Raw genomic sequence first — 121,896 nt, forward strand, 5'->3', positions numbered from 1 at the left:
TATGCTCAGATGTTGTCCTTCCCAGAACATTTATATCACACAGAGTCATCATTTATGTTGTTAATTACCTGCCCTGCCTTATAGAAATAACTGCCGTTAATGTTACATGTTGAGATGTTCAGGTAAATAAATCTAACATAAAATAGTATTTGAAACAACATGAAGATTGGAGGTGCAAAACAGATGTGACATCTTTTGTTATTATGGATGTACTTGAATCTTTTCAGCATCATTGTCAATTCATGTTGGTAGCAAATACATCCCAAAATATGAAATGTGACCTCAGAAAAAATCTCAAGGGCAATTTGGGGTTAAGTATGTTGGCCTGCGGTGTTCCTGGCAGGAGGTTTGTTCATGGCTGACAAAGTAACACTGACATACTGGTTTACTTTCACACTCCAAGCTGACAGAGGACAGATTCCTCCAACTCTCTTCACCGACTGCTCAAACCACAAGAAAAATTAGCCAGCAACGGCGCAACGCTCAGCTATTCTTCTGCTGCTGGTCATGATTTTCATCCCACAGCTGCACACAGCAACAAACACCAGCCCCCAGTTTTCTTTTGCCCACATCCTCTTTTCCTCATTGCTTCCAACTTTCCCTTCCATCCATCCCCCCCCCCCCCTTTCCCCAACCCCCCACTCCCTCTTTTCTTTAAGTGACTCCTCCTGCCTCCCCCTCCCACACACACAACCCCAAACACACCCCACCCACCCACACCATAGGCTGCCTCTGTCCAGTGCAGCTGCCAAGAATAAGACAGGCTGATGTGGGGGCCTCATGGGGGAGGCCCCGCGCTGGTGAAGTAGTGCTTCTCCAGCCTGAGCACTCACTCCACTGAATTCAGCCACTTGGCTCTGTTTATTTAATATTCAGTCAGCTGTGGGGAGTGGGGTTAGCCACAGCTTATAAAACTCAGTCAGCATGACCAAGATATAACCCCCCCCCCCCCCCCCCCCCCCCCCCATACAATGCACACACACACGCACATAGATACATATATGTGTGCCTATGGCAAGATGGCCCCACGTGCACATCGTGAGGCTCAGCATCTCGCCAGTTTTTGCAATCTGTTTATTTACTTAACTATCTCCTGCGTTTTCGTTTGATTCACTCATGCAGACTTCAGATATAACAGACAGACACTACTGGATGTTCATCATCGCTGCACATACATCATTCTGGATCATCCTTCCTTTTCTACCAGCTACCTCCAGAGCTATGAAGGACACTTAGACGAAACATACCATTCATCCCAGCCAGAAGTGTCCGGCATCTGCATTGAGACTGTAAATAAAGAGAAGGTAAGCAAATAAGCTAAGGCTAAACACACACAGGTTAGCGCTACTTAGCATCTTACTCGAAAGATGTGCGGTCTCTGGTGAACAGGCTGGACGAACTAAAGATCTGGACCCAAACATAAAGAAGCCTTGTGGACTGTATTTTCATGTTCTAATAAACAGATTCAAACAGCATAGTAGATCTGGTAAAAGCCAGCCTCAGGTAGAAGCAGGAGCGGCAACGTGTGCATTTATTTAAACAAAACATCATCCTCTGACTCACATTGCTGATAACCACTGCTCTGCTGATCTGGAGTACGTGATTATTAAGTGCAGGCACTCCATGTTCATTCATGACTGCATTCCCGACTATGACTCAAACACCATAATCAAGTTTGCAGATGACACCTTGGTGGTAGGTCTTATCAGAGGTGACAATGAAACGGCCTACAGGGATGAGGTTCCGCACCTGTCTACATGCTGTGCCAACAACAACCTGGAGCTTAACACTCAGGAAGACCAAGAAGATCGTCATGGACTTCAGGCAGGCTCAGAGCCACGTACACACCCCCATACTACATCTGTAGTGGAGCGTGTGTCAAGCTTCGAGTTCCTTGGCATCCACATCTCCGACGTTCTAGCCTGGTCCCTAAACTCCTACATCCTGGTAAAAAAGGCATCCGCATCAGACCGTAAAGCACTCCAGCAGGTGATGACAACTCCCAAACGCATCACCGGCACCCACTTGAGAACATTTATCACAAACACCGTCTGGCAGTGCAGGAAATGTACAGGGAGAGGATGTCTCTCATCCAAACCACAGACTTTTAACCATGCTCCCATCCAGGATCCTCCGCTTCTGCACCAGAAGTTTAGAAAGAGCTTCTTTCCAGCGGCTGTGACCCTACTGAACTCCACACCACAACTCTACTAGCATCATTGCCCTCATTACTGCGCTGTTTACAGTACTTTAATGACCATGTTATTTGCACTATTCATATTTTGCACAGTCTGAACTCCTACTCTGTTCAAATTATGTTACTGTATATATAACCAACTATGTGCTGTTTATACTCTGCATACTTAACCAAATGTACATATCAAACACCATACATGGCCTATTTGCTGAGATTAATCATGCAGAGAAAAACAGTATTTTCATTTCATACTTATGTAAACTATTACACTTTTTCCTCCCTGCACATCAAAAGTGAACTCAGGGATGTAATGAGCTTAACTGTTTGACTGGTATTAAGACGGCTGAACAGAAACAAAGCAGGAAGCGGGACAGAAGCAGCACATGAGCTCCGGCACTTCACTTCAAGAAGTGAGTTCAGACGAGCATGAAGTGGACGAATATGGGATTTGTGTATGAGAGAGGAGGGGGATGTGAAGGGGTCTTATATTCTCACAGCAGCCCATATTCACTCCACCCTGCTGGGAGCAATCCCAGCATGCTCCATCTATGCCTCGACTGGAAGGCTCCAATGGCAACCTTCGAGGTCAGGGGTCGCGGGGAAAGGTTTGCTTTTATCTGCTAATGAGGTCGGTACCCTGGGGCTCCGTGTCTCTCCGCCTCTGTCTCTCCGCATCTCCCCTGCACGGAGGGGTGGGGGTGAGGGGTTGTGGCTGTGAATGCCTGCCAAGTGACACTAATGCCATCTTCACTCATCTCTGCCCTGGCCTCCAAGCTGCGCTCTTTGAGCACGGGATGGGCTGTGAAGTTGCGCTGCAGTAGGGGTTACCCATATTAGGTTCTGCCCTGTAGGGAAGATAACAAACGGCTCCGAAATTGCTGTCCCCCAGTCTGGCTCCTCATTGTGAAATAAGTGTTCACATGCAAATTGACAATCGCCCCGCAAGTCCTCTGGATGGTGCTCCCCGTACAGTCACTTTGGGAGTTTGATTGATGGCCACAAAACACCAACATGGTTTGTGTAGTGTTGTACTTACTGTAAAGTGGCCTCTGATTGATGTAATGTTTTGCCTCTTACACACAAATCAGCTGTGCAGAAAGAGTAGCGACAGAACAGTCAAACAAACCATATGATTAACATGCACCTTTTTTTTTTTAAATCACTAACATTTTTAGAGAAAGCACCTTGGTAGTATATCCTTAAAACAAATAAGTGTTGAATGAGATGTGACCATCCCATTCCCCCCCCCCCCAATGCCCCTGGAAAACACACTTCCCTCGCTCCAATCTGCTCTAACTATATCACACAAGGCTCATTGGCCCATGTGCCCCTTCAATGGGGCAAACAGCACACTCACCAGCCCCCCTTCCCTCTCCCACAACCCTCTTACTGTCACACACACGCCCCCTGTCATGTTCGCAGGACTGAGAAAAGAGTCCATTAACTCTGATTTAGTGGCAGTGTCATGTGGTCCCCTTTGTGAGGTGCTGACATTCGGTGAATAGGAATCAGAATTTGCTCCCCCTCCTCCTCCATCTTTCCTTCACTTGGCTCCACACTCAGGGTATGCAGAAGGGTTGGTGTGGCTCCGGTGGGAGTGTGTGGGGTTCGGAGTTGTGACTGGGTGTGTGTGTGTGTGTGGGGGGGGGGTGGGGGGGTTTTGCTGCCACATGTCTCTGAGTGGCGGACTCTTTGTGTCGAGGCCAGCCTGTTTGTTTAGCCTTTCCTCAGAGGGCTGCCTCACACATCGGTGCCTCATACAAGCAACCGAAGACACAAACTCAGGCTTTTAGAGGTGAGGAGAGAAAATGAGAGGATGCTACAAAACAGTGTTTGAGAAGTTGGTTGAGGACCATGGATTACTGATGTGCCTTAACCCTTACATACTGTAGATAAGTCTTCCTTTATAACTAGTGCCTATACCAAATTATTGTTTTCTTGTTTTGGCTTGACATTATTCGTTTATAGTGAAAATACATTCTGAATAATTGGTGCCAAACTGTTGGCTTGTTTACCACCTGTCTTACTGCCAGGATGCTTGTGTTTCCTGTCCTGTTAGACATTGTAGTTTGCAGATCTCTTGTTTTTGGTGAGTGCAAATAAATCAAAGTTATCCTATAAATAGAGTAATTCTGTATTAGTGAAGGGTGGCCGACTTCTAAGTAACCAGAAACAGAACGAAAGCATTTAGAGACATATCATCTTTGTAGCAGATACAGAACATTTCCAAAAAACTTTTATTTCTTAGGGAGGAATACTCGGAAATCAAACTGTCAGCATATTTGGCAGCTGAGATAAAACATAAAACAAAAATAAAAGACAGGTGTTGCAATGAATACTGAGATTTTAGGGGTAACGTTCTCGGAAAAAATACGTAGCCAGAAGATTTATCATGCAATATTGCAAAATTGCAAACAGAAACATGGACAAATCCCACAAGAGATTTTAACTTTTCAAATAACTTGTGGTGAGTTCTTCAAATTTAGCATAACTAATTTTTGCAATTATATTCTGCAGCTACAACTTATCAAATGGCACTTATAAATCAGACATTTATTAAAAATGTAAAAGAATGTCAGAGCTATTTTTGTCCCACAGCTGTTACCCATTGGTGTAAATGGCTGTTGCTCATGACCTTTTGGAGAATTCATTCATTCCTCACTACCTCTTCCACTAGCTGGTGACGGGTCAGGACAGGCTCCTACCTCTGCTCCCAGCACTGTCAACGCAGAAGGTGAGCTGTGTCCATGTGATAAGTATGAAACAGGAGGGCAGAGAGGTCAGGCTTGATTATTTTACCCCACTCTCTTGGAAAACAAAATGAGAAAATATTTACACAAACAGGAAGCTTAGCATTTCCTAATGATTGGAAACATGTTGAGTGTGGTGTTCAGTCCCTCCTCCCTGCCCCCCTTTGTGTCGCTCTCTCACTCACATTCACCAACACACACACACACACACACACACACACACACACACACACACACACACACACACATATACAAGCACTGAATGGGATAAAGATTTTATATCAGGATTTTAAAAAAACTGCCATTCAAGATTTGAGAAAGATTTTAGGAGGAATTACACCTTTTTTGGATTGCTGGAATGCTTCGAGCCAAACTAAAAACTCCATTAATGTTGTTGAGTTTAGGCTCCCCTCCAGCCATGTTAGATCAACCATAATAAGTTGCGAGTTTATGGACCTTTGCTCCCCAAATGTCTACCATATTGCTAATTGCGTACATCTGTGGCTGGTGTTTTGATGTTTTGTCTCAATGTGCAGCTGTCCGTTCCGTTTCCAACAGCCTCTGGTTAAAAAGTGGCATGGCCCTCCGTTATCTGTGTCCAGCCCTTTAATAACAGCCATTCATGTGGTTTGTGATTCACCAGGAGCGCTTCCAAGGTTTTGAAGGGACGGAAAAGTCTTAAATTCGACTTACTGGCCAACACAAAGTTAATAAAAAGTAAAGAAAAATACAAATAAAGACTTTGGTCATTCATTGATTTTATAGGCCATGATGCCATGCAGTGTTTTTCACACAGAAAGTGCGAGTCATTCATTCAAAGTCTTTCAGGAGTTCATTCAGGATTGACGCAAACATGTTTAACAGTGAAAATCTTAAGTCTTAAAATGGATGGGGAAAAAACCTAAATGGCATTCATTGAACAACACACTCATGTTAACCATTTGGTGAATTTGTGTATGAGATGTTGGAAAATACTGTTGTAGCTTAGCATTTTTAGCTCTGTTGTGACACTGCTTCTTTTACCCCTTTAAATACTGTTTAAGGGCATCATTTTTTTGTCGTTTTCTTTACCTTGTTTGTAGTTTCTTTTCATCTTTAAGTGGAAATGAGGGCTGGTCTGCAACACCTAGTCACCCTCGCTGTTTGGAGTGGTTAAAGGTACTGGGGTGCACACCTGTTTGCTGTGTGAGTGTGTTCAGGTTGCTGTGACTGCACATATACGGCAGCAATCCTGAACAGCCAACTCAGGTTTATAACTTTAGTTTATTTTTATAAAAAAAAACCTGGTAGTGCATTTTCAGTGGAAACATTTATTTTTTAAAGATTTTAATCAAATAGTTAATATATTTTTGTAATAAAACAATATAAATTCAGCTTTAAATCTCCATTGTTCATTTTAACCATTAACTGGTGTGTTTTTTTTTCCTTTCAGAAGTAGTTTCCACTTTTCTTTAATCTAATTAGTTTAATAAAAATAGCTTAACAATAAAAAATCCTGTGTGCCTTTTTGATGAAGTGTGAACTTGAGCTTATTGGTTTTTGGCAATACCTATTATCATACAATTTATCCAGAGCTAATTTACCACAATATCACAATATATCATTGTCATGCTCTTCAGATAAGTGGGTGAAGACACGCAGCCTTTCTGATGATACTGATTCTCAACCTGGGAAATGTCACTGCCATTAAGTTAAAAGGTTAACAAGACAAACATGCACTCACAGCATTTGTAAAGCATTCTTCAAAGTTTCAACCTGCTTTGTAGTTTTCTGCCTTTATTTAGTGGCACTGTGTTATTCTTTCTGTTTGATACGCATTTGTCTTCATGCCAACTCTCTACTCAGCATTTTAATCTAATTTTGTCATGGTTTTTTTTCTGCAGCTTTTTTTGTTAATACATCTCTGAGGAGAGCAGATTTAAAATCTTAATGCGAATTAAAGGTGGAGTTTAACTATGATCTTATGTGACAAGGTCTTGGAGTTGTTTATATCAGATAACAGCCGTTCGTACTACTGTATGGTGTCTTGTAGTGCCATCAGAGGAAGGATCAGCACAAATGTGTGCTATGTGTACGCCAGTGAAACCCGATCTTGAGTAATTGTCAGGCTAAGGCGATGGATTGACCTATGCCATGAACCATATTTTCTGAAACAACACACACTTGAGCTAGCTTTGAAATAGCCTCTCCTCCAGGACTGGAGTGGCCCATGAGGAAGCTTGTCATCAACTTTTTAGTGTAACTAAACAAAGCCTTTGGTAATTTCATTCGCTCACTCTTACATTCTCAGCCAGCAGATAGCTGGTGCCCCTCTGCTCCCCCAGACACCGTCCCTCTGCTGGCCATGACATCACATGCCAACAATGTGAGGTATTAGTTCATCTGGATCGGGCCGAGATGTTCCCCAGCAGCTCATAAAGCAGGGAATGTTTTTCACATCTAATATAATGAACTATTCCATCTTCTATTGATTTATAAAAAGCACTTAATAAATCAATTCAAACACTTTTGTTGCTCTCTTTGACTGTTGGGCCTCTAAGCTAAATGTTGTTATTGTTATTAAAAGTACGCCTCCGAGAGTATTATGTTCTGTGTATTCATGAGTGATTCGTGGAAAATGTTACATATTCATGTCGAATGTCATAACACTTTTTTAAATTTCAAAGCTCTTGTGTCTAACTCGAAATAACCAAATACACAACATCACTCCTCTCACAGTCTTTACATCCCTCTATCCGTCCAGACATGGTGTGTTTGTGTCTTTGGTGTTGTGACAGCTCAGATCCTGCAGCACTCCACTCACATTCCTTTCATCCCAGATCCCCCAGGGGTCAGCCCCACCTCTCCCAATTTCTGCCCCAGTCTGAAGGAATCAAACAGATGCAGGATCCAGCAGATGGTAGGCAAGTCTGTGTTCAAATGACATCCATGTCATGTATACTGCACAGACTCCCTACAATTAGCACATAACGGCAGGCATGAATGAATTGATTTTCATCCAAAATCCTGTTTTCCCTTGCCAGAAATGTCAGGAAACTGGTCCAAAAAACTATGCCGACTTCTGTGCCTTCAGTGTGGAGCTGGAGGGTAATTGAATTTGGATCAAAGACTTTCATGTCTTTCAAAAAAATCTAGAGGGCTGCTCAGTTTTTAGTAATAACAGAAATGCTTCCGGCGTTGACCTTCGCTGCCCCCTTCTACCTTCCTCTCCCCCCATCTGCCCTCAACCTGAAATCCCTGCTTTGAAGGGCTCAAGTCATCGTGGTCACTCTGTCTGTCTGCTATAGAGGGATGGAATGAAAAATAGTTTTAGAGAAAAGGGAAGTCTGGGATTTCTTAACCTGTGACATATTCCCTCTGAATATTAGAAAAACAGACTCCTTAAAATCATGGATACATTTAAAGATTTCTTTTTTACTCACAACTTTCGCTCTCTGCAGACATTTGATTAGAAAATGTTTATATTATTTTCTTTAAGTATAATAGTTGATTAAATTAAGGATTTTTTTAAGAATTATAAAACACCTGAAAAATATGCATGAGTGGAAATAAAGTTGAAAATTAATCCGACACATTATTAGATTCTCTCGACACAACTTGTAACCGACTGTTCTGACCTTTAAGGAAATCATTTATGAGCCATATGTTTCAGAAACACTTTGCTCCTATAAAGCTGATTGGAATAAAAGATCTGAACCACAGTCAGTCATTGCAGACAATATGTACTGCATAGTTTGATTGTTTAATGTGTTGAATGGGTGTTGGGAAACACATCTGTTTATTGTTGTGATAACTGGTAAAAGTGTGCCCCCTTGTGTTTGAAATAGTCTTTAAATTAGAAGAAGAAAAAAATACTCTTGAATCTACCAAGCAGATTTTTTAAATGAAAAAATGTAAGCCTAAAGATATAATTAATAGCAACATACACATAAAAGACACAGTTATGTAATCACAAAATAAATAAATACTCACTTTTTTTTAGCAACCAGCAAATGATCAACATTTGAAAATAACGTTGCATGTGCCAATTATAGTCTGAATAAAGTCACTTCCTCCTTCCAGATTTACGCAAGCGCCCGATAGTGGAGGAAAACTGTAGTGCTGACCTCTCACACAAAGAGAGATGATGGTCTGTGTCTGTGTCTGCATCCACCGAGGAAACGGACATGGATGAAGAAATCGAATTGTGGTGCTTCGGTGAAACATCACTTGGATGTCCACTGTGGAGATTTGCGGAAGTCTGTGGAGAGACCGGGCATGAAGAGGCCCCGTTAGCATGAATGAGGGGCCCTGAAAGTCTGTCCTGATTCCCTTTTCCAAGTCCCTCCAGGTGGGCCTGGAACGTAGAGGTCTGTTGTTCTAGGGACAGGAAACTCTCCTGCACCTTGTCAAACTGCGAGGAGAGAGAGTGTTTTTAATCCTTGTGGGATTCTAAGCATGTAAACTAAACACTCTGCTGTTTGTCTACCAGACGGTGCGAAGTGTACCTGCTCAATGTTGGACTGAAGCAACATCTCTGGCCAGACTGACTCACTGCTGCTGCTGCTGCTGCTGCTGCTCACACTGTTGCTTATATGAGTGTGACTCCACGTTAACTCCTGCGAGACAAAGTTCAGGGGATGTCTGAAGACAGCAGGAAATATAAGAAATGTTGTTGTTTTTTTTGTATGTCTGAGGAGAGCTTTACCTGCAGAAGTTGTGTGCTGTCTGTCAGATGAGCCTGGCAGTGCTGAAGTCTGTTCTTGTGGTGGCCCAGGACTGTGAACAAAGTCTTTGCAAACACATAACAGTATTACAACACCAAAGGGGAAAACCTTAGCATCATCACCAGGATTTATAGCAGAAACTGAAACTAAGAAGACAGCCGCTGTTAAAATATATTGTTGTGTCTGAAAAGTTGTAAAAAAGTGAACTAATTAAACACTATGATACCATTACCACTGACCCTCACTCCTGCTTACCTCTGCGTCTGTCTGGGCCAAGGCCAGATCTCTGTGGCCACCGCTGCCCTGTTTGGTGAGAGTGACCCCAGCATGCAGCTCCTCCAGCTGAGCCCAGAGGCCATCTAGGCCCTTGAGTATATCCTTTACGCTGGCCTCAAAATCCCCCTGCACCTGGACGAGTCTACTTAGTGAGCTCATCCTAGCAGAGAGGAGAGTGTGGTGTTAACATGGCTGAAAACAGATTTCAAAAAGACCAGTCAGTGTATAAACCTCACCTTTGCCGCAGGAAGGTGCGGATGAGCATCACTTTGTCTTTCAGTACAGAATCTCTGTTCACCTCCTCCTGTGTCGCCTCTGACTCAATATCAGCCTTTTCAAGTGTGTGAGACACTGACTGCAGAGAAAAGAAGAAAATTGAGAGGGCTGGGGGTTTTTTGTGGGTTTGTTTCTACGTTTTTTTGTTAAACTTTAGAGCCTCCCTCCTCTCAAAAATTAGTTTTGCTTATTTCTACTTAACTTGAATGTTTGAACCTCGCCGTGCAGTATTACGTGCATGAATCATCAGAGTTGGTGCATGTATTTTTAAAAAGCACTGATTAAAACACAATCAGAAAACAGTAATATGAGGTCTTTAGGAACAAACTGATTGACAATGTCATGAAAAATTGGAGTGATAGAATAAAATATGACAAAAATATGACAAAAAGTAGACCTTTGGGGTCTGCGGTTATATCAGTCAGTAAGGATTAAGGTAAAAGCAGACAGACAGAAGAAGTCAAGACTTTAAAATTTCTCTCCTCTGCCTGTCTAGTTAATTCAGAGTGCAGACGACAGCAGCTCAGTGATGGTGTCTGTTGCCTGGGGCTAGAATATCTGTGTACGCTGAGTGCAAGGTTTGATCTCTATAATATTACCAACAAAGACTTTACACTGATCTACATGCAAAGAGCGACTGAAAACACAGGAGTTGACAGGTTTTGCTGGAGGCTGCTGTGTGTGTGTGCGTGTGTGTGTGTGACAGAGAGAGGGTATTTTGATTTTTTAAGGTGGTTTTTCTCTGTCTCACCTCCAGCCTGGAGAGGAGAGCCTGAATGTGGGGCACACTGGGGTCTGGCAGGGGCTCCTGGAGTATGCACATCAGCAAGGAATCCGCCAAAGCAAGGGCCAGAGGAACATTGTGACCTGGGCTGCTTGACTGAGATGCCCTGAAGAAATTAGGAGACCACAGTGAGGATGTGTATGAAATAGTTTTGGTTCTTTGATTCTTTGTTTTTCTAAGATGATATTTCTGTCATCTTGAATTTTAAAAAGCACAGTGGATATGCAAAGCCAATGAATGTCAAAATAAAGAAACTATTAGATATGATCATTCCTCACAACTACAGATATGCTGGTATTTTATGAAACAGTGAAATCATAACATTTAATAACAGGTGTGGTTATTTCTCTTGTGGTTTGTCTGAGTGTGTTGAAATAATTTCCCAAAATATGGATTGGGAAATTGAAGTTGACTCAGTATCTGTAGATTTTATTTTATGAGGTGTACAGTGACCAGTGGCTCACATGCTGCAAAAAACTACAAAATACAAGCAGTGTAATACCTCACATCTGGCCAATAGGGTGCAAATCTGTCATTGTTTTTGGTCCTAACTTTGTCTGCTGTAATAAATAAATTTTAAAAAAAATGTAAAAAGCCAAACTTTAATATGATATAAAGGAGGAATGACTGTAAAATGAAGTCTTACCATGCATGCAGATTTTGCCTGTTTTCAACCACAACTTCCTGCTGTGACTTCAGTGTTGGGTTGCCCTTGAATTGAAGCACAGTCTCTGAATAAACATAACATGATTAAATTGAACAAACAGGTTCAAGTGAGATCCCGTTCATGCAGCTGCACTCACCTTCCTCTGCCCTAGCCGCAGGCAGTGCCTCAGGCCGTGAACACAACCTCCCAGGACCAACCACAGCACACACACCTGCAGAACCCTCCAGCACACATCCACCGGTAATACAGAGGGGTGCAGCGGCGCCTCCACCTGGCTAACAGACCACACTACACCCGCTGTACCAAAACTGTACCAGTCTTTCGAGGGGAGCAGTCTCCTTAAATTCTGTAACCAAGACTTGTACTGTGGCTGCACAGGAGCTGGTGTTTGGTATGACCTGCAGTAAGTAGAGTAATACAGACAGATATAAATCAAACACAGTAAAAAAGCAACAAAGAGAGTGGGAAGTTGTTATGAAAAATGTAATCATTAGTTGGGGCATTGAAAAGACAAGCAGAGAAACTGCAGGCTGGGGAATTTACATGCACATATGAGTTTCAGATGGTATACTTTGCTAAAATTACTGCAACATCAATGTAGGGTAATTTCAGGGTAGTATAATACTACTACAATAAATAAAATTAATATTGCTCCCCTGTTATGAAAAACAGCCCCTTAAGTAGTATTAAAGCCACATAAAACATTTTTATTACACTATCATATCATATTTTATTGAAGATACTATTATACTATTATATTGACTGTAATATTCTAATGGGAGAAGGCATGTCTTAATGGCAATTCATGCCAGGAAAAAGAAAAATGTCTCTTCATTTTGCATATATGCTACCAAAAATTCATTATTTTTGGATATCTTAAGATCCAGAAGTTATATGGACCAGCTGGTGAGTCGAGCAGCATCTAAGACAGATACCAGGAATGTATAATTGCCAGTTTAAGCTAGTGTGTAATGGTTAAGCAGTTAGAGGTGAACCTGGCCATCAAACATGTTGACAGATCTATGCTTAATGGAGCATAAAAAATATTCTCTCAACACAGTCCTAGCACACAAATGGAGTAGGACCATCATTTCTCTCGTACTTCTCCTAACCTATAAGCAGCAGGTAATCAGAGACCTGCCACTCAAACGTTGATTCAAATGAAAGGCCAATTGTTGAATGACACACAGGTCTACCTACCTCTGTAGTTCTTGGCTTGTCTCAGGAGGTTCACCCTCCCTGTCCTCCTTTACTCTCTCCATCCATTTACAGCCCCAGTGCCAGTCCCAGCTCACTCTCTCTCCTTGTCCTGTACTACCCTCTCGACCTCTGGGGTAAGCGATCGTCAGGAGAGACATGGGAGCAAAGCTGATACACACACATACCTGTTGAAACTGGAGGAGTACAATTAGCCAAACAACGTACACCTGCTCAAAACATAATAAGTTCTGCCCATATGACGAGCTCGATAAACTGGTTTTACTGGAAGATTTGTTTTATTTGACTGGGTACTGCCTTTTTCCCCTTTCCCACATTCCATCCAAAAAGGAATGTGTTCAACATGCTGATAACAATAGTGTGAAGGACAAACCCTGCTCCACCCAGGTACACCGGGTGCCTACAACACCACCTCCAAATGTTACCTCTTACAGTCCAAATCTCTTAAACATACAAACACTTTAATTATTATTAGCTCAAACCACATGAAAAACCAGTTGGAGTATTTATTCTGCTGAAAGAGAAGTTTTCAAATGGAAATGGACCCATGTAAAATCATTACTACCCAGTTAACTGAGGTAAAGTTTTTCTGCCTCTACTTGAATATGAAACATAACAAAATTCATGTTTTTTTAGAGACAGAAATGTTCTCATAACAATTTCTGTATACTCTGATGGTTACATCATTGATAAAGTGACAATATAAATACCTTAGTATTTGGGTAGATGAGAAATGTACATTTAAATATCATATGCAAAAGTCAGTTTTTTTTTTGTTTTTTTAAAGAAACAGCGCCACCTTTCCATTGTTTAGTAGGAACAGGGTGATTGAAGCAGTTTTTAAACCAATTTTGGATTATGGTGAAATAATCTACGGGCACACTTAAGCCCCTGGACTCTGTATACCACTCAGCCCTTAGATCTATTACAGGTGATAGTTATTAGTTACTATGGTCCTTATTATAAATGTTCCAGTGATTGGCTTATACTCTAGATCTCATGTGCCTTTTCTGAAATGGGAAAGTTAGCTTTCAGTTCCTGTGCCCCAAGCACCTGAAATAAACTTCAGTTCACCCTGAGGCTTAATGTATATCTACTGGGCAATTTAAAACCATGACCTTGAATCACTGTATTTCAGCTTGTAATTATTATTGATTTAATAGCCTGTGTTTTACCAACTATTTACATATTTGTATGTGTATGTTTCACTATCTTATTTTTACTTAATGTGCTATTGTTAAATCAATGTCATAAGTGAGGGCAACCTAAATCACTCTCCAGATTAAATAATCAATAATTAATTAATTAATTTAGCCAGCACAGCTTTTAAAGAGCTGTTAAACATGCTTCTTGTTTTCGAGGCTATGCTGCCATCTAGCAGTGGGAACAAGAAATAACATCCACACTAATTAAAACATTATTAACATATTAAAAAAAGTGTAATTAGAGGCATCACTTGCTTCCAAGTGCAACCCATTCATAATGAAACGAACAGAACACACAGTGTACAGATATAAAATAATTTAATTTCGCGGACATGGACAAAAGGACAAAATCACCTCCAACTATAGTTTAATCCTAATAATATTCCTGCTATACTTTGCATTGTACAAGTCATAGACCAATATGAGTCATTTTTTAATTGGCTTTATTTCAGTGTATTAACCTGTGAACTTATAGTATCCTGCAAATACTCTGTACTTTGAAAAAGTACCAAAAATACTAAAACATTAAGTTCCCTAAAGGGCGATTCATTAGTTTGACCCTTTAACTCCCTCCAACGGGGAAGTCAAAGAAAAGCAACACTGCGTCATACAGAGTGATTCAGTGCTCATGTAACTCCCAGAGACAACTTGCTGAGTGACATTTCCTACTGTTTTTCTCTGTCTTTAAAGTGTGACAAATTACTTTACCATAAATTACTTTACTAAAAAAAGCACTTGCACTATTTTTTCACAGGTTAATACACTGAAATGAGTCCAATTCAGCCTTACACACGGTATCATGTCAAACTTCTAAGCTGTTCAGTTGCAAACCCATCATGCTATCCATAAATATCTCTGTCACACTTAATTATGTATTTCAATACTCAGATATTTGGATTTTTTTGTCATTTGTCTTCAAAGTTGTGAGGAAAAGATTATGTATTTGGCTTTAAGCTTCTATAAAATTATCAGTTCAAGTGCTTATCATAATTTTGCTGGTTGCAGCTTCTCTGGTTTCAAAAGGGAACTTGATGAAAAAACATGTTTTAGGAGAAATCATTTTTAAAAACTCAAACTTCAAGTCAAAATGCATGTTGCCCACTTAATAAACGTGTACTCTAAAGACATTCAATATGTGATGATTTCATTTTAGATATGTAAAAAAGGAAAGAAGAAAAAAAGAAGAATGATCAGCTTCAGGTCAACTGCATTCATGTGAAATCCTTGTAAAACCAAAGAAATGCAAAACATTCATGCAAAACATGGAGAAGTGGAACTCATTAAGAGTTTCTTTTCCGTATTTTACAATAAAAACATATTTTTGTGGTTTTGACAACAAAACAAAAAAAAGTCAAATCATTCTGAAATTTGGGGAAGTCAAGATGAACCAGTGTGTGAATTAAAAAAAAAAAAGATGTCCTTAAAAGTTCATTAATTGAAGTATGAAATGTCAGAAACAATAACCCATAATAGAGCAGATTGTGTGTTGGGCTCTCCAACTGAGAAAGGCAACTGCAGGATTTCTATACTTTTTTTTGTATTTCTCAGTTCTGACCTTCATTAACAAATACTGTACTTGGCGAGAAATTGCTGTAGCTTGACATTGATGTAAAATGGGCACTCTCGGATATGTAAAAGAACTTGCCAACAAAACTTTTGCAACTCAAACAGTAGAAGCTTGAGACAATCAACTTCATCATTTTCGAGACTGTCCAGACTTGCACATACATTTGATATAATATTCCTCTTCCAGTTTCAATGAAAATGTTATTGAAAAACTTTGCTTTCCAAAGTGTTCAGTTGAAGTTTTTTATGTTATGCATGTTCTGTTCAAAGTCAAAACTTCACATTTTTTAATTTATTTTTGTCACAAACTTCTAGCAGCTTGCAAAAACCAACAGTCCATACAACATATTAACACTTTACAGACACATAAAACTGTGCTGGTCATCTATTCATCCCCTTTATAACTCTGTATGTATACAAGTCTCCATGTATCCATGTGCGTATGACTGTATATTTTGTTCGTTTATGTGCGTACAAGCTGCTGAGGACTACATGCAGGATCAGTCTGTGGGGTCTGCACCAGGTTCGCAGGAGATCATCACTGAGCAGCTCAGGGTTTTGTGATGTGAACTTCACTAGTACCGCTGCCGTTGGTGGTTGTGGTGATGATGTACTGCGTGGTGCCTTGCTGATTGCTCGGCTGCTGCTCCAGATGTTCAGCGTGGCCCTGGGTTGTGTTCGGAGGAGCCGTCTGTTTGGTGTCCAGCTCGGTCTGACCCTCAGAGATAACATAGTGTGTCTGCAGGATGGGGATGAGAACGTCTTTAGTTTCAACAACAAATAAAGGCCCAATAATAACCTATCAGGATCAGCTTCTGCTACTTTCTTTTATATTTAACTCACATCTGACAACTGACACGTTTCTAAAAGATGTGTGCACAGAAGAATATGTTTGCAAAAGAAATAAACATTAAAGTGAGACATTACAGGTGTGATAGAGAGGAGCCACATCATTTGATCAAAAGCCACATATAACTGAGTTTGACAATAACTTAAGAGTTACAATAAGTATATAATTTAAATGAATACACAGAATAAAAAAGCTTCTGGTGTGAAGCAGACCCTTTTTTCTGTATATGAATTCATCAACCTCAGATCTACATATTGTAACAGGAATATGACAAATTTCAATGCATTTAAATATTCATTCACTCAAGCTTTATTTAAACTCAAGAATACACTAGTATACACTAGTAGAGTAGTTAAACTAATTTCCAGTGTCACTGAGTGATTACAGTAATCAAAGATAACAGTATGGCAATAATTAGAATTTAATATACACTACCGTTCAAAAGTTTGGGGTCACATTGAAATGTCCTTATTTTTGAAGGAAAAGCACTGTACTTTTCAATGAAGATAACTTTAAACTAGTCTTAACTTTAAAGAAATACACTCTATACATTGCTAATGTGGTAAATGACTATTCTAGCTGCAAATGTCTGGTTTTTGGTGCAATATCTACATAGGTGTATAGAGGCCCATTTCCAGCAACTATCACTCCAGTGTTCTAATGGTACAATGTGTTTGCTCATTGGCTCAGAAGGCTAATTGATGATTAGAAAACCCTTCTGCAATCATGGTAACACATTTGAAAACAGTTTAGTTCGTTACAGAAGCTACAAAACTGACCTTCCTTTGAGCAGATTGAGTTTCTGGAGCATCACATTTGTGGGGTCAATTAAACGCTCAAAATGGCCAGAAAAAGAGAACTTTCATCTGAATCTCGACAGTCTATTCTTGTTCTTAGAAATGAAGGCTATTCCATGCGAGAAATTGCTAAGAAATTGAAGATTTCCTACAACGGTGTGTACTACTCCCTTCAGAGGACAGCACAAACAGGCTCTAACCAGAGTAGAAAAAGAAGTGGGAGGCCGCGTTGCACAACTGAGCAAGAAGATAAGTACATTAGAGTCTCTAGTTTGAGAAACAGACGCCTCACAGGTCCCCAACTGGCATCTTCATTAAATAGTACCCGCAAAACACCAGTGTCAACATCTACAGTGAAGAGGCGGCTGCGGGATTCTGGGCTTCAGGGCAGAGTGGCAAAGAAAAAGCCATATCTGAGACTGGCCAATAAAAGAAAAAGAATAAGATGGGCAAAAGAACACAGACATTGGACAGAGGAAGACTGGAAAAAAGTGTTGTGGACGGATGAATCCAAGTTTGAGGTGTTTGGATCACAAAGAAGAACGTTTGTGAGACGCAGAACAAATGAAAAGATGCTGGAAGAATGCCTGACGCCATCTGTTAAGCATGGTGGAGGTAATGTGATGGTCTGGGGTTGCTTTGGTGCTGGTAAGGTGGGAGATTTGTACAGGGTAAAAGGGATTCTGAATAAGGAAGGCTATCACTCCATTTTGCAACGCCATGCCATACCCAGTGGACAGCGCTTGATTGGAGCCAATTTCATCCTACAACAGGACAATGACCCTAAACACACCTCCAAATTGTGCAAGAACTATTTAGAGCAGAAGCAGGCAGCTGGTATTCTATCGGTAATGGAGTGGCCAGCGCAGTCACCAGATCTGAACCCCATTGAGCTGTTGTGGGAGCAGCTTGACCGTATGGTACGCAAGAAGTGCCCATCCAACCAATCCAACTTGTGGGAGCTGCTTCTGGAAGCGTGGGGTGCAATTTCTCCAGATTACCTCAACAAATTAACAGCTAGAATGCCAAAGGTCTGCAATGCTGTAATTGCTGCAAATGGAGGATTCTTTGACGAAAGCAAAGTTTGATGTAAAAAAAATCTTATTTCAAATACAAATCATTATTTCTAACCTTGTCAATGTCTTGACTCTATTTTCTATTCATTTCACAACGTATGGTGGTGAATAAGTGTAACTTTTCATGGAAAACACAAAATTGTTTGGGTGACCCCAAACTTTTGAACGGCAGTGTAAGTACAGTGTAAATCCCAAACTTCATTATTTACTCTATATCCATGTCATTTAGTTTCTAACACATCTAAAAATGTGGCTTCATGTGACATTAAGACATTCATTTGATCTTTCAAGATATGTTGACACTTTCAGCCGCAGTGTGAACCTCACCTATCACAATTTGGGTAAAGCGGGTGAAGGTGATTGTCTAAACCACAGTTAATGGTATTGATCATTTTTGCCTCACGGCAGGTATCAGTCAGCATCCACTCACCGTTTTCACTTGGTTGCTGTTGACTCCAGACACAGGTGTGCTGGCCTCAGCTATCACATACTGCGCATGAGGCAGAGCCATCATCTGGATCTCAGATGCTGCAGTGGTGAGAGGTTGACATATTAATCTGACAACAGTAAAAAACTAAAAGAGACTGATTGGATGATATGGGAGCACTTTTTGGGACTCACAGTAGCCTCGGTAGTTCCAGTTCCCAGGTATGTAAGCGTGCTGCACAGTGCCCTGCTGCTGCTGCTGCTGCTGCTGCTGTTGTTGCTGCTGCTGCTGAGTGCTGCTGGTCTGGAGGGTGTGGCTCTGAGCCAAAGTTACGGGGGTCAGCTGGGTGGGGCTCAGCTCCTGACTCGCCTGTTGAGACGTGGGGCTCAGGGGCTGACCAGTAACCTGAAAGAGAGAGAAAAGGTGGTTGTATTATTTGGTTTTAAGGAAAATATTATGGAGATAAGCCCAAGCCCTGACGTCCGGAACACCGTAAAGTTTCTGAAATCACTCCCTATTTACTATATAGTGCACTACATTTATCCTCTGCCATTTTATTTGAGTGTCCTAATGTGGCTTGTGCTAATATATCCACTACATAGTGCCCTTAAATACTAGTAGTGTCCATGGCATGTACACTACTTTTTGCTAACAATCCCAAAATGCAATGCCCACATTTTAAAGATGTGACAACTACCATCGCGCAAATCTACAGTACTGAATGAGTGAATAAGGGAGTGATTTTGGACACAGCCATAGAGATTCATTGAGCCTCTTTGATAGAACACGACTTAACTTGTCTTATATATAAATAATCCAAGTTATTCATCGACCTAACCTCAGAGGCAAAATAATGAGGATTTACCGGCGTGGCACCTTGTCCAGTGCCTGAGGGTTCGGTGACCTGGATGTGCTGTACCTGGATTGAGTGCTGGCTGTAACCGTGAGGATCGTGAAGTTGGCTCACATCAACTGTCGGGTGCTGGGAATGTGGCGAGGAGGCCTGTAAAACACGGTAAATTCACCTTAATCCACCATGGGAAATATTCAGTATGTCACTCAAAAAACTATAAGCAAACTGAGAATTTAATGTCTTGTCCACCAGCTGCAATATTTAGACCACACATAAAATGCTCAAAAAACAGCAATTACGAGAAATGAAGGGTAGTTTGCCAGCTGAACTGCCTTAAGTCAGACCTATAAGCCAAAGCAGTAATTGTATGGTGGTTGGTGGTTATTTCCAACCATACCTATGTACTTTAAAGCCTTTTAGCAAACCACATGATCTCTTCACAAATACAGCGGTCTTATAAGTGATTACGTTTGGCCACATGAGAGGAGAAAGAAGTTGCAAAGTTGTCGGTTTGGATTGCGGAAAGCTTCGAACATTATATTTGTGAATGAGAAAGAAAAAAAGAAAAGCTCTCCTTTCCTACTGCCTCTGTAGTTTACATTCTGAGCTATCAGAGAGAGTAATTATGATTGTGAGGCAGGATGTTATTGAGATGCTCCATCAGTTTTTAATAGATGCATAAAGGTTTAAAATCCTGGAGCTTACCGGAGCCACCTGCACCACCTGCAGCTGAATGTGCTGCGGTTGGGACAGACTGCCTCCTGCCTGGGAGACTGGGATGTACTGGATCCTCTGGTAGTCTCCCTGCGCTGTTCGGTAGTCTGTTGTCAGCGTCTGCGAGAGCTCCGTCATGGCTTGCGTCAGCAGATCTGTGGTCTTTGGAGGAAAGGAATTATACAGTTTATATCATATATACAATATCTGGTGTATATTAGTTGGACTTTATTCTTTCCATGGAAGATACTGGGTCACTTCTTAAAAAATAACTTCTTATTATATTTACACTGCATATTGTTGAGTGTGGGACACATTTTGTGTATTTTCACTTTAATAACAGAAAAAGGACTGAGCTAATGAAGAGAGATGTGGATCACATGAGACACATGACCCAGGATACATTAAAATCTGGACTGTCACACTTACATATGAGTGCGGGATTTGTAACCCCAGCAGTCCTTTACTGCATTATGTGCCTTTGTTCTTTCATAATGTTGCTTTTAGTTTTTTATTTAATGTAATAATAACATTCATGGTAAGGTGTTACACATTCTGGATAGAAATCCTCACAGTATTTGTTCTCAGCAGTGTTTGTATGTGTAAAGTATTCTTTCTTACCACTACAGCCTCAGTTGTGGTGCCGTCTGCACTGATGACTGCAGGAGCGCTGCTGATTACAGCTGTTGTTAGAGGAGCCTGGATGGTGTTGGCGAGCTGAGCAAACTCTGGATGCTTCTTCCTGATGTGCTGCACCATCTTAGTCTGATATACAAGCACACAAAATTATTTCTGTTTCTGTTTATTATCAATAACCTAGAACAAGAAACCTGTATAAATGCAGTCAATCTCTGTGTGTTTAGACAGATTTCCATCGAGGTGGAATATGTTCTCTTAACAGAGCTTCATACGGACCTTGCTGCTGTATTGTTTGGCGCAGTGTGGGCAGCAGACGGGTGCGGAGGCGATGGTACCAGTCAGCTGGGTGTGTGTGCTCAGCATGGGATCTGGCTCACCGGGAGCAGCTGGACGTAACTTACGGATGCTGGGAGGTAATTCTGCCCCAGGATGGTTCTTCAGTATGTGAGCTTTCCTTTTACTGGCACTCTTATATACCTGCACAGAGATCAGTGATTAAAGGTGTTTAAAATGAACAAAGGAACTCTGAATGTAACAGGAAGGGGACAAACTAACCTTGTCACAATACTGACAGAAGTAGTCCCTGTTGGGCTTGATAATTGGCAGCGTTAGCTCAGGCACATCATCAATACGCATCTCCGGGTGACGCTTGGACAAATGATTAACCTGCAAGGAGAAAGAAAAATTAAAGTGTACTCAAATACAAGCTCAACAAATAAAAAGTTTCCCCTGAGGTTGGTGCTCACCAGCATTCCTCTGCGTCTGAACCCCATCATGCATACTCTGCATTTGAACACGAAGCTCTCGAAGTCTGTGGTGGGCACCTTCAGTTTGAGGGTTTTGGAACGGTGCACCCGGTCGGCCTTCTTGGCCTCTCTGTCAGGATTGTGCATGCGCTGCATGTGCTCCCGCAGTTTATCTTTCCTCTTTAAGTCACAGAAAAAAATTGTTACAGACACACATATCTAAATACAAACTTTACTATATTTTAATGACTTAAATATATTGTATGCTTCATTTGATACATCAGATATCTCCACTGAATGTAACTTAATTAGGCAACTACTTGACTGTGGCCAGCCCTCGGTCATAACAGCTGAAGAGGTTTGTAGAACCTATAAAAAGATCAATCCAGGAAAGGCAGCTGATCCTGAAAGGTAACAACCTAACCCTGTGTTTGGGGCATGGAACATGGTCACAAAAAAATATCAAAACCATCTGTTTTAAATGATTATTGACCAGTTGCTTTAACATCAGCTGAATTGAAGAGCCTAGAGAGGATTGTTTGGTGTAAACCATGTCCTCAGGGAAGAACAACATGATCTTGACCCTTTACAATTTGCTTATAGGAACAGGAGGAGTTTGGATGCTCTTTCATATATGCTGCATAATATTTATTTTAATCTTGATTGGCCCAAATGATACGCAGTGAAAACTGTGAAGTCATCTTACCTTGAATTGTTTGCCACACGTTGAGCACAGGAAGTCTTTGCGATCAGAGTGTCGTAACATGTGCAACCGCAGCTTGTCAGGCCGGCAGAAAGCCTTTTCACAGTCTGGGCACTTGAAGATCTTCTCTGAATGGAAGCAGCGGATATGCTTCTTCACCTGAACGAAGAGAAAAACCTTGTAGTCTGAAAACTGAGAATATATATGATAATTTACTACTGTAAACCAGATTGGTTCTGTGTTCAGGTCTAACTGGGAAATCCCCTTGAAAGCTACTGTAAAATCTGCGTTACAATTAAGAGGCAATTAGTGTCGTTTCTGTTCCAGTTATTAAATACATTTATTTTTCATCTGAATTTCATTGATAAAAAATTATGTTTATTTCTTTAAAATTTGAATTTTATATACCAATTATTATGTTGTATAACACTGTTTAGCTGCTCTCTAATCACTGTATATTCCTGTAGAAGAATTTCTTTACTTACCTGGATGAAGTCAGTAAAAGTCTTCTTACAGGAGGGACAGGTGAAGCAACCTTCCACTGCATGCACCCCTACGTGGTCTTTGAGCAAGTCCAGCCTATCAAAAGTTTCTGGACATAGGAGACACGCGTAGGAGCGGTTCTCTGTGTGCAACAGCAAATGATCCTCCAGGGCCGAGTCACTCATGAAACTCTTGCTGCAAAGGTGGCAGGAGAAGGCGTAGGCTTCCCTGCCGTGGACGCGCAGGTGCAGATCCAGCTTCTCTTTGTCCCGGAAGGCCTTGCCACAGTGGGTGCATTTAAAAGGACGGAAACTCTTCCTGATGAAAAGGTGCTGTAGCGCTGCGTTCTGAGACGGAGAGAGAGAGAGAGAGAGAGAGAGAGATGAACAATTAGCAGAAAAATCTAAAGTGTTTTCTGGCATGGATCTGCTGAGACACTGGAAGAGGCTGACAGATGCAATTGAGTGTGCAGCAGGGGGGCATATCCTGAAATGTCACATGAACATTAACACCGTGGACAATGACAAAAGGAGTCTTTGACTTAATGTTTTTCTGACATTCTCCAGGTGCCACCTACCTGCACATCCATCTTTGAGGGAAGCGCATATTGAGGAAGAGAGACACACAGTTGAGAAGACCCCAAATAACAACAATCTAAAACACTTTTGCATTTCAGTGAGAACAGTGAGCATACTCTGACCGTCTTACCCGTATCCTTTTAGCACGGCGCATGTCCTGAGATGTGAGGTGGGCGTCTGATTGGCTGCTCTGTGCGGGGTCTTCCTTTAGTGGAACAGGCAGATCCATGCTGGAGGGAGGTGTGACTGACTCTGGGACTGGTTCCCCTGCAGCAGGTACAATCGGACCCTCTGCCTCAGTCCCAGCATCCGGTTCTGGCTCCACTACCTTTATCCCATTCTGAGCTGCCTCTACTCGCTCCTCCAGCGGCTGCTTCTCTGTCAGTTCCAGCATCTCCTGAAAAAAAAAAAAAAAAGATAATTCAGTGAAAAATTTAGTAGCATATCTCAAATATGCTGGTAGATGTTCTTTTCAAGCAAATATTACAACACTTCAATGGTTTCAGGTTCTCAAAGGTGAGATTTTGCTACTTATTCTTCTTCAGTTAGCTGCAGAAAACAAGACATCTGAAGACATCACGTTTAAGTCCGTGAAACTAGGATGGACATTTTTGACAGTTTTCTACCATATACCAATTAATTGCTTAATTGATCAAATAATCAACAGATCTATTTATTAAGAGTCAATATTTTTGAGAATGTCTCATGAATCTTTGTTATATTTTTAAATTGACCAAGTATATATCATTAATAATATGTCCCTTACTGTTGTTTTGTCCCCACCAGCTTCTACTGGAGGATCCAAACGTATAAATTTAGGTGGCCGTCCTGGTCTTCGTCCTGTTCCAAATCTCTTCCTGCCTCTTCCTCGACCTCGGCCTCTGGATCTACGAGGGGCAGACACAGCGAACATGTCATATGGGCTCCAATGTGGTAAAGAGGTGAGGACATAAGAAGTGGTGAGATGAAAAGGATTTTACCTCGGAACAGAGTTTAACTTGTCGTCATGCATGTTGAGATGTTGCTGCAGTTGTTCGGAGCTCACGAAGCGGCGGTTACACTCATAACAAGGCCAGTTCTTCTCTTGCTCGCGCAGCACTGAGAGTAAAACAGAGTGAGGGCCAGAATCAACCACTGCTACCAACACCTACTACTGTTGTGATATTTTGTAATGAGACATATGTTATTAGTGCTGATATTAACTAAAAAAAGAGTCATCACCTTTTCTCTCTTCTTCTGTAACATCATGAATCTTCTGATTTACAAACTCTGCATATGATGCAGCATACCACACCTGTGGAAAGAAATATCGATTAAAAACAAGTACTTTTTATTCAAATATCCCTTATATATTGGCTTCTGAGAAAATTAGCTCTTCTAAAGTAACCTAATTGAACTTTTTCACCAGCTAGTCACTAACTTTGCCATTTGGTGAAAATCGTACAATCCAGTACCTCACACAAAGGACTTACCTTTAGCTCTTGTTTTGGTTGGATGTTCTTGATGGTCGTGTAGAAGATTTCTGAGCCGTACTGATAGGCCACCAGGTTCTGCTCCAGGTGGTTCTGTGCAGGCCTCACAAACATCATCCAGTTACAGCTGTCCTCATCAGAAAGGTCCAACCATGTGTCGTCAGACTTCTCTCCATCTTTCTCTGCATCCAGCATGCACAGCTGAGGCAGCAAGAACAAAAGGTTTAGAGATTAGACTGGAAGAGTGCAATCTTTGATTTTACATACTTAGTTTTTACTTACTCAGCAATTTCCTATTCTCATTCACAAGAATATTTCTTTTTTTTTCTACTGATGGGACAAACTCTGCCCACTTTTCTACTGAATTTTTATAAAGTAACAGTAGTAAGTAATAGTCACTCTTATTACTTTACACCAAATGTAAAGTGAGAGAAAGACAGATGGGATTTTGTAGATTCAACCTTTTTCCTTCTGTGATGCATTGCTCTACCTATGGCATACAGTATTTAATGAGTAGGCCAAAAGCTACAAGGTTAAAACGTGATTCTCGCTTATTGTGACACATACCACATAATCACAACATCTGCAGTTTGATTCCAGCTGTAGGACTTGGCTGCATGTCACACCCCTCTCTTTATACTCGTTTCTAGTCTCTCTACACCTTCAGCCATCTAAAAAAGCTTAAAAGTGAAATGAGTGAGGCAGAGCGTTGACTTACTTTTAAGTGAATGTAGTGATCCTGCATTTCGCTCTGAGGAACCAGGGGTCCCTCCACAGGTCCAAACTGAGTGCGCTTCGGGATGCGTCTCTTGGAGAACACCCCGCCCAGGAAGCGATCGATGTACAGGACCAGAGGCAGACTGGCCCGAGCCTTGGACATCACCGGTCGGTTGGGGATGGGATGAAGGGCCCCGTGCTTCAGACACACAGAGGGGTTGGAGTTATTACACTCCTCGCACCCTGACAGGCCACAAAAAAGGAGAAATCAAGGAGACGGAAACACCAGACTGCAAATAAAACATTAAAATATGGAACTACTGTGGAGACTCAGAGAAAGACATCAGTGAGATGAGTATATTAAATAAACCATCATTTCCACAGAAAAAAGCTCATTGTTCAACATCTTCTGCTGTCTATAGTCTACATGAGTGACAGAGACTCCAGACAGACCAGACCACCGTTATTACAACTGTGGAGGACATTACTCACAGAGGCTGTGAGGGTTGAATGACTGAGGCGGACGAGGCTCCCAGTCATCCATCTCTGAGTCTTCTTCCTCTTCTTCGTCAGAGTCATCTGTGGAGTCTGTGGCCCCGAGGGGACTGGTTGGGGCGTCAGTGATGTCAGCCATGGAGGTGAGTGAATTGGACACTGACAGCTGCTCCTGTGTTTGTTTGATCATTGCACAGAGTTAATACTCACTCAATTGTTCTGTTATATACAGTAAAAATATTACAAAACTATATGTTGTTTTTTAATTACCTTCAAGGGATGTCAAAACAAAACTTTTTTTTTTGTGTGAAATTTCTTATTTTACGTAATGTTTGTGCAAAATGATAAGTAATATTTTGTTCTTTGTTTCTGAGGAACATTCACAGACATCAAAATCTAAAAATTGATGTTTCAGATAGTATTTTTTGTTTAATCATGTCATTATAGCACTGGATATATATTACAGTGTTAATATAAAATTAACTGCACCTAGTTAGACCACTTAGCAGCTGGAATAACAATACTTTTGCTTGAATGTGTTAACAAAGGGGAAAGCCATTATACAAACACATTATGATACAATTTTGTGCTTGTGTTAGCTTATGTTACCCCATTATATGCAGTCATGTGTGTTTAGACATGACTATAGAAATGCTATTCATTGGTTTGAAAGGGTAAACAAAAGCACGCAAACACTGTGTCTTCACCTGAGAAACTGGCTCCAGGATGGCTTGTGGAGCCTCTGCTACATTACTGAGAACATGCAGATTGGCAGCGTTCATGTTCTGTCCACTGGGCAGTAACACTGTGACCTACCAATGAGATGTTGCTTTATGATTGAATTAAAACAAGATATGATAAACAGCAAAGTAGCAGTGTGACAGTCTGGTAAAGTTACCTGTTGAGTTGTACCATCCTGCTGAATATAAGCCACCTGTGGCTGATCAGCAAACACAGTCTGAAAAAAAAATCAAGCAATGTTGTGAGCAAATCTTGCAGGACTAGGAGCATGTTGTGGATTTTACAGTTTAATTCATGTTTACTTTGTAGATTTATGAACAAAAATATGCAAAAAAAACTATATGTCATCTTCCCATCAAGGTTATGAGTGTCAGCTTAATGCTTAAATTCCAGCTACAAATATATATATATATCCGAAATAAGACTTGTTCTTACCTGAGTGCCATCTGCAGGGTGTATGTAGACCAGTGTGTGCTCTGCAGACTCTACTGAGGTATAGGAGTTCCCATCGGCCGTATACACCACCTGCTGCTGTCCCCGGTCGGGCTGATCTCCACTGTACACTATCTGGGCCACTGTGCCACCTTCAAAATGCACCTGCAACACATCAACATAGGATGGCTTTGAGCATTATTACAGCATTATTACAGTCCCTAGCTGTGAGAAGCCACTGATATATTTTCCATTAGATTGCAACATATGATGGAGATTTTTTCTTCTTTTCAAGTCAAATTGGTGAGTAAGGAAACCATTTCAAATTCTGCGACCTTAAACAACAGGGGTGTGTTTTAAAATGTGGGATTCAGCAACACGGTAAGTGGACAAAGGTGAGTTTCCTGATCTGGTGAGTGTGTCCAAAGGATAAATTCCAGGGTGTAGGCTATTAAATGTGTAAATGACTCCAATAGAGCAATTCAGACAGTACAGCAGACCTGTGTGGGGTTGCCTGAATCAGTGTTAGCACCCTGACTCCAAACAGCGGAGGGCTCCTGTTTGGTCTCCATGGCAGCAGAGTGCCAGGCCTGTCACTTCACTCCTGAGACGATCAGGGACACCTGTAATATGCACAGATAGAGAGGATGGGGTCATTATAATGATAATAATGATGATAATAATAATAATAATAATAATAATAATAATAATAATTATAATTATAATAATAATAATAATAATGATGTAACATGGAGCTTATAACTAATTCCACAGTAATACATGGCCGGATAGTGGGTCAACAGAATCATACAGAATGATATTGAATGTAGATATGGTCTAAAATCTCTCCATAAATGAATACTAAAGTTAGCATAGAGCTTTATCAAAGCCACATTTATATACTTGACTTATCTTTGTGGTGACAAGCTATTTGGCTGCAACAATGAGGCACTGCAGCAGCCATGTCTGAGCTGAATGGGGCTCATATTAAAACCACAAGTGTCATCTACAACTGAGATTTTATTTTATTTATTTTAATTTGAGAGGATCTCCAGAAACTGTGTTTTTGGCTCGTGCAAGCAGGCACAGGCAGGGACTTGCACGCCAAAATAAAAACCAGCATGTCACAGCAGTCGGGTGTGTGGAGAGAGCGGTCACACAGGACTCCCTCTCAGCGGGGAGTACGAGGGGAAACGCGGCCAACCTTTGCTAACGGGGCCGCCCGGGAAACGGTGTGCAAATACAAACGTGTGTCGGCACAGGAACCATGGCGAAAAAATGCCACACTGTGAACTCGTTTGGATATGTAGTAGGTATAATCAGTAATAAATTCAATCCCCCCCTATTTTAACCCCGCAGGTTCTCAGTCCCAACCGGACCATACCACAAAAACCAGCGCCGTAGAAACCCGGGCATTTACTGCACCGCAACATTAGCATTCCGGCCATTTAGTCCCAATGTAAGGCCGACCTTGGGAGCAAACATAACTTGTCACGCTCCACAACGTACACCATATACGGCTATATTTAAGAAGAGCCGTTTTGAAGCAATACAACCCCCGAATTATTTAAGTAAACCCACCCGTCCCCCCATCCTAGTTGAGCCCAGCCCTTCAAGTCGACTGTAGAACAAGGAAGAACAGGCTCCATTTTGGGTGGGACTACCAACGACAACAACCAACATCCGAAGAGACCCACGGAAAAAAACACATTTTTTTACCGGTACCTCTGCGCTCAAAGTAGACGCACATTTAATTTATATCTACAGAAAGACTTACAAGGAGTCGAGCTACACAACTGGCCGTAAAGCAATCCCTGGTTTTGTTAGATTTTGTGGAAAACGGACAAGTTGTTCTTACCTCAGAATGGTAGCTGCAGAGATGGCCGCATTACATATATTAACATAATCTGCCTAGCAACACGCAGGAGCCTCGCGTCCCATTGGTGGTTTATTTTACTATTGGACAAAAGTGAAACATTTTAAAACTTTATCAAAACTAAACAGCGTAGATACTAATCGGAAATGTATAATATTATGTTGAAAGTGTTCCGTTTTATAATTAGTGGGGTTTTATGTTTTTTTTGTAGTATAATGATGGATAATAATGGATTTTAGTCGCTTTCAGTAACAGCCAATCAGAATAAATTAAAACGGTAAATTATCCAATTAAATTAAACCTGAGTTACTTTAGTCCTCTACATTTAGGTAGCATTACCTGCTTAACCCAGCCTTACGTATATGAGTATTTTTTTTTTAATTTTAAATAAAACATTTAGAGTTTTCGGTTAAACATTTCATTGGAAGTAGTAGTTTTCACGTCTTCATTGACGCCGCCTTCACTAATTAAAAGTGTTGCATTAGCTCAGTATCACCACTAGAGTGAGGTGCAGTCATGGGGGTAAATCCTCTGTTTACTTGTATTTGATCAATAAACTTTCTTTAATAACTTAGTCAGTGTTTTGGAGGGTACTTTGGAAATGTAAAGGGTTACTGATTACTAGTTACCCTATTTAAAATGTAACAATTATTTTTTATTAATTTTCAATTACTTCATCAAAGTATAATAATTAGATCCTTAATTTCCTTCAGGATTAATAAAGTATTTATCTATCTATCTATCTATCTATCTATCGTACTTATTACATTTGATTACTTTTTGATGACTTTTCTAATTTTCTACTGAATGTTTTCAGCTGTTAGGGTAAGTGTACCAAGACCACCGAAATCCAAGTTCAGCTGTTTTTCATGGATACTGACATGATTTATGAAGGAGATTATTTCTTATGAAGTAAGATTTATCCCTCATTTAATTCATGTAGATGGAATATGAAATAAATATATTTTATGAAAAAAGTCAAAAGTCCGGCATGGGCTTAATTGGTATTTTTACACCATTTAAGCCCATGTGTGTTCAAAATAAGCCCATGTGTGTTCAAAATAAGCCCATGTCATGGTTTATTTACAAAATATGAAGAAAAAAATTGATTTTAAAGAATTAAAAACAGCAATATATGTATTCAGTAACATTTTTAATATTAAAAAATGAGGAAAAAACCCTCCTGAGCAAAATCTAAAAGGTCTGATTTCACCCTTTGTAATCATTAACATTTTCATAAGTAACTAACGGATTTCAGTTACATTTATTTTGTAATTAAAGTACATGCCCAATACATGTAACTAGTTTCTCCCCAATACTGTCAATAACTAAACAAGTAACGTGGATTTGAGCAACAAATATGAAATACATGTAAATGAATGGAAGGGGGGTTGTCTTATTTAATCTGTTATAAACAAGTCAAGTTTATAAAGAAAGAACATTGGATTGTTTCTGAGGTACTGGAGGGACTTTGCAATGATGCAGTTTAATCTTCCTTTTGTTCACAGGTTTTTTTACATTTTTTTGGAATTAACATAGAATACAACTCTGTGCTCTCATTTATGAAACAGTTTTTAATTATTATCAATATTACTGTGTATGTCAATCAGAGTATTATTCATAACGAGCATTAAAGCCTTACAAGTGTTTATCTTTTTAAAGATGCAGTGTGTAGAATTAACTGGCTTGTAGTGGAACAGACTATATTAAATATAATATTCATAAGTATGTTTTAATGAGTGTAACTAAGAATTGTTGTGTTTTTGCTACCTTATATTGACCCCTGTATATCTACACAGGAGCAGGTCCTCTTCCACTGAGGCCACCATGTTGCACCATCATGTTGCTACAGTAGCCCAGAACATACAAATAAAACATTAGAGAGGGGCTTTCACATTTTTAGAGACAGAGAGATATTCTGTTTGTTAGAATCTGCAACCTCACCGCTAAATGTCACTAAATCCTACATTCTGCACTTTTGAAAAAGCTCAAATTAAAAATGTTACTATTGCCAGTCTCCTGTCTTCGCCAGTGGTTATGGTGACTAACTACAACTGCGCTCAACTATTGTCAAAACAGACATGAGAGCAGATTAACTGCAACTGAAACTTTATTAACAAACCAGTGGTGTAGTTCTGCAGTGTACACTCATCTCAACCATGTATCAAGTGTAAAGGCAGATACAATTGCGAGGTGGGTTTTCGGTGGATATTTTTAAAAATAAAACTTCTGAAATAGATTCTTAGTTGTGCACTATGACCACTGGAGGGCCCTGAACACTCATGATTATATTAATGACAGCTATAATCTCCACAAGTCTAAAGGATGGGTTCACGATCTTTCAAGTCTATCTTAAAACAGTAGTCAGCATACTGAAAAAGGTTTTTCTTGCTGTAATCATTCTTCCTGTTCATACTGACCATTAGAAGATCCCTTCATAATGTGCTTACAATGTAAGTTATTGGGGACAAAATCCACAGTCCTCCCTCTGTGCAAAAATGTATTAAAAAATTTATCTGAAGCTAATATGAAGCTTCAGCCATCCATATGAGTCAAATCAAGTAGATATCTTTCAACGTTACAGTCTTTTTTAGTGCCAAAGTACCTCTCTTTGGTACTATACTTCCACCACAGCTCAACAGGGAAACACAAAGAGGGAATTTGATGCTGAAAAGACTGAAAATGTGGCAGATATCCACCTGATATGACCAATTCAGGCTGCTAAAGCCTTCATATAAGCTTCACATCTACTTTTAAATGACTGTGTGGACACACTATGGATTTTGTCCCCCATCACATATAATGTAAGCACATTATAGTATGAAGAGGAGAAATGATTACTTCTTTCTGGACACCTGATTGTTGTTTGCCACACTTACTAAAAATTGTTAATTATATCTTTTTATTAATTATAAAAAGGTTAATTATTCCCATATCTTCTCAAACTGTGAACTGTATGGAAAGTTTCTCTAATAAATCATTTTCAATCACAAGTAGGAGTACTGTGGAGACACTACTACTACTACTGTAGTGTACTGTAGTGTAGGGCTCTGTAGAGAGAAGTACCTCTAAAATAGAGCTTGACCTACCCTCACTGGACTATTTATTACCTAGGACTTAAAAATGAAATGAAATGAATTCTCTGCTTTGTTTTTTCCAGAGGCTTTTTTGTTTTTGTTTTTTGTTTTCTTACTGATGCACCTTAGGATCAAATTTATTACACATCACATGCACATTCAACTTGTTCTGACACGTTTAACGGCTGACGTCTCAAAAATTCAAAACCACTGCGAGTGCCCAGCCTGAAGGAAAAATAACATTTACAGGATCCTCTTTTTTTCAATAAGACATAAAAGAGAAATGCAAAAAGGCAATCTAGGGAGGAAAATAATTAGTTGGGGACGACATAACCAAACCCTAAAAAAAAAAGGCTGGTGGCATGTGTGTGTGCGTGTGTGTGTGTATGAAATTACCTTATTTATACATCCAACTGAACAAAGAAAATTAAGTCTTCATCCATCTTGGCGCCTTCAAACCAAAAGAAAAAAACCCTTTACTTTATAATTTGACCAGTTTTTCCTCTTGTGAAATCTTCATTGTCCATTTTTTAGTATATACAATGAAAGAAGAGAAGACTAATCCACAGTAAATCAAGATATCCAGTGAGTTTCTCTCTTAAAAGAAGCTATTCTGATCACATTATTTATAACTGCCAACAAACACAAGCAATGTTTTTTCCTCTTCTGCAGCAAAAATAGTACAAATAAACCTCAGATAGAAGCTCTGCTGCTTTAAAGGTTGTCAGAAATATTACAATCTGGAGTTGAGCGCTCTTTCTTCTACTTTTCCCTTTATCCTTTGCTATTCCAATATAAAATTACGTCAGCCAAGTATTGATTTATGTGAAATGAAACAATGCTCTCCTTGAAATGAATTGCAGGTACACAAAGTGAGCAGCTAAGAGCTTCACCTCAGACTGTGAATAATGAAGGACTTCATACACAGAACAACAAATGTGTTTATTTAATCATTTTATGAGTTACAACTTTTAGCCAGTTATGTATAAATAACACTAATTTGGGTGTAATGAATAAGGGGGAAAGTGTCACCTGATAATTTCAGAAATTGAAGTTTAAATGTTCTGATATTTGACTCAACCCTGGACAAGGTACAGTATTCACATCATTTACTGAGGTAAAAAGCAGCAATACTGCAAAGTACAAGGACTAAATTTCAAATAAAAGTCCTCAATTCATAAATGGTTTATTTACTAGTGGAATGTAATTAAGTACCTTTCAAGTACTGTGCATAAATACAAATCCGAGGTCCTTTAATCCTCTACTTCACTGCATTTCAGGCGCAACAGCAGTCGTTCAAACTGATGAATAAGAGTTTTATATGCAAAACATACCAGCATATAAAATATGATGCATTATGGAGATTAAACTGCATATAACATGGGTTAAAATATTCTATACCCGCTACATTAGTAAATTATTACTTCATGTCACATCAGTACATCAATTATTGCAATCAAATAATGAAATATGTAATTATATACCACTCATAGGGGCATTATTCTGCATAGTACTTAAACTTTACTGATAACACATTTTGAATTGAGAACTTTTATTTGTGATTGAATATTTTGTATCTTTTACTTGAATAAAGAATAATTACTGCACCACCATGCTTAATTATAAGTACAAAAACATCATCATATACTTGCATATAAAAAGAGTGCTGAGTAAAGGGGTTAAAGGACAGGTTCACATTTTTTCAATTGTGTCTTAAAACAACAGTCAGGAGCCCAAATTAACATTAAAGCTGTTTTTCTTGCTGTAATCATCCCTCCTTTTCATACTGACCATAAGAAGATCCCTTCATAAAGCAAATGAGTCAAATGAGTCAAATCTTGTAGATATCTTTCAACCCAAAGGTCTTTTAGCGCCATATGACTAACTTATACTCATATAAGCTTCAGATCAACTTTTAAATGCATAATTGCACAAAATGACTGAGTGAAGTCACTGTGGAGTGTGTCCCCCATCATTTACATTGGAAGTATATTATGAAGGGATCTTCTAATGGTGGAGAAATGATTACAGTGAGGAAAACTTATTTTAGTGTTCATGTGGACACCTTTTAAGACCTTTAAAATTACATTTTTCAGTTATTTTATTGGATATTTGTTGCTCATCTAGGCATGATTAAAACGAAGAGGTTGTAGTTGAGCTCACTTTAACTACTTTATAAACGGTTGGGTTGTTTAATCTATTAAAATGTGTCATATTTTAGAAACAGGCCATATTTGCTCTTCACCAGATCCTAAATGAAAAATCCAATAAGTATCACTATTAGCACAATATCTGTGACTCAAATTAGAAAAGTCTCATATTATAAGTAACTGTAAGGTATCTGGTTAGATAGACGATTATGAGAAATGATCTTTTAAAAGTCATGTTCAAGAACTAACAAGAAGAAGCTTACATTTAAATTGGGTTTATTTTATAGAAATAAGCAGTGCCTCTCTCTCAGCAGTGGGTTGCTGATTGTAGAGAGACAACATGTTTATCAGTGCTTGACTGTCCAGATGTAATTTACATGCATGCCGCTGCACATATCTTCAAACCCCTTCATGCAGCATATCCCAGTTTTCTTTGATTTATTACAGGTGACAGTTTTAGATCCATCACTGTATCGTCTATGAGAGAGTGGGGTGGACATTACTTACCACTCAAAAGGAACAACACTGTCTCATTTTTTATTTATAAAGCCATCCTAAATAAGCTACCGTTTTATTTATCATCACTCTTAAGACTTAGAAATATGGGATATTATATCCACTGTACTGTACCGTACCCATATGCTCCTGTTTTTCTTAATGTGTCTGTTTTTATCTCTGTGTAGCTGCACTTATATCACTGTCTTTTTCTTTATGTTCTTTTTGTATTTTATAGTTTGTCTTGTGCTTGTGTCGTATTTATGTATAGTAAAAAATTGTTTGTTTTTCTATATATCTACAGACAGGTGACAAATGGCATTTATTCTCTCTGAGCTCTACTGGAGGGATGAATACCATTCTTCCAAAAGATATTCTCTCATTTGGTGTTTTGATGATGGTGGTGGTGGAGAGCGCTGTCTAACACGTTGGTCCAAAATCTCCCTGAGGTGTTAAATTTGGTTGAGATCTGGTGACTGTAAAGGCCATAGCATATGATTCACATCATTTTCATACTCATCAAACCATTCAGTGACCCTTCCTGCCCTGTTGAGGGAGGCATTGTTATCCTGGAAGAGACCACTCCCATCAGGATAGAAATGTTTCATTATAGGACAACTTTATGTTGATTTGCAGTGACCTTTCCTTTTAAGGGGACAAGTGGACCCAAATCATCAATCAAAATCAAGCATTCAGACCTGTACTGTTATTTTCCATTAATTTGTGACCAGTCTGTAACTACTACTATGTTAAATCTTGAAACTATAATCTTAAAATAAATGTAATAAAGTAAAAATATATATACATTCGCTCTCAAACTATAGTAAAGATGTATAACATGGAAACTTACCTCAAGTTTACAGACTGTATCATTATTAGTTAAACAGAGCCCAGTGTAAATGGTGTTTTAGACAAGACAAGGCAAGTTTATTTGTACAGTACATTTTAAGAAGGCAAGTGCTTTACATATAACTATAAAGCATCAAGACATAATATAAAAAGCAACACGAGGCAATAAAAATACATTTAAATACAATGAAAAAGTATCAAATTTGAAATAAAAATGTAAAAAGTTGGATTAAGGTGTAGGGTGGGTGTTCAGAGGAGCCGGTCGCCTGGTGGCGCAGTGCGCTCTGCTGTGTGCGTAACAGGGGAACCAGAGGAGGGAGGAGGCAGCAGAGTCAGAGCAGCCGCGCCACAGACACAGTCCACATTTCCAGAGGAGACCGACGCGCAGTCCCCTCCAACATTTTCTCTCCGGCTCGGGTAACAAAACAAGAGGAGCAGGACTCGTCTCGTTCATCGGGACAGATTAACAGATTATTCCTAGGACTTGGTTTGCTGTTTATTCTCCCGGACACCCACATTTCCAATATAGCTCACAGGATATAAGTTATTTACAGTAGCATAACCCCAGAAGATGGGTTCAGTCCCAGCGATATCTGTCCTTATTTTGGGCATTGTGGTTCCAGCGCTGGCCGGCTATATTGAGGTATGTAAGTCTGAAATGTTTTATGTGATTTATGATGTTCCATGCTTGTCTGACTTGGCTTTAAACACCAGAGTGCTTTGCGCATGTTAAAGAAAAATCATTTCGGCCCATATTTTGCCCTCCCTACACATGAGGCATTTATGGCTAATCTCTGCTGATCTTCTAACCACATTTTATCTCGCTTGATGTGACTGTAAAAATTATTTATTAGGCTCTGACTACTTTTGGCACAGACGGATTTCCACACACACGTAGCGGAAATGATCAGATTTATTTTCTCGAGTCATAATGTGAGAATTTAAATAACAGGTTCCGTGTGTCTTAATAGTTTTACAGCCTTGAAGCGTGGTCATAAAGGCTGGAAAAATATATAGATCGTCTCAAATATGTATGAGCTTGCTTTCATGTCAGTCTCCACCTCATTATTGAGCACTGGTTACAGTTTGTTGGTGGGAGTTGAACAATATGGGGAAGGTGCTGTAACAGCAATGATACTAGCGGGGTTTGCTGCAGAGATCAAATGAAAGACAACTGGCGCTTTGTCAGGCCTTTGGGGACACACAGGACCTTTGAAATGGATCACAAATAATATACTGTCTGCTGTACTTGATAGTCATGTCCACCATGTGTGTCTGTGTGTATTATACTCTAATAAGAGAGAGGGACATCTTTAATCTTGGTATATAAACTCTAACCTCTCCTGTGTTGAACAGGATGGGCTCCTCTAACATCAGACCTGGTGATGCAGACAGGTGCCTGTCCTTAATCAACACTGTCTTTGAATGGCTTATTTTGACAGGTTGATCTGTAGCACAGTTTGAACCACTTAAATACCGCACAGAAGTCCATTTGTTGGATCCAAATGGCATTCATGTAGGTCCTCCTGTACAAACACACCCACTCACACATGCACATGCTCCATAACCTACCTGATGTCCCATTTTCCAGCTGCCTCACCGGTTATTGTCCACAGACACTGATGTCTGCAGTGTTAGACGTGTGTGTGTGTGTCATCGGATAACAATGCACCCATTTTAAGAGCAAACAGACCAAACACCCACCATCCCCTCAGAGGGTAAACACAAGTCCTCCTGCTCACTGTTGAAGCAAGCATGACAAAACATTTTAACAAGACGTCTCCTCCTGGCACCTTTGTGCGCTGTACAAAGTGGTTATCAGGGAATGTTTCTCTGTCCCGCATTTGCGACAAAACCTCAGCCATTTTGAGGCAGTATTGGCTGGCATTGTGTGGAGGGAAATAATGGTTATTATGTCCCCAACCAAATCTATGCTGCTGCACGTAGCTCTACAAAGACCTGTCTCCTCTGCAATGATTGCCTCCTCAGTCAACCTTCCTTACCACACAGACGTGCTGATCGATACTGTACAGACTCTCTTGAGATGATTAATGGATGAAATCAATGAATTTTCCTGATCAGTCAGGCAGATTAAATTGAGAAATTTATGGTGGCCGCTGTGCACCTTGACTGAGGGGCCCATGTTGAGGATTCCTGTGGTTTAATCAGGGCTGTCTTTGTTTTATACAGCATTTTTATTTGCAGTAAATCATCACATAGATAGAATGTAGAATTGCACCTGCAATGTTTGCCTCCAAATAGTGCCTGCAGGAAACCACTGACTGAAGTATTGAAGTGACAATAAACATGTGAGTTTACACAACTGTGCGCAGCTTTAAGGTCGAAAAATTGGAGAGAGCCAACCAAAACCCCAAAGTAATGACTATATAAATCTAAAATAGCATTTAAAGAAACACATTTTTAGTTAACTTAAACAAATGATTACACATCCACAAAGTCCTACTTTCTTCAAGCACCAATTTAAACATTTAAGTGCCTGTTTCTCGGCTTGGCCAGTAATGAAACCAAAGCTGTGTAGCCTTTTCCTGTGTGATTCTCAGTTGTTTGAACCATGTCAGTACTTGGACACCACTGGCTGCTGTGGAGTTGTTTGTCAGTGAAGCTGCTGGTGTGTGTAGACCGAGCCCTGCTGATGAGCTTTGTGGACACACTGAGGCAGATATTGCTGTGCCGTCATGCTGGCTGAACACGCTCCCCTGGACCTTGAGCTTGAATTTACGAGATGGAGAGTATCTCCTGCGAGACACACTCACCATCCAGGCCTCGGTGGTCAGAGACCGTTTATTCCCTCTCGTCCACCTCTCACCTTCCATTGTTCCTGCTCTCTTTGTGTATTGTGATTGTCGTTGCTGCAGAGCGGCCCTCTTGTTTCGCAGTTCCTCCTCTTTAAGTGTTTTGGGATTATCCAGATACTTCAGCTGTGTAAACGGTTTGCTTTTGTCAGATACCTGTGAGAGAGCCAGATTGTGGGCTTTTGTTTCTTCAGCTGTGTCCTCCCTCCTCCCTCTCATCTGAGCATTTCTGTGTCACAGGTTTTACACTCTGCTGTGGCTTCATAAAAGGAGTTTTACCCCAGTGATTTCTTGCTCTTTACTCTCTGTATCTTGCTTATAATTTAAAATCTTATTACATTAAAACTTTTTTTGTATCCAAAAAAAAGCGCAACATTCCAGATTTGATTTCAGTTTCACTTGCTTGTGGACAATCCAGAGTGAGCAGCTGTATCTTCTCTGGAGCTAATTTAGAAAAAAGACCCAGGCTAAAACCAAATAGCAGGTTTATCCAGAGAATTGCATTACACTGAGGTATTTGCTGATATTCCTCCAACTGGATTAGTGGAATACAGAATATCTGGAACAGTTAATGCATTGAGTACATTTCATTCTCAGTTGAGTTAAGCAAGAAGAGATTATCACAGCCATAAAACACAATGTGAACATGACAGTGTGTTATGTAACACAGCATCACATTTTTGGGCCTGTCACAAAATGGGGGGAAAATATATTGTTTTCCTTCCACCACTACTACTACTACTAGTATATCAACACGTCTTAATTCGAGGTAGGATTTAGCTACCATAGAAAAGCAGGCTGGCCTGTTTGCAAACATGTTTAAGTCAGAGTGGCCCTTGAGTAGTGGACAAGCAGATTCAATCCACAGAAGTGCAGAAATGCTAGATACTTGTGCACAGGGAGAGGTAATAAAAAAAGTCAGTTTCAGCATAACCAGAAGAAGAAAAAAAAAGACTGTGGTGCTGTGCTTATTGCTCTTTGGTTGCAGTCCTCTTGCAGCAGCATTTTTCCTCTTATCATCTAAAGTCTGTGTGCGTGTCTGACTGTGTGTGTTTGTAAGCAAGCGTTGATATTAAGGAGTGCTCCTGTGTGCTTCCATGCCTGTGTTTGCTCTCGATATGGGCTGATAGTGAACAATTGCATGTGAATGAATGCTCCCAGTTGGCTGTGATTGTCAGGGCGGGTGCTATGGAGCCGTCCGTTAACAGGGCTGAATAATTCCCTATGAGGGTCTTTTGTTTGCCCCTGAATAGCCGGGACAGCCCAGGGTGTCGTTGCTATACAAAGATGATCAAGATACAGAGGAGAGATGAGAGCAGAGGCAGACTGCTGCCGATGTTTCACGCCTGAAAAAGCCCCAAAACAACAATCAGTATCACTTGCATTTGATAATGATCTCTCAATACATCGTTGTGGGTGGCAGAGTACTGTTAAAGTCTTGGGTGAGCAGTTTCTTCTCTGTCTTCTAAGCTGTAAAGAGTGCCTCTTTGACCTCCACGTTCTGCCACGTCAATCAAGTTGAAGGCATGTGCTCCATCAGCCGAGAATCCACCTCACTCGTCCTTGAATTTGTAGATTAGCGCGTAAAACCTTTGCTTTCAATTCTTGGGACAGCCCCCGTATCCCTGCGAATCCTCTTAGTGACAAGAAACACTGGGTGCTTATAGATCTGCAAAGGGAAAGGTACTAATCCCAGAGCCCTACCCTTCTCTGCCTGCTCATACGCTCAGTCAGTTTACTCCCCCACTCTCCCACTCACTCAGTCAAATCTTCATTTCTACGCCCTGCAGAGGCAAACCACCTTCAAAGTTGCACAGAAAAGCAGTGAGTCACCTGTGTGTAATATCAGCGATGTCGGCCGATTATTAGTCTGATCTGTGCTCCGTGGCCCTGTTCAAACCTTGCATCAATATGCGTCGTGGGTGATCTGATCATAAGTGGACACCTGTCATTAATATGCGTCTCCACATGTGTCTCGAGTGACTTGTGCTTCGATCTCACCTCCCCACTCTATATGCAAATAAACACATATAATAGACACATAAATTTCCATTTGGAGACCAAATGCCTTTGTTGTTTCTTCCCCTGCCTAGACTGCTGGAAATTAAAAGAAGTTTGCAAAATCTTAGTGTGCAACACTCTTCAGCCACATTTTTTCATGTGTACTCCATCCACAAATATCCATTTTGCTTGTTGATGTGGCTTCTTTTTGATGTTTTGCACTTTACTTCAATTTGACGCTGTTGCTGCACAAATGATTATGTACCTTCACCTATGCAGAGGACATCCATTTACACATTACTAAAAAAACGTGGCTAAATGCGGCCCAAGATGCATTTTCATGCCAGGTGTCAACAAGGCCTATGACTAACAGTAGGGATATCTAATTGAATCTAAGCCCTCATTCTCCATCCTTTCATTTCCTTAGAGATACCTTCCTGCCACTTGCTTCATCTACAGTTTTTTTTTTTATCTCCGTCTGTTTCTCCATCTTCCTTTCACCGCCTTGGCTGTTTCTTCCTTCCAAGCCCGTGCATGTCTCCTGGAGCGATTCCATCGACAGACACACTCTCAGCTCATCCCGGGGATTTAAATAGAGAAGCCTCATCAGGCGAGCCTTGTTCTCACGATGCCAGGCTTTGTCTCCCAGTCTCTGCGTACGCTCTAATTATCCCAAGTGAGCAGAGTTGCCTCCTTTTTTTTGCAACTGGAAATGTGTGTTTGTGTGTCTGTGTATGCCTTCAAAATATGTGTGTGTGTGTGTGTGTGTGTGTGTTTGCGCTGGAATCCTCTTACAGCCCAGCTCATCACATATTTAGTCAGTTTTTCTCAGTGAGAGATCCTGGGCGGTGGGGACTTGGCGCGGAGTGAGTGGGTTCAAATAGACACACTCATGGCTGCACATCGCTTAAGTTGCACCAAGCCTTCTGCCATATGTAGGCCAATATGCACAACCCTGACAATCCTACTCATGTACACAGAGCCAAGGTGAACGCCACTACACCTGAGTCTGAGTGGTTTCAACAATAGCCAGGCACCTAACGGCTGCATGAGAATTCCTTTTGTCAGTTTATATGCCAGAGTGCTCAGGAATGCATAGCCTGAAGTGCAAACGGCTTGCTGTATTGTGCTGTGAGCGCCTCTCTTCCTGTAATAGTGCTGAGAGTGACTCTACACTCTGGCAAGTTCAGTAGACAAAAACATCCCCCTTTAATCCCTTTTGAAAGGAGCTCAGCCATTTTAGACTTTATGTTTTAATGTATTTTCTGATTGAGAATGAGTAGGCAGTCATCGTAGGTGGGTTAAACCCTGTCACCCCTTTCTGCTCTGCCTCTGTTTGTGTGTGTGTCCCTATGGCTCTGTGACTCACTCTCGCTGCTTGGGTTTTTCTTCCCATTAATAAAATATTTAGCGGTCTATCTATGAGTTATAGTGCACTTGTATCTCTGCCTATGGCCCCCCCCCCCCCCCCCCGTCTGTCTCTTCCTCGGTCCCTGTCTGTCCATATGTGAGGAAGTTTGTGCCTGCTGTCCCCTCCTTGTCTTACCCAGGTATGTACCTCTCATTTTTATAAGATCAGTGAGTCATCCACAGGCTCGAGCGAGGCCTGTGCACTGATTTGTATGCCTTTTTTTCTGCGTGCACAAACTAAAATAGAATGAAATCAGGCATCTAAGAATAAAATATCCAGTTTAACTGTGTGGCAACCATTATTTCCCACTTTTTGCATGCTCAACTGCACCAGAAAAGAACGAATGTAAGAGAATAAATTACTCAAGGGCTGTTTTTAAAAAAAAATGTGCGTGTATATGTGTGTGTCTGTCCTTTTCTCTGGATATGCATGCAGCATGCTAGGAGGCAACTTTTTGATGTTTTTTTTGTGTCTTGGCATCACATTCGGCATCCTTCAGGACAGGATTGAGGACAGTCACAGCCACAGTGTCTTTTTATGGTGCTTGTTTTTTTTTGTGGTGATTTGAAAAGCCATAAAAATTCCTGTTTGATAAGGTTTATGTTTAACTTATCTGCATTGCCAGGTATGAGCACTGAGTGGCCACAGTTTTATAACTGGAAGAGAAGGGAAGGTGGTGTGTGTGTGTGTGTGTGTGTGTGTGTGTGTGTGTGTGTGTGTGTGTGTGTGTGTGTGTGTGTGTGTGTGTGTGTGTGTGTGTGTGTGTGTGTGTGTGTGTGTGTGTGTGTGTGTGTGTGTGTGTGTGTGTGTGTGTGTGTGTTTGGTGTGTGTGTGTGTGTGTTGTGCTTTTGCCTTGATAAGTTGGCTGGATGACTGGCAGGCTGCCTTGCTGCTGAGCAATGCTGCACAAATACTCTTTCCACTGCCAGGGAAAACAGAGCATGTTAGTTCCAGTTCCCTCCCTGTCCGTTTCTCTGCTTCCTGAGCTTCCTTCATATCTATCCCCTCTTTCCCCCCTGCCTGTTATGGAAATGGTATCATCCAGACTGGAACCAAGGGCGGCAAGGAGTCCATCCTGTCTTTTTTTTAAATATTTTTTTTAAGTTTATCCTTTTTCTTCCTCAGGAGAGAGGGGGGAAATTAAAATGTCAGAGCGGTAAGAGATAGAAGCAGTGCAGTGTAACTGTATACCCCCAGAGAGAGAGGCCTGTGCTTCTGGTGCTGCTGCCGCTGGTGCTCGAGCTGTGTGACGGCCCTGTTAGCAGCCTGTCTGATACAGCAGTTTCTCGAGGAGAAGGTGGCCAAGGACAAACATCAGCCCTGTAGGGTGGCCCACACGGGACACAGACGAAACAAAGGAAAGATTTCACCTACGAAGGAAGGATGAGGAAAAGGGAGAGGCTACAGAATGTTTCGCTTTGAACTTGTGAGAGGGAACAACATTTTCACCTCTTTGGAGTTTTTTTCCCCAGCTTGTATTTAAGCTTTTACTTTTGTGCCCTATAATCAATTCAATGAGGGGTGTTCATGCATGATGAGGAGCTAAATCCTGATCTGAGATCTCCTCCCTGCCCTCACAGAGGAAATAAAGAGAGGGAGGTTTTAAGGAAACGGCGAGAGAGAGAGAGTTAGAGCCTGGCTGTAGTTCATAATTTCCTGAGTCTAAAAAAGAAAGTGGTGAAATAAAGGACACAGTGACATGTGATATTTCACATAGAGCATGTGCAGCAGCTCCATATCTTCCCATCAGTCTATGTTTACCTTGAGATACTCTTCACTAACTTTTCACAAGTTCAGATTACAGTTTTATCATCCAGAAACAAAAACTTAGTAGTGATCCGGAAGTAAAAAAAACAATTGTAGAACTTCAAGTTGTGATTATTTTCATTGTTTATTAAGCTGCTGTGTTTTCCCTTATATTCAGTAATATATACAACGTTACAATGTTGGATGCAAATATTAAACATGGCCAAAGAACTAATCCCTGTGAGCTAAAACACTGGCTTCAAACACTCGGTTTCCAATGGTTATTTTCCATTTTCACTCGAGTTGATGTCAGCTCATGATGGATTTTTTTATATAGTCATATGCAAGTTCACTGCTCCAGTGTGTCTTAAAGAGACAGGAGCTAAGACTGCCTGTTAGGAGACAGAGGCTGAACAGAGGGGCTGCATAAATGGCCAGTTTTTTGAAGAGTGAATTATTCAAAGCTACTCTAGTGGAGCCCCAGAATGAAATACAGCTGGAAATAAGCATAATAGGCCCACTAATTAAGTAGTTTAGTCTGTAAATTTCACAAAATTGATTAGTTTTTCAGGTTGCTTGCTTTGTCTGATCAATACTCAGAAACCTTAAGATATTCCATTCACAATGTCATGATACAGAAAAGCAGCAAATCCTCTCATTTGGAAAGTCGGAACCAAGACATCTGGCATTTTTGTTTGATGAATGATTCAACAGATTCATTAATTATAAAATGATCAGTTAATTTTCAGCTGATCACCCTATTGATTAATCATTTAACTCATTTCTTCCGCACTAGACACTTCCCAAGCGTGTCTCATTGCATGGTGTGTGTGTGTGTGTGTGTGTGTGTGTGTGTGTGTGTGTGTGTGTGTGTGTGTGTGTGTGTGTGTGTGTGTGTGTGTGTGTGGTGTGTGTGTGTGTGTGTGTGTGTGTGTGAAGTGTGTTAGAGGCATGCTTGGGGGCCTAATTGTAGGCAGCGTACTTAGCATTCTGCACCAGGCCTCCCACAACCCAGACCTGGCAGTAGTTGAGCTATGACCCTGATATTATCCATTTAGTATCTCTTATTAATTCTCTTACTAATGACCAGTAGATGTTTCCATTATATGTCATGAGAAGTTATTAAAAGACACTCATGGGGAAACGGATTTTGCATCAAACAATGAATTCTGAGCACTGCCACATCACAGGTTGAAGGACTTTTTCGGTATTTGAAATCATGTGGAAATTCTGTGTTACAACCATTGCCATTATACATAACAGTACCCTGAATTAGCACTTTTTTTCGCTACAAAACTGCCGCTCATGAATGCTGCAGCCGTGCACCTCTATCAGCCATTTTGATCTGAGATAAAAACCAATCAAGCACTCTAGAGAATTCCATTAGTTTGATGAGATATGAATATAGCTCCAAGCGAAAATCTGAAATAGTCTCCTGTTTTCAGACAAACCCATTAAAAGTCATTTGATCTTCTGGGGCTAATTATAGAGCCTTCTGAGCAGCTAGCTGTCTTCACCGGACTCCACCTCCTCCATAACAGCTCCCGTCAGTGTTCATCACATCCCGTCCTTATGTTTCAGGAGCCTATTTATCGTCACAGTGCTATTATTGAGGTGCTGGAAGCTGACAGTCGGACATTGCAGCCCTGTCATGGGAGGGCGCAGGGGTTTGTCAGCCTCGTAGTCACCATCATCGTGCTGATTTGGATTTGGATATGGATTTGGGATCTCTCCCAGAGAAATTGCAGGATGCTGCAGAGGTCTGACTTGGGCCACACTCTGCAGGGAGACACAGGAGGTGGGGGAGCAAGGTCAGGCGATTGACAAAAAGAGAGTTTAGTTGACAGGCTTAGAGACCAATGCTACTGCTGTGAAGTCTATGTTATATTCTCCACTAGTCTGATTGAAATCCCTCCTCCCCCCCTCTCTGCAGAGAGGCAGAGGGGCGGTAGAGCAGGGCTTAATGACAGATAAGCATATCTACATTACATTCATCATTTTACCCTGGTAAAGATGGCTTCCCTTGCATTGCCTGGAGCAGAACAGGCTAATGCAGCCATGTGGTTTATGTCTCTGCTTCACTGCTCGGTGTCTGCAGGGGGAGAAAAAAGCAGCAAGGATCTCTGCAATCAGAGAACAGATTCATTTAAAATCAGCTTGGGTGGTCATGAGAGGGTGACACTGCATGCAGGGACCAGAGTCCAACTCAGCTGCTGTCTGTAACTTACCTCTGAGTTGTAATGGGTTGATTGTTGTCGCAATGACAAACATTTGTATATGATGATTATGAAAAATGACTGTGATATTACATTTTATACATTCATACTCGAATGATAAGCAAAAATTGTTATTGATAATATATTTTCGGTCCATCTATTTTCTCACTAATTGTTTCCTTTTCGCACAATTTGCTACAGATACATCCCATTAAAATGTGGCATCATGCTTCTTGATTTCTATTGAAGCCAAAGATGTTACAATGAGTTATGGCATCAAAGTCAAATAATAAGGTCAACAACTTTTTCCTCTCTTTTAGCATTCCCACGCAGTACACCTGTCACCCACTGTCATGTCATGTTGCGAGATCTTTTGGAAACATTGCTACGTGTCCTTGATCTCCTTCTTTCTCCTGTAGTTACCTGGCTGGTCTCCTGAACCAGTGGCCTTACCACAACTCATGGCTGCCTTGTAGCGACTGAATGTGATATTTCCATGTTGTCCTTGAGACTGTTTTTCTCTGCCCGCTCTCAATGTCAGCTCCCACTGAGCAGCATTCCCCTTACAGTCCCTCTGATTTAGACACAGTGCTCCTCCTCCCCCTCTTCTCTCGCTGCCAACTGTACTGCACCACAAATTTTAGGGCAAATTGACTATTTTATGTCTTACTTTGTTCGCTGGAACAGTCTGTCCTTGTGCTTCCCTCACCCGCTCCTCTCTCTCTCTCTCTCTCTCTCTCTCTCTCTCTCTCTCTCTCTCTCTCTCTCTCTCTCTCTCTCTCTCTCTCTGCCATGTCTTTATTACACCTCTCACCTCATTGCCGCTTTCCCCCTTTTGCTTCCACAATTTCTCTTTTGCTTGCTCAACAATTACGTGCTCATTAACTGAGGGACTCCGGGCAGCTGAGAGAGATGTCAGTGACAGGGCTGGAGGCCTTGCTGAGGTGCCCTGTTACTGTGGTTCCTTTATTGACAAGTCTGCCTGCCTGTCTGCAGCCTGCCTGGTCCTGAGGAGCAGCCGCGTGATGCTGCATGCTGATGAGCAGAGTCATCTAGCAGGAAAATGAAAAAGCGGGTGTGGGAGTGACGGAAGCAAGGTGCAGCATTGTGGGGGTTTTTGGGGCGGGGGTTTTAAACTTGGTGTGTAAGAGAGGAAGAGAGGCAAGAGAAAGTGAAGTGAGCACAGGTCATTTCTCCCAAATCCCCTCTTCTCAGCACGAGAGATTAGGCGGCTGTGTTCTCCGGCAGACGAGAGCGAGAGAGGCACACTCCTGTGTCTAATCCTCCTCTTTTAAATTGCTGAGAGTGCAGTACAAAGTGGGGAAAGAGTCAGCGTCCACATAAAGCAGTCCGCGGAAAACACATGCCCATAGTTCAAAACAAACTGAGCCCCGTCTAACAATCGCCTAAGCTCTAAATCTCCCGTGTAGCCACTGCCAGAGCAGAGCCCATCGCCGACTTTTTCCCGCCCAGCTATCACTTCTCAACAGACTCTCGCTCCATCACATCACCTGTGTCAGGAATACCCCTTACAACCCTCATTAACTTCTCTGCTTTAGTGATGTCAGGCTTAGACACACACACACACACACACACACGTGAGCGATACACACCGTGTACACACACGCACACCCATCCATCCCTCCCCTTTTCCACTCACAAGCTATATAGACCTCCCACCCAGCACATTGAGGCTTTTAACAAATGGACAGGCAATGGACAATTTAATCATGCTAATGTGTATGTTACAGTGGGTGGCTTATTGGCTATGTGATCTCCATACCGGCTCACTGAGAGAGCTGGTGCCAGAGGCTGCACAAGGAAGAATTAAAACTTTTTTTTTTAATGTCAAACTAAGGGAGGGAAGGAAGCAATGAGGTGAAAAGAAGAGAAAGCTAGTCAATTTAGTCTCTGAAACAAGCTAATGAAGACAGCAGCTCTGATTCCCAGTGAAGAGAGAGACATTAGAGAAAAAGAAAACAGAGGAGATCATTAGGCAAAAGCAAATCTTTCCTATTAAAATAGAGGAACCTGCTCAAGCAGAAATGGAAAATTGGATGTCATCTCAGGCTAAATGCATTGTTTGACTTAGCGGTGAGGCTAGTTGTTCTGTCTATTTTAGTGGTAAACATCTGGCACAGTGATGTCAAGAATGTAATCCGCTCTAGGCCACGTGGACCGTAAGCCTGGATAGAGAGGGCTGAGAGGGTCGCAAGCTCACATGGCTCTGAGCGAGAGAGACAGACTGTGAGAGAGAGAGAGAGAGAGAGAGAGAGAGAGAGAGAGAGAGAGAGAGAGAGAGAGAGAGAGAGAGAGAGAGAGAGAGAGAGAGAGAGAGAGAGAGAGAGAGAGAGAGAGAGAGAGAGAGAGAGAGAGAGAGAGAGAGAGAGAGAGAGAGAGAGAGAGAGAGAGAGAGAGAGAGAGAGAGAGACAAGCAGGTGGAGAGGTAAATATATAGAGATAGTTGAGGCGAGAGGAGATGGGTGCACAGAGTCCAGAGTCCTCAAAGTGAATACAGATGAAAGGAGGGAGATGGAGAATTGAAGGGGTTGCTCACGCAGAGAGAGAGAGATAGAGCTTTTAGTGGGCAGGCAGAAAGAATGGCTGATTGTACTGACAGGAGCACTGCAGGAGAGGCAGGCATGCTCAAATCTGTCATCAGCAGCACACCATGCAGCTGTGAGGCGGCTGCAGAAAACTTCACCTTAAAATGGACCTCAATCATCACACTCCTCCAGTCATTAACGCAAAATAAGAAGCAATTATATTCTTCCTGCAAGAAACTGTTGTTATACTCCACCTCTTTATTTATGCAATGATGCACCTGTGTAGCTTAGCAACTAAATAACAAGCCCTGGGTAAAAAACCCTGGCTGTAATTATCTCTTTATCGCTGCTCAACACACTTATCAGTTATTTCTCTGTTGACTGGCTTTAATGCGGATACCAACCTTCTCTGCAGGCAACAGCACACGCCTTACACTCCGAATTTTTGTCTTGCTTGGTCGTATTTTTGTGCCTTTTTAAAAAAAAATCACTGATGATGATATAGGGTCAAATCCAATCAAGTCTTTCTTCTATTCCAATAAAGCTCCCAGTCACAATTACTGCAGTCATGAAGCAATCAACAATTTATAGTGTGTTATGCTACATTTGAGTTCTCTTTTCTCCTTTTTAGAGCCGTTGTGACAACCGGTTGCTGTTCTTTACAAGCCAACGCAGGAGAAAAGCAAATGAATATTTAATTGTTAATCATTATTGAGATAGTTAAGATATAGATAACAAGTTTACAGAGTCCATGTTTTATTGGCTCTTCTGCCCTGCCTCTCCAATTCAGCCCATATTCCTTAATTCTTTGTTTACTTCTTCCCTGACATAGCCTGACAGTGATTGGACTAACGAGGAAGCTGTAGTCAAGCCCTTGCTATCACTTGACGTGTCTCTTCCCAAGTTCGGCTGCATATGCTGTAAATAGTACACTCCAAGCAGAACTGAAAGAAATTCTTTATTCCTCTTTTTCTTCATCCTCTGTGCTTTATGGCTCCTGCTTCTCAGCCAGCTAGAAACCAATCTGCTCTGTATCTACCTAATCTAACCAGGTAGACAGGAAAAAAAGCAAATGCAATATTATGATGGCTGTGTGTGATGGGGCTGGAGAGGTGGACGGAGAAGAGTATTATTCCAGGGAGATTCATGCAGCCTCAAAATGTGTGTCAAGATGGGCCGTGGGGGAAATGGCTCTTTGGTCCCCTCATGTTCTGCTCTGCTATGCTGTCCTAGCTTCACTGACGGCCACTGTCCTTGGAATAAAAGAATAATGAAACACAAGATGCAGTAGGCATCCTGATGTCGGCCGTCAGGCACTCAGCGTGTGTTCACTGGCAGGCATCTGAACAGCAGCTCTGTGTGTCTGTCTGACGCGCCCCAGATAACAGCTGAGAGAAAGATGGCGAGGCCACACAGTATTGACAACACTGGGTGTTTGAGAAAATATGTCAAAGGGAAAAAACTGTGTGATGTGAGGGAGGGGCAAGGGATTGAAATGAGGAATGAGGACCTTTGCTCTGTGATGTCACAGCGTGGCTTAGCTATCTGTACCAAGGGCTTTTTTCCCATCACTGGCTGCCCTTTGGTTCCTACCAACATTATAAATATCTGAGGTGCACCTTTGTGTTAATGGGTTCTTTGGTTTGTCTCTCTGTGAAAAAAGCCTGACTCATAGGAACCTCACAATTTTTTTCAAGTCTCACACAAAGACTTTTTTATGATTAATATAACTGTATTTGCATTGCAAGCAAAACAAAAAAGAACCTGCCATGCTATTTCTTTATTTTTATTAGAGCTCAAGGGCCAATTAAACTCAGCTGATGTGTGCACGGTGAACAAGTCAGCTAAGCTCCCTGGTTTCCTTTCCATGTTTTCCAGCAAATAAAATTCATGTTCAAAGGTGGGGAAACACATGAAGTTTCTTGTCTGCACTTGCAACTCCTACTGGTTGGTCAGGGTGTTTGTGCAGTGGGGTGTGTAATGTGGGGATATCATGAATCCCAACGATAAAGCTTTTGACAGGTGAAAAGAAGCAACTGAGAACATCATGTGTCACAGGAGTAGCACACAGCTGTCTACGCTGTCCCCTGGCCGACTGTAGAGTTTTATTTCATGAAAGACTACAGCAATATCCAACCCTAAATGTGCTTTTTTCAACTCATCACACTTATTTATAACTATACTACAATACCACAGCATTGAAAAATACATAATCTCATTACATTTCTCTTATTTCTTGGTCAAAACCTAGTTGCATAAAATAAGCTACCTACAATAAAACAAAGTTGCTCGCCGTGTGAACCTGATGTGACAGCATACCTTGCACATCTGAATCACTTAAAATCCCTAATTAGACACTGAAAATAAATTAAATGGGACAGAAGTAGGTTAATGCCTTTTCATTTAAGAGAATGGTATAAACTACCTTTTTTTGCATTAAAATCCCCTCTGAGCTCTCATTTACAAAACCCTCTAAAGAAGGAATATGGTTATAATTAAAACACCACTCAACCCAAAACATCCTCATGCTTTTCAAGTGTGTATTTCCCTCTCTCTGTAAAAGCTCCACTGGTCAGGGCGGGCCTGGAAGACAAGACCCCACTGGCCCACCAACTGGAGCCGATTATAAATAGCCCAGACACACCTTCTCCCCAGTGAAAAGGCAGTGTGCCACAGAAAGAAAAATACTTTGCTCTAATTAAGTCTTTCGTGGCCTAGTATCTCTCCACTTCACTACATTAACATTTACATGGGGGGATTTTAGTTGACACTCGTGTTTACAGCCACTTAAAATGAACACATAGAATAATTACTAGATCATAATGATTACAAGCAGCCTTCAGCAAAGAGTGCTGGGGTGAGAGCGACAGCGCCCCAACAATATTCTTGAGATAATAATGATGTAAGAGAGATGTGCAAGGGAAAGAAAAAATGAAATATGAACTAAATATAGATGTCGAGGGCTTCTGTTTTAGGAGAGCAAGATGCAATAGAGTACAGCAGAGAAAAGAGAAATTTGGGAGAGAGGATCTGATTGAGCAGTGAGAGGGTCAGATGAGGTTCCTCTTGAAGAGATGATTTTTCAGGCATTGACAGAAAATGTGAAGTGACTGACTCACAATTCATCCGGGAGGCGATAAGAGTGTGTGTGTGTGTGTGTGTGTGTGTGTGTGTGTGTGTGTGTGTGTGTGTGTGTGTGTGTGTGTGTGTGTGTGTGTGTGTGTGTGTGTTTGTGTTTGTGTGTGTGTGTGTGTGTGTGTGTGTGTGTGTGTATAATGACTGGCTGTAAATCATGTTGTTTTTAAGACATTTCTTTTTTTTTTTTAACAAACAAAAACCCCCACAAAAATCAACATCACAGTGGCCTCAGATGCAAAGTTAGCGAGTCTGCAAAGTCATTAGGACACATTGTCTGGAATCCATTGATTTTCATCTCAATTCAATAGTTGAAGTGGTTTCACAGTCTTTGGTTTCTGGCTGCAAAAAGCCAAAGGTCAAATTATCTGATAGTAGACATTACCAAGAACTCCAGTTTCACTTATTTTCCAACAGACTGTTTGAGTTATGTTGTCCATATATTCACTGGACAACTGAGAAAAACAAAATTTTCTCTCCAATTATTCAACTGAATATCCAGTACAGATCTGCATCTGTTTTCTTGCTTGTGTTGTTTCACTGACATTCATGCAGATTGCATAAACACTATTTCAGGCTAAATAATGCAACAGACTGGCAGCATTTACCATATTTATAGTGTACTAGCTCATGGAAGTGCAGGTCTGCCCATCGTCAGACTTAGTTAGACCTATGTTTTCTGTCTGATAAGAAGGATATCTTCATCTTGACATGATTTTTATTCTTCAGTTTAGTTTTATATAGATTACAGTCTGGTTATAAAACAAGGATATTTAAGAGAAGGTATTTCACTTGTATCAAAGATGGGGAAAACAATATTAAAACAACCAATAGGTACATTTGAAAATGTTTGTTATTAATAACATTGAAAATGAACATTGAAAATGAACCCCTACTTTACCAGACTCCCCCATCTCACATCTTGCTCTTTAAAGCTGAAGTGTCACCACATTATGAACTTGGCTGCTGTTTTAATCTGGAATCTTGTACGTACGTGCCGTTAACCTGCCTCAATACATCCTCATCATTATTCCTCTCAGAGCTCACGCTGTGGTTTACTGTTTGGTAAATATTTTAAAAGAAACCAGTGGCAGTTGGTGCAGTGTCTGCTCATCATGCAGAGCGACATTGCTGAACACACTGATTCACACTGCCATGGCAATGAGCACAGAGGGGACCGTGCACAGGCATAGCTTTGTGTACTGTATGTCTGCCATGTCTGTGTGTGTCAGGGGAGCCATGTTCAAACGTATGGAGCTGAGGGTCATTTTGGTGCTTGCACACAAGGACACAGTGTTGCTGAATGCACCAAACAGGGCAGAGCAGCTGTTATTGTGAGTGTCGTCCTCAGTGCCATTCACGCAGCCTTCGTCATTACGCCTCCTGTCTCCTCTCTCTCACCACAACACTGTCTCTCATATGCCACTCGCTCAAAAACTGTGGCCTCATTCCCTCTTCCTAATTATTATTGTTTCCCTTTTTCCTGAATCCACCTTCCTCTTTCTTAGTTATTTCTCCTTCCTGTCCTCTCGCTCTGTCGCTGTGAGCTTCTGATGATCTATCTCCCTTGCTCTCTTCTTCCTCCTCCCCTCACTCTCCTCTGTTCCACTTCCTCAGTCTGTTTCTCTCTCTCTCTCTCTCTCTCTCTCTCTTGCCCTCGCCCCCCCCCCCCCCCCCTGCCTCTCTTTCTTCTGCAGCCTCAGTGTCTCTCTGTGTGAATAGCTGGGATGCTTTTGTTGAAGGTTTCCATAGTGACGGGCCATTTGAACAAGTCGTCATTCACGTCCGTTTGCTGTAAGCTGGAGAAAGGGCATGTTATCTCCCTCTGACATGCAGGCAGACCTGTGCCACTCAATCACCGCAGCCGTTACCCTGCAACCAGGGAGCCGCTATGCATCTTCTAGCTGCAGCCTCATTATGAACACATCTCACTAGTGTTTGTGTCCCTTCACTGAGCACGGCGACGTCAGGGCAACTATCAATGAGTTCAAGTTGCAGCTCAATTATAGTTTGCCTTGAAAGCTGTAAGTCAGATTGAACATGTAGAATATTAACAGCAGTGAAGAATTACCACAAAACAGTTTGCAATTTACTTTGCAGTTAATACACAACCATGCGCACGCATTGTGAAAACTTCTTATCTCGTCAAAAGTCTGCCAGCAAGGACGCCTAATGATTCAGATTTAGTAATTTAACAAAAAACAAAGAGTGAAGAAGCAAAGACATTTATGGAAGCTGGGATTTAACTTTGAGGAAACATTGGGGGTTTTTATTCTCTCATTTTACTAACTTAATCATATTTCTGTATTCATTTTTATCTTTATTTTGTATGATTTAATATTGGTGTTATATTCTAACATGTACAATGTAGGACACACAGCACTAAACTCAAACCACTGCTACCAGGAGTCAAACAGGTAGAAGATTGCCTCAGATATTTCATCATGGTCAACCTCTTTTCCCTCTCTGAATCATTTTCTTGGCTTGAGACATGAAAGGAAATATAGTACAGAGTTGCATCGATGTTATTTCCAATGTTTCACACTTTGGAACAGCTCTACACAGGCTCATTAACAAAGATATGTTCAATCAAGCACAGGTTGAGTGGAAAGGATTACAAATTGGGCTTAATGTCTGATCTGGAGCTGGTACCGGCATGTCATGGCCGTGCCGTTGCCTTCCACGGTGGGCGTTTGGTGTGTGGTGACAGATCTTTTACTTCCTTGTGACTGTTAGGGGCAGAGAGAACAGACCCCTGTCCGGTCCCATTTTGATGGGTAAGCCACATGGAGGTGACTGGCGTTTAGGAATTTATTTTTTATTACACTTACAAACACATATTCACATTACCCCTACAACTTCTACTTGAGGTCATGATGTTTTCAAAGGAAACATGTGAAGTGAGTCATCTTTCTCTGCGGAAGAGGAAGAAGAATTCCTCAGAGAGTTGATGTTAAACTGTAAATTTCACAGCCTCCCTCTCTTTTGGAGTGAAAGCGACACTGACTGAACTCGACTGTTCCCCAAACTGTGAGAGCATTTCCCGCTATGGGTTTAGAGCGGTGACTCATAGGACACTTCCAGTGTAGTCTTGGGACACTTCAAATGGTGAAGACAAAAGGCCATTTCACTCAGACAGAGGGGCTTATTTGCATTGCAGTGAGAGGTTGCCCTTTATATTCAGAGACTTAGAACATGACACTTTTTCTCCTTTTATTATTCTGTTTTTACTGCCTGCCCTTTTGAGGGTCAGGGGTGGTGTGGAGGTGTTTGGTCAGTAGGAAAATGTCACTGTCCCTGTGAGGCTGAATGTCTTCCTTCCTCTCTTCTGTAATCTGTTGAGCTGTTTGTGTAGTATTTCAATGAGTGGCTCAGGCCCCAGACTTCCCTTCATTGCTGGTACGAATGTCACACTGCCTCGTTTTTGTATTTGTGCGTGTTTGTTTACAGGTTTTCGGGAAGTACTGTTGCATAATTAAAAAGAAAAAGTTGTAGAAAATCTTGTGTGGCTTCAGAGGGAACTGTGTAAAGTTTGATGAAAATGAAAACTGTAATGTAAAAGTGTGAAATTAGGTGAGCTTAGTTGTTGTAGGAGTGCAATGCTAAATCAGTGAGTACATGATGGAGGCGTCACTTTAAAAAAAAAAAAAACTTTTATTGACCTCTATCACTGAGCAGGGCCTGTAATAGATGTTATTTTCAAAACTGAAACATCATCAATCATTAATTCAGCATAAACACTGGGTGACAAAGGTCTGTAGAGCTGGGTGTGTTTTTAGCCTTGTTTTGTCTTTAGTTAACTGATCAAGAGCTGAAAACAATTAGTTGACCAATCAATAAACATTTTTATAACATCCTCTGGTTCCGGCACAATCCGACAAATGTGGGGATTTGCTCCTTTGCTTCACATCTTTTGAGTTTTGGACTGTTGGTCGGTAAAAACAAGAGAGTTGAGGGTTGAGGGAGTTTCGATGTGCATTTTTCACATTTTTTGAACAGATTAAATCATCATTAGTTGTGACCCCAAACCATTTTATCCTCGAGTTAATGGTTCCGTGCATGCAAAAGCGAGCAATGACCTTTTTAGGTATTGTATCTGCTTTTATGATGCTTTCTTAATCTTAAACTTGTCTTGTGTATGAATTATCTCTGAAAGTACACACTATATTATTTTACTGTGATATTCACCCCAGTTCTAACTCTGACAGCTCTTGTAAACATCTAAACCAGGTTATCTTACTTACATTAAGCCAATTATCTGAATAAGAAAAACATGACCCAAGCCTGAATCCTCCTCAGTCCATCAAATCACTCTCGGCTTGATCTGGTTTAGTGACTCTGATTTGTGCTTCAGTCGTCATAGAGTGAACCGGCTTCAATGTTGGAAAATAAGAGCATAGTTACAAGTGGCGAGAAACAACACATTTCTTTGCAGCAACAACATTTTCACGTCAAAACTGACATTGCAGTCAATAAGTTAAGGTGCACTCTAAATTCTTTAATGTGAGGAACAATAAATATATCCATAAAGCCCATCCATTTCCTTCCCTTGAGAGCTGTTATCAGCCTGGCTGCACATTCTTCAGAGCTGCTGAATGCTCACAGTGTAAATAAAAATGTCACCTTTTCACCAACCCTCCAACAAGTGAAAATTTGAAGAAGTATTTGGGTGATGTTTTCACGTCTTAACAAGCACGAATCGTAGCATCTGATTAATCACTGATCAATAATTCCAACCCCTGCAGACATATTGTGGTAAAACGTATACATTGTTTATCTGGAATAATCCTACAGGGAAATGTAAGTGTTGCAGCAAAACAACCCTGGGACGCAATAACCAGGCACATGCAATAGTAAAACCTCTAATATAAGAGCAATAATATAAGATAATAAAGAATGACAGTGCTGTAATTGCTCCCCTCCCCATATTAGCTCGACACAGTAATCGCAGCGAACACTGCTCCCTCAATACACATCAACCATTAACTGCAAGCATATGAAATGAAAATCAATGTTAATTTTATTTCTCTCTATATTGCACATGTATATTATATGTTCTCCTGTACATGTGCATGGGGCTTTCTCACCAGTGTCTTGTTTAAGTATTAAGTCACCACAGGGAAGGATTAGGTGGATTAACAATGCCAGGCATTTCTCTACAGTCACATGGACAGTAAGCATTCTGGGAACCCACGAGTCCTGATCGGTGCTTCGTTCTGGAGCTGTTTTTATAAGGGCTAGACTTGGAGGATGGCTTCACCATACCACTGCCAAAATTAGACTAGTTGCTACTGCTCAGTGAGGCTTCCAGGGTTTACAGATGATTGCAGTGCAGCTGTTTTTGTATGCAACATAGGCAATTTAACAAAAATTAACATTAGTCAAGCACCACAACCTAAACCATTTATAAGACATAGGAAAATAAGATAGGAATTTACTGTACAGTTTGTTTGGGCTATGTTGTAGTTGTGGTATATACTCTCTGTTTGTATTGGAGGATCATCACTGAGGCTTAAACCTCAGTGCTTTGATCATCATGGCCTTCATTTATTCATTTTTGCCTTTCCCACTGTCCTCTCAGTGTGTGTCTGAAGCTCACACACTGCTGGTCTCGCTGCCCTGAGTAGTTGACCTGAGACCACACACACACACACACACACACACACACACACACACACACACACACACACACACACACACACACACACACAGATTGGATTAGCGCTTTTGGATCTTGCCCAGGTGCTGTGTTGCAGGTCGTGTAATAACTGACCCGTACCAGTCCAGGAGGGGTTTCCAAAACCTCATTAAGGAATACTACCTGTGTGGTTTTTTAAAGGTTTGTGCCAGCAGTCTAAGCTGCACTTTCTTTTTTATCTCTATTACTCCTCCTGGTGTCTGCATGCAATCAGCATTGTTGGAGATATCAGGCTTCGTTTCCTTCCTGTCTGAATTTTTAGAAGAAACCATTTTCTTCCTTTTCTTTCTTGTACAGCACAAACAAACAAAACAAAAAAACAGCTTTCTCAGGCCTTAGAAATTGCCTGAGCTAAGTAGTGTATGAAGCCTTAATTTGTTTTTTGTCAAAGTTTCTCAGATTTATTGTCAGTACACTGCAGCAACATTCAGCATTTTCATTCAGTGGCATTCATTATGCTCTGCTCATATAATCCTGCAAAAAAAACAAACATCAATACGTCCAATTATTTTTAAGATAAATGTGACACAGTGAAGGTTGTGTTGTAGCAATGAAAAATAAGTTAAATTTATTTTGCAGGCATGACAAAATGACTTCGTAATGTAGACTAAGTGTAGACAGTAAATGGGCTGTAACTTGCCAGGTAATGTTTTCCGCTGGAAATGAAGATGGATATACCACTAATGTGTTTGTGTGTGTGTATTTCTGGGTTGCTCATTAGAGAACTGGAGTAAATGTATCTGTTACCAGGATAAAAAAGGAGTGTTTGAGTGTTTGTTTATGTGCATGCAATGTTCCACACGTTCCTTTTCATGACGAGCACTGTCGTGTTCTAGCTTGTTTTATGTGAAACTTGGCTCCCCGCACATAGAGCAGGCTAATAAAACATGTTTGTGTGCTGGAGGCAGACTGGCAAAGCAGTGACAGACTGGTGTGTGTTTGCTGTAAAGACGGGAAAACAAGCTAAATGCTCAAACGAGCTCAGCCCACACAGCTTTTGACAAGCGTCTGCGGCGGCGGCAGGCTTGCCTCTCCTGCGTTCATGCTGCCTTTCGTCATTTCTTTATTGCATTACAGTCTGCGTTCATTTGAGAATAATATGCCGAGGAAGGACATAAGCCAATCAGCACACATTCCCTGCTGCCGTTGTCTATTTACCCTATTTGCCTGAGCTTCCTTCTATCTCACTGACTCTCCCTCCCTCTGCCCAGCTTCCACTCCCTCTCTCCCTCTTTTGTCCTTCACTCTGACTCGCTAAGTCTCCACATAACAGCAGGTGTTCACACTTACACATCATATAATATCTCATTGTGAGTCAGTAATGAGCGATGGATGCTCAATGACTTACATTTTGTTAGGCATGGTGGCACATTATTACGCCATGTGTTTATGTATGTGTGTGATGGTTAGGCACAACCTGACTGATTGAGGAGAAATGTATCCAGATCAGAAAGTTATTTTTATCTTCTAATTCTTTGAAAAACATTATTTCAAAAATCATGAATTACAAATGTATAGCTTTACATTCTGTACAACATAGGACACCATCTATCCCCCAATTTAATGTGTATTAATATCCATCAAACCCCACCTTTTCTTCTCCTTTAACCTGTCAAAATGTTGTTGATTACTCACATTTTCTTTGTAAAATTGAACCACACCTTCCCATAAACTACTTCCTGAACTGTAGGGCTCAAATATACCAAAGGTCAATGATGAACCTGAACCTTAATGTTTGTCTCTACTCAAAAATGTGTTCATTATTATTTTTTACTAAACTTTGATGAGCTTCACTGTGCAGAATGGTGTATGTGTAGAGTTTGAAACTAGAAGGCTGTTCTCACATTAATCTGCTTAAGGGAGAAAGGTCCAGTATTAATGTGGAAACTGGAAGCCCAAAAGTTTTGATAAGGAAGAAAGGTTTTAATGTTGTTGAAAAACCATATCAGACATTTTATTATTCAAAGCGAAGTCTTAAAAACATGTCTGGAGGAGATCTTTAAAATGAAGTCACTCTTGGCATGGCATCCTGCCCCAAACCTCTGTTTCATGTGGAAACATGAGAAACCACGCAAGTGAAATTACTGTCAAAATAATTCCATGTGACCTTTTTAAAGAAGAGTTCAGCTACTTCAAGCCACAGTAAAAAAAAAAAAAACGAAAACAAGACGTAACACTGCCCTGACCCTTCGTTAACTCTGGCCTTTAGTTTGTATTCCTCCACAGCTCCCTTTTGAGCGTCACTCCTGTTTTTCTCATTTTTCAGCTGTAGGTTTGGTTTATCCTCGCTGGCCGGCAGAACAAATTGGTCTTAGATGATGTAAAAAATGATGACAATGACAGTCCAGTTGTCTGCTCAATAAGTTTTCAGAGTCACGGTTGTCTGAGACTGAGTCACAACAAGTTTAAAAGTCTTTCAGTTTCAAGATGAGACCAAAACTCTTAACATTTTGTCTGAGGGAATTTGATTTACAGCTGCAGGAGTGTGTTTCTGTTTGACCACGTGCCACAGTCAGCTCTGTCCAGTCTGTTGTCTCGAGGCTGATCCTCCCTCTAGTTCAGGTATTGCTGGTGACGACACATGTAACGTAGACGAGACAAATTATTTGCTTGCCCCCTCAAGCCCTCAGTGTCTGTGAGTCACTTGTCGTGCTCTCTGCTGCCCCCATGGTTCATCTCTTTGTGTAGTTAAGTGGAGCCAAAGGGGCTGATGGGAAGCCCCCAGTGCTTGTTTTTCCACAGTCACAGTGTCTAGTTGTGGTCAGGCTGTCACTGCCTCCCTTGTCTTCCTCCTTAACATGCTTCTCTGCGTCCCTCATTTCCACCCCACCTCTCCCTGCTTCTCATACACTCCGAGCCAATCTCACAAAGGAATGAGAGGGAGGAGAGCAAACAAGCCTGTGGTGGTGCAGAGAGGGGAGTAGTGGCGCAGGACAAAGACGTGGATGTGTGGAGGAAGGAGGGGAAATGAGGTTGAATCTGAGGTTGCTGTGTGCCTCCAGGAGCAAATCAAGACAGTCCAGTGTGTGTGTTTGCTTGCCTACATGGATGAACATGTGCCTGTATGATTGCATGCACGTTGGTTTTGTGTATTATGTGTGTTTGTGTATGGTATGTGTGGTTGGAGCTGTATTCAATTTTAGCGTGTGTGTGTGTGTGTGTGTGTGTGTGTGTGTGTGTGTGTGTGTGTGTGTGTGTGTGTGTGTGTGTGTGTTTGTGTGTGTGTGTGTGTGTGTGTGTGTGTGTGTGTGCAGACTCGGCCCTGGCTGGCTCTACGGCTCATCACACGCTACAGCCAACTGCTGATTACACAGCACTTGTTTTGTCCCCGCTCTACTCTGTTCTGCGCCTATTATCAGCCTGGGAGCCTGCACAAAATTAGATGGAGAGCTTTGTCTAACACACTGTTACTCAAGTCTCCCTCTTCAGCCGTTTTCTCCTTGGCTTTCGTGCTGCAGAGGGCACCTCTGCTGGCGTTTCCTCCAAGTCTGAGGACCCTAGTAAACCCATCAGACATCTGAGTCCAACAGTCCTCAACATAATGTTCTGTCTCTCGCTCTCTCTTTCTCTCTCTGGGGCTGATGCCTGTTTACTCAGTTTGAGAACATTATGACAATCAAGAGGGGATCAGTTCCGTTTCACTTCCTGTCTGGAGGCTCCCTTGTGTGTGTTTTGGGACAGTTTGGCATGCACAAGCTACATCGCCTCACTGATTCATTAGAGTTTCCCGTGCAGTGACACCCCTAGCATCAGGCGAGCGTTAGCAGGCCGTGACTTATTGTCTCAATGAGGAACCAATGAGTTGACTGATGCTAGCAGTACACAGTCATTTGGATGGCAATCGAGGGAAAGCTGATTTCACAGTAGTTTTGAACAGTTGGTGTCCATTTTCTAAAAAGTGAATAGTGTTTGGCTATATTTGAGAAAAGGGACATCCACACTGGGTGTTGTTGCTTCCTGCTTGGTGAAGGAGGAACTGCAGAGTTAGGTCATTAGCTCGGTGATGACAGGAAGACAACAGGGGGAGATGTGGCAGATTTCCTCTTCTGTTCAAAGGGCTAGGAGGTAAACAAAGATAGAAAGTTCTGGTAGGAAAGCCCTGAAATATTTTAAACAACCATGGTTTCTCAGATTACATACTCTCACCACAGCATATGTTGTTGTACATATGTGTCTGTACAGCTGGGCGGATCAGGCGTGATCAGCGTTTACCTTGAGGAGTAAATAATCCATCCTATGTGGAAAGAATTTGGTCCCAGGAGGTCTGGATGAGCAAAGCTCTGCCCTCAACTAGAAATGTCCTGGTTTGTGAGGCATGACGGGCTGCAGTTTTTTCTTCTCTCCTGCTCTCTGTGTGCAGCCTCTCAGTCACTCACTGGGTGTTGGAGCAAAAAAAACAAACTTGTGCACAAATCCAATCAAACCCCTACTCGTTTAACCATCAGCCTAGCCAAACATTTCCAAGGTGCATTTAATTTGTCTCCTGTCTGAGCCCCTCTGCTCTCTCAGCACTGCAGCGTTGAGTTGTGGTAGCAGCCAAGCGTTGACAAGCAGTTCTGTTGTTGTACATTGCAGCACATGAGCTGATGCTGCTTTATGTGTTCAGACTTCACAGTACCGAGCTTCTGTGTCAGTTCATAATGAATTTCATGTGAAAAGAGAGCCAGACAGACCGTGTGTCAAGTCTGTCAGCGGGAACACTCCCCAGATTTTATGTGCTTGGTAATGATTGAGTACATTAACCCTACGTTGCTCTCTCTCTCTCTCTTTCTCTTTGTCTTTGTGCAGGCACTGGCAGCCAATGCAGGCACAGGATTTGCCGTGGCCGAGCCACAGGTGGCGATGTTCTGCGGGAAGCTCAACATGCACGTCAACATTCAGACTGGCCGCTGGGAACCTGACCCATCCGGTACCAAGAGCTGCGTAGGAACCAAAGAGGGTGTGCTGCAGTACTGCCAGGAGGTGAGTCACTGTGACATAGACTTATTTAAAATCCCATCAACCCCACAGAGGGGGGTAAAATCAAGCACTAAAGTCAACTAGAAAAGGGCAGAGACAAAGTAGGTGTCAGCATAACAGCAATCAATTAGATTACTTTAATATCCATAGCCAAAAACTGAACCCTTTAATAACAAAAGTGAAATTGTTGTCTCATTATTTTTAAAACATCTTATTATCCATTTATTTTTTCTATGAGCCTAACATGACAGTTCTGGTCATGTGAGATTGAACATTTTCTGTCAGTCAGATTTGAATATTTATTACTTTTTCTTTAAATGTTATAAAGTTATGGTATCTGGTTGAGTGTTAGATGTTAAGATTGACACATTTGTTGTGGCTGGCCAAGTGTTGTAAAAATAATTTACTGAGAATTCACTTATAATGATTGTTTGACAAAATGTACCATTAGTTATTATAGTTATTATTTGGGGAATACGCTTATACGCTTTCTTGCTGAGAATTAAATGAGAAAATCAATACGACCCCAGTGTGGCATTTATGAAGCTACAGTAAATACAGTTAAGTTAACAAAGCTGCCACTTCATGGAGTTGTGTCGTCACTGTGAGGTTGCCAGGCAACCGGCAAAGACTCCAGTAAATCCCAGCCAAGAAATAGTCGTTAAAAATTGTTGATTGTACTGATTTAAGCAAAAAATGTAAATAACATGACAATTAGTGAGCTGTGGGGGTGCCTGCAGGTGGTAAAGATGTGAGATAAATTGAACATCATTTCAGTCACTTCACCTTTTCTTGGATGTTAATGATGGTAATATAATAATAGAGGATTAAAAAAAAGATAATATTATGAGGATGTTTATTGTTGAGTACGTCTGTGAAGAGAATTGGCTAGCACGGTCGTTTTTCATTTCCCTGTGATTTGTCATTAGAGAGGATATTGAGCTGTTCCTGAAAGACAGGCATTATTCACCGGGTGGTGGGTGGCATTTCAATTAGTAAGACCCTGTGACTGTCATTCTCTCTCGCTGTCTCTACAATCATGTTCTTCCATGACACAGATATCCTGGCTCTTATTTAGTTGTTCCTCCTACTATATCTTCTAACCCATAAGACTGCTGGTATTACTGTCATGGTTTATTATGCAGCCTGTCCAAAAGGAGAAAAAAAAGCTAGCGCGGTACATTTTCAAGCCTCAGTTATATTTATTGATGACATTTTGATGGCATTTGGCGAGAGCGTAAATTGCATACTCTTTCACGGTTGAGCAGATGGCATCTAGAGAGTATAAAGGGTGGATTAAAGGATCCTATTGAAGCTCCACTTATCACACCTTTTCTCTCTCACACACACATGCATATGAAATAACTCTCATTATTTAATACACACTGCTTCTTTTTCCTAACAGATGTATCCCGAGCTTCAAATCCCAAACGTTGTGGAGGCAAACCAGCCGATTCGTATTGAGAACTGGTGCAAGAAGGAGAAGAAGGTGTGCAAAGGGCACGCCCATATCGTGGTGCCTTACAAATGCTTAGGTAAGAGTGTTGCACTAATAACCACTGGAAGAAGCCACTTAGAGGGCTGTAAATATCTGTTCATATCAGGTGTTCCCCCATTGTTCCTGCTCCTTCTATATTAGCCCTTCATTCAAAAAAAACAAGAGAAAGAAGAGATTTTGATACATCTTAGCCATAGGCAGAGGTGACACGGAGCGATATTAGAGTCTGATTCAGTTGACTAATCCTGGCCTTGAGCTGCAGATTGAGCAGATCCAGGCTAGATGGAAGCTAATGTCTCTCAGAACGGATGGCTGAGGGGGGGGAAAGCTATTATTGCTACGGAGGCTTGTTGAGCAATAAAGCACAATCTTATTTCCCCCTTCAGACAGTGCCCATAAACTCACACAGACACACAGGGTCATCGAGAGAGAGGGTAGGGGCGCTCTGTGAGGAGGCCTGCTTTATTACTCTCCATTCCTCCATTCGCCTGCATGGTCATACATACCTCTCTTCCCTTCCTCTGTCTCCTGCAGCATCACTGTAATCAGCAGTGACAACATGGCTATATTCTGGTTTATTAAATGTCAGATACAGCATCAGACTTCTGCGGACCACGTATCTGTATGTTCCTCAACATACAAAAAAACCCACAACACTCTGCTGCCTTTTTAGGATTGCAATAACAAAGAAATACAGTTCAGAAACAAGGCTTTTCTCTGCACTCTTCCAACTATGTCTGGAAGGAAAAAACATCTTCGCTTGTGCGGCAAACACTTCCCGCCGCCCTTCCTCCGTCCGAAAGCCTTTTGCTGATTGAGTTGTGCCACTTTCCGGGATGAAAAAGCTATTAGCAGTTGCATTGGACTGTGAAATGGGCTACCATTCAAGAGCGTTTTTGGCAAATGCAGTGGAAGAGGCTTTTGGGAAATTCATGAGACCGCCGCAAACACCACAACTGGAGTGGCCGCTTGGTGGCTAAGGCAGGAATACAGATGAGAGGGGCATCACAGGTGGAATCAGTCTCTGAAATCCCACCCGCCGGTTTGCTCTCATTTTACGTCCTAAAGCAATCTAATTGCCTGTCTGACCTGTTAGCTTTAGTCCTCGCTTTGGCCAGCTGTTGCATCCATCAACAACCTCTCATTATAATTCAGCCACAGTGCCATGACTGCCATTTAATTAAAAAAAAAAAAACATTACCCCTGTTAGAATAATTAAATAATGTCATTCCTTGTTCTTGTACTTTTTTTTTTGTCATCGCTGTTAAAGTCTATGCACTTATGCCCCATCAAATTACACAGGCCTTCACTGATGCTCTGCTGGGTTGCAAATGAGGAGTGTGAGCAGAATGAGCAGAGAAGACAGATGGAGAAGGAGAGACAAACATAAGGTGTTGGCAAGAAGGAGGCTATTGAGAGGGTTTCTGCTTAATTATGTAATGGAGCATGTTAGGGGCTTAATTGGAGGGCTCTGATCATATGCTACGAGCCACAGCATGCCTCTGCCACCTCATCGCGCCTCACCTCTCCAGTTCATAATTTGTCTGTCCCCTCTATCATATCAAGTGCGACGGTGAGTGCTGATGAATTATTCATTATTTGTGGAGTTCACCCAGTGTTCCAGTGAAATGGACATCAGAGGTTTTGACTTATATTCATCTGTGTACATTAATTATAGTAGAATTTAAAAAAAAAAATGAAATGGACCAAAGGGAGGTGGAGACTATAGCTTGAAGGATATGATTAAAAGGCCAGACTGTCACCCATGTCAAGCTAATAGGTTTATATGAATAATGCAAGTGTTAAGGGAGGAGCTCAGTGAAGGAAAAAAAGGAGGGACGGGTTATACCATCTCTTCATGCAGAGGCTCAGTCACAGAACCACAATCCCTCCCATGTTTTCTGTCCCCAAACAATGGCTTTGCAAATGAATGTGATTTTTTGTTCCACGACACTGTAATCCCTGCAGCATGATGTCTTTGTCAAACAGCAGAGGATTATTTGAGACGTTTTTTTATTTTTTTATTTTTTTATTATGTCTGGTATGGTGAGAACAGTCGGTGGTAAATCTATAATAATAAATCTGTAATTCCATTCATTCCCTTCCTCGTCACACCTGTAGTAGCTATCAGCACACTCTTTAATGATCATATTTATTGCCTATGATGACAAGATCAAGATTGTTCTCAACTCAGATTCTGAACTTTGAACTGTTTTCTACCTCTTCAGACTTTTAAGGAACAAAGTATTTTAAGGGGAGAAGTGAAACTGATTTAATTACAGATATGACACAAACTTGGCCTTTCCTGTTGACTAAGCATTATTCATTTTTTGAAGGGAAGGGCACACAATGACTACTTCTGATATCATCAGTCTTATGATTGTAAATAGGCTTGGTGATGGATACGAGCTCGCCTCAGAGCACCACACCTCTGGAAATGTTTTGAAATGAGCATGAGCTTTACAAGGTCAGTTAAAGGCTAAACTAATATAAGCATTGGTAAAAGCTTAGCTGTGTGTCATGTGGTTTAAAAATTAGCAGAGTTTACTAAAATTCTAAACTTTGCTGTAGTTCTTTATGTGAGCGTGAGGTTAAATACAAATGTACTTCCCATTATGTAACATCTACTGCCAGGCAGCAACATCCTGGTTTTAGTCATGTCTCCCCCCCCCATGTAATCTTTTCATGGTGCCAGATCAGATTTCTTCCACTTTAAAGGCACAATCTGTTATGCAAATGTAAACAAAAGAGGAGCCCCACCGCCAAAACATCAAAGCACCAGACGTGAACAGGATGTCTTCCTCAAAGTGATGTTACAGTTTTTTTTTACATTTTTAATGTATGTCAGCGGGAGGGAAGCTGAATATTTTTGAATTAGCTTGGAAACACAAAACTCCACTCCATCTATAAGTTTTCAATTATGCATGTTGATATACCTCAAAGTTAAGTGGTCCAATAAATTACAGATTGAACTATGAAGTGGGCTTAACATATCATTTGCATTTTCAGATAATCACACTGATGAAACTAACTTTGGAAAGCCTTTGAAACACAAGAGCTTTGCTATCGAAAAAGCAGATCTTGCGTGTGTTTTAATTGAATTCACCGCCTCGCTGTACTGTGGGTGTCACCTGTACATTGGGTGTACACTTACTGTGTGTGAGTGTTAGGGGGGTGGCGTCTGATAAATCGAAGGTTAAAAGAAAGGCGGATGAATAGAATAGGTGGAGAGGAGGTCACAGACAATGAGGAGTAGATGCTCTCATACACGCACTTGCATGCACAACTACACACACACACACACACACACACATGCTGAAACACAGAGAGCAGAGTGCTTGCGAGGCACAGCTGTTCTCCAAACACTGCCATCCATCACGCACTGCAGTGTGACTGCATATATACGGCGTCTGCATGATACCCACTCCACCTCACAACCAAAGCAACCGGTATCTCTGTGTGTGTGTGTGTGTGTGTGTGTGTGTGTGTGTGTGTGTGTGTGTGTGAGAGAGAGAAAAAGAGAGAGAGACAGAGACAGAGAGAGAGGAAATGAGGAAAAACTGTGTTAGTGAATGAATCAGTTAGGATCTGGTGTGCCGGATATGGAGCTGAGTGTTACTGAGAGTCATGATGCTCTCTCCTCTCTCTCTCTCTCTCTCTCTCTCTCTCTCTCTCTCTCTCTCCTCTCTCTCTCTCTCTCTCTCTCTCTCTCTCTCTCTCTCTCTCTCACTCGCTTTTTTCTCACTGTTAAAAGGGGAGAGGTTTGAAGAAGAGAGGTGGGCAACAGTGACAGAAAATATATTTAGATCTTTTATTAAGCAATCATATCAACACAACATGTAAATTTGCTTCATTACAAGTATTAAAAGTCTTACTTGTGTTGTTTAATCAGCAAAACCCAATTAAAAGCACATATTATGAAGAATGTCCCCTTCAGATTGTTATATTTTTATACTGTTTTTTATTGGGTTGGACTGTTCTGTTATTTAACATTGCAGCTATTTGTGTAGCTCATTTTAATGACTTTATATTCTGTTGCATATTTGCCTATTGTAATCCATCACATTTTATAAGCTGTTTATATCCGAAACATATTTCTAAATCTTATTCCGCAGAGCAACATTGTCTGCCAAGTGAATGTAATAAATGAAATAATAAAGTACAATATTTCCCCTTTTGAAATGCAGGGAATCTGAACTGAATCTGACATTTATGTAGCATAAAAATGAAATAACACAATACCAAAAAGCTGCAACCGATCATGCTTTTCATTATCAGCCTTCAGTTTAGCCTTTGGAAAAGTCTGAAATAACACAATTTCCCAGAGCCCAATGAAGAGAAAAGCAGCAAATTTTCACTTTTGAGAAGATGAAAGTAAAGAAATTAATTGAAATCAAAGCTAATAATGACACAGAGACCTTTATCCATGTGTAGTACTTGAGTATATTCCCCTGCTTGTAGGCACAAAAGCCAAAGAGGTGCGAGAATGAGCGTCTGGAGGGTTGACGGGGTTTGTGTGAGGGAGGGGTGTTACCGTACCTCCTGGGCGGAGATGAGAAGCAGCTGCTGAGTCTTCTGCTATTTCCAGCTCTCTCCTCTTCCTATCCTACCCTCTCATTTTCCAAAACACTGCTTTTTCACCCTCTGCCTCTGCCTAACTTGCCTGCGCTTTATAAGAAGTGCTCCAGCAGCTCTGCCTCAGGCCGAGGTCATGGTGTACCGCTAAATGAGCAGTTATAGGACAGCTCCCAGCCCTCGTTGTGAAACCTCTAGACCCTCATTTGTGCGTTTTTAGGTCTACCCATTCTTCAGTCGCACTGCTCTCAGCCTGGACCTTGCCCTAAACCTTCTATTCAGCCCTCCCTCTCTTTCTCTGTCTGTCTTTCCATCTGTTTCTGATGGCATTGTTTCTACCTGAGTGCCTTGTCACGCTGCCAGCCTATCAGGAGTCGCTGTCCTTTTTAATCTTTCTTATGACCCCTGCGCCATATGCTTATAGGCACATGGGTTTTTCAGCCTGAAACTATTCATAGGAATTCACAAGATGCCTTTCATGTCTTTTATTTCCCCCCCCCTAGATCTGCTTTCTGTCAGCTAGTTCTATGAATAAAACATTTCCTAATTGAATTCATCAAGCAAATAATATCACCGACTTGCAGGAAGGAATCTGAACTACTTTAAGAGGCACAGCGTGAAACCTGATTTTCTCTTCTGCCATTTTGATTAGAGGTGCAGGTGAGAGGAGGGATGTATTTCTCTCTGCTTCAGGTGCGCACACAGATGTTCAAGTGTCAAATGTCCTTTCTGTTATACCAGTGTAATGACATGTAAAAGACCAGGCAGCTATGAATTATTAAATCATGCTCTTTTTTCCCCCTAATCTCATCTGCTATTCCTTTTTTAGTCCCAGTGTGTGATTTATTGTTTCTGACCCTGTCATTGAACATGCAGGAGAGAGGACAGATTGGTGGTGGTGCTAACAGGCATATATTGGCCTGTGTTATTTGCTGTTACAGTAGGCGAGTTCGTGAGCGACGTGCTTCTGGTTCCAGAGAAATGCAAGTTCTTCCACAAGGAGCGTATGGACATGTGCGTCAGCCATCAGCAGTGGCACGGTGTGGCCAAAGAGGTAAGGAAAGAATTACTGCGGAGGAAAGAGTGAGAGGCTGTCACACTGGTTTCACTTTTATTATTTTCCAATCTCTCTTCTTCCCTCGCTAATATCTCCCAACCTGTCTCAGTGAGTCTCACAGGCCCTCTGATCATAGGCTGACTGGGAGCCCTCACATTTCAGTTGCTAATCAGATTAGTGTTGTGGCTGTAATGCAACTAATCCCCCCTGGGTAGCTCCAGAGCCGACCCCTGGGGGGCCACTCTGACCAAAACAGGAAGAGCAGTAGCTCACCAAGCCCATCAACCTTGGGCTCTAGTCGCTCCCTGCCTCACGCTTTCTGACTCTTACTCTTCCCTGTTATGTATTAAGAGTGCCTGAACCCGAGTAGATAGCGTGACATCCAGAGGCAGCGACGACCTGCAGTCGATAACAAATTCGTCACAGCCAAACAGTAATAAATCTTACGAGTGGGAGAAAATCCAAGTAGGAAAAATGATTCAAAAACAATCTCGTCTCTCTCGGCAGCTGCCACTGAGATATTCTTAAGCTGGGCAGCTAATCCTGGACTTCTCCAGTGGAGTTTCTCAGCAGGCATCAGTTAGTCTGAAGTTGTACTTGTCAGCTCCTAGCTGTTACATGAAGCACAGCATTGTTGAAAAATAGCACGTCAGTTAAATAAATACATGACTTTTTGGAAGTTTAGCCCGTTAATCTGTCTAGTCAACATGTGATAAGAGAGCTAGCTGACAAATCAGATCTGCTAGTGTCAGGAAACTGGATGGGACAGACATGATGCCAGAGGCATGAAATGGTAACTGGCTAGTCAGATAGTAAACACCTACCAGGATTGGTAAAAAGGAGGTTAAAGAATTAATTTAATTTAATTTAAAAACAGGGCTTTTTTCTGACATTAGATTTTGTTAAACCTCTTTTCTGGTGCAAGTCACATAGGCTGGCAATATATTTCAATGGATTTTGTACATTCACAAAAGCAAAATGTCAAGTATCACCAAAACCAAGGTCCACGTTTGACATCAATTTCAGCAATGTCCACCGGCTGACTGGACACATTTAATTGATTTTTTAAATTCAGTCTTATTCTTCCTTAATTATTTTTGGTTTTCATTGTTTAAGAGATAAAGGTACGTAAAAATAAAGTAATAAAAGCTGCAAATCCAGATGGAAATTTGTGACTGTGGACAGTAGTGTTTTCATGAAGCAGAAGAAACAACGTTTTGATGAGCAAGGAGATAAAACCCAGCTGAATTTTTTTTAAATATTTCATTGTAAATCTGTAAAATCCAAAAAACTGAAAGTCTTACTGCAGCCTGTTAACAACATCATGTGACTCAAATCATTTAACCCCCTCTGTTTCCTGATCCCATTACTCATAAGCTGTTCTATCTATCATGAGCATCATTATTGGTCCAATCCTTCAACTTTTCCTTGATGAATAAGGATTAGACAAACATCCGCTTGTCAGAGCTAAATCTGATACTTTAATGTAGTGAGAGAAACCGCAGCATCATCATCAATCTCGAGCCCAGCGCCGTTTTCAGTCGATTTCATCACTTAACTCCTCTGCCCTGTCAGGCCTGTGCCAAGAGCTCCATGGTGCTGCACAGCTACGGCATGCTGCTGCCCTGTGGCATCGACAAGTTCCACGGCACCGAGTACGTGTGCTGCCCCTCCTCTCGCACCGGGGAGGCCGCCCTTCCTTCCCTGCCCTCCCAGGAGGAGGACGAAGAGGAGGAGATAGAGGATGAGGAGATTGACGAGGCCGACCTGGAGGAGGAGGATGCTGTAGAGGACAGGTGAGCCGTTGGTAGTTGTGAGGGGGAGGGGACAAAGTCTGTGGCTATGTGCATGATGATGGCATGTCTTTGAAATATTGTGAGAATAATATCCGCTCTTCGTGCGAAGGGCAGGTATTATTGGCCATCTGGATGAATTAAACTGTTGTGACATTGACCTATGGCAGCTGCTCTGCCTTGTTTGATAAATGACTCTTCTTCCTGGCTTCCGCCCCGTCACTCAATCACCTCAGCCCTCCTCCCCCTTTCCTCAGTGAGACGCCAGCTGACGAGCAGCCCACACAAAAGGAGGAGCCGGTGGACGAGGACGAAGATGAGGAGGAGGAAGATGAGGACGAATACCACTATGTCTATGAGGACGAGGAGGCGGACAAAGAGGATGAGGATGACAAGAAAGAGAGCAGCAAAATGTCAGAGAACCTAGATGAGGACAAGACTCTGCAGGAAGTGAAAGGTTTGTAATGAGTTGTTTTAAATTATGATGCACCATCCTCCATCCTTCTCTCTCTCTCTCTCTCTCTCTCTCTCTCTCTCTCTCTCTCTCACTCCTTGGCACTTTGCCTACCACTTAAATATAATCAAACCTTTTTAACTTTTAAACTATAGGCAGTTATGCTTAAATCTCAGCCAAACTGTAATTAGATAAGTGTATGCATCAGCAAATACCCTTTTCTCCAGCTTGCAGCAGACACTCTGACGTACTGTTCTGCTTTATCAAGGAACAAGCACAAATCATCCTGACTTGTAGCCACACTGCTGCTAAATCCTGCTCATCGTGCACAAAAAAGAGTTTCCACTGCATTTTTTTTCTTTTCTTTTGCTTTGTTGAAATTGTATTCATAGGAGTATTTGGAGTAAGGAGTATTTGATGGCAGTTTTTTGGGTGTTTTGTAATTGAGACTGGAATTAAGTGCTGCCCCAAGTGGTTGGATGATCTAACAGCTGTCCCCTGGCAGCGGTGTGCACCTTGGAGGCTGAGACTGGCCCCTGCCGTGCCTCCATGCCCCGCTGGCACTTCGACATGAGCCACAGGAAGTGTGTGCGCTTCATATACGGGGGCTGTGCCGGCAACCGCAACAATTTCGACTCAGAGGAGTACTGCATGGCCGTGTGCAAGCGCCTGAGTAAGTCTCACATGACAGAGGCCGCTTTGACAACACCCCTCTTTCCTCTCAGTGTTTGTGTCTCTGCTGCGGACTCTCTGCTCAAAACCTTTTAGGATAATGTAGTTTTCAGTGTGTCCCCGAGTAACACTTGCTCTGCAACCTTCAGCTCTCACTCACTCATCACACAGCTGTTGCCACCTGTTGTCACCTTCACCGCAACAATCAACACTAAATTTACTCGACATCCATAGTATTTAATTTACAATTATTCAAAATGTTGAAAAGTAACAAATATTCACATGTAACAAGCTGAAACCAGATAATGTTTGGTATGTCTGCTTTATAAATGATTTAAACTATTTATCTTAATTGTTAAACGGGTAATTTCCTGTCAATTGATCAATCAATTGTTGCTACTAAATTGGAACTTGTGAAATTTTCAATATTAATATGAGACTCAAGACTTCTTGGTACCAACCACAATTTGTCATAAGAAAAATAATTTTAAAAAACTGTACAAGTACAGAAATCATAATTTTCCCAATTTTGTATAAGCAACAAACTTGTATGGCCGCTTGTTTTTAGACAATGTTGATCATTTGGAATATTTGGTTTCTTACATTAAGTGCAAAAAGGTTTTTTCACTTAAAGGAAGTTTTAGTGTTTATTTTACTTGAGTAAGGCACATTTTTGGAATTGGTGCCAAAACTCAACTATCATATTTGCATTAATATTAAATATTTACAAACAATACTCAGCCCTACTGTCATTTCATGTATTTTAGAAACATTTCAGTAGGAAATCCAAAAAATATGACACAACATATTTTTTAATATGACATACAACATAGTCTTTCATTCATATGCATGCCTACTTCAAAACATGCTTTCTTAATTGTTCTGTCTTCTTTGTTTGACTGCCTGTGTCCGCTGCTGCCATTTGTTCATGTTTGTCTGTTTGCTGTCAACAATCACAGAGCACTGCCACTACGATTGCAAGAGCCCCATCAGCACGTGTCAGCAAAGCACCATTTATTTGCACCTTATAATAACTCACTTCAGTTGAAACACATTTCATGACCACGACCAATTGGATTTTTTATTTTCGCATCTTAAAAATAAAATGCTGTTAGGAGCTGAAGAAGCAGTTGAGAGCGGGAAATACGTGTTTTTACGTTAACCCTTGCATCCTGTTTGAGATGATGGAGTGTAACGACGCTCCTGTTTGCGAGCCTGCAGCGTTATTATTTTTTGCGAGTTTTAGCGATGCAGGGAGTGAGTCCTGCATGACTCTGTAGCGAGGAACCGAGAACAGAGCCCTCTGTCCTTCCCCCGAATGACCCAGCCGTCAAACATGGAGATATTTCCATTAGTGTTGGAGATGCGACCTGTCAGGCGAAAGCCGATGGAAAGATAAAAGGAATGCAAAAGGAAAGACTGTCAGATTCTCTTAAATTCAATAGACTTACTGATTGTACAGGAAAGCCAATGAGAGGAGTGCCTCTGTAAGGATTTTTGTCCAGCTTCAATCTGCATTCCACTTTCAACTCTCTTTCTCTCCGTGCCCAGTTGTCTGTCTGTCTTTGTTTCTCTGCCTACCTGTGTCTGCTTGGATCAGCCAGCCTGTCTGTCTGCCTCTGAGTCCGTCTCTCTCTGCCTAATTTGTCAGATTGCGTGTCTGTCCGCTCACCATCTGTTTTTCATGAATTTGCAGCCATGCCCCCAACTCCTCAGCCCACCGACGATGTGGACATCTACTTCGAGACCCCGGCCGACGACAAGGAGCACAGCCGCTTCCAAAAGGCCAAGGAGCAGCTAGAGATCAGGCACCGCAACCGCATGGAGAGGGTGAGTTTACCAAGATCCTGTCAGGGCGCCAGTCTCTGATTAAAGCGGTAATAAATAGGATTTTTACTGTTCAGCTGCAAAATATGACCATTAAATACATTATCTGTGGTATTGATCAATACCAGTAAATCAAAAAATACTCTACATTTTCTGGCTTTTAAAGTAGCCCAGAATCTGCCATGAAACAAATCTATAGTACTTTGCTTAATGAATGCCTTTTTTAAGCCAAAAAATGACAAAACACTGCAGGATTATGCTCACAGAATTATGTATCATGATAAACTTGAATCATGATAATCATTGAGGGCACAGATGAGGTAAAAGTTGTTGTCCCTTCTTGATTCCTCTCATGAAGTAACTGTGATACAGTTTTTATTCTTTTTTTTCAATGAAAGTGAAAAAACTGTTGGAAAATAGATTTATTTTCTCAAATAAGAATAATTACTATATTTGTGTAGTTTCGGTAAGAGTGAGCCAAACTCTTGAGAGAATTTCAGGGCCAAAAAAAAGTGCAAGTCTGTTGACTCACTAAATTTTCAAAACGAGCATATCAAAAGGCGGGGTCAGAGTTAAAAGATTAGCTGACTCCCAATTTTTGACGATTTTCTGACACATTTTAAGCTCGCAGTTGTAGTAAAGGCTTTGACTCTCGTTTTGGCAGTTTGTTTGGCACTTCAGTTGTTTCTGGGGTCAAATATGTGACCCTTGTGTTTTTATAAAAAGTGGACCACCTTTCATCTCGCTTCATTTCTATTCTCCCTCTTTGTCTCTGTCACTTCAGGTAAGAAAGGAGTGGGAAGAGGCTGATCGCCAGGCTAAGAACCTGCCTAGGCCTGAGAGGCAGACATTGATCCAGGTAAGACACTGATCCTTCCTCCTGGGATTCCCCCCTTTGTCCCTTTGTTTGGGTGAGATATGACAGCTTAAAGGGCCTGGGTCCCTCATTCCCTCTACCATCAAAGATCCCTTTTCCCTTACCGGTCTATCTTTATCACTCTAAGGCTAAATTAGGGCACAGTCTGAATGGGGAGACTTCTAAATGAGTCCCTAACTCCCCTGACAAGCCTGAGAGGCGACATGTGAAATGGAGAGCTGTTTTTTTTTTTAAGTAGAAGTTGAAAGAGCTCTGTTGTGCCAGACTGCTTGAGGTACATGTATGTTTTTTTTTAAATATGCATATGTTTTTGTTTACAGCACTTCCAAGCTATGGTGGAGTCCCTCGAGGAAGAGGCAGCCAGTGAGAAGCAGCAGCTGGTGGAGACTCACCTCGCCCGGGTGGAGGCCATGCTGAATGACCGGCGCCGTCTGGCCTTGGAGAACTATCTGGCCGCCCTGCAGGCTGACCCCCCCAGGGTAAACACCACACACCGGCCTCTGAGAGCATCTTTTTATCCTCTCCTCACGTCTCTCCATCTGTCTATTGCTTTCTACTCTCTCAGTCGATGTGCAAACACATTAACACACACATTTCTGTCAGACCACACTCAGCCTCACGCTACTTATGGCCTGTGGCTAATCTCATATCCTGTCAAAAGACCTTCTGCCAACTTACAATTCATCATGAAGAGAATGGATTACTGTAGCCAGAAAAAACACACATCCCAAAATCCTCAATGAGTACAAAGTCAATCACATTTGAACCTACAGCTGTAATCCCTGTCAGTTTTTTTTTGTTTAATTCCTCTTATCTAATAGTCTTTTGATCCTTTTGCCAACACAGTTTGGCACCCTGTTGCAAGGTGCTGGTCGTCCCTCTAACCAGCAGTGCTGGACTTGTTTCTGAAAAGATTAATCAATTAAATATTTATATTTTGTACCCATTTCATGTTAAATAATGTTGCCCAACCTGAGAGGAGTAATTCCTTATCGTGCTTCTGTTACACTGCCAGAATTGGTAATTGCATCATCTGTGGTCTGATGCTATTTCAGTAGGGTGCTTACTAAATGTTATGTTATATGCAATGAATCTTTTTGCACTTCGCATTTGAAAGCAACATTCCTGTCATGTTTCTGCTCAGTTATAATCAAAGTGATGGAAAGAGATAAATGTTCATGTGTTATTTTTTCTCTTCTAGCACAAAGCATGTTCATATCTAATGAGCTGGTCCACAAATAAGTTTCCTCATTGATTTCCTGAACAGGAAACAGAATTTCCTCACATAATAAGTCTCAATAACAAACTACTGAACCACAAATCGTTCATAAACACCTCACCGGTCACAGATCAATATGTAGAAAGACTAATTAATATGTTTTGACATTTCCTTCTTTGTATGTTAAGTTCATCAAATTTCAGGGTAAAAGAAGAAAAAAAAACTTTTTTACTAATTTCAGATATAGAAATGGGTCAAATTTGATCTTGAACAGTATTTAAGGGTTAAAGATTATAATAACAAGAATTTGTAGATTGATACTTGTAAAATTTGCATTACAATTCAAATCATTGATACGTTTTCAGGGAAGAGAAAGGTGATACATGAGACAGGAATATTATGTTAATATACACTTAAATGGTTAAAGGCTTTGTTTTTAACCATCCAACACTTCTAGCAACCCCTCTTTCTTCTTCTTGCGTGTCCCCCTCAGCCCCACCGCATCCTCCAGGCTCTGAGACGGTACGTCCGCGCTGAGAACAAGGACCGCCAGCACACCATCCGCCACTACCAGCATGTCCTGGCTGTGGATCCTGAGAAGGCTGCTCAGATGAAATCACAGGTCAGTGTTTGTATCCTCCCCAATTATGACTGATCAGTGTCCATCACGAACTCCCGCAGCCCAAAGTGATGTCTTAATAATGCTTGTTTTGCCTGATAAACAGTGAAAACCCCTCACATATTCAAGTTACAAATATATAAAACTGAGAAATCCCATTGAAGAAGCTGGAGAAGTTGGCATTTTTTGTTAGATGTAACTATCTTACACTAAAATGATTAATCAGTTCCTCAAATAACTTAATTAGTACCTGCCAATACTTTGAGATTTTGCATCCTTCCTGAGCTAGTTTTGGCAATGAAGACATACTTTATTAGAAGCTGTGTCCATAAATCTGAAACCTCTTTAAAGAGCCACTCAGAGATCTCACACTCCTCTTATTCATGCTGAGACAGGGAAGGCATAACAATGTCTCAGCTTGCTCCTCTCTGCTCTGTTTCTATGTGTGTAGGAGGTAGAAGAGTGCACGTTTCTCTGAGTTGAAGCCCAGGAGGAGTGAGTAGGCTCGTCTGGCAGAGGGAGGGAGGGAGGGGTGTTTCATTCACTTAAGCCTCAGCTGAAGATTAACATTGTGCAGGTCTTGTGTAATGCTGGACTCTGAGCTGCTGCGCAGGGATTTGGCTGAAAGCTCTTCTGTTAGATGTACTCGCATATGTGTCAGTGCCCTTCGACACCATTTATAGCTATCCCCCACCATTACAGATAACACAGCAGATGGATGAAACAACATAGTGAGGAGGGGAAAAAAGGACCGGAGGGTTACTATTTAGATGAATCATTGGATCTGGGAGGTGGCGAGCCTCTGTGCTCAGTCATGGGAAGCCAATCTGTATTGTTTTGCTCGAGCAGCGTTTATTTGTGGAGTCTACTTGCTGTTTTTTTTCTACACCGAGCCAGACTTAGAAACTGCATTGTCTGTTTTAGCTACTCTCCTTGTTTGTGATTGTGACATTACAAAAGAATCCATTGTAAATAAGGAAAGGCTTGCTGTGCTTTATATAACTGGGTTATGTGACTTTCTGGGATCAAGGTTATATTCTTTCTTCTTTTTTTTAATAAAAGCCTCACCTGTTGAATATTGGTGAGGTTTACTTGATGCATCAAAATCTCTGTTTCAACATTGGGACATGTAATCTTCATAATGAGGATTGTTTGTCAAACATCAACAGGAAGGTGTCACAGGAGCTGCAGCTTGTCTTTTTTAAAGGGAAAAGGTGCATTATTACTGCCATCTGTTGCTGGCTCTGGTGCACTGCATCCACCATGTGTTACAAGATGAAAACAGTCAGTCATCATAGTGGGAAATAAACACCAGCTACCTGCCAATATCCGGTCAGCTTTGTCAGTGGCTGGTTCCTTTTCATATTCTGCCAAACACTTTGGCAGCAGAAATGTGGAAATAGCTCTCCTTTCTAAACATTTTGGGTTAAAAAAAAAAAAGCAGAGAAAATGACTGGAAGATTTTTGGAATACACAAAATTTGATGTCTGGTCGATCAAAAGAGTCTTTCTTTTTCTTTCCCCTCTTTTTTCTTACCAAAGCGTGATAGTCATGATCATTGGGACTGACAGGCAGTAGATCCTGTCAAGTCACTTCAGGGCTTCGAGCACTGATTTGAATATTACATGCAGCAACTTGTTTTATGCCTGCACGTTGGCTGGCTGTGAGTGAGTCATAATAAATATGCTCTTCCACCAGAAAACACATTTCTGCCTTTTTTCTCTGACAGTTCTGTTTTAAATTTGTGAACATAAACAACTTTCTTCCTGTCGGTATATTTATATTCCGGGCAGTGAACAGTTAGCAGTCTGTCCTAAAATTTGTACTGTGTAGTCATTTATTATCTCCATAAACCTGGAGGGCATCATGTGTGTATATCTGTGTATGTGTGTCTGTCCGCAGTTAATCTCACATACTACTGGACCTATCAGCCTCATATATTTTTTGCACATTTATGACTCAAGGACCTCTCATTGTGGCAGTGATTCACAATTTTTGAAAGACCTATTTTATAAAGCCATTGACTGCTGACTCCTTACTCCTCCACTTCACCAGCTGGTAGCAAGTGACACCTGCTTCAGTCTGAAATCTTGTTTCTGGCAGGGACAACAAATCATTCCTTACTGCCACATTAGATCAATCTGTGCCAAATTTCTGCACCATGAGAGTGGGTTGTGTTATGAATTCAAATAAATATTCCCTTTAAGTCTGTCATAAAGCTTAAGATTTTATCTTTTCAGCAGTCCCTACCATTTTGAGATATGTTTTATTATACAGGAAAAGGCATTAATGTCAATTAGCTAGGTAAAAAATAAGGCTTACCTAGTCTGTTGCAGGCCACATTTTGGCCTTTGTCTGGGCTCAAAAAAATTGAAATCCATAAAAAAAGTCTGGTCTCATCTTGACCCAGAGCATCTGCAGATTAATCCGGAGTGTCTATGTTCCTACAGCCCTATGTTCCCTTAGCCCTATGTTCCCACAGCCCTATGTTCCCGCAGTTGAATAATGAAATAACGAATTTCACCTGTCTTTCAAGCATTTTCATAGATGAAAAACAACAACACGTTATGTGCATTAGGGAATGGCCATACCTGTGCTGTGGGAATGTAGGCCTGAGGAAACATAAGGCCTAATTTTGATGGGAGGAACATTTCCTAGAAATGGGGGAACATAGGAATGACCCCGATTAATCACATATCTGATATGTAATGATCCACCAAAGTTAAGCACAATAAGAGATGAACAAATCCCTGTTTTTATTATCCTCGCCACTGTCTTGACTGTGCATACCTGGCTTTGACCCGCACTCTGCTGTGTGCACTCTTTCAATGAAATTTAAAGTTAGTTGCAACGACTAAACAGTTTTTTTCACAGTTGTTTCAGTTTTGCACATGCAGCATTGTGGCGATGGTTGGTGCTGCTTTCTGGCATTGAACATTACTAAATGGCGGTTCTGCACCAGTAACATCTGGTGCAGATGTCTGGTATCATTTTGTTAGATGGCCGACAGCTAGCTAACTAGATGAAACCAATAGTAGTCACACCATGGATGTATGATTAAAACTGGATACCTGACCAAAATCTGTGCCCATTCAGTGGGCACAGAGCCGAATTGCTCGGCTCTTCCGGTTTTACTTCTGTGTTTATTTACACAGCCCACTGAATATGTGCAGTAGTGTTTCCCAATGCTGGCCCCACCCACGAGGTCCCGCTCGGCCCATAAACTTTACATTTTGCGGACGTCTCACATCAAGGAAAGTTTCACAAATATAAAACTTCCATGGACCAAAAATGTATAATAGAAAGAGTCGTAATTGACTTAGTTCGAGATGCCGGTGAACACTGGGAAAAATTGCCTGCAAGGCTGAAGGGCGGTGCCCTATCCAGCTCTTATAATACATCCACAGTCCAAACATACAATGTGTTATATGTAAATACAAATGTAATTCTTCTTCACCTACTTCTGCTTGTCTCCGTTATCTTCTCTTCCTGCCAACACCTGTTTCTAAAGATGAATTTGAATCTTCTCGTACGTTTTATCTCAAGGCACCACCATGTTTCTCCTGCTTGACACGGTTTCTTTGTGCATGTTTCCAAACAGGAAAGCCAAGACTGTAATCTGTGCTGCTATTATAGGGGACAAAATGTCTAACCTCTCCCAGTGACAATAAACTCGAGAGCGAATTTCAAGGGGATTTTACTGGGATAAGGGTTCATTTTCTGGTTCATTAATGTTAGCTTTTAAATAAATACTGTTAGAATGAAAATTATGTATTAATAGTTCACAAATCATTCTGTAATTGGTTATCACTGGATTAGTGTTGAGTCAATTATTCAATTAATGGATTTGTGGAACATCATGAAATTAATCATCAACAATTTTAATGGGTGATATATATCATTTCCAAAGTATTTTATCAAAACATTTCCTGCTTGACAATTGTAAGGTTTCTCAGTTTTTGTCTATTTTACATCATTATAAACTTCATCTGATTGTGTTTAATTATTCAGCAGCAATTGGAAGACAACACTTTGGGCTTTGGGAAGTCACGATGGGAGTTTACTCTTATTTTTTGTCATTTCACAGACAAAACAATGAATCCTCTGCTGATAATCAAACACATTTCCATTCAGGGGAACATTTTCACTTTGTTGTCATCATAAGAATTACATTAAAAAATGTCATTTGTTTTGTTTTCAACTCTAGGTGATGACCCATCTGCGTGTGATCGAGGAGAGAATGAACCAGAGTCTGTCTCTGCTCTACAAAGTACCGTACGTGGCCGAGGAGATTCAGGATGAAATCGGTGAGTCGTGTTTCCGTCAGAGGCCTCCGGGCAGCTTGGAAGGAGGGACGGTGTGCTGTAATAACGACAAAAGTGAAATGAAAACAGTGATGGAATTTGCACAGATAAAGGCAATGCATCACATTTCCTTTGTGCCCTCAGTGAATTGTTTTTCTAATATCTGGTGCACGCCGCGCAAAATGGAAACACAAACACAAATATAGGGGGTAGACCAGTAGACAGGGTCTGTAAACCAATTATCAGAGACGGAGAGAAAAGTTTTGTCTTATTCTCAGTGTGAAACTGTGAAGGGGAATTTAATACAGGGGTCTCTGCTCACCAGCTCTCATTTTTACAATTAAATCTAAAGCAGGAAGCTGTACTTGGGATGTTTCAATCTCCCGTGGTACAATTTAAGATAGTAAATGTCCAGTACATTTTTATTTTTGTCTTTTGTTTCCTTTCATTCATTAAGAGGAACCATAGCATGGTGTTGCAGTACAGATTGAAGTGGGGCGTGTGCAGTGACAGAACTGGGTCACAGCTTTCACCATGCTGCATCCTGTTGGGAGATGTGCGGATTTATACGGAAAATAGCTCTCAGAAAAATACTAATTGGTAGTTAGCAGAAATGGGAACAGATGTGTCTTGCAGCAGCAGTAGCAGCAGCTCTGTGATTGTTGGAGAAATCATGTTAACATTAATTGGCGAAACTCTCATTTTGCACATTGCTGCCATGACCCAGGTCAGCAGGTGTGAGCATATGCTACGCTGTCTCATACTCATTGGCTCTTTATTGCAGACGAGCTACTCCAGGAGCAGAAAGCTGACATGGACCAGTTCCTGTTGTCTATCTCTGAATCACAGCCAGATGTCACCGTGTCGTCAGAGGAGAGCGTGGAAGTCCCCATGTCCGAGGGCAAACCCTACAGGCCCTTCCAGGTCACATCCTTGGGGTCCCATTCGGAGCCAGAGGGTGAGCAGCTCCAGCCTCCGACACAGTCACAGGCAGCGTTGTGAGCGTCACGCTGACCGTGTGGAGAACAATAGGCCATACACACTTTGTGAAGGACGTTGGTGACAGAGCACGCCAGAACTGTGGCACAGTGAGGGAGAATAAGTTTACAATGTGCTCTACTGTATGTCGGTGCAAATGTACTGTGGAGACGCGGGTATGGACTATCTGCGCCTGCACATTTCCCTGTGGCTCAGCCTTCAATGCAGCACTACTGAAGTTCAGATAAATGAACAAAAGCCTCAGGCTTTGGTACTGAGCTGGGGCCAAAGGCTTAGGAAAAAAAATGAGCAGTTTGATTCTCTTTTTGGTCACATTTGTGCCAAACAAAAGATTAAATCCTCAAGGAGACAAAATTTGATGGATGGAATGCTTCCAGAAAGACGGAAAGGCAAATTACTTCACAAAAGTAAATCCCCAAGTAACATTAAATATACATGCCAACACCTCAGAGGGCTCAGATACAGCTAGCCAATTTTTATAACAGCTCTCGTTTTCTTTTTCTTTTAAGTTTGTTTATCTCCCAAATTTATTTTCAGACACTTCCCAGCTGGACTCTTTTCCTAATCAATTAACACAGATTGATATTCCTGCCTTTTCTCTGCTCACCTGAGTTTTCTCTCTTCTCTCCTTCCCCTTTTCTACTCTTCTTTTTTCTGTTGCTCATTTCTAATGCCAAGGCGATCTATCAGACTCCCCACGTGCCTTCAAGAAAGGTTGGTGCCTCTGCTGCGTCTTGTTCTCCCCCCCCTCCTCCCTCTCCTCTCCTCTCCTCATCTCCCAAGCCATTCCCATCTACTATTTTGTTCCTCTGTTCTGCTTTTCCTTATCCTTTAGTGCAGTGTGGGATCCTCTCTCTCTCTCCCATCATAGCTATTTTATCAGAAGCCATCTGGTGCTTAATTTTCTCCTTTTTTTTTTTGATGACTCACTTGGGCTGCGTGGTTGCATTTCAGTTGCTCCTCTGCCTGGCCTTTCATCATACTATGATTATCATCTCATGCTGAATAGCAAAGTCTGTGGCTTCTACGTCTTGGAGAGATAGGTCGCAGCCAGCTCCCCTCTTAGAAAGACTCCTCAGTCATGTGTCCGCCGTCATCCCCTATTCAGTGCATTAGTCAAAGCACCTTGCTTAATTATTCCCCCCCGCCCACGCACCCATTCCCCCTGTCCCCCTGTCCCCAGTCGCCCTCTTCCTGATAGGAGCTTTGTGATTTAGTAGCCTTGTCTGAGGCTCAGTGTTTCCACTGCTGACCCACAACCCCAATCTAAATTGGCCTAATTTGTCCTCCCAGGGATGTGTTTACCTGTGTTGTCTGATCTGGTCTTAACCTTGTGGTCTGACTCAATAAACGGAACACAATCCATTAATTGTTGAATCAAAATATAAGTGGATGCTGAACCTCCCCTGTTTTATTTTTCCAGAATACTTCTATATTTGCTGTTGATTTTGTATTTTACCTGTCAAACCTCTAGTACTGGTGCAACTAATGATTATTTTTCTTATTTCATTTATAAAAATGCCCCCTCCTTTGAAATAATTAAATTTATATGATCCAAAAGAGAGAAAAATCAGCAAATCTTCACATTTCAGTAGCTAGAATCAGTGATTGTTTGGCATTTCTGCTTGATAAAATGACTCAAATGATCTATCAATAGTCAAAATTGTTGTCGACCATCTGCCGATTGACTATTGGACTAATGGACTTATTGTTTCAGCACTTGTTCAACCCATGCACATGAGGTCACATTGTTTACATAGAGTTCACTGCTGTTGTGTTTTTTTATGTGTCGCTGTGGCTGGCTGCGACACTGTATGTGTGTTTGTGTGTGTGTGTGTGTGTCTGTGTGTGTATGTGTACCCTACAGTACCATCTGATAACCTGCCAGAGTTTCTGATGTCACTGCTGCAGAGTGAGGCCTGAAAACACACATCATTGTCCTGTGCTTAATCCAACGGCAATTGTACTAATCTTAAGCGTTTGGTACCGGCTGACCTAGCAGCATCAGCCACTAGCAGACAATAAGCCTACACTAGACTCACTGCTGCTGCTGTACATTGTTCAGGACTCGGCCCTGACTTGCTCGCTCTCCTCTCAGCTGTTGATTTATTCATGGGATATCTGGTGTGTGTATTAATAGATCCCTACGTCTATTTCAAAACCGTCGCTCTAACATGCATATTTGACACTCTGGCCCAGTTTTTTGGCTTAGCCGCTTACTTGCTAATCATCTGTTAAAATCTCAAGAGACTATAAAGGATTTGTAGATGAGGAACTTCAGTTGATTCACAGTTTTGACCATGAAATTGGAGATAACTTGAGGGATACAAAATGCCAGGATGAGTCACAGTTGTTTAGAGGAATTCGATTTTAGTGAGTCAGTGCACATCGCTGGATGTTTACAGAGGCATCGCAGCTTTATGCAAAAACACCACTTTGAGAAGGCTTTGTAGAAAATGTAAGGTCAGTGTCTTGTTGGCTTCACAGTGCTCACACTGTGCTGAGTGGAAGAAAGGGCTTTGTTGTCATCAGTGCACTAAAGGAGACTGAAGCGACAGTTGTGGCGATAAGAGGGGGGGGGAAACAAGAGCTGGGATATCTATGTGCAGCTGTCCACCATCAATACCACCATCCCTGTTTGTTTGTTTGTTCGTGCTTCTCTGCTGTTATTGACTGTAATCCTTCACCTTCCTCACAGGCTCCGCCATGTCTGGTTTAGACGGTCTGATAGGTGCTGAGGAAAAAATCATCAACAGCAAACCCAAGATCAGCGACAATGTGGTAAGAGCCCCATTATCACTTAATTAATCTGTTTGCGTATCAGAGCTTCTTTTTTTTCTAACTTTCTAACTTCCTTTACACGTGAACTGAGAGCAACACTGTTAAAGCAATAAAAGATTAAGATTTTAAACCATATTTGCAGCGTTAAATATTCTCTTGACAGTTTAATTTCACTACCACAAACTCAGGACCAGGCAAATGTGCTCATGATTGAAAAATAATGAGTACATACAGTATAGCCGCTTTCACATGGCTCTCTTAAATTCAGCTTCTAATGAGTCAGATTATTCCAGTAACTATGTTGTCATAGTTACAGCTAACTCACACTGGGCTATTTGCGTGTCCCCTTTGCCAAAACCGACACTCATTCAGATCAACTCCACACTTTGTTAGGCAGTCATCGCATGCTACTTTTCTTTGCCAGACGGACCATTCCTCCTTGTGGATTTTTCTAGACGATGTTTGGCTGCTGAACGTGTGCTGTGTTTTGCATGCTAATCCAACACCAACCACAAAGCTGTGTATTTCTTGTGTGTGTGAATATGAGTCATGCAAGTTTTTGTTGTTGTTGTTGTTGTTGTTGTTTGTTCTTTCAAATGCATGCATGTTTCTTTTGTGGAAATGCTCGTTTACTAAGACTGAGCAATCTGAGGTTCAAAAAAACAAGTCTCCATCCTGATTATCTTTTGTGAGAAACTGACTCTGGACTGCTCTGTCTCTACAAACAGCAGATTTTGTTTCAGCCTCCAGAACACACCCACTTCCACTCACAGTGCTTCTTCTTCTTCAGATTAGAGCTCTCAGTAATGAGTGACTGACAGTCTGTGTAGAGAGACATGTTAAATGTGTGCCTAGAAGACAGTCTGTTGTTGATGCTTGCAAAAAAAAAAAAACAACCTCACCCTCTCTCCTTCCAGTTGTGTATGAGACAGCTCCAAGTGTATCATCACCCAAATACAGATAATCTTTCCAGTTTACTTCGCTGCACATTCACACCTTCTTGCTCTCCACCTGCCTATCGCTCTCTTTCTATCTGTCTCACACACACACACACACACACACACACACACACACATTGTGGTGAGTGTAACATGGGCTCCCCTGTCTGTGTTGACAGGTGATTGATGAGTCTCTGGATGTTAAAGAAGTGGTTTACAGTGCAGAGAGAGTCAGCGTTATGCATGATGATGAGCTGGTGAGTATAGCAGCGCCCTCCATAGGGCTCTCTGGGGAACTGTAGTTATCAGTAGTGGGGTGAAAGATGAAAGAGGTAGGGAGTGTTGTAGCGAATTAAAATTCACACCATTGGAACAGACCCCAAATCCCCTCTCTTGTTTTTATTTTATTTTAAAGTTTTCTGTTCAGGCTAATACATTTTTGGTTATTTCTGCATGGATGCATGTTTGTTATGTAAATGTATCTGAATGTACACATTTGAAAATCTGAGTTCATATGATGAATGTGAATCCACACAAACTGAGTGCTCTCAGTTTATGTGTAAGAATGAGCAGAAAATAACTCCCCTCGGTGGCTGTCTACATATGAGTAGTTTGTGTCATATGTGCCATATTACATTGTGAAGATGAGTGTAGATGACTGTGGTTGTGTGTATACACCGAATTAGCCAAGATATTACACGGTCTTCCACAAAGACACATTTTTATGCATGCATAACACTAGTCACAAGTCAATCATGTCCAATTCTCTCCCAAAAAGGGATTTTGTCGCTGTTTCACTGTGTTCTTTTATAAAAATAACTCGACATTTATATTGTCCTCCAGTTGCCTCATCTCACAGTTTAAAATGATTTTAAGGAAGTGATAAACATATTTTTGACTATCCCTGTTCACAGATGAGAGCAAAAGAATCCAATTTCATTCATATAATTTTATTTGTCCTCATAAATAAATTAGTAGCTTTTATGTTACAGGGACATTTTAATATGTGTCAACCTGGGCGCTATTCTTATATCTATTATTATGACTATTATGACTATTGATCACAATAACAACTTACTCACCACCTCCGTTGTTAGAGATTTGGAAACACAGACTCCAGCAAGAATCATATTGATCAGGGCGAGGAGTGTGAGTCAGCTACAGATTCGGTAGAAAACAACAAAACAAAACATAGAATTAACTCATCCTGAACAAGATTGTCTATTATGTGTCCGACTGAAAGTTAACACAGCTAGTGTTGCCTTAGAAATACCTGCAGCTATTGGAGAAGCTGCACAGTATAGCAGATCCACTACCTGGTCTGGTCAAACTTCGCAGCTACTATATTGTCAGGCTCGCTGTCGATGTAGTTTGTGTGCATCTTTTGAGAATAACATAACAGTGTCTGCTTTTTTGTCTCCATGTGGTTTAGTCAAATTTAAAGGGGTTCAAATTTGAAAATAAACTTGCACTCATTCTTTTTTTGTGCACCCAGCATAAAACTTCTGCTTTTAATCGATTTTGAGAGAACATATTAGAGGATTAACTAAGTGGTGTAACCATAAAAACTTTGTACCAAATAATTAAACTTGCTTAAAAATGCTAAATTCTCAATAAAACACCATATCAACTAGATTGGCATGATCTTACATTATAACTTTTTATATTAAATAAAAAGTAATGGAATACAATTGTTCTAAATATTACATTTAGTCTGGGGAATCATGTAAACCAGGGACCAGTTCAATTTTTTTTTATTAAGTAATTATTTGTAGTACATTTAAATACACTGTAGGCTTGACATTTTCAGGAGCATTCAGTCTTAGTTTTGGTTTTAAAGAATGGTGCAAATGACATAAAATCAACAAAAATACAAAATGTACATTTTAACAAGCTTGATGCTGCTTTTAAGACAATTTTTAAAGATCATTTTGAATTGCTCATCTTGCTAATCCTTATTTGTCACTGACCCATGTAACCTATTAAGTGCAGTTTTCATTGACTACTACTACATGGTAAAGGAGACTCAAGTTTTCCAGGGGGTCATTGCTCCAACTACTGCTTTTCCAAAATCTCCGGTGAGGGAAATGTAATCATGATCAATACTCAAAATGGACAAAAATATGAGAATAAATACCAGCAAGATAAATACTTGAATTGCCCTTTAAAAATGATTTATAGTTTTTAAATGACTGGAGCGTAGTTTTATCTAAGTTTATTATTTAACAGCATGATAACAACAATTTTAATGTCTACCTATCATAAACAGAGTAAGTGAATGATGTAACTACTGTATAATGTCTTTATTACTGCAGCCAGAGCAGCTTAATTGTGTCTCTGCCTGTGTTGCTGCAGCAGTGGTCACCTGAGTTTGCATGTATCATCTCTTCACTGTCACTGTCACTGTCACTCTCTCTCTCTCTCTCTCTCTCTCTCTCTCTCTCTCTCTCTCTCTCTCTCTCTCTCTCTCTCTCTCTCTCTCTCTCTCTCTCTCTCTCTCTCTCTCTCTCTCTCTTACTCTCACCCGTTCTCACCTGTTAGGAGTCTTACCGCCCCCTGGGAGAGGACTTCAGCTTCGGGAGCAGCGCACTGATTGGCTTGCTGGTGATCGCAGTGGCCATAGCAACCGTAATTGTGATCAGTCTGGTGCTTTTGAGGAAGAGGCAATATGGCACCATCAGTCATGGCATCGTGGAGGTAAGAGAGTGGCTATTTGCTGTATTGCGTGGAGGTTTGGACATGGAGTGTAAACCGAACACACAAGTACTCTCATATAACTGCTATCCATCTTATACCAAGTGTCAGATTTAGATTAAATTATCATGTTTTATGTAAATGGAACACAGGGCGATTACCAGCCAAATTAGGTTATTGCAGCTATTTGCATAGGACACACACAGCATGTTGTGCCTTCTTGAGAAGAGTCGTTTAATTCATCCTGCTCTTGTTGAGGTCACCCATTATGAGCCGTCCTCTCTCTGTCTCACAGGTCGACCCCATGCTGACACCAGAAGAACGCCACCTCAGCAAGATGCAAAACCACGGCTACGAAAACCCCACCTACAAATACCTGGAGCAGATGCAGATCTAACCAGAGCCTATAAGGGGGGCGCTGTGAAGTCAGACAGAGGACGGCAATAGAGGGGGAACATACTACTGACCAATAACATATGATGCTATTGTTAAAATCATTTTGCATACATCCAAACTCCATTTACTGGTTTGTTCAAAACAATCCTTAAATAATGCTACTACTTCTACTACTGCTACTATTGTACTATAGAGCTCTTTTTTGATCATGTTTCTTTTGAAAAGGTGATGTATCTGCTGCCATTTTGCATTATGGAAAATGTGATCCTGCAGATTTTCTCTGTAATTATCGATACAGCTATCTCAGATCAAGATGTACAACATTTCTTCAGACATTTTATTTTATTTTTTAAAAAGTGAAAGGCAAATCCAGCGAAATTTAAATGTTTTTAAGTAGCCATCATCAAACCGGCAGACCAGACACTACGCCTTTGTTTTACCATCATGCAAGTGTCACTCAGTTTCTGATGGTTTTTTATTTCTCAAAAAGAAATTGGTGTTTTTATTTTTTGTTCTTTTTCCTCTCAATAGATTGCTTGTATATGAAGGTTCTTTGTACCGATTAAAATGTATAGTGAAATGAAAACAAATGAGAAAAAAATGAAAATCATGGTTAATTTACTTTATGTTCTTTGTTATGATAACAGACAAAAATATACATACAGTTTAAATATATATAAGAGTAGATGTTTTTATTCCACCTTTTTTTCCCAGGGAAGAGGTTACGAGTTGGTTTTAGGGTTCTAAGATCAGTGGTCATGGGTTGTGTTTGCAGGCACACTGACGGAGAGAGATTTGGGGAAAGGTGAAACGTGTGCACAGGCCCCCAGCTCAAACACATCACACAAAACCTACTCTGAACTCTTACTAAGTGAATGTGATGACATCCCAATATATTCCCTCCTGCACACACACACACATAAACAAGCTTTTATCAATAGGGAAACCAGATAAATTGATAAATGAAATAATGCCTCTTGACGTGTGTTACATAGTTGAATGTATTGTGGAAGCTTTTTTTTCCCATACTATGTACCTGACAGGTTCCCGCGCGGCTTTGATTTTAATGCAGTGTCACATACACACATGTGACAGTGTGTCACGACATGCCACAAACTGATAAACTATTGTTGCTTTTTTGGGGGGGTGGGGTGTGGTGGGAGGTTGAGGGCAGTTGTTTATGAATTTTTTGAACAAATTATCTGAAGCAAAAAAAAACAGTACTAGACAAGCTACATTGCAGACATATTTGGTGATGGTGTACACACGTTACTGGAGCAGCTGTTGGCTTTGCTGGTCATGAGGCCAAGAACAGTCTGATCGATCAAAACAGGGCTGATCCGCCACCAGGGGGCACCAAACAAAGCAAAAAAATGTACAAATTCTGGTAGATTTTGGAGCATTTTTTAAATTAATCTGAATTTAATCTGAACCAATAAAAATTATTTTGGCTGGTCAAATTTTGCAATTTGAACTTTGGGTTTAAGGCCCACCCCCAAAAGGCTCGGTCCGGCCCTGGATTAAAGACACCTGAGACAACTTGGAGCTGGAGGGCTGTGCAGGCAGACAGAGACACACATAAAGACAAGGCTTGGAGAGCTGGTTTCTGGAAAAAGAATAAAATAAACTTGTGTATTTTTACAGGTAGAGAATGACACAAACAAGTAAACTGAATCCTAGAATCCTTTTTTCTCTTTCTCTCTCTCTCTAGTATTGTCTTTGTATGCCTGTATAGTTGATGTTGCAATCATGGCTTTTTTCTGGAGGATTATCTGTGGTGTGCATTGTTCTTATATGAAATTATATGATATATATTTTTAAGTTTGTTTTCTTGTTTTCTATTTTTTCTCTTCCTGTGACAGTATCTCTGTATGTGACTGTCTCACTATGCACCCAAATGGCTTCAAACTTGTAACTGCCTGCTTGATTGTGGGAGGGGACAGGGAACTAATATAATATGCATATTAGTGATTTAAAACACATTTTGATTGACATCAATGAAAACAGATTTATGGTTACAGGGGGGATACACATCAATAAACTCACAACTTCCATATGGCTGTGTCGTCTTTTCATTTAGATAGATAGATAGATAGATAGATAGATAGATAGATAGATAGATAGATAGATAGATAGATAGATAGATAACAGTGGTGGAAGAAGTATTTAGATCCTTTACTTAGCCTGAGTAACAGTACCGTTACAGGAAGGTAGAAATACTCCATTACAACTAGAAGTACTGCATGATAAATCCTACTTAAATAAAAGTACATGAGTATTATCAGTTTGATGTAGTTAAAGTATTGTAGTAAAAGTAGTGTGACTGATATTATATATAAATAATAATAATAAACTTTATTTCTATAGTTTCCATTTTGTTACAAGGTGCCTCACATGATACAACATACTAGCCTGGGTTAAACCCATGCAAGTCCAGTGGTTCCCAACCTAGGGGTGGGGCCCCTCCAAAGGGACAGCAGATAAATGTGAGGGGTTGTGAAATGATTAATGGGAGAGGAAGGAAGAAAAAACTAAGTTCTGATACACAAATGTGTTTTCAGTTTTTGGACTTTTTCTCTAATCTTTGATTTTTCGGTCAAATATCAGATCATTTGAACATTTATTGTTTATTCAATTTCCCCTCCAAGGGATTAATAAAGTACTTCAATTCAATTCAATATTTGAGGGGAAAATCACTATTTGGTGGAGCTGTTAACAACTCATAGACATCTGGAGTGTGAGCCTGACTCACTGCTTTTTGTAATATGTCAAAAGGAAAAAATGCTGGAAACCACTGGCTTCATCTTTATCTGTATCTTTTCATCTGTGTTGTATTTTAAAAGCTAGTTATGTTAGGCTATTCATTGTGTCAAATCTTCATCTAAAAAGTAATTATAACTGTTAAATAAAGGCAGTGGGGTAGAAAGTACAACATTTCCCTCTGAAATGTAGTGTAGTAATATAAGCATAGCTTCATAAGCTGTAAGTAGGTAGGTAAATGTACCTGGTAATTTTCCACCACTGACAGGTTTTGTACTTGTGCTGTCTAAATCCGATGATGTTTAGGGAGATTAATAAAGTCTCTAAAATTACAAATTAGAGATCCTGTATAGTATTATCACAGATTAGAGGAATTTAGGGGATGCCGTTTTCTTAAACAGAAACCTGTGACTCATCATAGACGTAAAAGGATGAGATGGGGGTGATTTAGCAGAAGTGAATCATCGTCAGATAAGATCACATGACTGATACTAAAAATAGGTCGTATGAAACCAACATATCATCAATATTTAACCAAAACACTCAGAAATTAAACAGCTTTAGTCGTTTATTTCAACAATTTATTGAAAATACGCCAATGTAGAATAAAGTGTATAATCCCCTAAATGCTTACAAATGACTACTAATCGCACCATTGTCCGTATTATCTGACCAATATATGATATGGAATAGTAAAGTATAATAATAGTTAATGGTACGGTTTTTAATGTACACTTTAGTAGTCTTTCTAAATCACTTCTCGTAGAAGGACACAATAAAAACATGTTTTTTTCCATCTTGGCAGGTAAACAGGAAGTGAACAGGTATGGAGACACGCCCGCAGAAACCTGAAGCTCCCGGAAACCCCAGTTTATAGTTTTTTTGCTGTTTCGTTTGGTTTCCCTCCGCTGAAGTCAAACAGGTGGTCGACATATTGTAGCCTGATAGACGTGTGTGAACATCTCGACCGAAGAAAAGCCCGTCTTTCAGGAAAAAACTAACTAACACTTTTAACACTTTGTGAGTAAACTTCTTAGATTTGATCGGGGTTTTGCGCGCAGGTGGATTTGGTTTTAGAAACGTAGGATTAATCATCAAGGTGAGCAGGCCTGCAGGTTCACCTGGACTAACTACTGCAAGTCAAAGAAAAGTAACAAGAAGAGAGAAGAAACTAGAAAGGGAGAGGAAACATTTCATAGTTTAATTTCAGCTTGGACCCACTGATGGATTACATGGACAGTGGACTGAGATACAGCCCTAACTCGGTAAGTATTCTATATTTCTGTACGACCTATATATATATATATATATATATATAGAGAGGTCATATATATGGGTCATATATATGGGTCATTAAATGTAGATTAGATGATTTCTGTGCTTTTATGAAAGAGTTTGGATTTGGGTGTTGCCTGTGTGACACTGACATCAATGTCACCTTTATTTTTCCTTAATTACATTAGACATAATTAAACAATAAGTGAACTAAACTGCTAAAACAAAAAGATGAAATAAGTGTTGGCTATTGATAAATGAACCAGCCCATACTATCTCACATGACTTGTATGTGTCACTTGTGTTTTCATTCTTCACATAACCTACTGTTCAAACAACAGTTTGTTTCACTGCATACAATTACAACCGGGCTGTTATATAACCTCAAACTTCTTATGAACAACACTCTGGTCTGCTTAAAAAACAAACCAGCACTTAGGAGCTGAGAAACTGTTGAATTTGGTATTTGTTGGGAGAGCCTTAAAACTGTTTATCACCATGTATAAAAAGCCCAAAAATGTCACCTTTTTTTTTAGATGAATGAAAGCAAAGAGGAAGTATGCAGTACAATAACATTTCTAATTTGCATCAGGATAAGAATCGACATTGTGATGAAACTGAAATGTCATCCAATCATAAGGCTGTTTTTTAAAGATCTCTTGTTCTTTGGCTCAAGCTGTAATTTTCCATTCAATTTAATTGTAACTTTTTGCAGGATTTGGGGGATTTTCCTCTTATAAACGAGCCCTATGTGGCCCTATGTTTACCCACCTCAGTCTTTCTTTGATACATCATTTCTAATAATTAAGCGCAATAAGACAGTGTTTAAAGGCGCCTTTTACATGCAGAATACACCAAAAACCCTCCAACTTAAACCACTCTCAAAATTTCAGATGAAACCTTAAGAGTGTCTCTCTTTGGATTTCTTGACATAAATCATGGGAACCTTAATTCCTGGGCTTCGTCAGTGAGGGTCCTCAGAAGACATGCAGCCACTGTAGGGCCGACAGTCTGAATTCCTGCTGTTATTCCGCCCTGTTGTGACTTGTTTCACCGAGTCCTTCTGTTCTGTAGACTAACATCCAGTCCCAACTACCCCACAGCATCACAGCATGGTCATAAATACAAGGCCATATCTGGATAATGCCCTTCAGGATTTTACCTCCAGGGCACAAGAGAGCAGATATGTGGAGTCAGCTTGTTGTTCTTTGTTCATGCTATAAGTGTTGCTCTTTAACACTGAGGCTGGGCTATCATTTAATATCATTTAAAAACATATTATGATGAGAAAGATTCATGTTTCAGTTGACCTTAAGAATTATAGGCAAACTGCAAATTAAAGAGGTGAGAAAATGTTCGGTCAGTAGTTTTGTGTGCATGTTTTCTTTTTATTGAACCACGTCAACACTCACACTAACTGAGAAATTTGCTTACAAGCTCATTAAAGGTTAATGCTTCAATTATGAAGCTTCACAAAGATTCATGTCTTACATTTCTGATGATATTGAAGTTGATTTAGAGCCACGAAAACTTTAACTTTTGTATGAAGAGATGTGGTGTAATGACTTGTTTCCCATGTTTCTGAATTTAAAATACGATTTCCTTTTAATTAGTAGGCCTCACTTAAAAAGCCCCTCAGGCAGTGAATGCATGATGCATGTAATGTTTGGGTAATAAACAAGACAAAAAAAAAAGAAATAGGGAAAACCAGCTTGAATATCTATTCCACAGTCTCTGCAATGAGTGCTGTGAGATGACAAATGAAAATAACTCTTCTGTGGAGGTACAGGTAGTGTATTTTAATGCTTGAGTTGTTGCAGGGCCCTCAAAGGTGCACTTTAATTTGTTCTTGTCATTCAGCGTGAGTAGCTTTAAGCGGACAGAAAGAAAGTGTTGCCCTCGGATTATAAAGTAGTTATTGGTGTCACCGTTTCACACTGCAGGTGATCTTCCTGTTAGCACCTTGTAATTGTCATGTCACAGTCCTAGCAGTGTTTTTTTGAATCATTTGAAACATTTCCTAAGCTTTTTAAAATGATTTTTTGGTGAACCACAAAAGAAATCCAGTGTTTTAAATTTCATACTACAGCTCAGCAAGCATTCACAGAAACTTGTTGTCTTCCACTTCAGAGCTCTGAGTGGTTTACTCCCAGCAGGTTTGACAGGATTTTACAAGGTGAAACCTTTGTACTCTCCCTCAACGCACCAACACACAGGCACACAAACACACACACACAAAAAGAGTCTCTCCTTAAAGGTAACCACAGTGATGTGACTCATGTCTTAAGCTCCCTTTTAATTCATTAACACAACCACACACTGCTTGTATTGTTTGAGTTTTTAACTGAAATTTAGACATTACATTTTGTTAGTATTTCAGAGGAGTGTGTTGCACAGTTTATCTGATTGAGAACCAATTTCTATAGGTCGCTAAGACATTCCTAAAATACACAAGAACCTACTTGCTGTCTGTCACTATCACCTCTCTTTAGTTGATTACCTAATGTACTCAGTTAGAGAAAACCATAGCTGTTTCCTTTGTCTTATTTCAACATGACACAAAACCAGCAGTGCCGCAGAGTTTTGCAACCTCTGCAGCTCTGTGTTTACAAAGTGGACAACACGTCATTATCCTTCAGTGTTGTGTATTGATCATTGATTCATCCAATCAAATGTCCGTCTGTGTTCCAGAACAAAGAATGGGACACCAATGTTCAGTTCCTGCCAGCCTCCGATAACAAAAAGCTCGAGAAGAAAAAGGGTCCGGGAAAAGCCGGTGCTGTGATCGGCGTGTTGATCTTTGCTGCTGTTATCGCGCTTATGACCGGACTGCTGGTCTGGCATTTCCACTGTAAGTAACCCTTATTTTTTGTCGGTTCAGGCAGAAGATCATGTACAGGGTTGGACAAAATGTACTTAAAGTATGTCACTTAGTTACAATATACATACAGACTTTGCCCCAAGTACAGCTGCGCCTCCTGCTGCAAAATATTCAGATGTTGAAGGGAATGGTCAAGATCAACATAATGCCAACATGGACAAAGATGAACAAGTTAACAAGTTTTAAATGTTAATTTCAGTAACTTGAAGATCATGTACAGAGTTAGAAATGCCTACAGTAACTTACAAGTAACCTATATTGTATCCACCTTTTGTGTCTTGGTAATTTAGTGACTATTTTTTAAATATTGATTGTTTATATTGTCTTATCAAACTGTGATACATTTTTATATGTCAGACATTTTTTGCACTTCACCAATGTACTATCCTTAAAAGTTTGTTGTGAATTTTAAGGGGGAAAAACATGGTGACTGTTTTAGGGAATTTCTCAAATTTTAGATGCCACATAATGGGATACATGTGGTCAAGCTTGGGCCTTGAGGTCACAGTAAAGGCAGCACTAAAATCTTGGCAGAGAGACACACTGTTTTCTCTCCTTAACATGATGAAGGCAGCTGTCTGGTGTTTTGGGGAAAGCTTAGAGAGTCACTTTGATAACGGGGGCAGATGTTTGTAGAAAAGCAATCTCATATGCTTATTCCACATGCTGTAGATGCATTAAATTTGACTGTTAAGGCATAGAGCATTTATGGTACTGAAGGCTTAAAGACTATCCATGGAGGACAGTTTCTTCAGAATTGAGGTGGCATCATGCATCAAAAATTTAAATAAATTGAACTCTTGTGCAGTCAAAGTGTGTGTAGGTGTGTATCTTGAGTCTTTTTTTTTTTGTATGATCCTGCTGCAGTCCGTAAAGATGTTCGGGTCAAGAAGATGTACAGCGGCTCCATGCGGATTACAAACCAGGTTTTTGATGACAGCTATGAGAACTCCAACAGCTCCCAGTTCAAGGCGCTGGCAAAGCAGGTGAACGCACAGGTAAGACGCCTGCTCAGACCTCCACAGCGCTTTTTTTATCCTTAAAAAAATGTCAGCAGTTTGTTTTTTTGTCTTTTCAAACAGCCTTCATTCATGCTCTGTTGTGTTCTTCGTGTCTCTCTCAGCTTAAAGCCATCTACACTAAGAGTCCGCAGCTGGCCAAATACTATGTTGGTTCTAAAGTTCAGGCTTTCAGGTATGACAGTGAAGTTTTTTGTTTGTCTATGTTTCTGAAATTTGGAGAAAATGTGGGAACAAGTGATAATAAAATGTATTAATATAAGTTTAGAGAATGTCCGAGTGCTTTTTTTAAATCATTTTAATGTATGTCTCCATTTGTGATGTGATATTTGCTAGTTTCACATGTTTGCATTGGTAAATCAGATGGATAACAACTGTTCTGGGCTTTTGAATTTCATTTCCAATTTTCATACCCAAAATACCCCGAATCAGCCAGAATTTAATGTTTCTCTCAGTAGTTTTGCTCCAGTTCAGTTATATCAGTGATAAAAGTAATAGAAAAAGAAGATCTCTAAGCACAAACATGTAATCAATAAAAATCACATATTATCAAAGTAAAATGAAGACTAGACAACACTACAACTCTCCATTGAGCCCTGGAAGAATTTATTTTCACAACATGTTTTAGACTATTTTTTTAAAAATGAGTCATCATATCGCGTTGCTATTGACATCACTGGCCAATTTACAGTAAGAGGCCAATATGAGGGCACACATGCATATATCTAATCCTTCCAGTAAAGTGAGATTGTGGGATATCTTTTTTTAAAGATTTTGTTGGCATAATCTGAATATCATGTTAACTATTTGATCCTTGTCTCATTTCTTCCCAGCGAAGGCAGCGTTATTGCTTACTACCTGTCTGAGTTCAATGTCCCTGTAGGCCAAGGTGCATCTGTGGACAGCGCCATGACAGCCATCAACAAGCTGGTGGACAAAGAGCAGCGTAGCCTGTACAGACCTGGCAACTCTCTGGTCCTCGAAGATGTGGTGTCCTCAGGTAGAGTCAGAGCCTAAAATACTGTCACCTGTGATTCAGTACATATCCAACATACTGTTTTTTGTCAGTATCCTCAACTAAGTAGATGTTACTTAGTGTAACTGTGTTCTTGTTTCATCTCACAGCACTCGATTCACGCATGTTTTCAACGTCATTCAATGGTTAGTATTCAGATTGCATTTATCATTTACTTTTCTAGACAACCCATCTATACAGTTGGCTTTTTACCTAACAGAACTGAAGAACTGTGTCATCTATATTCTTTAGAAAATGATATTTTTTGACTGACAATTCAAGGTAGTGTGGTCATATTGTGTTTTTCTCAATGTTATCCATAATGAGTTTTAAATGGTAAATGCAAGACTTTATCTTATAAATGTACACAAAATATTGTTTCTGTGTATTTTTATCAAAACGTCATTGTAACTTATCATTAATACAGAAGAATTAGATTTTTATATTTAGTTCAATGTTTCACCATAACCAGAAAATGCCAGTAATGATATACACATCTTAAATGAGGCAATTAGGCATTTGTCATAGTTTGTCAGTTTGTCATAATCATTTTCATTGAGATAATTGGTTCTCTTACAGGGTTTTCTATTCTTACAAAGCTGAATCTAAACATCACTAAAATTTTGTTGTTTGTTTCAGACTTTTTGAGGTATTCTGAACATACAAGGACGAATAAGATTGGGAAGATAGAGTCCCCCGGCTTCCCCAACAGACCTTATCCCCCCAACACTTTCATCCAGTGGCAGCTGAGAGCCGACCCAGGCTACGTCGTCAAGCTTGAATTTGACACAATGAACCTGGAAGAAAACTGCAAGAATGACTTTGTCAAGCTTTACGACTCCTTAGTGGCCATAGAGAGCCGCGTCATGGAAGAGTGAGTTTCCCCCCCCCCCACTCCCTCCTTGCCTCTCCAAAATGCAGCTTCAAGTAGATAAATAACTTTTCAGACTTCAGCACCCTTGATTTATCATTTACCTTATTTTCACAGTGGCCATGAGCAATTTAGCTGAAAATTTGAGAATGTGAATATTTTCTTAAACAAGAATAAAATGTAGTCACTAGTCAGAAAGCAGTCTGTATTTCTACAATGTGCATATCCTGACGATAAAAGTGGCAATTTAACACAGTTTCCCTGAAAAAAAAGAGATAAAATTGATGCTGCATGATACTTTTTCCCCCCTAGGATTGAAGCTTTTAGTTTGTGATTAACTTATTTCTATTCAAAGCAACCTGTCTTGAAAGAGTAAGATAGGATGTATGTTGTTTTAGGGTTCTTGAATAAGTTGAATACTACAGTGAATAAGCAATTAAAACAAAATGTAGCCTGGTACATAAAGTTATGTTTTTAATACATTTTTTTATTGTGTTTGTTCTACAGGATGTGTGGGTACTACTCACCCAGTGAACCACTGACCTTTCTGTCTTCTGGTAACGTCATGCTGGTAACAATGGCCACGAACGAGAAGAAGAATTACCCGGGCTTCAGAGCACAGATCTCACAAGTTCAACGTGGAAGTGCAGGTAGGAAATAATACTTATGTGAGCCTCTATCTACGAATATTTATATAAATGCTAACACTTTTTTTTTTTTTTAAACAGGTACAACATGTGGTGGCCAGCTGACAGGCAACAAAGGCGAGTTCACTTCTCCCAACTTCCCGAATTACTATCCACCGCGAACTACATGCCAGTGGTCGATCCAGGTGAGACGATGGGACTTAATCGACACGTTACCAAACCATGTCATATGTTTGTTCTACTCCACACATTACTGTGTCATTTATTTATCATTAAGGTCCCAGCTGGTAAAGCGGTGAAGGTGACGTTCAAAAAATTCCTCTTGTCGGAGCCCGGGCAGGAAAACCGTAAGGACTGTCGCAAAGACTACGTGGCGATAGACGGGAAGAAGTGAGTCCTTGCCTCCTGTGTATAAAAAACAAAACAAAAAAGGGGATTACATTACAGAGTAGACCCCTCATTTTTTTGTGCATTTAATCCTCAGAATATGTGGAGAACAGCCTGACGGGACGGTGACAGAAACCAGTAACAGCAACACAATGAACGTGATGTTCTACTCCGATGCCTCCTACGTGGACCGAGGTTTCAGCGCCGAGTTTGAGGCCATCGATGTGAAAGACCGTAAGTAGGCCACAGTGACGGTTTCTCCTAGATAGCAATCATTTCTTGACATCAGATAAGTCTATCTCAACATTTCTTTAATGGAAACTCTTTATCTTGTTATCCATAGCTTGTCCAAAGCAGTTCCAGTGCAAAAACCAGCGCTGTATTAAGTTGGAGCTCAAGTGTGACGGTTGGAACGACTGTGGAGACATGAGTGACGAGATAAATTGCAGTAAGTATTATTAACTCTGAAGATACTCACGATTGATTATAAATGCTGTTTTAATTACACTCTACATCATTACACAAAATGAGTTATATATGTAATATTGTACCAGTCATTTTTTGAACTGTTTTTTTCTCTAGAGTGCCGTTCAAGTGATATCAGCTGTAAAAATGGGTTGTGTAAGCCCATGTTCTGGAAATGTGACGGTGTCAATGACTGTGGAGACGGCACAGATGAGCAGAACTGTGGTAAGTCCTCTTTATACTGACGGAGGACATATTATAAATGTTTCTGCCTGTTTTCCTGTACCATTCACATGTGCTTCTTTTCCTTTTTATAAGGTTGTAAATCCGGAGAGTTCATGTGTAAGAATAACAAATGTGTCTCTGAGAAGAAGCGCTGTGACGGCACGGACAACTGTGGAGATGGGTCAGACGAGCTGGACTGTGCAAGAGGTGAGACTTTTTTCTCCTAAAATATAATGACATGACATAAGGTCAAAGCATAATACACTAAATCTAGTATTCAGTCTTTAAATAAATCATGTTTTTCTCATAACAAGCTAAATAATGATAGGGGATAGTATCTTGTCAGTGGCAATGATTTTTGCTTTACAGTGTCATTAAATCACTTGTCATTTTATCCATCAAACAACTGTGGAAAAAGGGGTTATATTAAGCACTCTAAGGCATTGTGAAGCTTTTTTTGCCTCTTTTAGTGAATTCATTTTTATTAGTTTATTTGTCAGGGACAGTGCATATTAATAAACATATCTGTGAATATGCCAGAATTAGCCCAAAGGCTAGTTTTTATCTGTTGTCCCTGGCCAGGTGTGAGTTGGCAGCCTAAAATCAAGACACAGATTTAAAACATTAAAAGACAAGCGAGTTACAATAAGTATAAAACACAGATTGACATAAGCAGCACACAATAACAGAGCAAACTACGACTGAACAAAGCGACAAACAAACAATCTAATAATCAATATTAGATTAACATTCAGCAGGTGCTCAAAAACATCTCCAAAAGTTGCTCTGTATGTGCTCGATATGTTAACATGTTAGTGATTAAAAAATGATATTAAACTGACTTCAAGGACACTTTAAAATACTTTAAACTGTAGTGAAAATGTGAGATTATGTTCAGTTTCTGTGGACACATTAAAATAAAACCTAATTATGGCAAAATTAGTAGTTTTTCCTCTTCACTGAATTAGTTTATAAAGGGTCTGCTTCATAGTTTTGGTTTTGATGTGATGGTTTTTTCCCCTTCCTCTCTCTGCAGGCGGTGATGTTACCTGCACTGATCTTACATATAAATGTAAAAACAAAAAATGCATCAGTAAAGTTAACCCAGAATGTGACGGGACACAGGACTGCGACGATGGATCTGATGAGGATAACTGTGGTATGTTATCAAAAAAAACAAAAAAAACCTGTCTGGTTACATGTACTATACCAACTTGTGACATAACTTGTGTCAGATTGAAAGCTAGTTATTATCTCCATCTGCATTGTGTAGATTGCATGACTAAACAGCTGTGAATTTCCACTAGTTTCTGGCAACGCGACAAGTGCGGCCCTCTGACTAATTGATTGTTTACCCTGCAGACTGTGGGAGGAGTATGTTTAAGACGTCGCGTATTGTCGGCGGTCAGGATGCAGAAGAAGGGGAGTTTCCCTGGCAAGTCAGCCTCCACGTCAAAGGTTTCGGTCACGTGTGCGGAGCATCCATGATCAGTCCACGCTGGCTGGTCACTGCTGCCCACTGCGTGCAAGATGACGGCAGGACAAAGTAACTATTCATTTTTATGTACTCACTGGCACTTAGTCATGCTATTTTCTTTGCTTAGTCAGAATTCATACACACAATCTTCTCAGAATGAGTAAGGTGAAGTGAAATCTGAAATCTTATTTGGAGCTCAGCCACTTTTAGATAACTGGTGATCATAACATCTTCATATACTTAGCTGAGGCTATTATTCAAAGAGAACTGAAATAGGTGTGTAATCATTGATGTTCATTTTATCTATGATTATGTATTCTTATCCTGGACACATTATTTTAAAGCCTTTTTTAGCCAATCGTTGTGTCCAAGTGCTGCAGAATTATTCAAGGCCTTAAATAGTCTTAAATACAATTAACTATAGTTTTAATCAACACGACAGCACTAAAGATCTCTTAAACTACTCTATAGTTTGAAATGATTGCTGATATATTCTGGTATGCTGCTGGCTAATCTTAATCTTAAACAGTAGCCCACTGGTTAAAACATATGCCACATAACAGCAGTGGAGCTTTGTGGGATGTTATTCTCCATCTCTCTTTGTCCCATCGCCATCTCCCTACTCTTGCCCTATAATAAAATTTAAGAAAAATTAAAGCTGATAAAACTTAAACATGTTGGAAGGAGTCTAGTCCTTCTTAAATTGTCTGAATTGATAGGACAAAACAATAGTTGGTTCAGTAGTTAGTCTCCAAAGGTACTGTAAACAATTTGTCACATGAAAAGTGAAACTTTACACCTCTGTGTTTTTACTAACAACACAATGCTTGGATGCCGGGAACCTAATAATTGAACACATTTGAAACCCGAGATCATGCATCTGTTCCACCACAGTAAAGCAAAATGTAGAGCTTGGCGATAAAGCTAAAAAACAACTTACAATAGATATAATACAATAGGTTGCTATTTTTCTTTCTGAGCATCATTATTGCCTTTTAATAATTGCCTTTTGGATTTTTTACAGACCTGTACAAGAATGATATAACTATAGAAAATAGAAAATAGTTTTTTCATTAAAGTGGTTAAAACATACGCCACACAATTGCAGTGTACACAGTTTGATTCAGTCAGTGGGCTAATAAAGCAGAAATCATGATATGGCTAAATTGTTTATGGCTCTACTCAAGAAAATGGACAGTTATGGTATATTTTAACACCAAAGCATTACATTTAATTTGCCTTAAATCACCACTAATTCTAAATTACACAACCTGGTTTTCTAAATACTTTCCAATGTGAAGTTTGTGCCTTATTATGTGCCTGTTAATGGTCATCAGATATTGAAAATTAATTTTATGCTCTGTTTTCACACGTCATCCTCAGATTCTCTCAGCCCGCCACTTGGGAAGCTTACCTCGGCCTCCACGCCCAGCGAAATGTTGGACGTAATGTGGCAAAGAGGAACCTGAAACAGGTGATACCCCACCCTAACTACAACGCCTACACCTACGACAATGATATCGCCCTGATGGAGCTGGACAGTCCTGTCACATACTCGGATTACATTCAGCCCATCTGCTTACCAGCTGCCCAACACGACTTTCCAGCTGGTAACACCGTGTGGATCACGGGATGGGGCGCCACTCGGGAAGGAGGTGAGCTCTCTCTCATGAATACCTCAAATACTAAAATAGGCCCGAACTCAAACTGAATTTCTAAAATATCTAGGAACTATAATGTGTGTAAACATAAACAATAAATGCTATTTTTATATTGCAGTTAATGCAGAATTAGCGATTTTGAGTGAAAATGAATGTAATATTAATGGTCTAAAAGGTGTTTTTTATTATAATGGACACTACTATCTGTCATTGCCATGGATTAAGTTATACATGCCCTTTAAAAACATCAGCAAAACAATAACCAATCATTATCCTGCTATATCTGATAACATTATGAGTTATGTCTGAGTAATATTCAGCATTGATTTTGGATCATTGTCATAAAAATTAGGATTTATTGTGTATTAAAATGTGCCATCATTTCTGTGATTTTACAGATTGTTTTTTTTTAATTGGTTTTAACAGTTTGCTTAAATGTTTTCATTGTGGTAGCTTTATATTTGCCTATAGATGAATGGCATGTAGTTTATAATATAAACCATACAGCTAAATTCTGAACCTGCCAATAGATACAATAATTTTTTGTAATGATGAGCTGCTGTTATTGGAATTATATATCTGTGCTTTGATAGGGCCACAATAAGCCTTGCATCCCCAAACTAATGATATGAAATTTAGACCTAAAGCTTGATGCTGTCGTCTTGTGTTTGTGTGAATCAGGATTTGCTGCAACAGTGCTCCAAAAAGCCCAGGTCCGTATCATCAACCGCTCTGTGTGTAATACCCTGATGGGAGGGCAGATTACTTCCAGGATGTTGTGTGCTGGAGTGCTGAGCGGAGGAGTCGATGCTTGTCAGGTAATTTGATTTTTAAGGAGGAAAAACAGAAATGATGGCACACATGACACACACACCGAGCCCCCATGTAGTGCTTCTATGCTCTAACACATGTAACTGTGCATTTCTCTCTATTAGGGAGACTCTGGTGGTCCTCTGTCCAGTCCACTCAAAGGTCGTAATTTCCTGGCAGGAGTGGTGAGTTGGGGTGACGGCTGCGCCCGCAGAAACAAACCTGGCATCTACACAACAGTGACCAAATACCGTGGCTGGATAAAAGAGAAGACGGGAGTGTAAAACGACAAGAAGTGGTCAAGGAACAAGACCACAGATATGAACACGGATTGATGACAAGTACTGTAGTGCAGATCGGAAAAATACCACTTTGAATTTCCTCTGATTTGCCTCTACGTCCAGTTGTAGCAGCAGAGAAAAATGCACCGTCTGCTTGAAGAGCAATTGAAACACATTTTAATGTCCACTGTGATTTTATGAGGGTGGGGATAATGAAATGTAAATAATTGTTTTATTTTTGTGTGGGGCTTTTTTTTTTTTGCTGTTGTTATTTTATTGGAGAACAATGTTATATGCAGCATCGGAAATAGATTTTTAGGTGTGATTGTTACACATATACTCTGAACCATCATATGAATTTCCCACCATTTATCCTTGTTGTCTTTTGTTCTTAAATGTATAAATTAAAACGAACAAGACAGCAAGCTCAATCCTTCATACCTCCTATGGTTTGGTATCTTATGCATTTACTTTAAAATGTTTGTCCAACAGAGATTACTGAGTGCACTCCTCACCTTTGTATGCCTTTGTCTGATGCTTCATTTTAACAGATGTGAACAATTATGAATTTGACATGACTTTTAGTCCATTCACCACTATACCAGTGTCATGTATCTCAACTCTGTAAATCTGTATTTTTAATGTATTTTAGATGTTTTTAAATAAAATATTTCTTATACAGTATAACTCCAGTTCTTTGCATTTCTATTTTCAGGGACTGACATTTATAACTTTAGCTTTATTTCCATTGCACCTGATCATTTATTTAGATATATTATTTAGATCTCCCTTTTTACAGAGCTGTGTCTAATACTATGCATTTCCCACAGTATGCGTGCAGAATGGAGCAGTGAATAGTTTGCAAGTTGTACCCAAATAATGATTTTGGTGGTACTGTTATTAGAGGAAGAGGAAGAAAAGGTAAGATATTTATTAGTCCCATGATGTGGACATTTACACTTCTGCAGCAGCAAGTGGATAGCAAAAATACAAAGATCATCAGTAGAAAGAATAAAGAACAATAAATGGGTCATTCCGTGAAATCGGTACATTTTGCGTCCCAGAGAAATAATCTGTCATAAAATCACTATAATACCAAATACACACATAATTTAAAAACTTAACATTAGTATGTCTTCTATCATCAACACTACCTCAAATTTAAGTAAATTAAATATTACTTTCCATAGTTAAATTTGCATTTATGTTGATAAGGCAGGGATTTTCGCCTGTCCCTCACTATGAAAGTTATTTTTCAGGTCTTTTTAGTTGTAACTTGTTGTTGGAAAAATGATACAATTTTCACATTTGTATATTGTTCTAATAGTAATCTCATTGTTAAGCAAGGTTTTCAGCATGAATACATGTCATCTTTATAAAATTTAAATCATTTTATCAGTGTCCCCTGATTTCATGTCAACCCTGTTACTGACACAAAAAAACCTCTGTAAAATAAAGGCACATTTCAACAGTGACATCATTCACAGGAAGTTACATCATTTACAGGAAGAGGATTTTCAACAGTTAAAACACAACTAAGTTTCTCTCTTCTATAATGTATAATTTTGTTGTTTTATGAGATTGTTGGGGTGGGGGACATCATACAGCGTCATTACTGTTACCAATTTGTAACATATTAATTAAAATAATAATTTGTATATCTTGATATTTACCATATCTACAAGTAAGATTCTTTCAAAATGTATGACATGTGCTCTTGTGACCTTGAACATTAGCTAGCTAGGGGCAAATTAGCTTGAAATCGTCAATCCTGTTACTGTCAAACCTGTTACTTTTCCAGAGTAACAGGAGTGACACTGATTGGGTTTCACTCTAGTCACACAGTTTAAAACGTTTATTTAGATAAATTGCTAACATTTTTAAAAGTTATCTTGTGTGTATCATTGAGCTGATGCCCATATTATGAAATGTGGGTGACATATGAGCATTTATTAATTTTTGTTAGTATATGCATCTAACATTTTATTGAGGTTGCTGTCTTATTATAAAGATAATGTAATATTGTTGTTTTGATTAAATTGTTTATATGTATACTTCAATACACTTTTACAGATGCTATTAGTATGCGTGACCAAACTCTGAGCCAATCTAGTGCAGTTGATTGGACTAGTACAGACATCATTGGAAAGTGGTGTATGGTCAGGTATGATGATGACATTTACCCAGGTATTGCAACAGATGACACTAACATCCAGGTCAAATGTATGCACAGTGGAGGTCCAAATTAATTCTATTGGCCTATTCATGATGATGTAATCTGGTACCTCTATGACGATGTGCTTTGCTTCATCCCAGCCCCACTACCAATCACTGGTCGCCATGTGGCGATCCAAAGCGATATATGGTTGGATCTTACAAAGTAAAATGAGAGATTTCTCCATTGAATATGCATATCACATTCATAGATTTATTTGTGAAGTAGTTCTCCTGTTCTGTTTTCAACACTTTCTCCGTTTCTTGTTAACATTAATTATAGTATGGTTACATTCTAAGTTTTAAATCTCATTTCCTATGGTGCTACCTCCCTCAGTGACAGGAAAGTATTACTTTAATGTGGTTTTGCATTCACCATGTTATTATTTACCTTTTTAACTTTGATGGAGTTTTTACCTAACTCAATGTGAATTTTGTTACCTACTTCAAAGAGACTTGTGATGTGTGATAGGTCTTTATGGCCTGGTTTTAATGTTGCCAGTTGATTTCTCTGACCAGTGTAGTGAGGATCAGTTTCAATTAAAGTAACATTCTTCTAAATCTCTTGTTAATGATGTATTTGTGTAAATGCTACACTACAGAACCTCACCACTATCTTGTAATGTTAAAGAAAATGAAACCAAATACCAGCTAAAAGAACTTTGTCTGGAATTCATGATCCCGACTACAAACCCCTCAAAACATTACATTTCTTAGAATTCAATATGCTTCACTAATATAACTATGCAAATTCCATGCTACTGCAATTTAAAAGATAGTTATTTATAAGGTATAATAACAACAACAATAATAATAAATGCAGTAATGTTTTTAAAAGATACAAATATGTACAGTGTGCTGAACAATGTGTCCCATCATTCCTGTTACTCTTGTCAGTCCTGTTACTTCATATGTCAGTCCTGTTACTGTCATTAATTTGATAAAAATGTAAAAATGATCATTAGAATGGCCACCCAGGTATTACCATTCCAAATAAGACTGTACAATGTTTTGGAAACTACCTTTTATTCAATACTTCTCTCATAAAAATACATATATATCTTAATTAATATGTGGTCTCTTTTTAAATTTTTTATTTTCTTGGTCATCTGAATGATGAAATTGAAAGTTTAAAAATATATTCATAATCTGAAATAATCCCAGTGTAATGAGGGACTGAAATACTGTCCATACATGTGTAAACTGTTAAACAATTCTAATTCCAAATATGTTATATAGTAACCATTTTGTCCGTAACAGGGTTGACAGATAAATTGTATCATGGAGTGGATAACATGTCATAAAATAAATAAAATAAATAGCCTGAGATGGCACCATATAATTTATTGTCACTTTAAGATGTCTTCTTTCCATAGATACTTTAAAAATTGTGATAAAAATGATTTTATATTTTAAATTCTGAAAGTTGAAAATGTACCGATTTCGTGGAATGACCCAAATAATGAGTACACAAACAATAAAACAAACAAATAATAGCAGTTTTAAAAAAATGTTAAATCATGTACAAAAGTAATATTGGTGTCGAATGATAACATACCTGAGTTGATAGTGATTGTGTCTCGTAGGAATATTTGTAAGAACGGACCGGAAACGTTCCCACCGTGTTATTGTTCCGCCGTTTTTCGAAACAGGCGAAGTACTGGATTTGTTTTCATTCATCAGTTCTTCTTCTCTTTCAGATGTGATCAAATATTCTGAAATAATGTGAGATATAGTGGTTTATTAAAACTAATATCAGGATGTGTGTAACGTTACAGGCTGATTCATGACCTTAAACTTCATGTATTTATTGTTGATATGAGTGGGTCCATTTAAAGCCTGCTAACGGAGCCTAATCATGAGCTCGGGTCGGAGCAGACACCGGACTTGGGACTGGGACAGCCCGCAGTGCCGAGCCCAGCTGGACGAGGTCTTCTTCCGCAGACATGACTACATCCAGGCTGGCAGTCAGGACCATAAAGAGTTCTGGTCTTTCTTTGACCGCTTCCAGAGGTTCAAGACAAAGAGGGACATGTCTGGATCTGGATCCAGCCGAAAAGAAGCCAGAGAACAAGAAGGGAGAGACAAAAGGAAGTCTGGAAAGGTGGATCTTGATCTCCCTAAAGACTACGATGCTCGGTACCGGATCAATGTGTCTGTGTGTACCAGGGACATCGAGGAGCGCATGGGGAGGTCAGGGAAGGGCTCCTCTGGTCCAGGTCCTCAGGAGACCTCAGACTGCCGCCTGGCTCTGCTGCATTTTCTGGACTTCAGTCAGAAGCAGAGTTTCGGTAAACTGGCCAAACTGAGACGAGAGCAGAAGAGCCTGCCCATCTACCAGTACCGCAGCAGGATTGTGGATCTGGTGCGGCGCCATCCTGTGGTGGTCGTGGCAGGGGACACAGGCTGCGGGAAGTCCACCCAGGTCCCCCAGTATCTCCTATCTGCTGGGTTTCATAACATAGCCTGTACGCAGCCTCGACGCATCGCCTGTATATCCCTAGCAAAGAGGGTCAGCTTTGAGAGTCTCAATCAGTACGGATCAAAGGTTTGAAAACATGATTCATAATAATGACCTGTCTGCAGTGTTGGGAGTACCTAAGTACATGTAGGCATTACATAATTTAATTACAAAATAAATGTAACTCAATTATAGTTACTTATGCAAATGTTGATGATTACAAAGCAACAAACATCTGAAGTCAGACCTTTAAGATTTTGCTCAGGAGGGTTTTATCCTCTTTTTAAAATATTTAACATGTTACTGAATACATGTATTGCTGTTTTTAATTCTATGAAAACAATATTTTTGTATTTTGTAAATTAATCATAACATGGGCTTATTTAGCGCACACATGGCCTTAAATGTTCTCACAGTACCAATTAAGCCCATGCCAGACTTTTGACTTTTTTTTCATCAAATATCTTTATTTTATATTCCAAAATCTACATGAACTAATGAATACGTTTTCAAATGACAGATACATATTGCTTTAATAGAAATGATCTCTTATAAATCATGTCAGTATCCATGAAAAACAGCTGAAGATTTTGGTGCTTAATGGGTACACTTACCCTAACAGCTGAAAACATTCATCAGAAAATTAGAAAAGTAATCAAATGTAATAAGTTACATTACTTTGATGAAGTAATTGAAATAGTTACATTATTTATTACATTTTAAATAAGGTAACTAGTAATCTGTAACCTATTATATTTTCAAAGTAACATTTTTACTGACTGGTGAAGAGGCTCAAAAGTTTTATCTTGGATTCATCTTGAAAAGTATTGGAAGGGCAAAAAGTTATAGACAATTCATAAATGATTTTCAGTCAGTTATAAAGTAAAAATAGTGAATATTTGGTCACCACAGCATCATAAATACAAAGATTCTTACTGTGGTTTGATTGTCATTGTAAAGTAAGTAACACATTGTCTAAACTCCAGTAGTATAAGGAAAGTTTTTGCCATCCTTTTGACCATTTTATAAATGTATTCTATTTGGATTAAATTAATCAGGGAACCAAAGAAATAAAATATGTGGTCAAGTATATACTTTTTTAATTTTTTGCAGCATTGATTTGTGTGTAAATGCACTAAGTACAAATTTGAAGAAAAAAACACATAAAAGCTATAAAGATGCTGTTATGTTTTGCAGGTAGGGTACCAGATCCGCTTTGAGACCACCCGGACCACAGCCACCAAACTGCTGTTTCTGACTGAGGGGCTGCTGCTGCGGCAGATTCAGCAGGACACAACGTTGGCTCAGTACAACGTGCTGATCGTGGATGAGGTCCATGAGAGGCACCTCCATTGTGACTTCCTTCTCGGTGTCCTGCGCTCTCTGCTGGCCAGCCGTCCAGACCTGCGTCTCATCCTCATGTCTGCCACCATCAACATCAAACTCTTCTCTGATTATTTCAACAGCGCCCCCGTGCTGCAGGTACCAGGCAGGCTGTTTCCTATACAGGTAAGCAGAGGACACACAGTAATTAGAAGAAAGTCAAAGCTCCAGCAACACTTGTAGTATAGAAGAAGTTTATGTCTTTATTATTGACCAATGTGTTTTGGCTTGTGGCCTTCGTCAGGGTCATCATAAAACACTTGTAAAAGACGTTTTATGATGACCCTGATAAACTTACAATTGTGGCTGGAGCTTTGACTTTTTTTAGACTTTAGACTCTCCATGCACCTTGGAAGTAGGTTAAGTTATGCCAGAAATCTTCACCCTGTTTCAGCACACAGTAATCAGACATGTAAATATGCAGCACACTAACTTGAATATAGGTCAACGACGGGTTTGTTTGTGTCCATGTGGTTTAGTCAAATTTAAAGGGCTTAAAATGTGAAAATAAATGTATGAATAACTTGCACACATTCTTTTTTCGTGGACCCAGCATAATACTGCTTTTAATCCATTTTGAGAGAACATATTAGAGGATTATGACAAAAACGTCTAAGTGGTGTAACCATAAAAACTTTGTACCAAATAATTAAACTTGCTTAAAAACGCTAAATTCTCAATAAAACACCATATCAACTAGTTTGGCATGATCTTACATTATAACTTTTTATATTAAATAAAAGGTAATGGAATACAATTGTTCTAAATATTACATTTAATCTGGGGAATCATGTCAATCAGGAAACATTTCATTTTTTAAAATTAAGTAATTATTAGTATAAGTCCTCTTAAATACACTGTAGGTGGATCAAATATTTAATATTTATCATTCTTTTGTGGTTAAACCATTTGACATTTTCAGGAGCATTCAGTCTTCATGACATAAAACCAACAAAAATACAAAATGTACATTTTAACACACCTGATGCTGCTTTTAAAACTATTTTTAAGATATTTCTGAATTGCTCATCTTGCCAACCCTTATTTGTCACTCACCCATATACAATTGTCAAGAATGCTGCCTTTAGTCAACCCAGATGACGCAACAAGTGTTGTTCCATACAAGGGTTTGATGCATCCACATGGGGATGTCATACATTTTAATTTGTTTCTAGAACTTCAGTGATCATTTATCTAATTTGATAGTAATGTACCTTGTAATTGCAGTATTCTTGTGAATAAATAAATGTATTTTCTAATGTAAAAATAAATTAGAAAAATATGTTTTTGGTTGTCTGTCTGCACTCAAAACTTCAAATTTGAGTGCAGACAGTCTGCACTCAAAACTTCAAATTTGCAGCTTGCATTACAGATTTGAACCATATAATTGCTTTGACATATTTCTTTAAATGTGTTTTTGTTTACCTGTTTCCTGCGCTAAGGTGATATATCAGCCCATTCCTTCAGAGGAGCAGCCCTCACGTTCAGAGAAGCTGGATCCCAGACCATACCTGCGCATCCTGCAGGGCATCGACCAGCGTTACCCCCCAGAGGAGCGTGGGGACCTGCTCCTCTTTCTCAGCGGCGTGGCAGAAATCTCCACCATCCAAGAGGCCTGTCAGGTTTATGCCACACACACACGTCGGTGGATAGTCTTACCACTGCACAGCACCCTCTCAGTGGCCCAGCAGGATAAGGCACAGTCTTCTTTGTTTGCATCAGAATGGATATATAACATCTGTATCGGATATGTTGGTTTGGTTTATCGGTCCTAACTTTTTGTCATCGTGTCATTCCTCAGGTGTTTGACACCTCTCCTCCCGGAGTGAGAAAGTGCATCATCTCTACAAATATTGCTGAGACCTCAGTTACTATAGACGGAGTACGCTTTGTTGTCGATTCAGGTGTGGAAAAACAAACACATTCATATCATTGGATTAACCTTTTACAGTAATCTTAATAGAATAGAATAGTCTTCATTGTCATTATACGATATGTAACGAAATTTCCAAAGGCAATTAGTAGCAGATATAAGAATAAATAGCAGCTTTACACTGGCAGAATGGTGAAACAACAACCTTATGAATGAATTATGTTGTTACGTATTCTTTTTATAGGTAAAGTAAAGGAAATGAGTTTTGATCCGAAGGCCAAGATGCAACGTCTGCAGGAGTTCTGGATCAGCCGAGCCAGCTCCGAGCAGAGGAAAGGTCGAGCCGGTCGTACAGGTCCAGGAGTTTGTTACCGCCTTTATGCTGAGTCTGACTACGATGCCTTCGCACCTTATCCTGTACCTGAAATCCACCGGGTCGCTCTGGATTCACTCATTCTTCAGGTAACTATGTCCTGTAGATGGCAGGATAGGATAGCAAATCTTCTAATTGTTCAACTTCTTTTAGATAAATTCCAGCTTGATTTACGCCATTTTCTTCCTGCAGATGAAGAGCATGCATCTTGGAGATCCACTTTCTTTTGTCTTCATTGATCCACCTCCAGCTGCTAGTATCCAGGCTGCAGTTACTTATCTAAAGGAGCAGGGAGCTCTAGACAGTCGTGGTGAACTGACATCTATCGGGAGTTTGCTGGCACAACTGCCTGTAGACGTAGTCATAGGTAAGATCCCTTAACCAAAAACCATGTTGTATTTTTTTTTTTTTTCTGAGTTGTATATCTTTTCTTAATGAAGTTACCAAAAGAACACAAAGAAATTATATTTGGCATTGAATCAATTGCATAAATGAGTTCAAATAGCAGAATTTCAAGCTTGGTCTTGTGTTAAGGTATAATTTGGTGATGACATACTGGTGTTTAAAAGAGCATCACAGGCATGCCACAGTAGCTTACAGGTTCAGACATGCTGCATAACTGCAGAGCTGCTAATTGATTTTGGCAGCAGGCCTTTGTGGCATATTCTTCACCATCCCTCTGCCTTCATTTCCTGCCTCTCAACTATCAGGATAATAAAGGCATAAAATGACCCCCCCCCCCAAAATAAATAAATAAATAAATAATATTAATAATAATAAGTGCGACACCCACAGCAGCAACGTTTACCAACAGTTAGGTTTAAGTAAGTGTGTGTTTGTGTGTTCATTCAGGGAAGATGCTGGTGTTGGGCTCTTTGTTTAACCTGGTGGAGCCGGTGTTGACGGTGGCAGCGGCTTTTAGTGTTCAGTCACCTTTCCTGCGCAGCTCACAGCAAAATCCAGACTGTGCAACCGCCTGCCAGCCCCTGCACAGCAACCAGGGAGACCCCTTCACCCTGCTCAACACCTTCAATGCCTGGGTGGAGGTCAGTATGGGGAAAGTATTTCATAGTGGCCATTTAACCAGAGATGGGAAGGTTACTTTGGAAATATAATAGGTTACAGATTACTAGTATGTAATAAGTAATATAACTATTTCAATTATTTAATCAAAGTAGTGTAACTTATTACATTTGATGACTTTTTGATGACTTTTCTAATTTTCTAACAAATGTTTTCAGCTGTTAGGGTAAGTGTACCCATTAAGTACCAAAATCTAAGTTCAGCTGTTTTTCATGGATACTGACATGATTTATAATGGAGATCATTTAGCAATCATAAAGCAATATTGATCTCTCATTTGAAAATGTATTCATAGTTCATGTAGATTTTGGAATATAAAATAAAGATATTTGATGAAAAAAGTCAAAAGTCTGGCATAGGCTTAATTGGTACTGTGACACCATTTAAGCCCATGTGTCCTCCAAATAAGCACATGTCATAATGTATTCACAAAATATGAAAAAATATTGATTTAAAAGAATTAAAAACAGCAATATATGTATTCAGTAACATTAGAAAATGAGGAAAAAGGTCTGACTTCAGATGTAACCTCTTTTGTAATCATCAACATTTTCACAAGTAACTGTAAATTAACACATTTTTCTCAGTAACTAACAGATTACAGTTACATTTATTTTGTAATTAAATTACATAATGCCGTTACATGTAACTAGTTACTCCCCAACACTGCATTTAATGTATAAATAGATTTGACACTGCTACATTAAAATATGGATTTCATTGTATATGAAACTGTTGATTTTTTACCTCAACAGGTGAAGGGAGAGAGAGGCGGGGGCTCAAGGAAGTGGTGTCGGAGGAGAGGTTTGGAGGAACAGCGACTTTATGAGATGGTCAACCTACGCAGACAGTTCAGGGTAAGCTACCGAGACCTACAACCTCTGATAAGCTTTATTACCATGAACGCTGTTTCCTGATGCATACTTCCTCTCTGGTGAACAGGACCTGTTGAAGAGCCATGGCCTGATGGAGCCAGTGTACAGTGCTCCCTCCGGTGGTGACCGTAAGCAGCGCAGGGAGAGGCTGACGGAGAGGAGGAAGCTGCATCAGCTGAAGAGAGAACATGAGCAGCTGGAGGGCAGCAGGCGTAAAGTCCTGAGGCTGGAAGAAGGCCAGGAAGGAGATTTGTCCTCGGGATCAGACACAGAGGAAGCAGGCAAAGGCAGGAAGGACAAGGCGGGATCAGGACAGAACATGGACATACAGGTGAAAGCAGAGGACAGCATAACATGGAAAATAACAAAGCAGCCCTACACCACACCAGCAGCATTTAACACAAACAAATAAATTAACATGTTTAAACCATGTTTAAATACTGCATTGTACACATTTTTGGAAACTTGAAACCCTGTCCACTTAAGTTTTTTGCTATATTGTAGTACAATTATGATTCACAAAGCAGATTTAGATAAATTTGTAATTGGTTTACTCTCCTTTAATCTTCGTTTCAGTTCATATAGGCAAGTGCTGCTTTTTGAATCACATTTGGACCCGTTTTTACCAGCTAACTGTAGCAATTTACTGAAAGAAATTTGGGAAGTTTTGTGGATTTTAGCAACATTAAACTGCTCAAATTGACATCAGGATGGTTAACGGGACATTATCTTTACATAAAAGAAGAAAGGGCAGCACATATTGTAACAAGTCTTGACACCTTTTATTTTAGATGTGGAAATGATTGTGTCCTTGAGTACGTGTGAGAAACTGAACAATCCTTTTGTGTTGCCGTTCGGTCTGTAACAGGAGGTGAAGTTCAAGTTGCGTCACAACGTGTCAGAGCTGCAGGAGGCGGTCAGCATCAGTCAGGACTTACCCTCCCGCCAGCAGGCTCTGCTCAAGCTGCTGCTTTGCCGAGGTCTCTACCCTCAGCTGGCTCTGCCGGACGAACACAACTCCAACCGCAAGGATTCCGAGCAGGTCAGGATAGAAGTTTTACAGTTATACAGTTATACAATACAGTGTAACACTTCATATCAGTAAAGCAGTTGTTTAAATAGGGATTTTCTTTAACTTTTTTTTTTTAGGTGTTTCACACAAGGAATAAGCAGGGAGTGGTGATCCACCCCACCAGTGTGTTTGCCAGTGACCCAGAGGTGTTACATGTGCCTGAAGATGAGACCAGAGAGATGGGTAAACCTCTGAAATGTCTTTAAAAGTATCAGTTGTTGAATTTTTACATATAATTTAAGAAGGAACTACTTGTTTAAAAATGAAGCAGGTCATTCCCCTCTCCCTGTTTCCTGTCGGCCTGTATGCCAGACTGTCTGAATAAAGGCATAAAAAGCCTAAAAATAATCTTTAAAAAAAAAGAAGGTAAAATAGTCAAGATAACCGTTAAAAAAAACAACAAGGCTTCCAATTTAAGTCAAGGCACAAGAAGGTTTACATTAACTTTATACTAGAAAACACTTTCAAAATACACTGAGAGATAAATCTGAGTCTTTTTTTAATTAAATCTGTCATTAGAAGACATTTAACCTCACTAACAGGTGAAACATTCTAAATAATTTTGAAGCAATACAACAATCTGCTCTATAAATGTAAAGAGTCATACCAAAATGTGACTTCAGTCATTTGTGATAAATCTGTTTAGTCAACTTTTTTTATTATTATGTTGCAAAGACAATATTGCTACTTTTAACAACAGCATTAGCATTTTTAAGCAGTATACAATTAGGCATGGGATGCCAATTAGGCGTGTTCAAGTTATACCGCGATATGAAAAAGTCACGATAACCGAAACCGCCACATTTTCTGTCATACCGTTCCTAAGGTATGACCCGTTTTTTTGTCTGGTCAAAGACAGAAAGTGCAGGTCAGAAATCCTTCAGGTGGTGCGGCTGCAGCGTATAGTATCACGACCCCTCACAATGTCAATACAGATTCAGGTTAAATTAACATGTCTGTCTTCATTTTTCTTCCTTTTAGGAACATTTTAGAGCTGTAATCGCAATACCGCAATACCGTGAAACCGTGATATTTTTTCTTATGGTTATCATACCGCCAGAATCTCATACCAGCCCATGCCTAGTATACAAACATTTATTTAATGGTTTTAGGACTGAAATGTAGTTATAAGCAGATATAAGGACATTTTAAGGGTTTGTGAAGGTATTCGTGAACAACTGTATCTCCTCCTTTGAGCACCCGTACATGGAAACTAGTATATAAACAGATAATTAATGACGACATAGTAAAACACAATTACAATAATATAAAATGTTTTCGTAGGAGAAGTTCTTATTGTTTACATACTGTCCATTAATAAACACTGAAAATGTCCTTATATTTGCATTATAGTGTGTTTGAAACCATTTACTAAATGTTTCTATACTGCTTATAAATACCGAATTGAGGGATTTAAAGTAAAATGTACTCTAAAATGCTCCGTGTATCATCCTCCAGGTCTTGTTTATACTTACTTGTTTATTTCTCGTGTCTCTTGCTTTCACTGCCATATCGTGCGTGTCTCTCATCGTACCTCATCTGCCTCTCCCTCTTTGTCTCTCGTTTCCTGCCTGCAGGGCCTGATAGAAGGGACAGCAGCAGACACCAGGTGCTAGCCTTTGTCACTCTGCTGGAGACCAACAAGCCGTATTTGTCCAACTGTGTACGGGTTCCAGCGCTGCAAGTTAGTACTTGATGTGGGATAGTCCCTGTTCCCACCACATACTGCTAAATGTTTTTTTGGAAAGATCCCTCATGGATTAACCCAGATGATGTTCAGTATTACATTAAACTAACCTGAAACAGTGATTCTAAACCCACATAAGCCAGTTATTGTGTTGATGTCTTGATCTAAAACACTTCTAATAGCAGGACAAAATTGTGAGTTGAGTCTTCCATTATCAATACACTGATACTAGTATTATTGTATCACTAGTTACACATGAGGATTATGGGGTTAACTCTTTATTTTAATTTTTTTTATTTAGCACCAAATCTCAACAAGTTATCTCAAGGCACTTTTCACATAGAGCAGGTCTAGATTGTAGTCTTTTATTTAATTAACTTCAACTCTTTTTGTACTAGTTTGTGGTTTTAGTTTTTTCTCAAGCAGATTTAGCACAGATTAAATTATGTTTATTTTTAGAAATGTATGAGAAACATAAGCATCTTTTTATAAAGCAGTTTAAGAATGATTTTGATTAGGAAAGACGTTTTGCCATCTTAAGGTTATGTTACACAGATCATACAGCAGTCCCTTAGAGATTCAGTTTCAGATTCAGATTCAGATTTAGATTTAGATGACTTTATTTTAACCCAGGAGGCAATTCAGTTTTACAATCTACCAGAGGGCTGTTGCACAAAACCTAGATAGCGGATTAAGACGGGATGAAGTGATGAGAATTTGTAGAGCCTCGCTTCTTCAATTATCCTGGATTTCTTCATTCTGCTTTTGTGCAACAGCCCTCAGACCTTATACAAAACGAAAACACACACACATACACACACAAACTGACAGGTGTAGTGGGCTGTGCCAGAGACAACAGATAAGTGGACAGATATGCACGCTGACACCTCGTGTGGTTCCGTGCGTACTGATTCACAATGATTTTTGTATCATTTTGTTTTATTTATAGACATTTTCAAATATTATTAAAAATATATGATGTGTCACAAAACTACCTGTAAAATATCTTTGTTGTGTGCAACAACTCGTGTCATGATCTATTGCATAATTGTCAGCTTTGGTCATGTTGCAGTAATATTAACTATCTGTATGTCTACTCGTGTTTTCCAGGCTCTGCTGCTGGTCGCAAACTCCATAGACAGTAACGCCGACTGTGCTCGTCTGGTGGTGGATGGGTGGCTGGAACTGGAGCTGAGGGAAGCAGAGGGGGCCCTGAAGGTGCTTGCCACAGCTCTGACACTCAGGGCTGAGTGGGAGCACCTTCTGCAGGCCCAGCTGAAGCAGAGCCCCGCAGGAGAACCGGAAGTTCAGGGGGTTTCCCGCAGAGTCATTGAGAAGCTGAGCGAAAACTTGGTCCGTTTCCTGCTCTACACTGAGGTACTGAGGCTGTGCTGACCTACATCCCAAAAGGAGCGATAACAAAAAAGTAGCTTGTACAAATACAATTGATGCAAATATTTATTATGTTTGAGAATTAAAAATAGTTTAGTAAAGATGTTTCTGAAATGCTGCTCTTTCTTTGAGTCTAGTTTAAGTTTGAACCTTTTTTTTGTCTGACAAAATTGAATAAATCATGAAAATCAGAAGAATAACTAGCAACCGTTTGTGCAGGTTTAGATTTAACTTATCATTAATAGGTTTTGAGAAATATGCCACTAAAAAGTAAACAAAATATAAGTCAAAAACTAACAAAAAGAGACAACTTTACTGAAAATCAGTGCAAAAGAAAATGGAGCAAACACAATTTTTAAAAAGTAATACATAAAACTAAAACTTTTATGTTTTTTCATAATTTGTCAGGTTGTTTATGTTGGTTATTCTAATTATATAGGGATGGGGTTATTGGTTATTGTATATGTTAACAATAAAAAGCAGCGTTAAAATAGAAAGATAAAGTGTAAAAAGTGTAAAACCTGTTGATTCTGATGCTCATTCATCATTTTATCATCTCATTTGATGTTTTTTTATTTACTTTATTGTGTGCCTCTTACCTCTCCCAGATCAGTTACAGCCTGCGGCGACTCACAGCTTTCCAGACCCAGAACCTGTACATCGGCCCTCGGCCTGAGTCAGAGCTGTCTCAGACCGAAATTCCAGATCTAAAACCGCTGTTTCCAGGAGCGGAGGCCAAGCCGGATCCTATTAAAGGAGGCCTGCGTGTCACCAGTTTCTTTACCTACAACTGTCTGGCGGTGAGTCCGGCTACATGAGTGAAACAGTGGAAATTTTAAAGAATATTCCTATTATGTTTATTTTGTGGTGGAAAATTGCAGTTAGGGGTCACTTCAGCTGAAGCATACCAGCACGTAAGAATGGACCAAATTTTAAACCTCCCCCCACCTGTACAATCAAATAAAACCTGCACTTACATGTATTTCAAAGCAGTATTTGTTTGCTCTTTTCTACACAATATAGTTATATCCCTGTTATGTCCATTTAATGCATGTTGGGTTTTTTTTTTTTTTTCTGTTTTGGGCATTTATTTGCCTTCATTTGAAAGTAGATGGCATAGAGCCCGTCAGGAATCAGGAAGAGAGAGAGAGAGGGAAATGATATGCAGCAAAAGTCCCTCGCCAGAATTGAACCAGGGACGCTGAGATTATGCTGCATCCACTGTAAAGCGCTCCTTAATGCATGTTTTGTACATTTTCCCCCCATTATTTATTGCCACATCATCCTATTTTTCTTGGCATTCAATTATTAACACAGACACCAACACAAAATAGTATTCCACTCTTCGTATTAAGTGTTGAAAAGACATCATTCAGCTTAGAGCTTGGAGCTCTCTGTTACCTCAACAACTGAACGTATGGGCTCCAATAGCATCTGGGCAGCATTAAAAAATACTATTTAAACAGATCAGCGTCTATTTTTTTTGCTGGATAGATAAAGTTAAAATTGAATAAAAACTATTACCAAACAGGAAAATAATTGCTTACAGTCTATCACTATGGAATTTAAACCATTCACAACTAAAATGGTCAAGTCAAAATTAAACATCAGCTGAAGACTTTTCTGTTTGAGACCACATTTTAGAGTTAATATCTCACACTGCACTGTAACTTTTAATTCTCCTGTTTTTATACGTCTTACTCTATTTTTGCTTAATTTAATTCACAATTTCATCTTTTTAATCATATTTAAATGTCTATTTATGATGCAATGTGTTGCTTTTATATCCTGTCTTGATGCATTTTATGTTTTATGTGCTAAATAAATAAATTTGCCTTGCCTGAAAATTGACTGATCACCACACCAGCCAGAAATATGATCTAATCCATCTGTGTGTTTCTACTGTATGATTTGCAGGACTCAAAGGATCTCTACAGTGAGTGTTTACGCACTTTCTGGACCTGTCCTAACTGTGACCTCTACATGCCTCTAACTCCACTGGAGCGCATGCAGCACGAAGCCTCCTGCAGGCCAGCGGGAGAACAGCAGCAGCTGGACAAAGGTCAGAGAAACTTCTGCTGATACTGATACTTTATTTATTTGGTGCCTGTAACCTTTTTAAAGAGAATAATAATAACTTCTGACTCATTGAGGATGTTGTTTTTTTCAGATCCAGAAGATGAAAAGGTCGCCACCTCGTCTTCTGTTTCAAGTCTCACCAGAGTTTATCACTGTGACGTCTGTAATGAAGACCTGAACCTCACCTCTACTGAGATCCTCAAACACAAAAGGCAGCACATGTATTCCACCAAATAACTGACCACAACACCTGAAGGAGGACAACGAATCACAGCTTGTATCTGTTCAGATTTGGTTAATGGAATAAAGTTGTTGTTTTTTAATAATATATAACATTTATTCTACCTTTTTTTGCACTTAAGAAACTTTAAGGAAGGCTATTACTTATCTAATGGTCATTAGATATGTTTTCTGTTGTTTTCTGCATAGTTCTTTTCCAATATGTTCCAAAATTTAAACATATTATTATTTAAAGGTGAGTGAGAAATAACTTGGACCTTATTTATGGACTGAATGTTTTTTAGGTTGCATTAAGAAATTATTTTAGAAAACAACTTTCATAGAGTTTAAAAAAAAGAAAAAAAAAA

General features: G+C 40.2%; 5 protein-coding genes across 9 annotated transcripts; 3 read left to right on the forward strand and 2 right to left on the reverse strand.

Moving 5' to 3' along the window:
- Nucleotides 1–8,889: 8,889 nt before the first annotated feature.
- Nucleotides 8,890–13,014, reverse strand: si:ch211-151h10.2 (uncharacterized protein LOC567699 homolog). The gene is made up of 9 exons (XM_062419895.1): nt 12,857–13,014; nt 11,793–12,054; nt 11,636–11,700; nt 10,957–11,095; nt 10,166–10,284; nt 9,909–10,089; nt 9,635–9,718; nt 9,435–9,545; nt 8,890–9,340 (listed from the first exon to the last, which is right to left on the reverse strand). Exons 1-9 carry the CDS (start codon nt 13,012–13,014, stop codon nt 8,993–8,995), a joined length of 1,467 nt encoding a protein of 488 aa, XP_062275879.1. The 3' UTR covers nt 8,890–8,992.
- A 3,165-nt stretch (nt 13,015–16,179) lies between these two features.
- prdm10 (PR domain containing 10) lies at nt 16,180–29,249 on the reverse strand. Of its 3 annotated transcripts, XM_062419790.1 has the most exons (23): nt 29,227–29,249; nt 27,869–27,991; nt 27,372–27,533; nt 27,094–27,153; nt 26,903–27,007; nt 26,193–26,367; nt 25,702–25,943; nt 24,984–25,184; nt 24,733–24,805; nt 24,492–24,609; nt 24,278–24,398; nt 23,642–23,908; nt 22,936–23,280; nt 22,454–22,609; nt 21,748–21,927; nt 21,557–21,667; nt 21,278–21,478; nt 20,984–21,127; nt 20,354–20,524; nt 19,661–19,798; nt 18,990–19,200; nt 18,799–18,896; nt 16,180–16,384 (listed from the first exon to the last, which is right to left on the reverse strand). In XM_062419790.1, exons 2-23 carry the CDS (start codon nt 27,938–27,940, stop codon nt 16,196–16,198), a joined length of 3,540 nt encoding a protein of 1,179 aa, XP_062275774.1. In that variant the 5' UTR covers nt 27,941–27,991; nt 29,227–29,249; the 3' UTR covers nt 16,180–16,195. The 3 variants fall into 3 exon arrangements, with proteins under 3 accessions (XP_062275774.1, XP_062275775.1, XP_062275773.1); XM_062419791.1 differs by lacking the exon at nt 29,227–29,249 and having other exon boundaries at nt 19,715–19,798; nt 27,869–28,121; XM_062419789.1 differs by lacking the exon at nt 29,227–29,249 and having other exon boundaries at nt 27,869–28,121.
- A 6,943-nt stretch (nt 29,250–36,192) lies between these two features.
- aplp2 (amyloid beta (A4) precursor-like protein 2) lies at nt 36,193–91,099 on the forward strand. Of its 3 annotated transcripts, none has more exons than XM_062419792.1 (17): nt 36,193–36,458; nt 62,170–62,343; nt 63,746–63,875; nt 69,355–69,467; nt 71,046–71,266; nt 71,521–71,720; nt 72,223–72,390; nt 74,086–74,219; nt 75,001–75,075; nt 75,414–75,572; nt 76,806–76,934; nt 81,139–81,238; nt 82,020–82,193; nt 84,933–85,015; nt 86,133–86,210; nt 88,495–88,650; nt 88,943–91,099. In XM_062419792.1, exons 1-17 carry the CDS (start codon nt 36,387–36,389, stop codon nt 89,042–89,044), a joined length of 2,268 nt encoding a protein of 755 aa, XP_062275776.1. In that variant the 5' UTR covers nt 36,193–36,386; the 3' UTR covers nt 89,045–91,099. The 3 variants fall into 3 exon arrangements, with proteins under 3 accessions (XP_062275776.1, XP_062275777.1, XP_062275778.1); XM_062419793.1 differs by having other exon boundaries at nt 69,358–69,467; XM_062419794.1 differs by lacking the exon at nt 86,133–86,210.
- Nucleotides 91,100–92,831: 1,732 nt separating this feature from the next.
- On the forward strand, nt 92,832–105,406 carry st14a (ST14 transmembrane serine protease matriptase a). The gene is made up of 19 exons (XM_062419056.1): nt 92,832–93,068; nt 95,770–95,929; nt 96,827–96,957; nt 97,083–97,153; nt 97,812–97,978; nt 98,104–98,139; nt 98,633–98,867; nt 99,372–99,514; nt 99,593–99,696; nt 99,789–99,901; nt 99,996–100,132; nt 100,242–100,346; nt 100,481–100,588; nt 100,682–100,795; nt 101,625–101,747; nt 101,951–102,134; nt 103,449–103,720; nt 104,408–104,544; nt 104,662–105,406. Exons 1-19 carry the CDS (start codon nt 93,027–93,029, stop codon nt 104,818–104,820), a joined length of 2,541 nt encoding a protein of 846 aa, XP_062275040.1. The 5' UTR covers nt 92,832–93,026; the 3' UTR covers nt 104,821–105,406.
- Nucleotides 105,407–108,748: 3,342 nt separating this feature from the next.
- On the forward strand, nt 108,749–121,567 carry dhx34 (DEAH (Asp-Glu-Ala-His) box polypeptide 34). Its single transcript, XM_062419124.1, has 16 exons — nt 108,749–109,579; nt 110,690–111,001; nt 112,318–112,572; nt 112,677–112,779; nt 112,993–113,210; nt 113,314–113,488; nt 113,974–114,167; nt 114,960–115,061; nt 115,147–115,410; nt 115,948–116,121; nt 116,229–116,334; nt 117,729–117,835; nt 118,949–119,215; nt 119,839–120,030; nt 121,148–121,292; nt 121,401–121,567. The coding sequence occupies exons 1-16, from the start codon at nt 108,890–108,892 to the stop codon at nt 121,544–121,546; spliced, it is 3,450 nt and encodes a 1,149-aa protein (XP_062275108.1). The 5' UTR covers nt 108,749–108,889; the 3' UTR covers nt 121,547–121,567.
- The last annotated feature ends 329 nt before the right edge of the window (nt 121,568–121,896 follow it).

Source organism: Scomber scombrus, chromosome 5 (genome assembly GCF_963691925.1).
Source record: "Scomber scombrus chromosome 5, fScoSco1.1, whole genome shotgun sequence".
Lineage (NCBI taxonomy): Eukaryota > Metazoa > Chordata > Actinopteri > Scombriformes > Scombridae > Scomber > Scomber scombrus.

Coding starts and splice junctions, on each gene's coding strand:
- prdm10 (XM_062419790.1), bottom strand. CDS start 27,940: ATGGAGACCAAACAGGAGCCCTCCGCTGTTTGGAGTCAGGGTGCTAAC. Junction 27,154..27,371: donor ACCCTGCAGATGGCACTCAG/GTAAGAACAAGT, acceptor TTTTTTTTTCAG/ACTGTGTTTGCTGATCAGCC. Junction 23,281..23,641: donor GCCGTGCTAAAAGGATACGG/GTAAGACGGTCA, acceptor TCTCCGTCTCAG/AACGCAGCGCTACAGCACCT.
- aplp2 (XM_062419792.1), top strand. CDS start 36,387: ATGGGTTCAGTCCCAGCGATATCTGTCCTTATTTTGGGCATTGTGGTT. Junction 71,267..71,520: donor GAGGATGCTGTAGAGGACAG/GTGAGCCGTTGG, acceptor CCCTTTCCTCAG/TGAGACGCCAGCTGACGAGC. Junction 86,211..88,494: donor TTATGCATGATGATGAGCTG/GTGAGTATAGCA, acceptor CTCACCTGTTAG/GAGTCTTACCGCCCCCTGGG.
- si:ch211-151h10.2 (XM_062419895.1), bottom strand. CDS start 13,014: ATGTCTCTCCTGACGATCGCTTACCCCAGAGGTCGAGAGGGTAGTACA. Junction 11,701..11,792: donor TGCGGCTAGGGCAGAGGAAG/GTGAGTGCAGCT, acceptor CTTCAATTCAAG/GGCAACCCAACACTGAAGTC. Junction 11,096..11,635: donor AGGCAAAATCTGCATGCATG/GTAAGACTTCAT, acceptor TAATTTCTTCAG/GGCATCTCAGTCAAGCAGCC.
- st14a (XM_062419056.1), top strand. CDS start 93,027: ATGGATTACATGGACAGTGGACTGAGATACAGCCCTAACTCG. Junction 95,930..96,826: donor GCTGGTCTGGCATTTCCACT/GTAAGTAACCCT, acceptor ATCCTGCTGCAG/TCCGTAAAGATGTTCGGGTC. Junction 104,545..104,661: donor GAGGAGTCGATGCTTGTCAG/GTAATTTGATTT, acceptor TCTCTCTATTAG/GGAGACTCTGGTGGTCCTCT.
- dhx34 (XM_062419124.1), top strand. CDS start 108,890: ATGAGCTCGGGTCGGAGCAGACACCGGACTTGGGACTGGGACAGCCCG. Junction 111,002..112,317: donor GCAGGCTGTTTCCTATACAG/GTAAGCAGAGGA, acceptor TCCTGCGCTAAG/GTGATATATCAGCCCATTCC. Junction 112,573..112,676: donor CAGTGGCCCAGCAGGATAAG/GCACAGTCTTCT, acceptor GTCATTCCTCAG/GTGTTTGACACCTCTCCTCC.